This window comes from Eleutherodactylus coqui, chromosome 13, assembly GCF_035609145.1.
Source record: "Eleutherodactylus coqui strain aEleCoq1 chromosome 13, aEleCoq1.hap1, whole genome shotgun sequence".
Lineage (NCBI taxonomy): Eukaryota > Metazoa > Chordata > Amphibia > Anura > Eleutherodactylidae > Eleutherodactylus > Eleutherodactylus coqui.
The window spans coordinates 125,617,732-125,724,690 of record NC_089849.1 but is presented as its reverse complement, the minus strand read 5'-3'; the positions used below and the strand labels follow the sequence as shown (position 1 = coordinate 125,724,690).

Sequence of the window (106,959 nt, the reverse complement as noted above, 5' to 3'; positions counted from 1 at the left end):
AGTCTCAGATATGGCTTTTTCTTTGCCACTCTGCCCTGAAGCCCAAAATCCCGCAGCCGCCTCTTCACTGTACATGTTGACACTGGTGTTTTGCGGGTACTATTTAATGAAGATGCCAGTTGGGTACCTGTGAGGCGTCTGTTTCTCAAACTAGAGACTCTAATGTGCTTATCTTCTTGCTTAGTTGTGCAACGTGGCCTCCCACTTCTTTTTCTACTCTGGTTACAGCCTGTTTGTGCTGTCCTCTGAAGGGAGTAGTACACACCGTTGTAGGAAATCTTCAATTTCTTAGCAATTTCTCGCATGGAATAGCCTTCATTTCTAAGAACAAGAATAGACTGTCGAGTTTCAGATGAAAGTTCTCTTTTTCTGGCCATTTTGAGTGTTTAATTGACCCCACAAATGTGATGCTCCAGAAACTCAATCTGCTCACAGGAAGGTCAGTTTTGTAGCTTCTGTAACGAGCTAGACTGTTTTCAGATGTGTGAACATGATTGCACAAGGGTTTTCTAATCATCAATTAGCCTTCTGAGCCAATGAGCAAACACATTGTACCATTAGAACACTGGAGTGATAGTTGCTGGAAATGGGCCTCTATTCACCTTTGTAGATTTTGCACAAAAAAACAGGCATTTGCAGCTAGAATAGTCATTTACCACATTAGCAATGTATAGAGTGCATTTGTTTAAAGTTAGGACTAGTTTAAAGTTATCTTCATTGAAAAGTACAGTGCTTTTCCTTAAAAAATAAGGACATTTCAATGTGACCCCAAACTTTTGAACGGTAGTGTATATTTGGTTGCAAGGTGGGGAATTGGTAGGTGATTGTTGTGTAGTCGTTGGTGGTTTTTGTTTTTTTCGTCTTCTTGGAGTTGAGTCTGCTCTGTGGGAGTACCGCCCACATGCAGGTACCTTCAACCTGCATGTGGTGAAGGTGGAAGAGAAGGAGCAGTGGCTTAGAAGAGGTGGCCTACCCTAAAGTGTGTCTAAAGTGTGGAGTCCGCCGTGCAGAGTTCAAGCCTTGCTAAATGAGTGAGTGCCTGGTAAAGAGTTTGTGTTCTCCTACGGAGTATATTTTCCAGGAGCGGTGCTGTACAGATAACTTGGACTGTGGGCTTGGTGTCATCCTGTGCCTGCCTCCCTGTCCTCATCACTAATTCTTCCTGCAGTGGTATGTTTGCTGCAACTACTTCCATCTACTGTACTGTAATTTATACAAGTTGTTCAAGTAACATTTCAGTTGCTGATCGTTCCCGGCAATTGTGTGTTTCACTTCTATCCATGTGTGTGGACTTCATTACGCGACCAGTTTCACAGCAGAGGAGGGAATGGTGGCGTCACGCGTGACCATTACAGAAACAAGTAAAGGCCCATTTACGCACACAGATATCTTTGAAAACATTGAAAGATCAGCAATCGTTTTGCATAAAGTACTAATAGGCACTAATTGCTATTAGTACTTTATCAGCTTAATTTGTATGCAAATTAGCTTCTGAGAGCTGTTACAGAACTCAGCAGGAACTGAGCTCTGTAATTAGCTCCATTGTTCAGCCACAGTGTTGCAGCTGTTCAGAGGCCTGCACCTTGCTTGCAGGCCAGACCAGCTTTTGGGTGTGCCCTTGCTTCTCTGGGAGCTGAGGGGTGTGGTAGCTGCAGGAGTAATGTCAGTCAGCACCTGGTGCTGAGTAGCCTGGTTCCTACTTAAACAGTGCCAGCATTATCTCCTGTTCTGGTCAATACTTCAGTTGCCTTTGGACAGAGACGGAGCAACACATCTTGGCTGAAGCTCTTAGCATGCTAGCTAAGTTCTGTTCTGTTTGGTTTTCTGTTTCGCCTTTCTTTTGTGCCAGGGCTCCCTGATAAGGACTTGTCAGTGGCCCAGGCACGCGTGCGGGCTCGCACTTGTCAGAGCGATCGGTCCACCGAGTAGGCAGGGCCCCCTCCTGGGCTAGGGGACTATAGGGAGAGAATTCCCCATAGTTTTATGTTTCCTTTGCACAGTTGTGCCTTTTGTTTGTGTTATTGAGGTTGCACGTCCGGTGGACGCAACAGATTGACCAGCCCTTACCTACTCAGGGAGATTCTGTGCAGTTAACATGAATCCCCTTGAGGTTTTGTCGCACCAGCTCGGCACGCTGGCTGCGGAGGTCGCTGAGATTAAACAGCGACAACTTGCGCTGCAGGTTCCCAGCAAAGAACCAAAAATTGAGCTACCGGACCGTTTTTCTGGTGATAGGCAGAAATTCGGATCCTTTCGAGAGGCCTGTAAGCTCTATTTCAGACTGCGCCCTAGCTCTTCGGGGGGGGGGGGGAGCCCAGAGGGTGGGCATTGTAATGTCCAGACTGCAGGGGGCGCCACAGGCATGGGTGTTTTTATTTTTATTACCCCCGTCGTCTGAGGCTCTGACCTCAGTGGATAACTTTTTTGCTGCTTTGGGTCTTATTTATGACGACCCCGATAAGATAGCGGTGGCTGACGGAAATATCAGACGTTTGCGACAGAGAGAGATTCCACTGTTGAAGATTATTGTGCTAAGTTTCAACGTTGGGCAGCAGAAACTCAGTGGAATGGCCCTGCTTTAAAGAGCCAGTTCCATTGTGGTCTGTCCAATGATATCAAGGACGTACTGGTAGGACATCCAGTACCTCGCAGTCTAGATGAGGCCATGTCTCTGGCTATTAAAGTTGGGAGACGGATCAGGGAGAGGCATCAGGAACTGTCTACGGATCCCGACCTCCTACCTACAGGTATGGAAGAGCCCATGCAGCTGGGGTCTCTAGCTGGCAGGGTTAGGAGGAGAAGGACGGTACAGTTTAATGGCCGATGCTTTGTCTGTAATCGTACAGGTCATATGGCTCAGTTTTGCCCACGTTGTAATGCTCAGTCGGAAAACTAGATGGCCTGGAGGTTAGAGGGAAGGTCCCTCTAGGCCATCAGATTGCTTGGGTAGCCTCTTCCAGGCTGGTACTTCCCGCTGGAATTCGTTGTGGCAGTGTTGACAGTCCCATACGAGTCTTTTTGGATTGTGGAGCTAGTATTAATTTAATACATAAGGAGACTGTCAAATGTTTAGGCTTTAAGATGAGTGCTTTGGAGTTTCCCATCCCTGTGTTCGCCATTGATGCTGCTCCACTATCTCAGAGAAATCTGAGTTTTTGTGTACCTAATGTCCATTTAAGGATTGGGCTGTTCCACATGGAATGTATAACACTATATGTTATGGAATCCCTCCTTACGCAAGTAGTCTTGGGGTTGCCCTGGCTGCGCTTACACAACCTGTTAGTGGACTGGGAGAAGGGGGACATTGCGAAATGGAGCCCTGGGTGTCTGTCCGGTTGCATTTCTGTTGATATAGCTTCTATTCAGGCAGAAGAGTTGCCTGAATTTATAGCTGACTTCTCTGATGTGTTTTCCCAAGAGGGGGCAGACAAATTACCACCGCACAGAAAGGGGGATTGTGCCATTGAACTTCTCCCTGACTGCAAGTTCCCCAAGAGTCGCATGTTCAACATATGGGCCCCTGAGAGACTGGCGCTCAAAGATTATATCCAGGACAGCCTGAGAAGGAATCCTATACGGCCATCTAATTCCCCACTAGCAGCTGGTTTCTTTTTTGTAAAGAAAAAAGATGGTGGGTTACGTCCCTGTGTGGACTTTAGGGAATTGAACAAAATCACGAAACGCAATCCATACCCCCTCCCCCTTATTCCGGATCTGTTTTCGCAGTTGAGTGACTCCAACTGGTTTTCCAAACTAGACTTGCGCGGGGCATATAATTTAATCCGGATTAAGGAGGGGGACGAGTGGAAGACTGCGTTTAATACCCCAGAGGGGCATTTTGAGAGTCTGGTGATGCCTTTTGGTCTCACTAATGCCCCTGCAGTATTCCAGTCCTTGATCAATGAGGTTCTCTCTCAGTTTGTGGGCAGATTTGTACTAGTATACTTGGATGATATTTTGATCTTCTCTCCGGATTTTGAGTCCCATGTTTCTCATGTTCGCCAGGTCCTCCAAGCTTTGCGTGAGAATTGTTTGTTCGCCAAAAGAGAAAAGTGTGTGTTTGCTGTACAAGAGATCACATTTTTGGGGCATATAATTACCCACGAAGGGTTCAAGATGGATCCTGAGAAGGTCCGAGCGGTGCAGGATTGGGTCATACCAGAAAATGTGAAAGCCTTACAAAGGTTCTTGGGGTTCGCCAACTATTACCGTAGATTTATTAGAAATTTTTCGGTGATAGTTAAACATCTTACTGATATGACTAAGAAGGGGTGCTTTCCTACTAAATGGTCGACGGAAGCTCTACGGAAGCTATGCAGTCATTTCAGAGATTGAAGAGGTGTTTTGCTACTGCTCCAGTTCTGGTGCAGCCAGATGCTTCCAGGCCCTTTATTGTTGAGGTCGATGCTTCAGAGGTGGGGGTTGGAGCAGTTCTCTCTCAGGGAACGGAGACATTGCAAGATCTCCGCCCGTGTACATTCTTCTCCTGTAAATTTTCGTCTTCGGAGCATAATTATGACATTGTGGACAGGGAATTGCTGGCAATTAAATGGGCATTCGGGGAGTGGTGTCATTTTCTAGAGGGGGCGCAACACAAAGTAACGGTTTTCACGGATCACAAAAACCTCATATATCTGGAATCTGCCAAAAGACTTAATTCCAGACAGGCACGCTGGTCACTTTTCTTTTCCCGTTTCAATTTTTTAGTTACATATCGTCCAGGTTGGAAGAATGTGAAGGCCGATGCTCTTTCCAGAAGTTTTCTTTCAGTAGTTTCTGAGGAACCTCCTGCCCCTATCCTGTCTGAAGGGGTGGTGGTGTCGGCGGTGTCATTGGAGTTGGAGGAGCAAGTCCGTAAAGCACAAAATTTGGCTCCGTCAAAGCTTCCGGCTGGGAAGCTTTTTGTTTCTGTTCATCTAAGGTTACAGGTGCTGGCCGAGATTCACAGTTCGGTGTTGGCCGGGCATCCGGGGATTAATAATACCCGTAAGTTACTCTCTAGAACATATTGGTGGCCGTCATTATGACAGGATACGTTCAGTTTTGTTTCGTCATGTGAGGTGTGTGCCAGAACCAAGTCATCCCACAGTCGGCCAGCCGGTATGTTATTGCCGCTGCCTATTCCTAAGAGACTATGGACGCATTTGTCCATGGACTTCATTACGGATTTACCACCTTCCGATGGCAACACTGTTGTGTGGGTGGTAGTGGACCGGTTTAGTAAAATGTGCAATTTTGTGGCACTCTCCGGTTTACCTAATGCCAAGACGTTGGCGAGTTTGTTCATTTGCCACATCGTTAGACTACATGGTTTGCCAGAGAATATAGTCTCCGATCGTGGTGTACAATTTGTTTCCAGCTTTTGGCGAATAGTCTGCTCTCGTTTGGGTGTCCAGCTTTCGTTTTCCTCGGCATACCATCCTGAGACCAATAGGCAAACTGAGAGGTGTAATCAGAACCTGGAGCAGTATTTACGTTGTTATGCCTCGGAAAATCAGGAGGACTGGTCGAAGTTCTTACCACTAGCCGAGTTTGCTCTCAACAATAGACCACTGGAGGCTACGGGGACTTCACCGTTCTTCTGTAACTATGGATTTCACCCATGTTTTGGCCCCCTTTTCAAGAGGGTTTCGAAGGTACCAGGAGCAAATGAGTTTTGTTCGGGTGGGCGGAGGTCCAGAAAAATTTACAGCAATCCATTCGGCGCAGCAAGCGAGTTGCAGACAGTCGCCGCTCTGAGGGGGCGGGATTCTATGTTGGAGACTTGGTGTGGTTGTCTACCAGAAATATAAAACTCAAACAACCATCCGCTAAACTGGGCCCGTGATTTATCGGTCCGTTTAAAATAATTGAGAAGATTAACGCAGTGGCCTTCCGGTTAGAAATTCCCAGTGCGATGAAGATCAACAATGTGTTCCATAAATCGCTGCTCAAAAGATTCATCGATTCGGGGAATGACTCACCACCCCCGGCTCCTGTGCTAGTGGATGGGGAGGAGCAGTTTGTAATAAGTCGCATTCTGGACTCCCGTCGAGTCAGGAATTCCCTGCAGTACCTGGTGCACTGGCGCGTTTATGGCCCAGAAGAGAGGTCATGGGTTCCTGCAGCGGATGTTCATGCAGATCGTCTGGTAAAAAATTTTCACAGATCAAACCCTGGTCGTCCTGGTCCTAAGGGTCCTGGGGCCCCTTCTAGAAGGGGAGGTACTGTTGCAGCCGTTCAGAGGCCTGTGCCTTGCTTGCAGGCCAGACCAGGTTTTGGGTGTGTCCTTGCTTCTCCAGGAGCTGAGGGGTGTGGTAGCTGCAAGAGTAATGTCAGTCAGCACCTGGTGCTGAGTAGCCTGGTTCCTACTTAAACGGTGCCAGCATTATCTCCTGTGCTGGTCAATACTTCAGTTGCCTTTGGACAGCGACGAAGCAACACATCTTGGCTGAAGCTCTCCATGCTAGCTAAGTTCTTTTCTGTTCTGTTTGGTTTTCTGTTTCGCCTTTCTTTTGTGCTAGGGCTCCCTGATAGGGACTTGTCAGTGGCCCAGGCACGCGTGCGGGGTCGCACTTGTCAGAGCGATCGGTCCGCCGAGTAGGCAGGGCCCCCTCCTGGGCTACGGGACTATAGGGAGAGAATTCCCCATAGTTTTATGTTTCCTTTGCCCAGTTGTGCCTTTTGTTTGTGTTATTGAGGTTGCATGTCCGGTGGACGAAACACACAGGCTCCCTGTGGATAATTCAGCACCATGGACAGTAGACACAGCCTGCCATCCTGCTTATCAGCTGTTTTGCTGGTGAGGCTAAGAGCTAAGAACAGCAATGTTATCAGCTGTGATCAGCTCCCTATGGGCAGAACACAGCATGTGGTGGTGCTTATCAGCTGTTCTGCTGAAGAACAGTTTTCAAGCAGAACTGAAAACCGGCGTTCGGTCGAACAGTGAAAGATGGGCACATTTAGACACAACAAATATTGCTCAAAAGACGGCTTTTGCGCAAATTTTGAGCGATGATCGTTGTGTCTAAATGGAACTTTAGCTACTAACCCCATTTAATAGCTTGCTCTCGGCCTCTGGGACGTATTCTCTGGGTACCTCCCGAGTGGAAGACGGTAGTGCCACCATGACAAGGCCCTACTCTAATCCCTGCCGTCTTCTAGGCCGAGACCTCACAGATGTTACTGCTGCTCCCCCATACCCATATATTTTCTGAAAGTAGGCACCTGGCTCATTGCTTTAATGTTGCACAGCGCTAAATACACACAGGCGCCTTCATGCAATTTTGAGTCAAAGTATAACTTTTAATTCACTGGAAAGGACCCACTAGAAAATATAATTGTTTTACAATTAAAAAATAACTTTTATTTATCCTATTTAAAATAGACAAACATATATGACAACAAATAATAATACCTCCGTTATCAGTCCTGTATTCGCAATAGATGACAGTTATTTTAATACTTGTTATTGCTTATGTGGAGGTATGCGCATATGATAGGGATCACCCTGAAAATGGTCTGTTACCCAGAGATCCAAAGGTCACAAAATAAACAGTTGGCCCAGATACGGCCTTGACTGTATGAAGGATTGGACCGCGGATCCCGTGTGATTATTCCACTCCTTTAGTGCAGTTTATTATAATTTATTGAAACTGATACACTTATAGTTATTCACAAAAAACGTGGATCTTTGGGAAAATATTGCATTTCTAGGGCGCAGTAATTGATGATTATTGCCATTAATGCGCCTGCTATTTGACGCGTTTCCTCGGCTCCGAGTTATTTAGCCGATTCATCAGGATCAGAGTATCATGTTTTGATATTATCCACTCAGGAAAGTAAAGCTGGGTGTTTACAAAATCGCAAGAGGGTCCTCAAATTACGATATAGAGCCATTGATTTTCCTAGCAGTTCAGCTTTATAGCCCACTTTGATTGCCACACTAGAGGCTATATTACTGATAGGATGGATATTTACTCCGATGCGAATGGACAATTAAGTCTATGATGACGTCTGATGAATTTAGGGCGCAATCATAGAGACATGTAGTGCATTGCGGTACTGTCATATGAGGCAAGAGCCACAGATATGGCAGAAAGGTTTAGGAAACGAGGTTACCCGGACGAGGTTATTAGGGAAGCTCAGACAGCAGCATCAGGTAAAACAAGAATGGACCTTCTGACAAGAACAAATAATAAAAAAACAAGATGAGGGCGTGATAAGACTGGTAGCTACCTACGACGACAAGTCAAGTAGAGTCAGAGGAATCATCCAAAAATATTGGAATATCCTCAGACGGGACACGGATCTCGTTGATTGTCTATCTGAGAAACCCTCGATAACCTACCGTAGGGGGAGAAGCCTAAAAGATAGACTGGTGCATAGCCATTACGTGTCTCCACCAGATACACGTAATTGGTTAAATAGTCACCCGATCTTCGGCTCGTACCGATGCTCCGGCTGCAAAGCATGCCCTTACATGGAAAAAACTAATTCCTTTACCAGTTCGGCAACGGGGGACACGTATGCCATAAGAAGTTTCATAAACTGTAGAACTACTTATGTAGTATACCTGGCTGCATGCCCCTGTCCCAGGGATTATGTTGGAAAGACGACCCAACAATTGAGAAGAAGGATTGGTAACATCTGCCGTGGTGAGAGTACCAGTTTGGCTAACCATATACGTGACGTGCATGGGAATGACCCCCACACGGTAACAGTCAAAGGTATTGAAGCCCTAAGACCCACAGGGGCCATTTAGATCGCAAACTCTTACAGAAAGAATCCCAATGGATTCACCGCCTCAATTCGGTAGCTCCAAATGGTTTAAACCAATGTCTGTTGTTTGTCCCCTTTATCTGAGGTCATCACAACTTACAAGCTTTACAGGAATACCTGCACCCTTTACAAAAAGATAAGTACACCGATTAAGTCCTCAGTAAGTGTTAGAATCAAATAAACAATAAAACAGAATAACGATACCGGTATCAATGAGATACTAAGATACTTACCTGCATCGTCGGTTACCAAGACATCCTCTACTATGCACTACCCAAATAACGTATAGTGCCAAATCTCATGAAAAATATCAAGGGACAATAAATACACTTGTCAGCTATAGGGATCTCTTTAATTAGATTTCATATTGATGCCAAGTGAAAACGAAACAGGTTATCACACAGAGAGATACCTTCTCCCCTGTTTAGTTGCGCAGCGCTCAAATACATCGGGCGCAGGCGCAGAGCACAGCGGGATAAGACTTGTTCCTTTTACAAGCACTGCACTCTTGCACGATGTGCGCGTGCGCGGACTCGGCGGCACGTACCGTTATCTCGCGTTATTTACATCCACTATTAACGGTCACATGACCGGAGTCCCCAGAAACGCCCCTTGATGACTTACATGGCAACGATTGGTGGAGGGCAGTACAAGCCCTCAGCAGAAGAGGCGGTGCCAATTGTATTTAAACTCTGGCAGTCCTGCACATACCAGGTCTGCCAGAATATCATGAGACACAGATCTCAGCGGTTGTCTTGTTGAATGTGTGCGTGTGTGTGTGAACATTTGGAGTGGGTAACATCAGGCCAAACACTCCAAACGTCTCCATAGGCATGAATCAGTTTGGGAGGTTAGCTGACTTTCAATGAGCAATGTTATCTAGCTCACTCAGCTACCCCAGCTGATTCATAGCACTTGAATATTCTCATTGAGCTAGATAGTGGCTAGCTGATGATCAAGCTCATTCAGCTACCCCAGCTGAGCCACAACGCCTGAACAATCTCATTGAGCTATATAGTGGCTAGCTGACTTCCTAATGAGCAATGTTATCCAGCTCATCCAGCTACCCCAGCTCTTCCATAGCGTTGGAATAACCTTATAGAACTATATGGTGGAAATATCCATACCTATCTATAACTGCCTTCTTAGTGGCAAACACAACATGCATGACAGTACCGCAATGCACTACATGTCCCCATGATTGCGCCCTAAATTCATCAGACGTCATCATAGACTTAATTTTCCATTTGCATCGGAGTAAATATCCATCCTATCAGTAATATAGCCTCTAGTGTGGCAATCAAAGTGGGCTATAAAGCTGAACTGCTAGGAAAATCAATTGCTCTAGATCGTAGTTTGAGCACCCTCTTGCGATTTTGTAAACACCCAGCTTTAGGCCAGCTTCACACGAGCGTGACGGGCTCCGCCGCGTAATATTCCGCAGTGAAGCCCGTCACGGCGCCCCCCAGAGACCCCATACTTACCAGCGGAAGATAGCGTGAAGACGCTTCCCCGCCCACCGCCGTCGCGTCATGTGACACGCCCACCGCGTCACATGACGCGGCCGGCCGCGTCACGTGACGCGCCGGCCGCGTCATATGACGCGCGGCGGTAGGCGGGGAAGCGTTTTTTCACGCTATCTTCCGCTGGTAAGTATGGCGTAAATCCGTTCGTGGGAAGGAGGCCTTACTTTCCTGAGTGGATAATATCAAAACATGATACTCTGATCCTGATGAATCGGCTAAATAACTCGGAGCCGAGGAAACGCGTCAAATAGCAGGCGCATTAATGGCAATAATCATCAATTACTGCGCCCTAGAAATGCAATATTTTACCAAAGATCCACATTTTTTTGTGAATAACTATAAGTGTATCAGTTTCAATAAATGATAATAAACTGCACTAAAGGAGTGGAATAATCACACGGGATCCGCGGTCTAATCCTTTATACAGTCAGGGCCGTATCTGGGCCGACTGTTTATTTTGTGACCTTTGGATCTCTGGGTAACAGACCATTTTCAGGGTGATCCCTATCATATGCGCATACCTCCACATAAGCAATAACAAGTATCAAAATAACCGTCATCTATTGCGAATACAGTACTGATAGCGGAGGGATTATTACATTTTTTGTTGTCATATATGTTTGTCTATTTTAACCCCTTCCCTCCCCAGGACGTAACGGTACGTCCTGGGAGCGGGGTACTTCCCGCAACAGGACGTACCGGTACGTCCTGTCATTAAAGTGTCGCCGCGGTGACAATCGCAGCGACACAGCAGTGATGTTTGCTGGCATCGTCGGCAGACAAGCGAGGCATCCGGGCTGGGGACCAATCAGAGCGGTCCCTCCCCCACGATCGCTGTGATTGGTCAGGGAAAAACTCCCTGACCAATCACAGCGCGGCAGCAGACTTCGCGCTGTTTACAGTAGGGGCTCTGTCTGCAAGCAACGCAGTGTGTTTCCAGTGCTTGTAGAGAGAGCACCTGTGTCTTATCAGTGTAATAAAAAGAGCGATTAGTGTGTAGATTAGGCAGGGAGTGAGTGTAGTGTAGTGGAGTGGAGTTAGTGATCAGTGGAGTGGAGTGGAGTTAGTGATCAGTGGAGTGGAGTGGAGTGGAGTTAGTGATCAGTGTAGTGTAGTGGAGTGGAGTTAGTGATCAGTGTAGTGTAGTGGAGTGGAGTTAGTGATCAGTGTAGTGTAGTGTAGTGAGTGATTGATCGGCAGTGTAGTGGAGTGAGTGATCAGGAGTGGAGTGAGTGAGTGATCAGAAGTGTAGTGACCTGTTGTCTGTGATCAGAAGTGTAGTGAGTGAGTGAGCTGTAGTGTAGCGCAGCGTTTAGTCAGTGTATTCCTTGGTGTAAAAGAAAAAAAAAACCCGTTTGTTCCCATTTCGTTACCTGTCCCGTCACCCGTCATTAGTTAGTGTAGCGTTTAGTTAGTCCGTCTAGTGTGTAGTGTGTCGTTAGTCCGTGTAGTGTCAGTGTATTCGTCTGTGTAAAAAAAAAAAATACAAAAAAAGTTCCTGTTGTTCCCATTTCGTTACCTGTCCCGTCACCTGTGATTAGTTAGTGTAGCGTGTTGTTAGTCTGTCTAGTGTGTTGCGTGTCGTTAGTCCGTGTAGCGTTTAGTCTGTCAGTGTAAAAACAAAAACAAAAAAAAACAAAAAAACACGTGAATACACCACATAAGTTTCTGCGTTCTTTCTGACCCCCATCCCGCAGTGTCCCATCCTAATAAAACTTTTTCCCCGTGTGCCCCAGGCTCAGGCTCAGGTAGTGGGGATGATGCCACTTTTTTTGCATTTTCGGAGTCATCATCATCATCAAGTGAGTCTGAACTCCCTGCACCCCCGAGAAGGCGTCCAAGGACCGCCACTGACCCCAATGTATCAGATGCTCACTGGAGTACCCCGGAAGATTACAGACCCCAGATCCCTGATTTTATTGGGAACCCAGGGATTCAATTTGATCCGGAAGGGCTCAGAGGGAAGGACTTCTTCAAGTTTTTTTTTTCAGAAGAGTTCATTGCCCATATTGTTACCCAGACGAATTTGTACGCCCAGAATTTTATAGAAGAAAATCCCACCTCCAGCTATGCCAGACCCGATAAGTGGACCCCTGTGGATGCACCAGAGATAAAAAAAATTTGGGGGCTTATACTAACCATGGGGCTAATAAAGAAGCCAACAATCAGGGCGTACTGGTCTACCGATATTTTGTACCACACCCCAATGTTCCGCATGGCGATGTCGAGGACGCGCTTTGAGTGTATTTTAAAATTCCTGCACTATAATGACAACCAGCAGTGCCCCCCCAGCGATCACCCCAATTACGATCGGTTGTATAAGATCAGGCCATAATAGACCATTTTAACACCAAGTTTGCCCAGGCGTATGCCCCACAGATAAACATTGCAGTAGACGAGTCCCTGGTACACTTCAAGGGGAGGCTAAAATTCCGCCAGTACCTGCCCAGTAAGCGGGCACGGTATGGTGTGAAGTTGTACAAGCTGTGCGAAAGTACATCAGGGTACACCCACAAGTTTCGCATTTACGAGGGGAAGGACACTAAAATTGAGCCCCCAGAATGCCCCCCCGTGCTAGGAGTAACAGGAAAAATAGTGTGGGAACTGGTGCACCCACTATTAGACCAGGGTTACCATCTGTACCTGGATAACTTTTATACCAGTGTCCCCCTGTTTCAGTGCCTCGCTTCCAGAAGAACAGTGGCATGGGCACTGTTCGGAAAAATCAAAAAAGCCTCCCTAAGATGCTGCTTGGGCAACTGCTCAGAAGGGGCGAGAGCCGGGCCCAATGCAGCGACAATGTATTGTGCGTTAAATATAAGGACAAGAGGGATGTCCTTATGTTGACGACAATACACGGCCACAGCAGTGCCCCCTGCCCAGTATGAGGTACCAGTGCAGAGACCCCCAAACCAGACTGCATCCTCGACTATAATAAGTACATGGGAGGGGTCGATCTATCAGACCAGGTACTGGAGCCGTATAATGCCATGTGGAAAACACCGGTGTGGTACAAAAAAACTGGCCGTGCACCTCGTACAGATGGCACTGTATAATGCCTACGTGCTGTTCCGAGGTGCAGGCCACAGGGGGACATTCCTTGAATTTCAGGAGGAAATCATCAAGGACCTAATATTTGGGGACCAGGAGGTGGGGGAGAGGCCCAGTACTTCAGGAAGTGAGACCACAAGAATTGTACCAGGGCAGCATTTTCTCAGTGAAATTCCCTCCACTGCGACGAAGGGAAGGACCCAAAAGAGGTGCAGAGTCTGCTATAAATAGGGGATAAGACACCGTATACCAGTGTGAAACGTGCCCCACACAACCCGGCCTCTGTATAAATGAGTGTTTTAAGATCTACCACACGGCCCTGAAATTTTAATTTTATTATTGCCCTGACGTTTTACCCTGATGTACTCCGCACAGCTCGTACATAAACCACATGCCTAGTCCTTCCCTTCTGAACCCTGTGCCATAACAACAGTTTACATTCATATATGGGGCATTTCCCAGTTGGGTAACGCATCATGGGGTATGTTTTTTCCTTCTGCCCCTGGTGAAAAATAAAAATCTGGGCCTGAAGCTAAACATTATGTGAAAAATTGGATTATTTTGTATTGAACTCAAACTGTTAAAAAACATTCCTCAAACACCTGTGGGTTCAAACCACTCACTACACCCCTTAAAAAATTCCCTAAGAGGTCTAGTTTCTAAAATGGGGTCAGTTGTTGGGGGTTTCAAATGCACTGGTACCTCAGGGGCACTGCAAACACTACACGGTGTCTGAAAATTATTCCTGCAAAATCTGCATTCAAAAAGCCAAGAAGCGCTCCTTTCCTTCTGAGTCCTGCCATGTGCCCATACAACAGGCTACGTCCACATATGGGGCATTTCCGTGCTCGAGAGCAACTGGGTAACGCATCATGGGGTATGTTTTTTCCTTCTGCCCTTGGTAAAAAATGAAAATCTGGGCCTGACGCTAAACATTATGTGAAAAATTGGATTTTCTTGTATTGAACTCAAACTGTTAAAAAAAAATCCTCAAACACCTGTGGGTTCAAACCGCTCACTACACCCCTTAAAAAATTCCCTGAGGGGTGTCGTTTCCAAAATGGGGTTAGTTGTTGGGGGTTTCAAATGTACTGGTACCTCAGGGGAACTGCAAACACTACATGGGGTCAGAAAATTATTGCTGCAAAATCTGCATTCAAAAAGCCAAGGAACGCTCCTTTCCTTCTAAGTCCTGCCATGTGCCCATACAATAGGCTACGTCCACATATGGGGCATTTCTAAAAACTGTGGAGTCTGGGTAATACATTACAAGTTTTGTTTCTTTGCTAACTCCTGCTGTTTTATATTAAAAAAAAATTTTATATTGAAAATCTGTAGAAAAATGGAACTGTTCAAATTTTTGATGCACTTTCCTTTAATTCCTGTAAAACATTTAAAGGGTTAATAAACTTTCTAAATGCCATTTTGAATACTTTGAAGGGTGCGGATTTTAAAATGGGGCAATTCATGGGGGATTCTGATATACAGGCTCGTCAAAACTATGTCTGAACTGCATTGGTCTTTAAAAAATTCAGATTTTGAAATTTGCTAGTAAATGTGAAAAATTACTGCTAAATTTATATACTTTGTGGAGTCTGCAAAAAGTAAAATAACACTTAAAAAATTATTGCTGTATAAAGTAGGCCTATGGGAAATGTTAATTAATAACTATGTTGTGGTGTTTGACTTTCTATCTTACAAAGAGAACAATTCAAAGTTTGAAAATTGTGAATTTTTCCAAATTTTCAGTAAATTTGGATTTTTTTTCCTAATAAGGACAGAATTTATTGATGCAATTTTTACACTAACATAAAGTACAATATGTCACGAAAAAACAATCTCAGAATCACATCGATAAGTAAAAGCATTCAAAAGTTATTAGCACATAAAGTGACAGATGTCAGATTTGAAAAATAAGGCTTGGTCCTTAAGCCCAAAATAGGCCGTGTCATTAAGGGGTTAAATAGGATAAATAAAAGTTATTTTTTAATTGTAAAACAATTATATTTTCTAGTGGGTCCTTTCCAGTGAATTAATTTACATTAAACGAGAACCCTACTGTCTCAGTGAATAAAGTATAACTTTTCATTTAAAAAAAGTTTAGAAATTGATATTAGTGGCTAAAAATGTGACCCAAACCAAACATAAGGTGCAAAGGTCAACATGTGCAAAGTTCATACTATCAGGTAGGCCTATGTCTACGTACACAGATCTTCGTAAAATCACCAGAACTGGAGAGGTAAAAAATCTGCTGCTTATAAACTGGAAGTATTAAAAAAGTAAGTATTAAAGCCTAAAAATACAGGGATTACACCCCGAAGAGTAACTACTTCCCTAAACCCTATATATCCCCTGAAGGCAGAGCGCCTGCTGATTGCAGTTGTCTTGATGGGCGCTATGTCCACCTTTTGTGGCAAACAGGGATTATTTTTAAATGCAGTAAAATCTACATTTGTATATATAGGGAACATGTCAGCTTTGGTGTCCACAGTGTACAAAGTACATATATAACCCGCTCACCTGCAGCAGCGCGTGCGCTCTGACAAGGTCAGCCCATATTTGGCTGTCATTCACAAATGCAGCTATTATGCCATGACAATCTAAGGCCGGGCTCACACGGACGGATTTGTATTGCGGATTCAGCAATCGCCGTCCGCGGTAAAGCTCAGGCATTGAAAGGCATGCATTTTCGCTTTTTCATTCACATTCACAAATACGAATTATGCTATTTTGTTGTGGAATCCATGCAGACAGCCTTCATGGATGTCAGTGGAGGCCGTCCAACCTGCAGCCCATACGCAATTAACATGTCATATGGCCTGCGGGTACCCGAGTCATGACTAAGTAACGCACGGGAGATACAAATAAACAAAAGAAAACTGTACTCCGGATGACTGTGGGCGAGCCTCTGCGGTCATCCGCAGTACAGTAAATGGAGGTACGCAGGGCGACCAGCCGGGCTCACAACTGGAATCCACTGCTGGCCTCCCGTTCGTGTGAGCCCAGCATGTTATAGAAAGGGCACAGCATGCCAGGTATATATATATTTATACACAGCAGCTTTCAGGCAACTTTGCATCAAACAGTGATTATGAGCTAAAATTGCATGAAAATACTTCCTGGATCAACATTTAAAAGTTTCTACCTGACTCCAAGACCCGAATCAACAACCCTGCTGGTTATGTGATGTCTATATCCTGTAATATCATAGCGCTCTAAAAAGACATCCAGTCCCTCTTAAACTCCTCTATAGATTTTGCCATCACCACATCCTCAGGCTGAGAGTTCCACAGTCTAACTGCTCTTACAGTAAAGAACCCCTTCTATGTTGTGAAGAAACTTTCTTTCCTCTAGACGTAGAGAGCGCCCTCTTGTTACAGTCACAGTCCTGTGTATAAACAGATCATGGGAGAGATCTCTGTACTGACCCCTGATATATTTATACATAGTTATCAGAGCGACCCCTTGTTACAGTGCTGGTATAATAGATGATGGGAGAGATCTCTGTACTGACCCCTGATATATTATACATAGTTATTAGAGCGCCCCTTGTTACAGTCCTGGGTATAATAGATGATGGAAGAGATCTCTGTACTGACCCCTGATATATTTATACATAGTTATCAGAGCGACCCCTTGTTACAGTCCTGGGTATAGTAGATTAGGGGAGAGATCTCTGTACTGACCCCTGATATATCTATACATAGTTATTAGAGCGCCCCCTTGTTACAGTCCTGGTTATAATAGATGATGAAGAGATCGCTGTACTGACCCCTGATATATCTATACATAGTTATTAGAGCGCCCCCTTGTTACAGTCCTGGGTATAGTAGATTAGGGGAGAGATCTCTGTACTGACCCCTGATATATCTATACATAGTTATTAGAGCGCCCCCTTGTTACAGTCCTGGTTATAATAGATGATGAAGAGATCGCTGTACTGACCCCTATCTATACATAGTTATTAGAGCGCCCTTGTAGTAGTTCCGGCACTAGGGTGGAGCCTTAGGTGTAGGAGCCACAGGTCTGGAGAGTAATCAGGGACCAGACAGGAGTCAGCAACGGGAGGTCTCAGTTTTCAGTACAGAGGGATGAGGCGGTAACGTAGTCAGATGGAAAGCCAGAAGTCAAAAACATAGTATGTTAGGCTGAAAGAAGACGATGTCCATCTAGTTCAGCTTGTTTCCATCCCCCGTTGTGGATCCAGTGAAAGGCAAAAAAAAAACAATGAAGCAGAAGCCGATTTAGCCCATTTTGGGGGGTACACAATCTTTCCTGACTTCATAATGGCAGTCAGAATATTTCCTGGATCAAGGTTTAACAGTTCCTTCCTGACTCCAAGACCCGGATCAACAACCCCGTTGATTATTTGAGGTCTATATCCTGTAAAATCATAGCACTCTAAAAAGACCCCTAGTCCCCTTTTAAACTGCTCTATGGATCCTGCCATCACCACATCCTCAGGCAGAGAGTTCCACAGTCTAACTGCTGTTACAGTAAAGAACACCCTTCTGTGTTGGTGATGAAATCTTCGTTCCTCTAGATGTAGAAGATTCCCTCTTGCTACCGTCACAGTCCTGGGTATAAACAGATCATGGGAGAGATCCTTGTATTGTCCCCTAATGGATTTATACAGAGTTATTTGGTCGCCCCTTAGTTGTCTTTTTTCAGAGTGAATAATCCCAATTTTGATGCCTCTCTGGGTATTCCAGTCCCGTCATTCCATTTATTAGTTTAGTTGCCCTTCTTTGAACCCGCTTAAGCACTGCAACATCTTTCCTGAGCACCGGTGACCAGAACTGTACAGAGTATTCCATGTGGGGCCTGACAAGTGCCTTATATAATGGAAGAATAATGTTCTCGTCCCTCGCCCCCATACCTCTTTAATGTACCCCAAGACTTTATTTGCTTTTGCAGCAGCTGACTGGCATTGATTGCTCCAGTTAAGCAATGGGTGGTCTCAGTTTGCAGTACAGAGGGATGAGATGGGTATTGTAGTCAGATGGAAAGCCAGAAGTTGGTATCAGGAGGTCTTGTCACAATAGCATAGGAGCAGGCAGAAGTGAAACTGATCAATGCTGGTGGAGCAGAATGATCACGCACCGAGGGAGTGGCAGGGCCAAGTTTTTATAGGAAGTGCAATCAAGAACAGAGACAAAGGCAGGACAGAGAGGCAGGAACTAGATCAGGAGCAATGAACTAGAAACAGGGATTCAGCAAGGGAGCTTATTCGGAGAGCTGGATAGCTCAACATGAAGAGCTGCCAGCTGGAGTACAGGAGGTTCTGGGTTCCATCCCTGACAGTAGCTCCTCCCTTTGCGGATGGTCTCTGTACAGCCCAGGTGCTGGTATGCCTAGATATCTCTTGGAACTCTTTTGTGAGTTTCGGGGCCTGCAGTTTGGCAATGAATTCTCCATAGCCTTTCCACTGCACCAGATATTGCAATTTAACTGCACATTCTCGAGTCCAGAATCTTCTCTACTATAAATGGAGTAGGTGGCTGATTTCTTCCAGCAAACGTGTTCTTCTTTAACAGTTTCAGCAAGGACACGTGAAAGACCGGGTGGACCCTCAGGATGGCTGGGAGCTTTATACGAAAAGCCGCCAGGCTAATCCTTGTGGTGACTTGGAATCTTTGGTGTCTTGTTCCAAGCGTGGGAGAAGGTACTTGGGCCTTTAGGCTCTTGGATGATAACCATACCTCTTCTCCCACCTGGAAGGCAGGGGTAGCTTAGCGGTGTTTGTAAGCATCTTGGGCTTCTGTAATCCTTCCTTTAACTCTAACTCTAAGTTTTAGCCCATGCGATTAGTCTGTGGGTGACAGTCGGCACAGGAGTTTTGATAGGGAAACCAGGAATAAAGGCAGGATGCATACTGTAATTAGCGTAGAATGGAGTATAGGCAGTAGTACTGTGTTTGGCATTATTGTAGGTGAACGCTGTTGATAAATAATCCACCCAATCATCTCGGAGATTGGAGACAAAGCTGTGGAGATACTGCTCAAGAGTCTGATGTGTTCTCTTGGTCTGGCCATTAGACTGCGGATGAAAGGCAGAGGAGAGATTTACGGTAGTTCCCAGGGACGTGCAGAAGTGTCTCCAGAACTTCAAAGTGAACTGAACTCCTCTGTCCGAGATGATATCATCATGAATTCCGTTAATAATTAGTAAAACTTTATTGATCTTACTTTTACTTTTTTAGTCCCTAGAAGGGACAGCAACTTGCAATACTTTGATCGCTCCTGTAGGTTGATGTAATTCCATAGCATTATATCATACTGCAATCGGGCAGGCAGTAAATCAAGCCACCCCACGGCGATCTCCCTTTATACATGTGCTGCAGCTGCAGGTCGTCAAAAGGCGTATCGGCATCATTAAGGACCTAAAGGGGTTGTCCCGTGGCAGCAAGTGGTGTTAAGCACTTCTGTATGGCCATATTAATGCACTTTGTAATATACATCGTGCATTAAATATGAGCCATACAGAAGTTATACACTTACCCCCTCCGGTCCTGGCGTCCCCTTCTCCATGGCGCCGACTAAAGCTGCCTTCTCCCTCGATTAGACGCGCTTGCGCTGTCTGCTCTTCTGTTCTGTTGAATGGGGCTGCTCCGGCGTGCTCGCGCCAGAGAGCTAGTCTGCGCATGCGCAGAAGACCTGTGCGGCGCGAGCACGCCCTGGAGCGGCCCCATTCAACAGAGCAGAAGAGCAGACAGCGCAAGCGTGTCTAATCGAGGGAAAAGGCAGCTTTAGTCGGCGCCATGGAGACGGGGACGCCAGGACCGGAGGGGGTAAGTGTACAACTTCTGTATGGCCAATAGTTAATGCACGATGTACATTACAAAGTGCATTAATATGGCCATACAGAAGTGTATAACCCCACTTGCTGCCGCGGGACAACCCCTTTAAGGACTTCAAGTCAACCAGCCTCGGGAACATATAATTGGTGTTCTCGCCTCTAAAGTCCATCCTTGAAAGACAGCTTTACATTCTTAGGCCGCCTGCACACGGGCGGAAATCCCGCCGCGGGATTTCCCACGGGATTTCCGCCACTGAAAGTTTGCATAGGAGTGCATTACAATACGCACTCCTATGCAGACGGCCGCGGTTTGGCCGCGTGAAATCTCGCGCGGCAAACAAACCGCGGCATGTCCTATTTTTGTGCGGGGCTCGCACTCACCCGGCCGCCGGCTCCGGTCTGCGCATGCGCCGGCTTCGCGGCAGCCGGCACATGACAGAGCCGGGGCCGCCAGGCGCGGGTGAGTACGCGCTTGTCCCTGCAGGCTCTCGGGTCGGGTCCCGCGGCGAGAATTCTCGCTGCCGGATCCGACCCACTCGTGTGCAGGCGGCCTTAGAAGAACAACTCAGGAAGGGGTCATTTTTTGTATTCTTTTTTAAGCATTCTCTTTTTATTGAAAAGTATTGCAGGAAAAGCACTTTAAAACTGTTGGGTCACGCAGGACCTCAATAGAACCTGCATGATAACATAATCATTCAGCCAGGAGGACCAGAAAACAACCAAAGATAATTCTGCAAGTTATATAGATCCTCTAGCAGCATTTCTTAAAATAAAGAAAACACAGGTGAAAGGGTAAGACTAGGAAAGGACAAGAAAAAACCTTGGGGTGGGGGGGGGGGGTTGAGCAAGGGTGAGTAAGGGGGAATAACATACAGCGAGTGCGTTTGTTTACTCTTCAAGTAAGTGCAGAGAGGCGTAGGTCTAGTAATTCTTGTACAATACTAGGCAACTACAATACTAGCGAGGGTTACATAGTAACATAGTTTGTAAGGCCGAATGAAGACAATGTCCATCTAGTCCAGCCTGTCTATCCTCCTGTGTTGTTGATCCAGAGGAAGGCAAAAAAAAACCAAGAGCAGAAGCCAATTAGCCCTTTTGGGGGAAAAATTCCTTTCTGACTCCCTAATGGCAATCAGACTAATCAAGCAACCCCTAATAGTCCCTACCTGCCTGTATACCCGGATTAGCAATTAACCTAAGATTTATATCCTGTAATATCCTTCCTCTCCAGAAAGACATCAAGTCCCCTTTTAAACTCCTCTATGGATTTTGCCATCACCACGTCCTCAGGCAGAGAGTTCCACAGTCTCGCTGCTCTTACAGTAAAGAACCTCCTCCTGTGTTGGTGATGAAACCTGCTTTCTTCTAGACGTAGCGGATGCCCTCTTGTTACCGTCGCAGCCCTGGGTATAAACAGATCATGGAGAGATCCTTGTATCGTCCCCTCATGTATTTATACATAGTTATTTGGTCGCCCCTTAGCCGTCTTTTTTCCGGGGTGAATAATCCCAGTTTTGGTGCCTCTCTGGGTATTCCAGTCCCGTCATTCCATGTATTAGTTTAGTTGCCCTTCTTTGAACCCCCTCCAGCACTGTAACATCTTTCCTGAGCTCCGGTGACCTCCGGTGACTGCTGTACACAGTATTCCATGTGAGGCCTGACAAGTGCCTTATATAGTGGAAGGATAATGTTCTCATCCCTCGCCCCTATACCTCTTTTACTGCACCCCAAGACTTTATTAGCTTTTGCAGCAGCTGACTGGCATTGGTTACTCCAGTTTAGTCTATTATCCACTAATACCCCCAGATCCTTTTCCATATCACTTTTCCCTAGCAGTACCCCATTTAGGGTATATTGGTGACATCCGTTTCTCCTGCCCATATGCAGAACCTTACATTTATCAGTATTGAACTTCATTTGCCATTTTCCTGCCCAAGCCCCCGGCTTATCTCGGTCTGTTTGTAGCCGCACATTGTTCTCTGTTGCATTGATTATATTGTATAATTTTGTGTCATCTACAAATATAAAAGAAACTATTCAATAGATTTGCCTTCCCTCCATCATCTTCTATGATTTCTCCTGCATTATTCGTTAAAGGGCCAGCGCTCTCGGTGCAGATCCTTTTGCTGTTAATATAGTTGAAGAATAGTTTCGGGTTGTTTTTGCTCTCTTTGGCGATCAGTCTTTCTGCCTCCTCCTTAGCAATTTTGATTTTATCTTTGCATATTTTGTTTTTTTTTCCTGTACGATTTTAGCGCTTCTTCGCTGCCTTCTTGCTTTAGTAGTTTGAATGCTTTCTTTTTTTCGTTTATTGCCCCTCTTACCGTCTTATCGAGCTACATTGGTTTCCTTTTACTCGAAGTTCTTTTATTTTTAAAGGGAATGAACTGCTGACATGAGGTGATTAGGATCCTTTTAAACTCCTCCCATTTGTCCTCCGTACTGATATTTTTGAGGATGTTGTCCCAATTAATGTTACTGATAGTAGTTCTGAGCTCATCAAATTTTGCTTTACTAAAGTTTAGTTTGTTTGTCGCTCCCTGATAAGGCTTCCTATTGAATGACAGCTGGAAGTTGATTATATTGTGGTCACTGTTCCCCAAGTGCCCCTCCCCCTGCACCCCCTTTATTTGGTCCGGTTTGTTAGTACTAAGTCCAGAATGGCCCTCCCTCTCGTTGGTTCCCGCACAAGTTGGGTAAGGTAATTATCTTTAATTACTCTCAAGAACTTCTCACCCCTATGAGATTTGCAGGTTTCGTTTTCCCATATCCGGATAATTAAAGGCCCCCCATGATAATTACTTCATTGCGGTTTGACACCTCTTCTATCTGCCTTAGTAGTAAGGTTTCAGTTTCTTCTGTTGCTTTTGGGGGTCTATAGAAAGCCCCTATCAGGAGTTTGTTATTTTTTCCTCCCTGTATTTCTACCCACAGAGATTTTACATGTTCATCTCCTGCTCCTATATCTTCCCGTAGTCTCGGCTTTAAGTACGATTTAACGTACATACATACCCCTCCCCCTTTCTGGTTCCCACGGTCTCTTCTGTAAATTCGCCGCCCAATCGCACTTATCATTAAGCCATGTTTCCGTTATTCCGACTAGATCATAGTTTTCATGGCCCATTCTCACTTCAAGCTCACCCACTTTGCCGATCAGACTTCTTGCATTCGTGGTCATACAATTTATACAGTTTTTTTGTTGTTTAAATTTGTTTCGTTGCTATTCGTACTATTGGCTTATCTGACAGTTCTAACTGTATTAATCACATCCCCTGCTCGACCCCCATTCCCATTTCTTAGACCAAGGTTGCTAGCTACACTGACTACCCCACTATTTCTCTTTTTGCCCTCCCCCCCAGTCCCTTTTACCTCGGTATCCGATCCAAGGCGCCTATAGGGCTGTAAATTTGTCTCTTGAGCCCAATTCCCAAGCCAGAACCTCCTCAAATCTGAAAATTTGTTCAACCCTTTCCAACCAACAGAGGGGAATAAAGAGCTAAGCTGCTGAGCTTTCTTGATGGTTTGAACCGATTCGTGGGTAGCCAAATCCAAATCTTCTCAGGCGAGAAGGAAAAGGAAGTGTTGCAGATGCTATTGATGAGATTAGTGATTGAGTCCAAGAAGGGTCTGATCTTGGCACATTGCCACCACAGGTATAAGAAGGTTCCCTTTTCTGACTCGCATCTCCAGCATCTGTCGAGGATACCTGCGTTTACTTTTGACATTGCTGCTGGTGTCCTCTACCACCTAATTAAGATTTTATATGAGCTCTCCTGAATGCGAACACATCTAGAGAAACCATGTAAGTTCCGTAGTACCTGAAGGGTTTCGACTTTGTTGAGATCAACTCTTAGGTCTCTCTCCCACTCTCTAAGTAACCAAGGTTTCTCAGATGAGGACTACAAGAGGAGGCCTTTGTATAAATGTTTAACCATTTTTCTGGGGTGGGAGGGGAGCGCAAGGTAGGTCTCGAACCATAGGGAGTCCCTCAGAACACTAAAATAGGAGCTCCAGAACCTCATCAAGGAGTGATAAAGCCCCATGCTGCTCAGAAAATCCAGCTGGGTATTGGTGAAAAGGGTGTCAATCTGGGCCGGGTTTTCTACCGTCTGACTTTTGACAATATCATATATAGTGAGATCATTGAGTTTGTCCAAAATCCCTTCTACTCTCAGAGGTCTGTTTGCTAGGATGGCTGGAATCAGGTAGGCGGTGGTCATTGGAGGGATTGACTTTTTATCTATTGTCCCCAATCGCAACGTCCTGAGCACTTCAATTGTACCCTTAGTAGTGGGGCTCAGGGAAGTGAGTTTGCCCAAAGAAGGACCGTCTGCCCAGAGTTAAATTTGGTTTTTCTTTGTCACCAAAGCCCTCTCCATTTCAAGAGTGGGCGAGGACTACATTGGTATCCACTAAGGTGATCCATCTAGAGATGTGGGTCACTTTGTGGTATAAGTGAAGGTGTGGCAGACCAGTTCCCCCCTGGGGTCTTTTCTGAACTAGGTAGGAGAATGCTAAGACGTGGCTTGTGTCTGTCTCAGACAAACTCTAAATAGTCTATTTATCTGGGAGAAAAAAAACCAGGCACTTTTATTGGAACCGTATATAGAATGTAAATTATGGATGGCAAAATATAAGTGGAAATCAAGTTCTTCCTGCCCAGCCAAGAGATAAGTGGGAGGTTAAATTGTTTGAGCTGTGTCTTTAATTTTTTAATCAGCGGAACATAGTTGGCTTCATACAGTTGTTAGGGGTTCGAGGTCAGTGATATACCTAAGTATTTAATGACTGCAGGGGGCCATCGAAAAGCATAATCTTTTTTTAGGCTGGAGGTAATATGATCTGGTGCGGAAACTTTGAGTACTTTAGATTTGTCGAAAGAGCTCGAAAATCTCCATGAGCACCGAAAAGGTCCTCTTTGGACCAGTGGTGAGGATAAGAAAGTCATCAGCAAAGGCTGCTGTCGCGTGCGTGGTGTTACCTATTATCAGGCCCTCTATGTTCGGATTTTGCCTAATCGCCTGTAGCAATGTCTCCATGACAAGAATGAAGAGTGTGGGCGAAAGCGGGAAGCCTTGCCTGTTGCCATTTTTTATGCCAAAGGGTTTTGACAAAGTGCCATTGACTTGCACTCTTGCAAAGGAGCTGAGTAAAGGGAAAAAATAGCTCTGATGAAATGGGCTGGGAAGCCAAATTTCGTCAGGGTGTGTTCCATAAACTCCCAGGTAACCCTGTCAAAGGCCTTTTCTGCGTCAGTGGAGAGCAGTACCAGTGGCAATTTATTGACTTTGGCAAAGTGCACAGCGTTGATTACACGTGTCGTCTTGGTTTTCCCTTCCCTACCCGGTATAAAGCCCACTTGGTCTGGGTTCACTAGTTTATGGAGTAGGGGAGACATCCGCTGTGTTAGCAATTTGGCCCAAAGTTTAATATCCGTGTTTAACAACGAAATAGGGCGGTAATTGCTGCAAAGATCCTGATTTTTCCCCTGTTTGGGGATAAGGGTGATGTAAGCTTCTAGGGACTGCTTGGGTAGCACCGCCCCAGAGAGGAGGGAATTTAGTTTATTGAGATATGGGACGAGAATTTCCGAGAACTTTTTATAGTATAGCCCGCCTGGGCCTGGGCTTTTCCTGTTAAGGATTGAGTCTAGAACCTCGGCTACTTCGTCCATGGTTACAGGCATTAAGAGTGAAGAGGCGTCTTCAGATTAGGCCGGGAGTCCAAGAATATTAAGGAAAGCAATGAGAGAGAGAGATGTGGAGGCACAAGAGCTCCCCTCTGTCTCGCCCCGCAGATTGTATAAAGCGTTATAATACTTCCCAAACGGCCACACCCCGGCGGGCGTTACTGTTGCTCCCGTGGGGGTCCTAATTTGTGAGATGAAAGTTCTTTCTTTTTGCCTCTTAATATGCCTCGACGTTGTTTTTGGACCTCTGTCCCCATGCACATAGATTCTGACTTTGGACGTGAACAGGGTCCTTGTGGATTTAATATTTAGGATGTTTTTAATTTGTCTCTCAGGCATTTTAGCTCCTTATGTGTATTGCCACTGAGGTTATTGTTATGCAGGGCTTCCGTTCTAGAAATTTGGGTCAGGAGGGAGTTAACCTCTTCCTCTCTTTGTCGTTTGGACCTGGTACCTAGTGAAATTAGCTCCACTCTAATGAAGGCTTTGTGGGCCTCCCATAGAGTTGGGGCCGGGATCTCCTGCGTATTGTTAAACTTAAAGATGTCCCCTGGCTTCTCTGAGAGGAGCGAGCAGTTATTTTTTTCCACTAATTAAGGTACTGTTTCTATGCCAGTTCCATTCCCTCCTCGGTAGGCTCTCAATTGATAGTGTTATGGGGATGGGACCGTGGTCTGAGATGGTAAGTGGGCCTATGTCAGCAGAGCTGATTGCAGATGTTTGCCTGATATCAGCAGGTGATCAGTCCTGGGAAGCGCGTCGTGGATCGGCAGGTATTATGAATATTCCCTAACCTCTGGGTATAGAGCCCTCCATGCGTCGTGTAGATTTAGGTCTGACAGTAGGCTCCTAAGTCTGCGGATCTGTTTTTGGGAAGCCGGTGGGGACATGGAGGTAGTATCTTCTGAGTGACCTAGCGCCAGGTTAATGTCTCCCCCAACCACCTCTATGCCTTCCGCAAAATCTTTATATCTTATTAGAATCCGTATTAGCCACGGTATTTGGTTTTTGTTTGGTGTAGAGATTTGTGAAAGCGACCGTGCTATCTGCGATGGAATCTGCTATTTGTATCTAAATCTGACTGTGTGGGGACAAAAGGGGCGTCCTTACTGATGGAGACCCCTCCAGAGGCCGAGGAGCGCGGACTGTGGAACCTAAAGGATGGGAGATCAGGGACCCGATTGCGGCGAAAATGTGTTTCCTGTAAGACCACTATTTTGGCTTTGCACTTCTTCAGGAGCCCCAGAGGTCCTTCCAACTCCACCAGAATAGGATTTAGAGCGGAATTTGATAAAAAAAAAAGTCACCTTGCGTATGCGCACCAGAGCCCCGCGCATGCGCAGTGCCAATCGCAGCCCGTACACGGCCTCTGCCGGCAGAGCATGGGGGCTGTAATGTGCGCATACACCTGTGTGAACGAGCCCTAGACGGAGGAGTGAGGGTCCAGTGACTTTCCTTGCCCCCATTCACCGAGTGTCACACACAGGATTTACATGTGATAAGCGGTGGCAACATGCCAGGAAACCGACAACCCAGAGAAGAGCGGGCATATTCCCATTTACCACACCACTTCTGCCCTATTGGCTGTTTGATGAATCAGCCAACCCAAACAACCAATCAGGTTGCTGGAATTGCTGAATAGGGCAGAAGTGATGTGGAAAATGTTAATATGCTTCCTGGGGAACTCCAGCTCCTTCCACTCAGGAGTCACATGACTGGTCACATGGGTGCTTCTTATGGCACTCCAACTCCTCCCATACAGGAGTCACATGACTGGTCACATGGGTGCTTCTTATGGCACTCCAACTCCTCCCATACAGGAGTCACATGACTGGTCACATGGCTGCTTCCCCTCCCACACAGAGTCACGTGGGTATGATGTCATCGCAGGTCCTTCAGCCTCTACTACAAGGTTAGTATTACAGGGTAGTCTGCACTGTGTTGTGACCGGTCAGAGTAGCGGGGCGGGCCTGAAGAAGGAGGGAGCAGCCTGCGGGCTCCTGCCTATATGTGTTCGCCCGTAAGGAACGTATATGCGCATGAATGCTCGACTCCCGATAGTAATTGGCATTCTTAAAGCCGCTGGCAGGGGGCGCTCCACAGCGACGGCAAGTAACGCCCGGAAGAAACGTCCGGAATGACAATTATTGCCCAGTTCTGGCAGCCGTCAGCGGTCACCGCAGTAGTGCTATTGTGGAGCACAGAACCCGTCCGGCCGCATATTTGTAGTTTCCGCTTAGGTTAAGCAGCGCTGCTGATTAGAGCCACCTGATTGGCTCTTCGGCACCACGTGACTACACAGCGTGCACGCGCGTTGCCTTCAGCAGCCGTGCACTACACACTACACTTAAGCAGCACAGGGTTAGGTTTAGGGTTAGGATTACCTAAACCTAACCCTAACCCTAAACACTAACCGTAAACACTAAAACTAACCCTAAACCTAACCCCGTGCTGCTTAACTGTAGTGTGTAGTGCACGGCTGCTGAAGGCAATGCGCGTGCACGCTGTGTAGTCACGTGGTGCGGAAGAGCCAATCAGGTGGCTCTAATCAGCAGCGCTGCTTAACCCAAGCGGAAACTACAAATATGCCGTCCGGCCGGAGGTCACGTGTCTAACCCTCCGTGACGTCAGTGAACATCACAGACCGGCTCGTGTGTGTCATGTGACCTGCGCTGGCTGATGAGCTCTCGCTGTAATGGCCTGGATCAGACTCTGATCCCTGTTTAACTCCCTAGATGCCGCAGTCAAGAGCAACCATGTTATCTAGATCAGGGGTCCCCGACTGCAGTCCTCCGGACCCCCAACAGGTCATGTTTACAGGATCTCCTATAGTAAGAACAGCTGTAATTACCGTATATACTGGAGTATAAGCCACAAAAAACTGCGAAAACTTATTGGCTGGAGTATAAGCCGAGCTCTACTCCAGTGTATATTAGGTAAAGAAAAACCTGCAGTCCTCCCCTCCCAGCCGGCGTCTGTGTCCCCGGCCCGATGGTCTCCCCGGCGGTGCGGCAAGTTACTTGAGAATTCTCCCCACTGTCCTCTCCCTGCTCAGCTTTGAATTCCCCCGCCGTCAGCGCTGTGTAAGTAAGCGCTGTGATTGGATTGAGCACCAGCCAATTACAGCTGGCGCTTGATAAACCAATCACAGCCATTCAGTGATGTCATCCACTGAATGGCTGTGAATGATCGAGCACTGGCTGTGATTGGCTGGCACTCGATCCAATCACAGCGCTTACTTACACAGCGCTGACGGCGGGGGAATTCAAAGCCGAGCAGGGAGAGGACAGTGGGGAGAATTCTCAAGTAACTTGCCGCACCGCCGGGGAGACCATCGCGTCGGGGACACAGACGCCGGCTGGGAGGGGAGGATTGCGGGTTTTTGTGTTTTTTTTACCTGACTCCAGTATAAGCCGAGGGGGGCAAAATGTGCTGAAAAACTAGGCTTATACTGGAGTATATACGGTACATCACCTGTGCAATACTGAGGAAATCCTGAGAACATACCCTGTTGGGGGTCCCGAGGACTGGAGGTGGGGAACACTGATCTAGATGATCAGACAGAAGGGGGCGCTCACAGTGCTGTCGCAAGACTTTACAGCGCTGCGTGGATGGCGCATTTGGCATCATCGAGAGGGGCGGGCTTCTGTAAAAACCAGGCAGCTAGCGGAGACAGTCCGGCCCACCCTCCGGACCCCACCGAAATGTTCAAACTGCAATTATTTAGGCATGTTTTTACCAACAGCGACGGCACAAGCTGCGTGGGGGACGTCAACTTCATGACCGCTGACCGCTCTGTGTAATGACTGATGCGGCTCCCAGCCAGGGCGCCATTTACAGAGGTTAAAATGAGAAACGTGACCGGACCCCCGGCAGGCCGTAACGGGACATGAACAGTATGACCTGTACAAGAGGGGTCAGCTGCAAGTAAAGCAGCCGCGTCTGCGTAATAACTCCTGTATGGTGGGCCGGGCTTCATCAGGGGTCTAATAACGGCCCACGTCTGTATGTAACGGTCAGCGTTCACATTGTAACATGTGAGGCTGAAAACAGACATCTGTCCATCGAGGCCAGACTGCCATATAAGGAGCAGCTTCATCAGGGCTCGTGTCTGAGGAGATGCTGCCATCCGCACCTGGAGAAAAAAATATCCCAAATGAACCAAAAACACTCACTTGTGTACGCAGCCCGCTATCCTTCAGCTACCGACCCCTACGGCCCGCTATCCTTCGGCTGCCGCCTCCTATGGCCCGCTATCCTTCAGCTGCCGCCTCCTATGGCCCGCTATCCTTCAGCTGCCGCCTCCTATGGCCCGCTATCCTTCAGCTGCCGCCTCCTATGGCCCGCTATCCTTCAGCTGCCGCCTCCTATGGCCCGCCATCCTTCAGCTGCCGTCCCCTTTGGCTTGCTATCCTTCAGCTGCCGTCCCCTTTGGCTTGCTATCCTTCAGCTGCCGCCCCCTTTGGCCCGCTATCCTTCAGCTGCCGCCTCCTATGGCCCGCTATCCTTCAGCTGCCGCCTCCTATGGCCCGCTATCCTTCAGCTGCCGCCTCCTATGGCCCGCTATCCTTCAGCTGCCGCCTCCTATGGCCCGCTATCCTTCAGCTGCCGCCTCCTATGGCCCGCTATCCTTCAGCTGCCGCCTCCTATGGCCCGCCATCCTTCAGCTGCCGCCTCCTATGGCCCGCCATCCTTCAGCTGCCGCCCCCTTTGGCTTGCTATCCGTCAGCTGCCGCCTCCTATGGCCCGCCATCCTTCAGCTGCCGCCTCCTATGGCCCGCCATCCTTCAGCTGCCGCCTCCTATGGCCCGCCATCCTTCAGCTGCCGCCCCCTTTGGCTTGCTATCCGTCAGCTGCCGCCTCCTATGGCCCGCCATCCTTCAGCTGCCGCCTCCTATGGCCCGCCATCCTTCAGCTGCCGCCCCCTTTGGCTTGCTATCCTTCAGCTGCCGCCTTCTTTAGCCTAGGCTGCCAAGTTCTCGTGAGAATACGTATGCTAACTCACTGGCTCCTTTACTCCCCTCCTGCTGCACTCCCATCCTTCACTTCCTGCAAGCTTACTCATGTGACGAGTGACCACTGTGGGCACTCCCTGGCCATAGCATCTTAGGTCAGGGACTACCAGGCAATGAAAGACAAGGTGGGAGCAAAAGAGCCGGTGACTACATTAGTTTTATTTTATAGTAAAAGGGCATTGTTGTTCATGAAGGCACAAAGAAGCAGATTAAACATGATGGAGGAACGGAGCATTATTAGTGGTGGGGCACAAGGGCACGGGCTGTGAGGGGCCTAATTACTACCTGGCGCACTATAGAGCAGGAGTGTGGGGAAGCGTAGGGAGAGTGCTGATAAAGGGGCAAAAGATGCTTGTCAAATTCCTCAGAGGTAAGTTGTGGCTGGGAGCAGTTGTCATGGTGGTCTGCACAGATGGAAAAGAAAATGAGTGACTCAAGTCAGAAAGGACATCTCCTGTGCTCCCTGCATATACAGTCTGCCACGTGCCTGTGTAGAGCTGTTATATACCACTATATGGTCCCTGTAGCAAGGAAATATCAGTCTTTGTATAGTAACAGTATGGCGGTATTGTCCCATCACCATGCGGTGGTAATGCTGTATGTCGTCGTGGTCTGGGGATATTATTGGTGTTACGGTATTATCGTTCCCTTGTGAAAGCCCAGGGCCGACTATCGCTTGGCTGACCCGCGAGCGCCTGCGGCTGACACGTGTAAAGGGGCGCTTAATTGCTTGTATCTTGTTTGTACAGACTATTACAGGGGTGACCAGGAAACTATATATACAAGTCAGCTCTTCATCAGATTAGCAGAGGAATCTACACGTTAGGCCATGGTGATCGCGCCTGCGCATGACCGTCTATCTCGCGCACGCCGTCCTGCAGCCGCTTCCTGGTTTCTCTTTTTTACTTTCCTTGTATTGTTTCGTAGCAACATGTGTAACGCCGCACGTATGCAATGTAACCGTGTGAGTACAGCGTCTCATCCGCGCCCAGAGAGAACAATAAGGCGCCTATGTTATAGAGTCTGAAGATCCTGTCAGATATTATTCAGAAAAGAACATATTCTACACACTTTTTTTTTCTGGAAAAAAAATCTTTTTTCCCCCAATTTTTCCGTTTTTTTCCCAGACCTTCCCATCTCTAACTATAACAGAACGCGCCGTGTTCGTATTATCCGCGATAAATAGGCGCACGTGTGAGTGGAGCGATGAGATCGTGTACTGTCATTGATTCCCTTCACCGCATATTATACTCTCGTAATTGGCAATGAAATTGGGCTTGTGTGCGGCGCCCCCCAGTGGCTGACCCCCCGGGGGCTGGGAATATTCCCAGGAGCAGGAAGGGATATTTTTCCCTTAAATGAACAACATTGGCTTCTACCTCACTGTTTGGTGGTGTTTGCCTTCCTCTTGATGCGTTGGGCACGAGATGGTTTTGCGCGGTGTGACACGGCGAGGCCAAGATGGTTTTGTGCGGGTCAATGCATCGGGCGTGAGATGGTTTTGCACGGGGCGACGCGTCAGGCGTGAGATGGTTTTGCGCGGGTTAATGCGTCAGGCGTGAGATTGTTTGCGCGGGGCGACGCGTCGGGGCCGAGATGGTTTTGCGCGGGGCGACGCGTTGGGGCCGAGATGGTTTTGCGCGGGGCGACGCGTCGGGGCCGAGACGGTTTTGCGCGGGGCGACGCGTCGGGGCCGAGATGGTTTTGCGCGGGGCGACGCGTCGGGGCCGAGATGGTTTTGCGCGGGGCGACGCGTCGGGGCCCAGATGGCTTTGCGCGGGGCGACGCGCCGGGGGCCCAGATGGCTTTGCGCGGGGCGACGCGTCGGGGCCGAGATGGTTTTGCGCGGGGCGACGCGTCGGGGCCGAGATGGTCTTGCGCGGGGCGACGCGTCGGGGCCGAGATGGTCTTGCGCGGGGCGACGCGTCGGGCCCGAGATGGTTTTGTGCGGGGCGACGCGTCGGGGCCGAGATGGTTTTGCGCGGGGCGACGCGTCGGGGCCGAGATGGTTTTGCGCGGGGCGACGCGTCGGGGCGACGCGTCGGGGCGACGCGTCGGGGCCGAGATGGTTTTGCGCGGGGCGACGCGTCGGGGCCGAGATGGTTTTGCGCGGGGCAACGCGTCGGGGCCGAGATGGTTTTGCGCGGGGCGACGCGTCGGGGCCGAGATGGTTTTGCGCGGGGCGACGCGTCGGGGCCGAGACGGTTTTGCGCGGGGCGACGCGTCGGGGCCGAGATGGTTTTGCGCGGGGCGACGCGTCGGGGCCCAGATGGTTTTGCGCGGGGCGACGCGTCGGGGCCCAGATGGCTTTGCGCGGGGCGACGCGCCGGGGGCCCAGATGGCTTTGCGCGGGGCGACGCGTCGGGGCCGAGATGGTTTTGCGCGGGGCGACGCGTCGGGGCCGAGATGGTTTTGCGCGGGGCGACGCGTCGGGGCCGAGATGGTCTTGCGCGGGGCGACGCGTCGGGGCCGAGATGGTTTTGCGCGGGGCGACACGTCGGGGCCGAGATGGTTTTGCGCGGGGCGACGCGTCGGGGCCGAGATGGTTTTGCGCGGGGCGACGCGTCGGGGCTGAGATGGTCTTGCGCGGGGCGACGCGTCGGGGCCGAGATGGTCTTGCGCGGGGCGACGCGTCGGGGCCGAGATGGTTTTGCGCGGGGCGACGCGTCGGGGCCGAGATGGTTTTGCGCGGGGCGACGCGTCGGGGCCGAGATGGTTTTGCTCGGGGCGACGGTCCAGCGATGATCCCTCAGGTTCTCGCGGATGCTTGTCGGTCTGCGGCACCGCACCGTAAGATGCCAGGATAGCGCTATTGACTCCGGTAAGCGGCTGTGATTAGGTCGTTAGCGCTCGTTAACCCCCGTGTGGTTCTGTCTCCGGCACCTGACCCCTCTGTGCTGCTGCAGGACAATCAGGAAACAGATTTTCCATAAAAGCATTTTTATTGTGGAAAAACCAAAAAAACAACTCGCTGGTTCTGGTATTTGTAGTCGTCCCGCAAACCCTTTATCGTGTCGGCCGTGCAGTTTCTCCCCCAAATCCTCATGTCCTCAAACAGTCGGCATCACCAAGAGGACCGTCTTCACTCGTGTATCCGATATCCGTATTCTGCCGCGCTCCAGTCGTCGCTTACCGTCTACCTTCACCTATTCGTATGGTTTTATGGGAGGCAGCCGGGGTACCCAACCCAAACGAGGGAGAACATATAAACCCCCTCTATTAGAGGCGGAGCCTAACCCAGGGACTCGCTACTACCACATTAATACGCCTAAAGGCCTTTATCCACGGGACATTTATCCTCCGGACGAGTGAACGTCGTTCCAGGTGAACGAAATTGTTGCAGGACTGAAAGCCCTCGTTGGGTCGCTCGCTTCTCGCTCGCTGTACACGGCGCTCCTTCTGTCTGAATGTATAAGGCCGCCTGCACACGACTGTTCCGGATTACACCAGCGGATTTTCACGTGCGTATGGCACCTAAATGTGCTTGCGGATAGGTGCGGATGCGTGAAAAATCACGCGCGGATATATGCGGCTGTGCTGCGGGAAAAAACCTGCAGCCTCCAACCACGCCTACTTCTAATGTCATAGCAACCAGCGCCTTCATCCGCAGCTGCACCGCGGATGTACTGCGTGAAAAAATGCGTCCATTCCCTTGTATTGGGAGTCTCCACACACAGAATCCGACCCAAATTTGGACATGCCGCGTTTTTTTTCTAGTGGGTAAAAATCCGCAATGCAAATCCGTCCGTCTGGGGACAACTGCGGACCCCATGGAAGTATATGGGCTGCAGTCAGGGGCGGACAATGTGCTTAAAATACCACGGCAGAAATTCCGCCCGTGTGCAGGCACCCTAAACGGGCCGCCGCGAGCCACCGATGACCTCATCGCTCGTCCAGATGAGAAGGCGTTTGCTGTAAGCGGACCCCAGAGCCGCGGTCACACCGGGTAGTTGGGGTGGAAAAGGAAACGCACCTCCAGACCACGAGGGGTTCAGCTGCAGTCTGGATGGAGTCCTGGTAAACCGTCTGCAGGTTGGGTGGTGACATGCTGGCTCTTACCAAACATCCCGCCGCCGGCGGTGTCACGGCCTACCATGAATCCTGGTGTTTATGCGGACGTGACGGCTGCCTGCGCTGTTGAGCGGCACACGATTGGCGACGGCCGCCCAGCTGAACCGGTGGGTGCCGCAGGCTTTGGGACAGAAGCGCTCAGATTCTGTATGATCTCCGCTAAAACATCAATCCTTTTTTTTCTTCTGGCCGGTCTCACAGACGGGTCAGCTTCCGTATACTGGAGCGCGCAGGGGAATTTAGACTCAACCGCGTCCGTATGGAGATGGTAATCTCTTCTGTGAATGTTCCGGAAGGCTCGCCGTTGGTCACGCACAGTACAGGTTTTTTTTTTTTTTCCCAAGCCTTTTTTTCCACGCCGTCGCTAGGTGGTGACGCAGGCACTCCTGACCCTATGTGCAATGGCGATTGCAGATGGGCTGCTGGTTGGACGGCTTCTATTGACTTTAATGGAAGCCGACTGTGTGGAATCCATGCAATAATAGAGCATGCTGCGGTTCACAATGTAACTTGGAATCGCTGTCCGCTCGTGTGCACGGGTGACAATTACGCTTTACGCAATCTGGTCGTGTGACACCGGCCTAAATGGTCAAACCTTTAACCCCTTAAGTGGCGGGTTTCCTACCACCCTGTCGTGCCCACCAGGGCAGGTTTTTTAAAATGGTCTAATCATTGAATTTCAACTAATTTTGCAGTTGCGTCTCAAGAGCCATAACTTTCATTTTTCCATTGACATGGCCGTATGAGGGCTTGTTTTTTGCGGGACAAGTTGCGATTTTTTTTAAACAGGGGGAGGAAAAAAAGAAATGGGGAAAAAAAGGGGCCATGTCATTAAGGGGTTAAATAATGTATTAACTTCCTTCTCTGGGTCATTACGACGCACACGGATACCACATGTGTGATTGTATTTTTGATTTTTCACAAAGTAAAGGGAGACAAGTGTTTTTATAATTTTGTAAAATAATTTACCTTTTTTTTTTTTTTTTTTTTTTAAATTTTTTTTTTTGTCCCTTTAGGTCTGACTGCAGCATGTAAAGGGTTAACACAGCAGAGATCGGAGGTTTTCTCTGATCTCTGCTGTAAGAGCTAGTACCTAGCTGTCCTCTGACAGCCAAGCACCAAGCGCTCCCTGCCACAGAGACCATCGGCTTGCTTCTGACAAGCCGATGGTCTCTATGGCAACCTGTAAACAAAACAGGAGATTGCCGGCAGATCGGCAATATCTTCTGCTGGTTTTTCAAAGCCCTTGCTTTGTTCTCTGTGGGTCTGTGCAGGCAGAGCACACTGTCACAGCTTGTGGCATTGTGCTCTGCAGCTCCCATAGTGATACATAGCCCGGAAATCTTCCAGGCTCTGTTGCTATGAGCAGTGGAGCTTGTCCCGGAAAATTTCCGGGCGTGCCACTCAAGGGGTTAAAGGCCCCTTCTGCTCAGAAAATAAATACAAAAGCAGCAAATCTGAACCCGCGAGTCGTTCTCCTCACTAGTTGGGGTCCTTTCAACCGGGGCGGTGGCGTTCTGCTGAGCAGGGGCGTAACTGTAGGGGATGCGGCTGCACCCGGGCCCCGGAGCCTTAGGGGGCCCATAATGCCTCTCTTCTCCATAAACGGAGCCCAGTGCTATGAATGAAGCATTATAGTTGGGGCCCAGTTACAGGTTTTGCATTGGGGCCCGGGCTTCGAGTTCCGCCTCCGCCGCTGAGGAATCAACGTCTGCAGGAATCTGGACTTCTGAATGCAGAATTGCCGACAGAATGAAACCATTTTTAATTCCACATCAAAATCCTCACATTAGACCTGCGGAATATTCGACATAACGGGATATTCCGCTGCCATTCCCTTCCTGCGTGAAAGGATCCGACAGATTTCTGGTCCAATGTTTATCCGTAGCTGTGAGAGCTGACAACAGAGCCGCCATTATGACCGCACACATGGAGGGAGACGGGATGGCGGCCATATTGCTTCATCCAGCTTTATCATCAATTAGGTTGGTAACATAGAAGACAACTGCGGGGTTTACATTCTCCATAATATGGAGTACAAGTACGCCCATGTGACGAGCACCAAGGCAGCGGCACTGCAGGACGCACTTCCTGTTCCGCCAGCCAGTGCCAGCTCCGTCAAGCAGGCGACCGGGTGCCATCGTGCCATTTGTGTCGCTCCACGAGGTCCTGACCAGAACAGACTGCAGTGAAGCAAGGAGGATGCCATGGGGGCATGATGGAGGGGAGCTTATTGCCGGGCCTGTAAGTAACTAGAGGGCCCGTGTAAACCTGGCGCCGGCCCTGATTGTACACATAGCAGCTGTTAAGAACATTTCCACTGCTAGCCAAGCATGTGTAGATAACAATTGTTCTCCTATAGGCACCAATGCTACTGCCTTTGGCCCTCTTCAGCCGTAATCTTTGCACTAACGATGCCCAGAAACTTCCTAATGGAGTCCTGACCAACGAGACGGAGCAGCGGTGCCGCCAGATCCTGGGGAGCAACATCCCGCCGCAGGGGGTGTCTGCTGGGGTCCTTGTGACGCTGTGCACCTTCAGAGGGGCTCCTGCCTTCCTCTACACCCTGAGGTCCTCCAGGCTCAGAGGGAGACACAAGGGCGATGTGAGGTAGGTGACCTGGGGCTTCATGGGCGGCTGATAAAGTTACTGGGACTCGGCCATCCCTTCTGGTTGGTATGGAAATCTGCAATGTCTCCGAAGGCCAATTTCAGATGAGCGTATTTTAAGACGTCCGTAATACGGATCTGTGTCATGGAGGACATTCCAACCTTCCGCCGTCGGTACTTCATCTGCTTTTGCCTCCGTAGATTTTATTCTCTATTGGGCAAAAACTGATCTGTATTTATCCAATAGAAAATAACAACAATATGGAGGCAAATATGGGAGAACGGGCGTGTGGGTACAAAATATTCCCAGACTTCTGGATTACGGTACGCAAAACACGGACCTAATACAGCGCTAAAATCCGCTTGTCTTAAAGAGGCCTATCCGCTAGAATCACAACTCCATTACGAGGAGTTTATGTTCTCCCCCGTCGTCTCAATGACAGCACCAGCTGAGATGATCTTCTCCTGATAAGACAGGAACACACCGAAAAGTTTAAAGGCTCCCCGCTGTGCATGGAGGGAGCAGGAGGGCTGGTGTAGAGGACCCCTCCCCTACCTCCGATCCAAATCTTTTTTATTGAATACATTTTTCTTGTGTCTCAAGACACTTTTGGTCCACAAACAGTACAAACAGACAGACAATAACGAATCTCCCCGGTAAACAAGACCCAACAGTCCCTCCTGCAGGGTCTCAGCTCATTGTATGAAGTTCCTTGGGTTTTCCCAATCACTGAGGGGCACTTCACAGACCACACAGCTCAGCGTCACCGAGAATGTAAGGGTTAGCATTTCCATGGCATCGTTATCTCATCGGACCTTATCCTCTAGTTGGTCATTTTGCAGCCATTTGAACCAAACACTGCAGTATTTTTGTGGTGTTTTTCTTTTATAATAAATGCTTTTTTCCCACATTATGATTTGAGTGATTGTTTTTCTTAGCTCAGCCAGAGCGGGGGAGCTTCGTCCAGCCAATCTTGTGCTATCAGTTTCCTGGCTAGATATAGTATCCTAGCTACTGCTCGCTTTTCATTTTCTTGCAGGGGCACATCATTCACCTATCCTAAAACACATACCAGGGGTGTAAATTCCAGTTGAATGTTATACACAGCGCAGATCAGACTGCACACCTCGGTCCAATATCTCTACAACGCCACATCATGTGTATAAGGTCTGCTGTGTGGGTCTTGCATCTGTTACACAAGGGGGTATCCCTCACGCCTATATTGTATAGAAACGCTGGAGTGCGGTACACCCTATGCAATAAATAGATTTGTGATAGTCTATGAGACTCACTCAGGGACAGTTTGGGGGTCATCTGTAATACTTCTGCCCACAAGGATTCTTCAATAGGGCCAATATCTTCCTCCCACTTGCTCCTCGTCGCTAGAGGATAGCGCAGATTTATCTGGCTCTGTATACTGGAGTATACACAGGATATCTTCCCCTTAGTATTAGTTGTACCTCCTATGATCTCTGCTGGCAGAAGTCTCTCAATCTCTATATTTTCGAGGCCTCTCTCTGCTTGAAAGGCATGCCGGAGCTGCAAATATTTGAAGAATTGAGAATGTGGCAGGCCGCATTCATTTCTCAATTGCTCAAAGGATTTAATATGGGTTCCTGACACTATCTGACCCAGACGCCTGATCCCCCTATCCTTCCATTCCTGAAAGCCCTCCAACTTCTCCAGCTCTCGCAGCCTTGGGTTATCCCAGATAGGGGTATAATGCGTAAAGCTCTTAATCCCTATTATTTCTTTGACCTTCCACCAAACCCTATGCATGAGGGCCAAAGTTGGGAGACTGTGGGGACTGCAGAGGAACCTAAAGCTCTCCAGGCCTCAAACAGGTGCGCACCGTGAAAATGAATCTTTAGAAGACGAAAACTCCCATCTCGCGTGTTTTCCGATTCCCATCCTCTAAAATGTTGTATTTGTGATGCTAGAAAAAATGCCATGGGATTAGGCAACGCAAGTCCTCCATCCCCCTTAGAGTTGCACAGCGTCTCCAACCTAATTCTAGGTCCGTTATCTCTCCATATCAAGTTTCTAAACAGTTGATTAATCCTGTTAAAGGAGCCTCGCGCAATCCAATGGGGTGAATTATGGAGCAGGTACAGTAATTGCCGCATCCAGATCATTTTAATGAGGTTCACCCTTCCTATAATCGTTAGGGGAAGTTTACACCAAATGTCATGTTTTCCCTTAAATTTCACCAATAGGGGGTCTAGGTTCAACTTCCCGTAATCCAAAGCATTCTTGCAGACCCTGACTCCCAGGTATGTGATTACTGGCTTGCACTGCATAGGCGTTGTATTTTCTCTTGCTGCGAGACCAGGGTCATCTATTGGCAGTATGTCCGATTTACTCCAATTTATAGTGAGGCCCGAGAATACCCCGTATGGTTTGATCAGTGACATTGCTGCGTCTAAGGATTCGCCAGCGCCTCTCAGAAATAGCAGCAGATCATCAGCATATAATGCCACTTTCTCTTCCACCTGTTCTCTCTTTAACCCCACTACCTCTGGACAAGCTCTTAAAACGCTAGCTAGGGGCTCGATTACTAGCGCAAACAGGAGCGGCGAGAGCGGACAGCCCTGCCTTGTTCCTCTGTTCAGAACAAGCGCCATTCACCGTGACACATGCCCTCACGTTAGTATACAAAAGCCGTATGAGTCTCACATATGTCTGACCAAATCCCATCCTGCTCAGTACTTCCCACATAAAGGGCCATTCCACACTGTCCAACGCTTTAGCAGCGTCCAGGGAACATATTATCCTCCGGCCCATATTATCTGCTGGTAACTGGAGATTAGGGAACAATCTGTGTCTGTGGATCGCAGTGGATCGGGCTGGAATAGATCCCCTCTGATCAGGATGGATGAGAGCCGCGAGCCCCGCGAGAGCCTATTAGCCAGGACGGTCGCTAAAAGTTTCACATCCACATTAAGCAATGAAGTAGGTCTATACGAGTCCGGCAAGAGCGGATCTTTCCCTGGCTTTGGGATAATTGTTATTATTGCATTAGGCATGGATGGCGGCAGCTCCGCTTGTCCTTCCGCTTCTAAAACCACCTCCAATAATTTAGGCAATAGCCCCCCCGCATATTGCTTATACAGCTCAGCTGGGAGCCCGTCGTCTCCTGGTGATTTATTGTTTTGCATGGATTCTAGCGCTTCCCCCAACTCCTCCAGCTCCACGGGGGAATCCAAGAACTCCCTTTGCTCTTCAGTCAATCTCGGCAGTTCTATGTCTGCTAAATATTGAGCAATGTGTTCCTGCGTCTTATGAAGCTTGGAGGAGTATAAGGAAGCATAATACCGCCGCACCGTCTCTCTTACCGCCGCCGAGTCTGTTTCCAGTGTACCTTGTTCATTTCGCAGCTCTATAATGTAGGTAGAGTTTCTCTGTCCCTGAGAGACCATCGCCAGCATATGTCCAGCTTTCTCGCCCTCTTCATAGTAGGCCTGTTTTTTAAATGTACGTTTATGTGCTGCAGTCTCTAGCGTGTACAAAGTCAGGTTCTCCTGGGCCGCCCCCCATTGTTCTATCGCCTCCACTGTACCTGATTCTACAAATCTAGCTTCACTATTTGTCAACTGTTCTCTCAGCTTTTGCCCTCGTTCTCTATGTCTTCTCTTCATTTGCGTCACCCGCTGGAGGAGGATACCTCTAAAATATGCCTTCATCGCTTCCCATTGTACACCAATGGTTGCAGAACCCATATTTAATTCAAAGTATTCTCTCCGCGTTTCTCCCAGGTCCTGATGTCCTATTATATTTAGCCAGTATGCGTTGAACCTCCATAAAGGACGCACGAGCGCACCACCCCCAGAGTGCTGCACCACAACTTGCCATGGGGAGCGGTCAGACCGCACTCTAGGAAGATATGGGATCAATTGTATTCTCCCGTATAACAATGTGTTGCCAATTGCCAGATCAATACGCGACAGAGTGGAACGTACTGGAGTGGCACGAATAATCTCTAACTTTTGGATTTTTGGTGCGCCATATGTCCAGCAGGAGTGTTTCTTCCAATAGGCGACCCAGCAGTGTCAGGCCCCCCCTGTCCGGTGGTCCCTGCGATCTTTGCCTGTCCCAGTAGGGGTCAATTACCGAGTTAAAGTCTCCTACCATCAAGACGGGGACATCTGGTGTTTCCTCTACATAGCCCAGGATCCGCTGCATTACCGCACTGCTATAGGGAGGTGGAAGGTTCACTGAAATTAGTGAAATCGGCCCTCTGCGTCTATCCTCTGCGTGAAGACCACAAATGGTATGGACCGATGGACAAGAATACTAACTCCTCTAGAACAAGAAGAATATACCGAGTGGAAGCTATGCCCCACCCACCCCACCTTAAAGGAGGGCAGCGTGTCTCGAGAAAGGTGTGTCTCTTGTAGGCAGAGAATCACAGGGTGGTACTCCTTAATTGTCTGGAGCACCACTAGACGCCTGACCGGATCCCCCATACCTCTGATGTTCCAAGAGGTAACCGTAAATGTGTCCCCCGTTTCGCCTCTGATAGGCATGAACAGATGGTTTCTCTCCAGTCAAGAATCCAGCGGCACGGCAGAGTTTCCGCGTCCGCCCCCAGCAGAATAGCGCGTCCGCACAGCAGCTATTGGTAGCACAAGGGAGATAGAACATAACAAATGTGAACATTTCCCACAACAACATTCCCCACATGTAACTAGGTGCAGACCCTTCCCACATAACATGTAACTAGGTGCAGACCCTCCCCACATAACATGTAACTAGGTGCAGACCCTCCCCACATAACATGTAACTAGGTGCAGACCCTCCCCACATAACATGTAACTAGGTGCAGACCCTTCCCACATAACATGTAACTAGGTGCAGACCCTTCCCACATAACATGTTTTGGTCTGTTTTCACCCGCACAGATCAGGTTGTCAGTCCACCAAGCAACGAAAAATGGCGGTTTGTTCGCAGTTGCGAATGTAAAACATTGTAAGCTTGAAAAAATAAAGCAGTAAACAACCAATAGAGGCAGTAGATCCATCCTGCTTCCTCCGATATCCTCTTCTTCATTCTTTATTCCCTGTTATCAACATTTCGCTCCAATCATTCTCCCAGGTGATAAGCAACATCTGTAATGCAGCTCCTCCTCTGTCAGGGTCTATTATTGGCCTCTGCAGAGCGTCGCGGCGATCGCATCCCCTATCGCAGCTTCGTTTCTTTCTAGCCAAACTGCCGCAGATCTTGGGTTGTCAAAGAACTGCGTTTCTCCCATTGCTACGTCACGCAGTCCAGCAGGATATAGCATGGCATATGGTATACGGAGGTCACGCAGTCTAGCAGGATATAGCATGGCATATGGTATACGGAGGTCACGCAGTCTAGCAGGATATAGCATGGCATATGGTATACGGAGGTCACGCAGTCTAGCAGGATATAGCATGGCATATGGAATACGGAGGTCACGCAGTCCAGCAGGATATAGCATGGCATATGGAATACGGAGGTCACGCAGTCCAGCAGGATATAGCATGGCATATGGAATACGGAGGTCACGCAGTCCAGCAGGATACAGCATGGCATATGGAATACGGAGGTCACGCAGTCCAGCAGGATACAGCATGGCATATGGAATACGGAGGTCACGCAGTCCAGCAGGATATAGCATGGCATATGGAATACGGAGGTCACGCAGTCCAGCAGGATACAGCATGGCATATGGAATACGGAGGTCACGCAGTCTAGCAGGATATAGCATGGCATATGGAATACGGAGGTCACGCAGTCTAGCAGGATATAGCATGGCATATGGAATACGGAGGTCACGCAGTCCAGCAGGATACAGCATGGCATATGGAATACGGAGGTCACGCAGTCCAGCAGGATATAGCATGGCATATGGAATACGGAGGTCACGCAGTCTAGCAGGATACAGCATGGCATATGGTATACGGAGGTCACGCAGTCCAGCAGGATATAGCATGGCATATGGAATACGGAGGTCACGCAGTCCAGCAGGATATAGCATGGCATATGGAATACGGAGGTCACGCAGTCCAGCAGGATATAGCATGGCATATGGAATACGGAGGTCACGCAGTCCAGCAGGATATAGCATGGCATATGGAATACGGAGGTCACGCAGTCCAGCAGGATACAGCATGGCATATGGAATACGGAGGTCACGCAGTCCAGCAGGATATAGCATGGCATATGGAATACGGAGGTCACGCAGTCCAGCAGGATACAGCATGGCATATGGAATACGGAGGTCACGCAGTCCAGCAGGATACAGCATGGCATATGGAATACGGAGGTCACGCAGTCCAGCAGGATATAGCATGGCATATGGAATACGGAGGTCACGCAGTCTAGCAGGATACAGCATGGCATATGGTATACGGAGGTCACGCAGTCCAGCAGGATATAGCATGGCATATGGAATACGGAGGTCACGCAGTCCAGCAGGATATAGCATGGCATATGGAATACGGAGGTCACGCAGTCCAGCAGGATATAGCATGGCATATGGAATACGGAGGTCACGCAGTCTAGCAGGATATAGCATGGCATATGGAATACGGAGGTCACGCAGTCTAGCAGGATATAGCATGGCATATGGAATACGGAGGTCACGCAGTCCAGCAGGATACAGCATGGCATATGGAATACGGAGGTCACGCAGTCCAGCAGGATACAGCATGGCATATGGAATACGGAGGTCACGCATTCTCCTCTTCACATCTATGAAAGTTCCCCTTTTCTTTTGGATTTCTGCCGAGAAATCAGGAAAAAAGTTGATTCTGGAGCCATTGCTCCTTATATCGCCCTTCTCTGTGGCACGGCGTAGTATGGCGTCCCGGTCTTTGAAGTGTAAGTTTCATAAGGACCGGTCTTGGAGGGGTCCCTGGGGGAGGAGGCCGTGTAGGGACTCGATGGGCTCTTTCTATCGCAGCAGTCTCTACCAAACGGGTCCAGTATCCACTTCTCAATATATTCAGATGGGTTATTGCCTTCCATCCTTTCTGGCAGTCCGACGAGGCGCACATTATTTCTGCGGGAGCGGTTCTCTAAATCATCAATTTTGGCGAGGAGAAAAGCCATATTCTGCGTGTTCCCTTTCACTTCACGTTGCATAGGTGGCATTTTATCCTCAATGTCACTTATTCTGCCGTCCGCCGCCGTCATCGTCTCTGAGGTTTTCTGCATATCTTGTCTAAGCAGCCCCATATGTTCTTGTAAAGTGCCACATTGCTGATATAGTGCCTGTACTGTATTGGAACATTTCGTAATAGCTCCAAGGATTTCATGTAGCGTGGGCTCTGCTACTTCAGTGGTGCCGGGGGCCGCTCTAGGAGCATACTGTATTGGGGGCCGCTCTAGGAGCATACTGTATTGCTGGTTCTATCACATTATGGGCTTTAGAAGCAGCTCCACAGGTGTTTCGCATTGTTGGCTCTGCTACATTGGAACCTTTAGCAGCAGCTCCACAGGTATGCTGCATTCTGGGCTCTGCTACATTCATGTATGTCCCCTCTGTACATTTCTGGCTTAGTCTTCCTCCCCTTGCTTGCCTCTCCTCCCGGCCCCCATGCTGCCATGTTTGGAGGCACTCACCCGTGGTTTAGGGCTCCCATCTGGCTGCTGGTAGCTGGCTGGCTCTTCTCTCTGCAGCGTGCCTCCTCTGGTATACCGAGTTAGCTTGCTCGCTGTATCTTTGTGCAGTTCAGTGCGGGGGTCCGGTCTCCACGTGGAGTCCCCTCCACACACGTGTCAGCGCCATCTTCGAGGTGCCGGACACTTGTCTCCCTGCTACCTTCTTTCTCTTTTCTGCGGGTCATCTCTGCAGTCAGCTGTCCCAGCGCTTCCCACTGCTGTCCAGGCACACAGAGTCCTAGGGCTGCTGCCTTATCCAGGTAAGCCTGGTTACAGGATGGTCTGGCAGGTATTTTACTGTGGAGCTCTGGTCTCACACAACCGCTTACATGCCTTGCTTGGCTCCGCCCCCCCTCCCCTACCTAGGAGCGTTGCCTTCGGTCGGCTGTGTTGAAAGGCACCCTCCCAGACCGGTTACCTTCCCACCATGGCCCCCCTGCGTGGGACCGTCCTCATGGTCTCCAGTCTTGTCCTCCGGGTCTGTGCTCCCTGACGCATGTATGGCTGGCTCGGCGTCGGATCATGCACGGAGCTTTCTGGTCACATGATATGTCATGTGATGTGGGTCCTGGGGCGAAGCCTGGAGGTCTATGGGCAGCAAATTCTAATAAGGAGCTGCTAAAACGCCAGGAAATGGTGCCGGACTCAGGCAGTGTGTGTTTGCTGCACTGAGAGAACCCTTAGTGCTCCCTTGCTAATATGAGGCTGCAGTACCTGAGACCCCCGTACCTCCGGTGTGCGAAGTAGCGGGGCGGCACCTCAGATCTAAGTGGGTTTTCTCAGCACAGATTAGATTAGATTTACTGCCTTATTATGTTTATTTTGGCAGGCGGATAAATGGGCAGCAGCATCTGTTAAAGGCAAAGCTAAAGAATGTGTTGCCTGCCGGAGGAGTTTGTCGCAGGATTACCATAAGATTCAATGTAATATATGTATAGCCCAGCTAGTAAGAGGAGTCAGCCGGCATCATGAATGATATAAAGAGGTTAGTGAGGGGCGAGGTCCGCTCGGCGTTGGCTTCTCAGAGCGCAGCTCCTCCGTCTACCCCCAGAGCTCACAGCAGACTCCGCAGCGAAGAAAATGACTCCAATTCGGAGAACGTGGCTTTCTCCGAGGGGGATTTTGAGGGGCATTTATAGATTCCTCCAATGAGGAGTAATATAAAAGGTTCCTATTAAGCCCAAAAGACTTGGAGGAATTAATCAGAGCCATCCAGGGTACTCTTGATATAGAGGAGCCTAGAGAGCCCAGATCCATCCATCCCGAAGTTTTTTGGAGTCTGGGGGAGCGACAAGGGCCCACCTTTCCGGTTCATGAAAATATTCCAAAGATGATCCAGGGGGAATGGAATAGACCCGATTCAGGTGGTCGATACAGGGGTATTAAAATACGCCACCCCTTTTCTGAGGATGTTTGTTCCGTCTGGGATACCATTCTAAAGGTTGATGTCCAGGTCACAAAGGTAGCAAAAACTACTTCCCTTCCCTTCGAGGATGCGGCTCACCTGTAGGATCATATGGATCGCAAGGCAGAGAGCCTCCTGAAAAGGATTTGGCAGGCAGCCCCAGGGCTTTTTAGGCCAGGCGTGGCAGCCACTTGTCCGGGGTTTGTCCGACTTTGAGATAGTTCGGTTAACCGCCAGGTCTGCAGCTCTATCTAATTCTGCCAGATGTGTATTATGGCTGAAGTCTTGGTCCGGGGACTCTACTTCTAAAGCGAAATTATGTTCGCTGCCCTTCCATTGACAAATCCTCTTTGGTTCTGATCTGGACAGAATTCTGGAAAAGGCCTCTGATGAAGAGGGGGCTTTTCCAGAGAAGAAATCAAAGAAATTCAGAACCTTTTTTTCGAGGCCCCAGACAGCAGGGCAGTTATAGGGGTAAGGGGAAGTCTGGTTGTTGGAGCTACCCGAAAGGAGGGAAGGGGAATTTTCTCCTCAATCCCTCTCAGCCAGATTTCCATGGGCGTAAACAATGCCGCTATTCCGGTGGGGGCAAGGCTGCAAGCATTTGCGGAAAGATGGAACAGGTTAAGAGCTCTGAAATCCAGGTATTCCTGCTTAAGAGTAGGCTACCACCTAGAATGGACCTCTCAGCTCCCACAGGTCTTTCGAGCTACCAGAGGGCCAGCTGCCAAGATGATCCCTTTACTTCAGGGGTAAGAAAATTTACTAAGACTCCGGGCCATAGTACCCGTACCCCCAAATCAACAGAAAGGGGGACATTATTCACATCTTTTTTTTGGTAAAAAAACGAATGGGGATTCCAGACTCCTAGTGAACCTAAAACCACTGAACTAATTTGTAAGGTACAGAAGGTTCAGGGAAGGTGCTTTTTTTAGCAACTATAGATCTAATTCCATGTACCCATAAATCCAGAGGCCCAGAAGTATCTGAGGTTCGCAGTATGTATAGAGGGCAAGGAGAGACATTTACAGTACAGATGCCTCCCCTTCAGAATCTCATCAGCACCTTGGATCTTTACAAAACTTATGGCAGAGGTGGCGTCCATATTAAGGGACAGATCGATCACGATCATACCCTGTTTAGACGACATTCTTATAGTTGCAGATGACAAAGAGCTTCTATTGGCTCACGTCACGGTCACCACGCAGCTACTCCAACATTTGGGGTGGCTAATAAATTGGGAAAAATCCAATGCGGAACCAGGCCAACAAAAGAGGTTTCTCGGGATCACGTTAGATTCACTACTTCAGAGCTCCTTTCTCCCCACTTCTCGGAGACGGGATCTTTGCATTCGTATCTCTCATTTCCTATCAAAGAAGTCTTGTACCATCAGGGCAGCAATGTGCCTTTGGGCAGACTGACCGCCTGCATCCCGGTAGCATGGGCTCAACATTACTCCAGGGTCCTCCGAAAATTCATACTTACAGTTTGGGACAGTTCTCCTTAGACAACAGAGAATTCCATGCGGGAAAAAGTGTCATCCCTGCTCGCTTGCTTGCAGAGTACAATTAGTAATCTTCCTTTATTTAGCCATATTAATACCGCCAGGTGTGCACATCTGTAACCTGACGTGTATCGGCTGCACAGAGCTTCCGGCAGCGGGATGATCTGAATAGAGTGTGGGACCGAGCAGATAATTACAATGACTGTCAGCTGTACGGCTACAGGGCAAAGGGAGATACACAGAAACATCAGACTATGGCTGGGGAGAGAATGCTTGGGATGGAACTTGTGATCAAACATATCGCACACATATCAACATTACACTTTTTCCTGCATGGAATGCTCTGTTTAAGCCCAGGACCGGGGGCAGGTGAACCCACCTGAGCAAGCAGTGGATCGTGAGATATATGACGTGAGCAAGCTGACAGCACACCATATTCAAGTGTCTAGTTCTCCTTAGACAAAAAGGTCATATGGACAAACACCGTAAAAGCTCCCGTCTTTGGTGGTTATCAGAAACCAATTTATCAAGAGGAGTAGAGTGGTTCCCAGACCCGATAATGTTAATCACAACGGATGCCAGCCTTCTAAGCTCAAGTAGAAGAAACCTATTTTCAGGGAGCTTGGCCTCAAGAGATAAGGTGATATTCCTCAAATGCCAGGGAACTCTTAGCAATACAGAAGACTCTTCAGATATCCAGGAGGATGATACAGGGGAAAAATCGGAGAGTCCTGTCGGACAATGCTACAGCCTTAGCATACATACGGCATCAAGGATGAACCGGTCAGGCCTTCTTACAGAGTATAGCACAAAAATGTTTACATTGTGCAGAAAAACATGTCCAAAATACGGCAGCAGATTTCCTAAGTCGCCAGAGCTTGGACCCCAGGGAGTGGGCCCTTTCTCAGGAAGTATTTCGGGGGTTGACTCTCAGGTGGGGAGCCCCCAGGATAGATTTATTGGCGACGAGAAATCGGTAGAGGAATTTTTTTCTCTTAACCCGCAGGAACAGCCGTCTGGCCTGGACGCTTTAGTGCAGGATTGGGGGCAAGGTCTAACTTACGCCTTCCCACCATGCTACAGAAGTTCCGGCATGAAGAATGCACGTTAATCCTGGTAGCGCCCCTGTGGTCCAAGAGAAGCTGGTTCTCTCTGTTAAGGAGTTTGTGTCAGCGAGGCGATATTCCTTCCATCCCACAGGGACCTGCTAACCCAGGGGCCCCGATCTTACCAGAAAGTGGAAACTTTGCATCTAGTAGCCTGGTTATTGAAAAATCCCTCCTCCTAAACAAGGGGTTTTCCCATGAGGTAGTAGACACCCTATTAGCCAGCAGAAATCAGACCACTAATAGGAATTAATCCAAGGTATGGAAAAGATTTTTTCCTGGTGCGAAGCATTTTGTAGCCTCATCACCAGATACTGGCACGATTTGGGATTTTTAGCAGGACGGGTTAGACTTGGGGCTTTCACCCAATACCTTTAGAGTTCAGGTCGCAGCACTTAGTCTAGCGTCCAAAAACACGCCATCAGAAGTCAGCTGGATCGCAAGGTTTCAGAGAGCGGCTGATCGTTTAAGGCCTAAAATCGCCACTTCGGTTCCCCCCTGGGATCTGAACCTGGTCCTGGCGGTGATGTCAGGCCATCCATCTGAACCGATAGACAACATTAAACATCTAACTTGGAAGACCGTGTCTTTGGTTAGCGAGTTGCAGGCTTTATCGGTTTGGCCACCTTTTTTAGTGTTCCAATTAGCCCCCTTGTTCTCCCCCAATGTAGTTTTTTCCCACAGATCGCAGGAAATAATTATTCCGTTGTTCTTCAATAACCCAAAAGATAGTAAAGAGCAGGCATCTAATTGCTGGATGTGAGGAGGGCGGTATTACAGTACATCTCCTCCACCAATCAGTGGAGAAAGGACACTTTTTTTTGTTTACAGTTTCAGGGGAGCAATAGGGGCAAAAAAGCAGCAAAGAGCTCGATGGGCAGGTGGTCCGAGCAGCCATCGCCGAGGCTTAGAAATGATCAACTAAACCAGGTCCAACGACTCTTAAGGCTCATTCCACAAGAGCAATGGCGTCGTCTTGGGCAGGGCATGCCTCCGCTTCCCTGGACCAGATCTGCAGGGCCGCGGTGTGGGAAGATCCCCACGTTTATCAAACATTATAGGTTAGATGTTCGGGTGAACGAGGACTTGGCCTTCAGATGTAAGGTCCCGGCTGCAGCGGTCCCGCCCTAAAATATTTTGTTTCTCTGGTATTTCTCACCTGGTGCCATCGTGGAGACCACAAGGGAAAGGTAGATTAGCCGCACCGGTAATCCTGTTTTCAGGAAGTCTCCATGACGGCACCCGTATATTTCCCCCCGTTCAAAGAACTTTCATTCGTTTTTCTTCTCTATAGGTTATTTAACCCCTTCCCGCAACAGGGCGTAAACTTACGTCCTGGGAATAGCGCGTCATAGCCAGCGATGCGCCCCCCCCCCACTGTTAACCCCTTCCCTGCCACGATCTATGTAGATCGCGGCATGCGAAAGGTTCACAGAGGGAGCGCGCCCCCTCTGTGACGTCACCGGGCTCTCTCGATTTGATCGCAGAGAGCCCGGCTGGTTGCCATGGCAACAGGATGCCAGATACTGGCATCCTGTATTGCCATAGCCTGTGATCGCTGTATAAGCGACAAGGCATTGCAGGGCAGTAGCCCTGCAATGCCTTATCAGAGCAATCATCAGTGCTGTACTGTAAGTCCCCCAGAGGGACAAAAATTGTGTAAAAAAATAAAATGAAAATAAAAAAAGAAATGAACAAAAACCTTTAATGCTTTTTCTTATATTAGCATAAAAAAAAGTTAAAAAATTTTTTTTAAATCCCACATATTTGGAATTGTCGCGTCCGTAGCGACGTATACAATAAGTTGCACGTGCTTTTGACTGTGCAGGGAAAAAAAAGCGTAAAAAAAAAAAAAAAAAAAAAGCTAAAAAACTGAGGCAAAATGCAAATTTTTAGCATTTTTGCCTCCCTAAAAACGCAATAAAAGTTATCAAAAAAGCTGTATGTACCCCAAAATGGTACCAATAAAAACTACAGCCGTCTCGCAAAAAATGAACTCTCAGAGCGCCGTCCATGGAAAAAAAAAAAAAAGTTGTAGGACTTTGAATGCAATGATGTAGAACATTTTTTTTCCAAAAAAAGGGGTTTTATTGCAGAAAAGTGAAAAACCTAAAAAAAAAAGTAAGAATTTTGGTATCGTAACCGTACCGACCCGAAGAAAAAAAATGTGTAATTTATGCTGCATGATTAACGCTGTTAAAAATAAAATAAATCAAATCTATTGCAGAATTGATGCGTTTTCTCTCCCTGTTATTGTAAAAAAATAAAAGTTTTACAATATAGTTAATGTACCCAAAAATGGCACCATCAAAAACAACAGTTCGCCACACAAAAAGCAAGCCCTTATACGGCCGCGTCGACAGAAAAGTAAAAAAGTTATGGCTTTTGAAAAATGGAGAAGAAAATCCGCCAAAAATCGTTGCGTCCCTCAAGTCCAAAATAGGCCGTGTCCTAAGGGGTTAAAGTCTCCAGGAGAGGGAGGATAGGATTTAGGTAGAGAGTCTGACCCCTGACAGGTTTCATTATAAATACCGAGGAAGGGGAGGAGCCTTTAAACGTCTCGGTGTGCTTCCGGTCCAATCAGGGGAAGCTAATCTCAGCTGATCGTGGAGACTTCCTGAAAACAGGATTACCGGTACGGCTAATCTATCATTTGTGTCTTCAGCTTCCCAGGTGGCAAATGTGACTTATCAGATGAGGATGTGATAGCTACGGCGTTACGGGAAGCGCAGGAGGAACTCGGGGTAACGCTGGCACGCAGCTCCGTCTGGGGCCCAATGATGCCAATCACAGACTGGGTAAGTGTGTGTGTGGTTGGTGGGCGATCATCGGGCTTCCCAACATTCTGTCCAAAATATCTCAGCATCTGCAGACCCCAACAAACTGGGCTCAGCTCTTACAGAAGAGCGGTGAATGAGGGGGCAAGTGCCCAAACGCTTTACACACTCCTCGTAGCACGGGATTTTGGTGCACGTGCCAGCAGCGGACAACAGAACTCCATGTCGTACTTTAAGGGCTCCTGCACACTGGCAAGAGCGATATTGCCAACGCTCTAAAAACCCCTGGATATGAGGTGGTTTCATGTGAAAACGCCTCGCATCCCTGCGCGGAATCCCTTCATCCCATTGAAAGCAGTGGGAGAACATTGCGATCCCCTGCCGCTGTCACAGTGTTCAGGGATGAGGGGCCTCCCCGCAGATATGAAGGAATCCCCTGCCGCTGCTGTCACAGTGTTCAGTGATGAGGGGACTCCCCACGGGGATTAAGGAATCCCCTACAGCTTCTCACAGCTTCAGCAGGGGAGCACGATCTTCTCCCATTGCTTTCAAGAAGGCCGGCCCCTTTGACAACAATGGGTGATATTGAAGAATGAGCATGCAGTGTTTATTTTCTCGCAGCATCGCAGGCATGAAAACATCACAAATGAGAATGAAACCATTGAAATTCACTGATTTCATCATCAAGCACTTTCTTTCCCTCTCGCAGCGTCAGACAATCGCCCAGTTTCTCACCAGTGTGAAGTAATTTAACACTTTGTATCCATTTAAGCTCCCACCATCTACATAAACTAAGCTTCTGGGCTCATAGTCTCCTGCCCGCTCCCACTGTCATCTCTAAAAGCTGTAGCCTACAATATATAATGGGAGGGCTCGTTGTCATTGCGTGCTGCACCTATATACTGTATGTAGTAGATATGTGCGTGCCGCAGCGCTGTGTCCGAATACACACTAGGTGCCGACTGTTAACTACCAACCCCCTTCTCTATACCAGAACACTGTAGGTGGTGCCGGTAGTCCCTCAGATGTTTAAGTTAGAATTAAATATTTTTTTCCTGTTTCCTAAACCAGGGGGCATCCTATAGTCTGTAGGCGCAGCGGTGAGAGCCGTCATGGTGGGGATGGGGGGACGAGCAAGAAGGTCACATTCCCAGAGTACATTGTGACAGGACCGCGGCTGTCACACTGGCAGCGTGTTTTAGACACCAGATGTTGGAGCAGTTTGTACTGATTTCTACAGGTCACTCAGTAAGAGCCCAGACTGCTAGAAGCCCAATAAAAGTAGTGTTGAATGCTTGCCTCCCACTAACAGCGCTCTCTCTGCAGACAGGAATGGTCATAGTCCCGGTCCTAGCAAATATTGGATGTCTGGAAGATCTGGCAGCCAAGCCCAATCCCGAGGAGGTTAGTACATCACATCTTACTGCATCAGTGGTTTTGCAACCATTTCTGCCCACTTTTATGAGACCTTATTTTGTAAAGAGCAAGAACCGGGCCCCTTGTGTTTAGAGGGGGCAGCACTGTATGTAAAGGGGGCACAAGGAGGGGAAAGGACGATTAGGCCTCGTTTGACACATCTGAGTGCGGACAAACTAGTGGTGAAATCTGCACCAGTTTAGCATTCTATTCATTTCTATGAAAATCCACACTAGTTCAGACGGCACAAATTCTGAATCCCAGTGGGGGAAATAAGAACTCGCATGTCAATTCTTGGCACGGTTTCTACATATGAATCTGCCATATTAGACCTAGGGTTAACCCTTTCCAAGCCAGTGTCAGACCTCAGCTGACCTTCATATTTTCTTACATAGCGCCTACATTCAGGCGAGATCCGACACATTTGTAAGAGTAGCAGGACAGCGCTCCGACGTTGGAGCTCTGTCCTGCATACTGATAGGAACATGTGCTCGGCCCATTGTAAGCAGTTCTAGGAGGTCTCTGTAAGGCACAGATATCAGAGACATTAGAAATGAATCGAGTCCTATTATATAAAATGTATACAATATCAATAAGCACATTTACAGGAGAATTACAAATAAGAGCTGGGCCTGGATTGGAAAGGGTTAAACCCACAATGGACCGTCGGGGCTCGGGCTTGGAGTTCTGGCACAGATTAAACGGTCAGACAGACGTGAAGCCTGAGGAACGAGGACTTGTGGCGGCTTCATGCGGAGGCTTTTGTGGCAGGTTTCTTTGAGTTAAAGACAAGCAAATTGATAAGGAAATGTGGCAATCTGAAGGACGGCCCTCTGCGCCTCCTGCTGACTCCAAGTATCAGTACTAAAACCAGAAAGTGAAGCCCGCAGTAAGGCCACGGCAAATCTGCAAACACTTGTTGATTCTGCAGCCGATTCGCTGTGGACAAAGTCATAACCTGAGCGAGGAGCACTGCTGCTGACTAACCCTATTCCTGCTTCTTCTGCCCCCTTTAGGTGGAGTCGCTGCTGACGCTCCCACTGGCAATGGCATGTGCAAGCTCCAGTCGTGGCTATACAAGTTTCCGCCAGCGTGGGCGCTACGCCTACACTCTGCCAGTCTTTCGGCTCCCTGGACACAAGGTGTGGGGGCTTACAGCCATGATGACAGACTCTGCCCTCTCACTCTTGTTCCCTGGCTCATATCGCAGCGTCCTCAGGAGCAGTCGGTGACGCCTGCTCTACGCAGGAAGCCATAAACGCTGCGATTTAACTGAAGGTGAAATAAAGACTTACTTTCCATTATAAAATCTCCTTTGGGTGGAGTTAGGAACTTCTAGACAACTGAGGTCAACTTAGAAAGTTCTGGTTTATTAGCACACAGCGGTTCATGCAGTCATTCCCTCTTATAAATAAAGTTCTCTTCTGCAGGAGTCCCGCGGCGTCTCAGCTGCTGGCCTGCTGTCTCTTGGCTGCATCAAACAGTCTCATCCGTTCCTCCAACACCGGCCTGAAGTGGCGGATCAAACCCTGCAAGAGATACGTGGTTACAGCACTGTGCAAGGGTTGGGTAGTCACTGACCATTGGGGTAAAATCCACTCTTGGCTGTACACAAAAATAGGATTGTAATATTGATTGAAGGCGGCCCCTGAATCCGCGGCCCCCGGCCCTTTACACCCACGAGCGCCTTTATTTTGCATCACAGTAACGTTTTGTAAACAAAGCCCAGAAATCCGTGTCCGTCAAAGCGCAGAAGCCAAGCAGCCGTTACACGGAGAAGTTCTTATTAATGACATTTCATGTTGGTGGTCCACCAGGCAGCGGCGGGCCCACCCTATACCGATACGTAAGAAACATCCAGTCTACAGCGGCCAATAGCCCAACGCAAGCCAAGTAGAATTCACAATGTATCTTTAGTTCAAAAAACTCATTAACCCCTAACAGTCACATTAAAATTGGAAAAACCCTCCTGAGGGTCTTATTTTAGATTCAGTCGCCTTAAAGGGGCCGCCCGCCGCCGCTTGTTACACTTTTATCTAGTTACAGAATAGGCAATCATAGCTTTCTAATATACATGGATCTAAAATCCTGCTCCCATCCCTTTCTCATAGCAGTGGCGGCCCCCATCTGCACAGGAGCATGGTGCGGTCCGTAGTGATGGCCATCAGTCATGTGACCCCAAGTATTCACCTGCCAGTGATTAGGTAGAACTCGCCCAGTATCGCTACCCGCAGCGCCGTCACGCCCGTGCAGAAGCAGCCCTGATGTTTTCCTCCTCTCTCCTCTCTGGAGAAATCTTTTCTGTCTGAGCTGTTAAAAGTAATCTGCTCGAAAACAAACCAGCAGGAGGCGCCACTGAGAAAGATTGAAGAACTGCTTCTCTACAGCCACGGTGAATAATGGGCAGAGCGCTGAGTCAACCAGCCGGAGAGGCTGAAAGTGCAGATGAGATGTTTGATGAAAAGGTCCTGCGGGAGGCGCCGTCAGCCCAGTAATACTGGAGGGTCCTAGTGACATCGACTGTTACTGTCCATGGAAAATGGGCAATAAAGCCAAACAGACTAGGGTTCTGGCGCGAACCAAAGGATGTGATGCGTGAAGGTGGTGGCTTTATACTCTACAGGCAGCAGTGCCCATAAGAACTCGACAGTGAGCTGTATCATCACTAGAGCACACAAATACCTTGTTTCCACGAAAATAAGACCTAGCCTAATTTTCAGGGAGGCTTGAAATATAAGCCCTAGTTACAATAAATTTAAATAAAAAAAAAAAAAAATGAATACATTACCGAGCAAGATGGGTCCAGGTTCCTCCGGCTGCTTTCTACAGGGTCGGCGCGGTTCCCGCAGTCCTCAGCCACTCGTCCATTATCACTTTCTGGTTACGGGATTCATACAGCCCACCTCCAGGAAGCGATGGCTGTGATTGGTTCTTCAAACGCTGCTCACCCAGTCAATACAGTGTTAGATGAACCAATGCGATGGGTGTGATTGGCCACAATTCAGAAATCCTGCCTCTACATGATGGTGTTGATTGGTTCTTCGACTGCTGCTCAGCCAATCACAGCCATCACTGCCTGGAGACGGGATTAAGGCCTCATGTCCACGGGCACGCTCGGCTGAATCCCGCAGCCATGAGGCCAAAAATGTCACACTCACCTGTCCGGACGCTGCAGGTTTCCCCTGCGTCGCGGCCAGATCTTGTTTCTTCTGCCTGGCAGCGTGCCATGCGCACTATTTTTTTAAATCACCTGCTCTCCCGCAGATCCACGGTACAGAACAATGGCAGCTGCAGGTGAGCCGCGGATCCAACGGCTTCCATTGACTTCAATAGAAGCCGCAGGGGATCCGCAGGAACATGGAGCATGCTGCAATTTCAACCCGCACGTCGGGGGAAAAAAAGAAAGAAAAGTCACATCCACATGCATTTATTTGCCCTGCGGATGCTAATGCCCCCCTGTGAGCCTCTGGAGCTGCGGATCCCCCCGTGGACATTGGGCCTGATGAATCCCATAACCTGGAAGTGATGTATGAGCGGCCAAGGACTGCGGGAAGTGATTTGGAGCTGTGGAGAGCAGCGGGAGGGACCTGGACTGAGACTGCTGGCAAGTATAATAAGGCATTGCCTGAAAATAAGACCCTGGGCCTCTTTTGGGGAAAAAATTAGTAAGACAGGGTGTTGGTGTGGACAAAAGTAGGTAAAATCAACCTAAGGCGGCCTGCACAAGGCACAGCCGGATTCTGCATGCGGGTTCTGCTACCCTGCCTACCTGTTTTTCTTGTACTGCGGTGACTGCGGATGTTTGCCGGCGGTCGTGTGCAGTACAGATTTTTTTTGTGTGTTTTTTCCGCCTCGCCGCTAGGCGATAATGCAGGTACCCACGGCCTAGCTGCAATGTCAGTTGTGGGTGGGCTGCAGGTTAGATTGCTTCCAGTGACTTCAAGGGAAGCTGTCCGCATAAAAGCAGAGAATGCTGCGATTTGTCCTCCGATCACGGAAATCGCAATTTGTTTCTGTGAGTGTGAAGGAAGGAAAAAGCTATTTTACACGGCGTGCTATGAGCGGTATTTGCTGCGGATCGTCTGTGTGCGGCCGGCCTAAGTCTGCTTCCGATCAGGACGCCCCCCCTCCGATCGTGTTCACGATAACCATCACATCTGTTACATCCCCTGATTTATGGCGCCCTCAGCAGCCTGGAGACCCTCTCTACAAGGTGTGGTGGTTACCTGCACCGGCCAAGCCGCGCCGTCCCCCAGAGCACAGATAGTGTGGCCCTCGATCTGCTTGCTGATTTCCCACAACATGTCGATCTCATCGGGACGAGCATTTCCTTGACACATTCGCCACATGACCTGGTTCATCCAATCAACACCTGGCAGGAAATCACAAGAAAAACAAGTAGGTGAAGTGCGTGCCTGATAACCGTGCCGCCGGCCGCCCGGGCAGAGGAGCCGTACACTCGGGGCGGTCACACCTGCGCTGCGGCTGGCCGCACAATCCTGGCTCTCTGTTCTATTTTGGCAGCAGAACGTCTCATTGTTTTCCTATTGCTTTCAATTGATTCTCGAAACAATGAAGTTTGCCTCAATGGCGCAATCTGCATAACGAGCAGCCGATAGTAACGGGTCTTATTTAAGTAAAATGTATTTGGCTCTTAAATTTTTCAGTTTAGGTCATTTTTTTTGTCTGGACCGCTGCCCACCGCTCCAAAATGCCAACCAGGGGGGCTAAAAACAAAGCCCCTCCTGTTTGTCTGGAGCCACATGGTGCATCACATGACACCCCAGCAGCTTGGAAGGGATCCATGACTCCCCTGAAAACTAATCTCATGCCATGTGTGACTCGTTTCGGAGAAGAGCAGCTTCCTTGAATCATGTGAGGTTTTTTTTTGGGTGGAGGGGGTCATAATACTTCTGCTGCAAGTTACAATATTGTCCGAACATGGCTACTTGATGTGCAGCACACACCGTGATGACCACAGATGACAGTCTGCGGGGTCACAGCATAGTGATCGATGCGATGTGCTGCAGAGACCCGCAGCGGCATTGTGACTGCATTGAGTGATTTAGCAGGGCTATACTGCCATCTTTGGCCAGACGTCAGTATAGCCCTAGCCTATAGGTCATTAACGTACCTTCCCTGCAGGGGGTGCATTGGCCACAGCTCTCATGCTTGTAGAACTCTATGAGACGAGCAATGGCACGAACAATGTCTGTCTGCAACAGAAACAAGCAAGAAGTTGATACATTGTGCCGGCATACCCAGCAGTGAACAGTTTCTGAGAGACTCACCGATTTATCCATCACAATGACCGCTGCGGTGCCCAGACCAGTCTGTGCCTGTACCAAAGCATCGAAGTCCATGAGGACGTCGTCGCACACGGACCGCGGGATGAGAGGAGTGGAAGAGCCACCGGGGATGACGGCCAGCAGGTTGTCCCAGCCACCAGTGACGCCACCTTCCGGAAACAGATACATGTGAGAGAGTTGGCTGACACTGAGCAGCGGCGGGTCTTAAGTGTTTTACCAGCTGGATGCATGAACTGGGGTGCCCGGCGCCCCTACCTGCATGTCTCTCGATCAGCTCCTTCAGTGGGACGGACATCTCCTCCTCTACGGTACACGGGTTGTTCACGTGGCCAGAGATATTGAACAATTTAGTTCCAGAATTTCTCTCCCGACCAAAACCAGCAAACCAGGATCCACCGCGGCGGCAAATAGTGGGGGCCACAGAAACCGTCTCTACGTTAGCAACTGTCGTCGGGCAGCCGAAGACACCTTTGGGAAAGCAGACAATTAGCATTTATTAACCGAGTCCTACCATGACCACCCCCCCTCACAACGCTCCCATCTAATAGGAAGGCAACACTAATCCACCTCCTATCTTTTTACTGAGGTTAGACTGCTGCGCGCCAAAGTCAAAGAGTTTCGAAGGGAGCCTGCGAGAAGCTTCATGTTGTCCTCACCACAATACCTGCAGACCTCACGGCAAGGCAGGAGAAGCCATGCTGTCTCCGCAGTGTATAACGAGGGGGCCGGACGGCAAGCGTCTCTCACTCTCCCACTCGGACGAGTATGCAGTTGTTGGAGTATCTGCCTTTACCGAGCGTGCTCGCTCATCTTTAATAAGCACGTTTTCACGGCGCACGCACTGCAGCAATGACACCACTTTACTCTGCGGGGCGCTACCACTGCTGCAGCACTGCATTTACATGGGTTTTTGCGCTACACTATTCTTTTCCAGAGATATTTTAGCTGACATCTCCTGCCGCCATAACTTTATTCTCCCACCGGCGACAGTTGTGCGCGGTCTCCTGCGGGCGCCCTGTGGTTTCTATTGGTACCATTTTGGAATACATACAACTTTTTGAATGGCTTATTACATTTTTCTTGGCGATGGCGTCACCTAAAGCGCAATTCTGGGGTTTAATTTTTTCTCCGAGGACATTCGCCCTCTGGGGTAAATAATGTGTTACTTTGACAGACTGGACTTATAAATGTAGCAATATCAAAAGGTTTAGTTAGATTTATTATAGACTAGCTGATATACCCGGCTCGCCCGAGTTAATATGGTACTGGTGTTTATCTGGTGTTCACACGGAAAATCTTATGAAGTCGTGGTTACTTTAGAGATACTGAGGAAAAACATATGTTCACCATTTTGCATAGTTCTCTGCGTTACCCAGGAAACACCATGTGGAGGTAACCATGCGACGCTTCCTTTATATAAAATGACATCAGGAAGTGAGAGAATTAGATTACATACATAAAATTTGGACACTAATTCTTTTGCGCATAGAATTGAACAATCGAGTTGGGACCCATTAGCGTTTCCTATTTATGACATATTCAATGCTCGTGCCAAATTTCACGTTTCTATGACATTGGGAAGTGAGAGAATTAGATTCCGTACGTAAAATTTGGACGCTAATTCTTTTGCGCATAGAATTGAATAATCGAGTTGGGACCTATTAGCTTTTCCTTTTTATGACATAATCAATGCCCGTGCCAAATTTCCCGTTTCTATGACATTGGAAAGTGACAGATTTAGATTATGTACGTAAAATTTCGACGCCAATTCTTTTGCGCTAGAATTGAATAATCAAGTTGGGACCCAATAGCTTTTCCTATTTTGGAGATAATCTATGCTTGCGCCAAATTTCATGTTTCTACGACATCGGGAAGTTGGAGAACTTTTGGCGGGTCGGTCGGTCAGGGCTTTCAGCTTTATATAGATAAAGGCAGAAGGTTTTAGTTTCTTTAAACCTTTTATTTTAATAAATTAAACTTTTTAAAACAAATCTTTACATTTTTAGCCCCGTAGGGGACAACAACTTGCGATGGTTTTCTCGCTCCTGCAGTATGATGTAATACCATAATATTACATTGTACTGCTATCTGACAGTCTAGACACACCACAGGCATGGCTTCAATCTGCCATGGCAGTCTTAGAGGCTTTCAGAAGCCCCCGGCCAATAGATGTGCGGGTATCAGTCATTTCTCCGGGCTGCTGTATTTGTATACAGAGCTGTTTTGTGCAGGAGGCAGACAGCTCCAAACAAAAGGTTGGTTACTGTAGTTTGAGTCATACTGAAGTGAATGGGACTTATCTGCAATACCAATTCAGACCACTGCACACTGTGTAGAGCTAGCTGCTTCTTGCAGCAAAACAGCTCGGCACACCAAGACACTGAACAACTGATCCCTGGGGAGGCCGATTACCACTGATCTACTATTGATGACCTCTCCTGAGGATGGATCATCAAGAGCTAGAAGTGGGACAATGGGCTCTTCTCACCATTACATTGCATCTAAACAGAGGAGCTCCCGTAAAAGTCTGGGTGCAGAGGAGCTGAATGGGCAGCTGCCATCATGCCATACAAGTCTGGGAAATGTGTGAAAGCAGAGGCTCCTACCAACATCAGCGGGGAACGGAGGCTTGAGGCGAGGCTTTCCTTGCTTTCCTTCCATGCTCTCAATCAGCGCCGTCTCCTCTCCACAAATATAGGCTCCGGCTCCTCTCACCACGAACACATCGAAGTCGTATCCGGAGCCGCAGGCGTTGGATCCGATGAGGCCGGCAGCATACGCTTCCCGGACGGCCACCTGTACAGAGTTGGTAGTCAGTTAACGGGAGGCTTCCTCCTGAAGCATACATATATATAGCTGCGATGGGACAACGGCTCGGTGGCAAGCAAGTTAAAGGGGCATAGCGGCCGGACCGGCACGAGCTGCGGCATAAACCGTGAATAGCTGGGCGGCTCAGTGTGCGTCAACACAAGCGGCACTTTCTACTCCATTCACGCCAACTACCTCGGCAGTACGACCGGATGGAGTAAGATCCACCACAAAATATGGGAAGCCTGTAAATCGGCATCGGAGATCCCAGACAATTACCCAGCAGCGCCAGCAAGGATTCCCATTGGCTGTGTCTGGTAGCACTCAGCCCCACGCTCAATGCTACGGTGGTTGCTATAGCAGACGGCCCATCGATAAACTGTGCTGGAGGCAAAAAAAAGCAAATCTAGAAAAACCCATTCAAAAGAAAAAGGTTTCCCAAAAGTGAGATTAAAGAATCCCCAACAGGAGGTGCAACACCCATGTCTGCAAGGTATTAGTGTGCCGCTTCCATCACCGCATGGCAGCAGACCACAACCAGCGGCTCAGGAGCCAATGTGGCCTGCGGGCCCCGGCTGTGCCGAGGTATAATCGTGGAAGCGCCTAACCAGCGAGCAGCGGCGAGTCACATGGCAGAAATCATACTGAAACATTTATCAGCAGGAGGGTCCGGGCGCCTTCCTCGGGTGGTACAGTATCACGTGTTACATCACTGATCACTCAGGAGGGTCCGGGCGCCTTCCTCGGGTGGTACAGTATCACATGTTACATCACTGATCACTCAGGAGGGTCCGGGCGCCTTCCTCGGGTGGTACAGTATCACATGTTACATCACTGATCACTCAGGAGGGTCCGGGCGCCTTCCCCGGGTGCTACAGTATCACATGTTACATCACTGATCACTCAGGAGGGTCCGGGCGCCTTCCTCGGGTGTTACAGTATCACATGTTACATCACTGATCACTCAGGAGGGTCCGGGCGCCTTCCTCGGGTGGTACAGTATCACATGTTACATCACTGATCACTCAGGAGGGTCCGGGCGCCTTCCCCGGGTGTTACAATATCACATGTTACATCACTGATCACTCAGGAGGGTCCGGGCGCCTTCCTCGGGTGGTACAGTATCACATGTTACATCACTGATCACTCAGGAGGGTCCGGGCGCCTTCCTCGGGTGTTACAGTATCACATGTTACATCACTGATCACTCAGGAGGGTCCGGGCGCCTTCCTCGGGTGTTACAGTATCACATGTTACATCACTGATCACTCAGGAGGGTCCGGGCGCCTTCCTCGGGTGTTACAGTATCACGTGTTACATCACTGATCACTCAGGAGGGTCCGGGCGCCTTCCTCGGGTGTTACAGTATCACGTGTTACATCACTGATCACTCAGGAGGGTCCGGGCGCCTTCCTCGGGTGGTACAGTATCACGTGTTACATCACTGATCACTCAGGAGGGTCCGGGCGCCTTCCTCGGGTGGTACAGTATCACATGTTACATCACTGATCACTCAGGAGGGTCCGGGCGCCTTCCTCGGGTGGTACAGTATCACATGTTACATCACTGATCACTCAGGAGGGTCCGGGCGCCTTCCTCGGGTGGTACAGTATCACATGTTACATCACTGATCACTCAGGAGGGTCCGGGCGCCTTCCCCGGGTGCTACAGTATCACATGTTACATCACTGATCACTCAGGAGGGTCCGGGCGCCTTCCTCGGGTGGTACAGTATCACATGTTACATCACTGATCACTCAGGAGGGTCCGGGCGCCTTCCTCGGGTGTTACAATATCACATGTTACATCACTGATCACTCAGGAGGGTCCGGGCGCCTTCCTCGGGTGTTACAGTATCACATGTTACATCACTGATCACTCAGGAGGGTCCGGGCGCCTTCCTCGGGTGTTACAGTATCACATGTTACATCACTGATCACTCAGGAGGGTCCGGGCGCCTTCCTCGGGTGGTACAGTATCACATGTTACATCACTGATCACTCAGGAGGGTCCGGGCGCCTTCCTCAGGTGTTACAGTATCACATGTTACATCACTGATCACTCAGGAGGGTCCGGGCGCCTTCCTCAGGTGTTACAGTATTACATGTTACATCACTGATCACTCAGGAGGGTCCGGGCGCCTTCCTCGGGTGTTACAGTATCACATGTTACATCACTGATCACTCAGGAGGGTCCGGGCGCCTTCCTCAGGTGTTACAGTATTACATGTTACATCACTGATCACTCAGGAGGGTCCGGGCGCCTTCCTCGGGTGTTACAGTATCACATGTTACATCACTGATCACTCAGGAGGGTCCGGGCGCCTTCCTCAGGTGTTACAGTATCACATGTTACATCACTGATCACTCAGGAGGGTCCGGGCGCCTTCCTCGGGTGTTACAGTATCACATGTTACATCACTGATCACTCAGGAGGGTCCGGGCGCCTTCCTCGGGTGTTACAGTATCACATGTTACATCACTGATCACTCAGGAGGGTCCGGGCGCCTTCCTCGGGTGTTACAGTATCACATGTTACATCACTGATCACTCAGGAGGGTCCGGGCGCCTTCCTCGGGTGGTACAATATTACATGTTACATCACTGATCACTCAGGAGGGTCCGCGATCCGGGATTATTCTGGTTGCCAGATTGAATTTGGGAAGGAATTTTTTCCCCTCATTGGGTTTTTTGCCTTCCTCTGGATCAACATCAGGAGGGGGTAATAGGCTGAACTGGATGGACAGGGGTCTCTTTTCGGTCTTACTATGTAACGTTCACACTTTCACAACCTCTTGTCTCTCTACATTTGGGCGAGGGCTAAACAGTGGAAACGACAGATCGCCCTGCGGCCGGCTGCAAGCAGTCTATTCGGTTTCGATCTCTTGCAATGCAATCTGCAAGCTGTAACCAACATGACAGCCCCCCCCCCCCCCCCCCGCTGTAACCAACATGACACCCCCCCCCCCCGCTGTAACCAACATGACAGCGCGGGGCCCCCCCCCCCGCTGTAACCAACATGACAGCCCCCCCCCGCTGTAACCAACATGACAGCGCGGGCCCCCCCCCCCCCCGCTGTAACCAACATGACAGCGCAGGCCCCCCCCCCCGCTGTAACCAACATGACAGCGCAGGCCCCCCCCCCCCGCTGTAACCAACATGACAGCGCGGCCCCCCCCCCCCCCCCCCCGCTGTAACCAACATGACAGCGCGGGGCCCCCCCCCCGCTGTAACCAACATGACAGCGCGGGCCCCCCCCCCCCGCTGTAACCAACATGACAGCGCGGGCCCCCCCCCCCCGCTGTAACCAACATGACAGCGCGGGCCCCCCCCCCCCCGCTGTAACCAACATGACAGAGCGGGGCCCCCCCCCCCCCGCTGTAACCAGCATGACAGCGCGGCCCCCCCCCCCCCCCCGCTGTAACCAGCATGACAGCGCGGGGCCCCCCCCCCCGCTGTAACCAGCATGACAGCGCGGCCCCCCCCCCCCCCCCCCCCGCTGTAACCAGCATGACAGCGCGGGGCCCCCATCCACACATACAATTGGAAGTCAGAGTTAGAAAATAAAAGCTGAAAACTAAATCCCTCTTTCACAGACAACATAGTATGTTAGGCTGAATGAAGACAATGTCCATCTAGTTCAGCCCGTCCCAACCCCCCAACCCCCAACCCCCGTTGACCTAGAAGAAGGCAAAAAACCCCAAGAGGCAGAAACCAATTAGCCCACTGAGGGGAAAAAATCCCCCCCCCCCACCTGACTCCATAATGGCAGCCAGAACAATCCCTGGATCCACCTTTGATAGTTCCTACCCGAATGTAAGACAAGTCCCCCCGAACCGTTACCTGAAGGTTTGAGGCCTCGTTGTAGAACTCTCCTCGGATGTAGATGTAGGCAGCTCGTGCCCCCATGCTGCGGCCAGCCACCAGGCACCCCTCTACCAGCTTGTGGGGGTCATGCCGCATGATTTCTCGGTCCTTACAGGTCCCCGGCTCCCCCTCATCTGCATTCACCACAAGATACTTGGGGCTGCAAGAACAAAAAGATTTACTAAAATCTGGACTTACCTGCCGGCGGGCGCATCTACTGCGATGACATGGAGGATAGGGGGCGCTCGCTATTAATATGTAGGTCCGCATTCAGTGCCGGTGAACCACCAACACCGTAGACCAAAACCACTTCCCTGCCGATCGCCTATTCTCGAGTATCCCAGACTAACACGTTGGGTCACTGCCTGCCGATGTAAACTTATGGCAGGGATTTAAGCCTCCTGCTTCTGCAATAAATCAGAGGGCAGGAGCGGTTGTCAGCTGTTAGTCACAGCCGATAACCCGGAGGAGAAGGCAGGAGGGGGTTTTAACCCTTCCTGCCTTTTCCTTTCCCGAGTGCACAGTGCTGTGTACTGAAAAGTGAAAGTATAACTGCCACTATGGGAGCCGGGGAGGGGGGATGTTTCACTGCTACAGCAGAGCTGGAGGGTCATACTAGACCCTTATCAGCTCTGCCAGTGACTAATGTCACTACAGGGGTTGTTTTCCCTGTAACTGGGGTTCCTATGGATGCGGCTCCTGGGGACGCCCCAGCTACAGTGGGAAAGTGTCAAATAAAAAAATCAACATGTGACTGTCCCCCAGAGGTCTTATATGACGTCACGGGGAACACAGATAGTAAAAAACAAGAGAATAACCCAAAGCCCGCGCCAACCTAGAATGTCGCTATAAGCGCCCCTAAACCAAAACCGCACATGCTATATATCAAAACGTCTGAAACAAAGAGGCGCCCGCTCCCTACTTAACTGTAGCGTAAATATACTAAGTTAAAAAAATATAACCACAAATTGTAAAAAAATATTTGTTTTAACTTTTTACCCCCAATAAAACAAAAAAACGGAAAAAGTCAGTGAAAAAGATATTTGAAAATAAATTACTAATCGCCCCAAAGGTCACGGAAAAAAGTGCTGCAGTAAAACCGCCACAGGGGTAAAATCCCTAAAAAGTGTCCGGTCCTTAAGGGGTTAAATCTACTGCAGATTCAGACCAAAATCTGCAGCAAATAGGCGCGGTGCGCCGGCGGCCCGGGGCATTCCGTGCAAAACGTCCGTGTCTTCTAGTTCGAACAGCCGTCTCCAAACCAGCACAGAGCGGGCACGGCGTTCCTGCCTCCCTATATCAGCCCACCAAGCTGGTACAAGGGGCATGCAGTAATATTAACCCCTTAACAACCGCCTTTTTACAGCAGTTGGTAAGGGGCCTTATCCTGATGCCTGCACACAGCTGCACGAGAAGCCCAGCACCGCTGTCCCATGCCAAGGCAGCCCAACCAATGGCTCCAATCCCCGCTATTTAACCCTTTACATGCCTGGCTCAGTCAGACCACAGCACAACAATGTGATTACTGGCCCCGATAGGTTGCTGTGGCCCCGGAGGCTTGAAGACATTTGTCCCCTAAAGTCGGGTACTTTTGTGATTTGCGGGTCTGAAGCGCAGCTCACCGGCCATCGGACGGCTTGTTCATGAAGCTCCATTTGAGGCCAGTCGGAAACCCGGCGCCCCCTCTTCCACGCAGGCCTGAAGCCTTTATCTCCCCCAATATCCAATCGACTCCTTTAAGAAGGATCTCCTTGGTCTTATACCAGTCGCCGCGGCTCAGAGCGCCCTTCAACCTTCAGGAAAAGAGGAGATGATGAAACGGGCCGGCGACGGGCGACGCTGAGACAAACGTACTCGCTTACCTCCAATCATGGCGGCCGTACAGATTGGTGAAGATCCGGTCCTCATCACTCAGGGGCCCAAACTTCGTCTTTTTTGGCGCCTAATAATATTAATTAAATCCAAAATAGTATCTGTTCCTCCACAAAACCCCTTCCCATCATTGGCCACGGTACGCAGCTCCATCAGTACGCACTGATGGGGATGTGCTGTTAGAGGGGCTCCCTGCGAAGTCCTCCTTCCATGTAACTGCAGAGGCCGGAGCTTACCTGTTCAGGTGTGGTCGAGTTCAGTCTGACTGCAGAAACGGCAGGTATGGGGGAGGGGAGAGAGGAGCGCACGACTCGTCGGAGACACAGCATCATCCTGGACCTGGAAGACAGACGGGCCTGTGAGGGAGCGTTCACACGGTGAGATCTGCGCTGCGGTCAGCATGCGGCTTCTGGTGAGGAGGTCAGCCGATTTAATGCCGACTCGGCGCAGAGTCTGATGACCTCATCCACATCGCCGCTACTGTAAACGTACAGATCTGCCTGGTGTGGGCACGGCTGGAAACCAGCGGATGGCAGCGCCGCTGAGAGAGCGCCTCCCTCTGGACAGGACCCTCACAGACCCCTAAACTGCCTCCAACGCCCACCGACTACGTGAGGCCCTTTCCTGCTCCTGATAGGCTTCTTGTACGAACTGGCCGTGTTCCCCTTATCTCAGTCATCCGAGGGGAGACGGGGGAGCCCAGCAGCCGCTACAGGAGGAGGACTGCAGGCTTACCCAGTGGGGACATCAGACGGGGGGCCTCGGGCCGTAGAGGTAGGGAGCGACGCTCTGCAGCAATCCGTAACAGAGCCGATAGCGCCAAACCGTCGCAGGGAGAGGAACCCCTTCAGCCCCCGTTACCTGTCTGGAGGGCGGGGCTGCTGTATTTGTAAAGGGATCTAGTAGGTTCCCGTTTCCTGTCCAGCAGGAGGCGCTCTCTCTCATTAGCGCAAGGGGAAAACAATTCCTCACGTTTACTGGCAACAGATCACCTGGAAGCGATCCCCCGCGGGGTCCGGTGTTAGAGGGGCTAAGAGGCAACCTCCCACTGAGGCCGCCCCGACCGGGCCCACGGCCGCCGCCGGGCCCTCACAGTCAGAGCTGCCAAGTACATCGTCCACGGAGTGCAGCATAAAGCCAGCCGCTTCCCTGCCACATTAGATGGGGAGGCGGAGTGATGGCGGCTGTGGTGCGGCCCTCGGGACCACCGGCGGTCAGAGCTCTGCGCTCCTGCAGGGATTTGATGACAATCGCCTCGTATAAACGCCCGCAGCGACTGCATGCAGAGGAGCCGCCGACCCGGGTCTGCAGCGGCGGTCCGGTCTGGGTCCGCTCCGTTCTCCCAGGACCCCCCTGCCGGCGGCGCTGAAGGACCTCCACCTAACCAGGGGGCCCCAAGAACAGCAGAGAGAGGGTCCTGCGCAGGAAGACAACTCCGCAAGGGGTCAGAGGGGGGCGCCAAGAGTCGTGCTGCAGCGCAGACAGTAGTCAGGGGACACAACATGGCGCCACTTACAGGGGTCTCTGAGTCCTAGAAGCCCCCCGAGGTGTACCTCCGCAGTCCCGCCCCGGCTCACCCTGTGATGTCAGCTGGCCGCTCTACAAGCTGCAGCAACCAACCACCGGCGATCACGGATCAGTGACATCACTGGCTGCTGCAGCAGGTTTACAGGCCGCTGCGGACCTATGTTACCCCGCGGGGGCCACAACCCCGACCGCCCCTTCACCGGCTCATCTGCTATGTCCGCCAGGCAGAAGGGCATCTACGGGAGGCCGAGACCGGGCAGAGAGGGCCGCCGCCGGTGTGCTGCGCTGATGTGGGGCAAGCAGCAGCTTCCGCTGCCGCCTTCCTGTCGGGGCAGGCCGGTACTTCTTGGGGTTCACCACCGCCGGCTGCTCTCTAGTCCGGCACAGCACCCCAAAAACCACTATGTTTGTTTACAGAGTCACCTTCAGCCGCCGCCGACGCAAGCCCCTCCTCTTCCGGTTTCGTCATCGAAGATCGCCAAGCACGTTACTGGCGCGAGTAAGACGTCATGGGCCATCGCCGCCATTTTTACTTCGGGCAAATCCAGGAAAGAGATGCTGATAAACAGTCCCCGAGCTCCTGCAGGGGGAACATCCTCACAGGAAGGGGTGAAAGACCCACAGTCCTCCAGCACACAGTAGAATTGGGGGAGCGCCCCCTCCAGCACCGCTAACTCATGGCGCAACATGCCGCTTCACGTTTATTTTGCACCTCAGTGCATGCAATTATGTCAGACTGCAGACAGGCCGCGGCGTTCACACTGGAGGGCGTACAGACATACGGGCCATGGCGTTCTCACTGGTGGGCGGACGGACCAACGGCAGAGTTCTCACTGGATGGTGGACGGACGAGATGCAGCATTCTTACTGGACGGCGGACGGACAAGATGTGGTCTACTTACTGGACAATGGACAGGCCACGGCGTTGACACTGGATGACGGACGAACGGGCCACGGCGTTCACACAGGAGGGCGGACGGATGGGCCGCGGCGTTGGCACAGGAGGGCGGACGGACGGGCCATGGCATTCGCACTGGAGGGCGGGCGGACGGGCCGTGCTGTTCACACTGCAGGGCGGACGGACGGGCCGTGGCGTTCACACTGGAGGGCGGACGGACGGGCCGTGGCGTTCACACTGGAGGGCGGATGGACAGGCCACGGAGTTCACATTGGAGGGCGGACAGGCCACGGAGTTCACATTGGAGGGCGGACGGCCCGCACTAAACAAGACCAGTCATGATTTGAGGCTGACCCATAGAGACCGCTGGCGGCTCCTAAGGACTGACAATACTTTCATCACTTACGCATTACTGAGGAAATCCTGAAAATCTGACCTGTCGGCGACTTGGAGACTAAGAAATACTGCACTAAACTGAAGACTGACTTGGTGGAACGGAGCCTGGAGGCACGAATCATCTCTCCGGGTGGTCGGGAGCCCCCCGAATACTGAGAACGTCCCGCTGGCTCCAGAATGGATTCTGTTGGCGACAACCTCCGATGACAGATGAGGGGTCCAAGAAGGCCGAGGCAGGATTGGAGGAGGAGCTGGTGGGGTCATCTGAACCCCGGAGGACAATAGACGCCCACCTACTGCTCATGACTGCCGATCGCCGCTACTTGCAGCACAAACACCTGGATAGGCGCACAGAGCTACCCGCTTACACTCTGACCTTTGGAGCACTACACGGCCTCCGCTTCTCTGGTGATGTCACCCACCGGCCACGGCATGGTATCTGGATGGAGCCAACGGCTCCCCTCCCCCGACATCAGGCAGCTCATCAGCCTAAGGCCAAAGACTCGCTGCCGTATGCAAGTTGTGTCCAAGAAACTAGACCCTCGTCCTTGTGCTGTCCGATCTCCGAGGACCCCTGCAGGACAGGTCCTATCCTCATCCCTGAAAACGGACTGGTATAGGGCATGAGAATAGCCTCTGTGATGGGGCCCAAAAATATGGCCGTGTGGCCCTGGGCTAAGTCTCGCTGTAGTAGCAGTGTGATTGGTGCCATTACATAAAAGTCACGTAGTGATTCCATGTTTCCTGCTAGTATGGAGGCTTCGGCATAGTGCTGGGTGAGCGGCGTTGTGGGACGTGTGGTGGACCTCCCACCACAGCGGCTGCCCCTGGGATGGGTGTGAGCGCCCACCTAAAGGGATTAAAGTATGTGCAGACTTCCTCCAACACCCCTGTAATGCTCACTGACCGCCGGTGCCCTGGGGGTCTCATACATTTCATCTATTGCCCTCGTAGGTTATATATATGGACCCCTGTCCCCACCGGCATTGTAAGTCGTCATTCAGACAGCTGTAACATGGCCGTATTTTAGATTCTGTATTAGGCCTCTTTCACACGGGTGACAGCGATTTTGCCTCGATGAACCAATCATAGCCCTTCAATGTGATTGGTTCATCAAGTGCTGTCTGATTGGTTCTCGAGTGCCGCGGTTCAGCCAATCACAGCCAGCACTTCCCGGAGGCGGGGTTTTTTAAACTCCTGACCAGGAACGCTGATGGAAAACTACAATCAAGTCTGCCGGGGACCTGAGGAGAGGTGCGGCGGAGCCTAACAGCGCCTCTTAGGTGAGCTGTTTTTGTTTTTTCTTTAATTTAGGCAGCTAGGACTTATTTTAGGGATTTCGCTGTAGGATTTCCTACCGCAATAGTTGCGCCGCATGAAAACTGTGTTTTGGTTCGATGCAATGCAACACAAAGGAAGGGTCCATGAGGAAACCTGGGCTACAGAACCTCGCAAATCGCAGCAATATTCAGCTGCCCGTCATTTTCTTTTTCTGGCAATGTAGGCGGCTACAAAACATGGCTAATGTGAAGGAACCCCCTGGAAACACAGGCTGCACATGCGTGACTTGTAGCGCTGTCACATTGTAAGAAAATCACACAATTATGTCGCCCGTGTGGAACCGGCCTTACGGTCACTAACAGCATCCTCGACCCAGGGCCTCATTCATGCCACACATCGCAGCGTCTGATAAGGCTGCAAGACCCTGGAGGGGATTAGGGTCCCCCAAATCCCGAACACTGGCAGCAGGAAACATGGCTGTATCACTGCCATCATGATGCCCTCACAGGGCGGGTTGGGTTGGCCGTGGATCCTCCCTGTGGGCACGCGGCACAGAACGTTCGGAGCGTTTATAGTACGAGTGATGCGGAATTTAAATCCACTGAATGTCAATTATAGCGGCGGTTTGCTGCAGATTTTGGGCAATAGACTTCAATGGAGAGGGTGAGGGTGCGTTCACACGGGCGTATGCATGCTTCAGTCTGAGTATGCAGCATGTTCACGGGTCACAATACGATGTTGCCGTGCGCTTGTCTGTGCATATATAGGCGCATCCATTGCTTTCAGTGGGCTATCCCAGTGCGCGGTACTCGCTGAGATCGGATAGGCTGCGTTCATTTACACACATTACAGGCTATGGGTCTTTAGCGTATGCAGTAAATCCACATGCTACATGGATATCCACCGTGTACTATGCAGGTAAAACCACAGGCGTAATATGCACAAACCTACGCCCGTGCAGCCCCTAGTTGTAGCATGAGGCTACACACACACAAGCGGGACTCTTGAGCGAGCTCTGTGCGTTGCGTGACGTTGGAATATGCCCCCCCCACCAATGATTCAAGGCATGTAAAACACATGATGGCAGCCGCGATGTCTGGTTGGGTTTCTCTGCCCGCGTGAATGTGGCCTACTACTGTGAAGCCTCACAGCGCTCTTCTTTGGCTCGCACTTCTAACCGGTGATGAGTAAAAGTCTCAACATCCAGATGCTGCGAATCAAAATCTCTGATGTGACACCATCCATGTTTTCAGCACCACCGTTCACCGATCTACAGTTACTGCAGCGCCCCCTCTGGGCGGTCAGCATGTGTACTGTAATCAGTGAGCAGTGTATGCTCTCTACACTTAAACAGGGTCCCAACAGCCTGTCCCCCACCAATCACAACTCAACGTGTCTCTGATAGCAACTTTAACCCCTTAGTGACCAAGCCTGTTTGTGCCTTAAAGATCAGGCCAAATTTTGGAAATCTGCCATGTGTCACTTTAACATAGAATAACTCTGTAAAGGTTTTGCATATCCAAGTGATTCTGAAATTGTTTTTTTCGCCACATGTTGTACTTTATTTAGGGCGTAAAAATAGGCCGATAGGATTTGTGTTTATTTATTAAAAGCGCCAAAATTGGGAAAAAACTTTTTTTAAATCGTCATTTTTTCGCATTTTTAACTGCAATATCTAAAATATGTGCAAACACACTGTAAACATTTTTGATAAGATATATTTCCATCTGTTTACTTTATTCTGGAAGCACATTGGAAAAACTTTAGGTTTTTTTAACCATTTAGGAGACGCACAAGTTTATAATTAATTATTAACATTTTGAGGAACACTTTGTTTTCCGGCACCAAGCCCAGATTGTAAAGGCTCATAGGTGTCAGAGTGATGGATCCCCCCCACAAATGACCTCATGTTACAAACTACCCCCCTTAATGTGCTCACTGAGGGGTCAGGAGCATTTTAACCCCACAGTTTGTTTTCAGGAATTAATGCAATTTAGAGGAGAAAAAAATACAATTTTACGTTTTTGCAAATATGTCATTTTAAAGACATATTTTTTTCTATAATGCACATGAAAATGGATCCCCCTGTTTCTCCCATGTTCAGAAACATCCCCATTGTGGCCCAAATCTTGTCTGTATAAACAACGGGGCCCAAACCGAAAGGAGCAGCCGGTGGCTTTCAGATCAGACATTTTGCTTGAAGGTGATTTAGGCCCCATTGCCCACTTGTAGAGCCCTGGAGCAGCCAAAACGATGGAGAACCCCCACAAATGACTGCATTTTGTAAACCAGACCCCTTAACGAGTTCATCTAGAGGTGTTCTGTGTATTTTGACCCCACAGTTTTTTAATGATTTTAAGCAAAGCAGAAGGAAAAGATTACGTTTTTCACTTCTTTGGTAATTGTTTTTAAAAATGACTCAGTCTTTTTTGTACAGTGTACATAAGAATGAAGACTTTCACCCCAAATAGAGCCCCCTGTTTGTCCAGCGTTCAGAAACATACCCATTGTGGCCCCAATCTACTTACAGGACACATGGCTAAACCTGTAATGGAAGGAACACCCTTTGTGCAGAAAAAACATTGACTCCTAAAAAGATTCCCTTCCCCCTTTTGGTGTTCCCTAAATCTTAGATAAAAGTACTAATGTAAATTGTGTGGTATGTGTGAAAACAGGGGTAATTATGGAGGCTGGTTGGGATGGGCACATGGGGCAATTAAACTGGGTATCTCTCCTTCCCCTATGCTTGCCGTAAACCCAACACTTTTTGGGGTGGGAAGGGGGGGGGGGTGAGGGTGCATTTCTTGCCCCTTGGTGGGATGGGGTGTAGAGAGTGGCGCTCTGTTAGGCTTCACACCTCCTCAAACTTCTAAGCTTGCCGAGGTGCGGCGGTCTCACACAGAAGGCACTCAGCAAGCTGCTCCTGGAACAGCAGGAAGGCGAGCGTTCCCGGGGCTTTGTGTAAATTCTGTAGGCATTACAGGTAGCCATCTGAATAAGGTAGATTTACGGAGGGGCCCGGGACTGAAGACTGCATCGGGAGACCTTGCCGGAGGCCTCAGATAAGAAGTTTCATCTCCCCTCACTGATCAGCAAGGACATTTTGAATTTCCCAGACCCTCCCTGACTTCTCTGCATGTGCCTGCCAATTTTCTGGCAGAAGGCGGGGAAGGTCCGTACAGGAAGATCGTACCGTGGGGCATCACTGGACGCCCTAGGTAAGAAGTTTCATATTCCCAAACGGATCGGATCTGTGAGGGAAGATGAAACTTTAACTTTTCAAACTTATTTTTTACATGATTGCCGTTATCCGTTAAATAAGTACGATCATGTGACCAGAGACCGCGGTCCCCCGACTACAGCTCCAAGCTTTTGGCTGCCTCTGGTAGCAGGGAGCTGACACACTGTAGAATAAAGGCCAGACACCCGGGACATGGAAACACTAAGGGGTTAATAGCATTTTGTGAAAGTCTTTAATGGTCTTGAATTTCTCTCATGTTAGGTTGTCGTCTTATAATTGGTGCGGCCCACTGCGGTCCCTGATCAGGACTGAATGGTGCGGTCAGTAAGAGACCAAGTAGGTGGGAGTCCGCGGGGCTTAAAGTTTGTCAGGCAGTTTGGATTCTCATCTCATTCAGACAATCTGTCTTTTGATGTGAACAAAGTAGGGATTTTGGTTGGGAAAGGGCATTGTGGGAAATAGAAGAGGGACTCTTGGCGGTGCGGATGTGTCGCAGACAGGTTGGGATGGCATTGGGAGGGCCGTCGCTCTTAACCCGCTGTGGGAGGAGTGATAGATCTGAGCTCAGATGCCTCCTCTCAGAGGCGGCGGTTTGTTTTTTGGTAATTGTACCCAAGCCGGTTTGGTCTTCTTCCAATTTGTTGGTTATTGAGAGAATTAGTAAGAAATTCAATAGGAACTTAATGAAGTTTTGGTCCTCCGGTGGTCGTTTTTCCTCTTGGCATGCTATCGCCAGGATCTTCTAGAATGGACGTTGCTTCAGATATTTTCAGTTTGGGTTTACAATTGGTTGTTGAGGAGGATGCAGCGGTAGGGGGTCAAAATTTACTGACCGCTTTTGGTTAACATTGGTGGAATGTTAATGGCCCCAGAGGCGCGAGTCGTTAGGACCGAGCCAGCGAGGTTTGCTTATATGATTTCTTTATTGAGTTTTGTCTCTTACACGGCCGACAGTCGGGTAAATTCCTGCAGGAGCGCTGACGTCACCGCTGAGGTCGTTGGCGCTTGAGCGTTTACACTGCCAGACTTCACCGCTGGATCACGGGCTTCTCGCTCAGCGCTTCACCCTCTATGTGATGCGGGGAGCGTTTACGGTGTTCTATTGAACCTAATAGCTCAACGTTCATTTTGTGTGAAATTACCCGCGGCATGTCCTGTTTCCCGCAGGAATACGCGCGGCCGGGTTCCATAGTAGTCGATGGAAGCCGCCCGTCACACTATACTTCCGCTGTAGCACAGCGGAAGTATCGTGTGAATACGTGTCTCGGCCCCCGTCATCCGGCACTGTCGGCGGTTTCACGCGCTGTACTGCACACCGGCCCTCCATGCGGGACGCGTACACCTGATCTGGAGTGGTAAGACTGGGGGTTTTGGGGGGCGCCGTGGCGGACTCTGCTGCGATATTCTGCTGGTGGAGTCAGTCACGGCCGTGGCCATGAGGCCTTAGAAGGTGTGGATCAATTAAAAAAAACAAAAAACAACGCCCCACATCCAGACAACCCTAAAAAGGAATTGGGAGTATTTATATAAGCTGCTTATGTATGAACCTGCAGTGCGACAGCTGAGATATCAGCCAAACCAGAGACACTCGTCTGTTACTCCTCATCAGTAGTGAATACTCTGGGGTAGCATTGCCTTTAAGGCTCCCTGCAACAGCTGCAAGGAGAACCAAGGGGTGCTTGAAGAGCCATCTGAGAGGCGCCTCACCAGCCAACCAGAGCCCTTCTCAGGTATTTCTCAACAGACTGTCTCCGGTCTGGCAGATAGCCCTCGTCTTGCGCAGGCTAGCCACCCATAGATGGCACTAGAGAGACGGTTTACTTCCTGCTAGAGGAGGGCTAATTGCATATATATTCCATGTACAACCAGTACCTTCCCTTTAAGCCCAAGTACTTGGCTTGTTGCCATACATTACTGGATTACGGAGTGATAAAGGATCCCTTGGGAAATACTGGTTACTTTCTGCATATAGTCAGCCGTTGGAAGAAATCCACTGATTGTAAACAAAGCAGAAATGGTTTAATTGGTTTCAGCCATACATTCAGTAAAGATTGTACATGCTGCCCTGCAGGGAATGATGGCCGCACCCGGCTTCTGTGGCAGGTCCTACAGGACGATCACCAGGGATATCCCCGTGTTCCCCGGAGTCGTCTGCTGGGACACCTCCTGCATGCTGTTGGACAAGTCCAGGTATCCAGGGAACAGAGTCTCTTTTACGCCCTCTGGAGCTGCTGGCGTCACCTCCTGGTCAGGGTCCTTTGTGACTGTGCCATCATCCTGACCGCTAGATTCAAGGTGGCACAATTCGCCTACGGAAGAGGTGACACACCGGGAGGCGTCCTGCGGTCCTGCCTCTCGCGGGGCTGGATGCTTGCGGCTCTTGTGAGCGGCCAGGTTATCGCGCTTCTCGAACCTCTGACCACAAATATCACAGGGGAACTTGTACGAAGAGTCGGCGTCATGTTTCTTCATGTGCCAGTTCAGGGAAGCCTTTTGCCGGCAGGTGAAGCCGCAGAACTCGCATCTACAGAGACAGGAAATCTACATTCAGGACTATTTACAGGCTCTGGCGACAGTCAATCCCCCTAGATTGGCGCAAACGGTGATTTTATTGCAAATCAGGGCGCACTTTTTAAATAAAAGGATGTGTGAGCCGTCCGCGGCCCGAGTACAGGTGGGAACAGCTTGATGGCGGCTTCCATTAGTTCTGCACATGGAGCAGCTCCCCTCCCGCCTCCTGGCAGGTTACAGCTGGTCGCGCTCTTCGGATACAATTTTCACACAACGCCACATCGTTAACTACGGCCGCCCTCACACAGATGCTTTTTACAGCCTTTTCGGCTCCGAAGAAGAATTAATTAAAAAACTAACTTTTAAAAAACTTAACCCTTTATTCAGATGTAGTAAATGGTGGGTATTCACCACTCAAGGAGAGGAGAGGGTTAAGTGTCACAGAAAGGACCAGCTGAGAGAGCCAAAAACTGATACTAATAAGAGTGGGGTAATGGAGAGCCTCCACTTTAAATACCAGTATAGATGTGTAATATAAGGCCCAATTAAGGTTCAGAAGGTCCAGTTAGCAAAGGGTTAAATAGGGCCAAGAAAGAGTGGATAGGAAGAACCAGTGGTAAATACAGAGAATGAACTGGTTTTTCTCTCCTAGTTATATATGCTCCTCATTCAAGCAACTCCAAATTATAATCAACCGAAATAGGTAGATCAAAAAGAGGAGAGGAGAGGGTTAACTAGTATATAGAGAGCCCTTCCACTCAAGAGATGTATGGCACCAGTTCAAAACTACTACCCTGAGTATTAATACACAATTCAGGGAGTAGTTGGTAACTCTTGCACCAAACCAGCACTTAAAGGGTTAAACGTGCCTGAGAGTCTGCAGTGCTAACGAGTGCTGTTCCTGTAGTACAGATCACTGTAAATACTAATGAGGATGCAGGACTCTGGGTGACAAACCCTGTACTTGTACACAGCAGCGCTGTGAGTAGGGAGAAGCTGAGTCGGCACCGATGTAGCTGCCCGACAGAAGGGATCGGGCAGCCGTCTAGCTCTGACACCTGAACTATCTGGAAGGTTACTGACTCCCTAAAACCACGTCATCGAGGCGTTTCTACAGCGCTCTTTGGTGTATGCACTGTTTCATCAGGATGCATTAGTAGGTAACAGAGGGAGCAGCCGTGATATCTGGCGGCATCCCTGTAGTGAGTGCCGCGCGTCTGACCAGTGCAGCGCTTATATGTGTGGAGCTCCTCCTTCCCTCTCTTATCCCATCCAATCCCAGAAGTTGGCTATGATTTGGACAATCCCCCTTGCTTTCTCACGATACAGGCTGGATAACACACCTTATCACAGGTGCTTCAGTATCAGACAGCTCCCTGCTGTCGGGATGTCGGGCATCAGTGTGCGGAGGGGAGGTTCAGCACTGGACAGCTCCCTGCTGTCGGGATGTCGGGCATCAGTGTGTGGAGGGGAGGTTCAGCACTGGACAGCTCCCTGCTGTCGGGATGTCGGGCATCAGTGTGCAGAGGGGAGTTTCAGCACTGGACAGCTCCCTGCTCCCTACTAGAGCCCTGTAAAGGATTTCACGAGTCTATATGAAGGCAGGAAGCACTTGTAGAGACCAAAAAAAGAGACAGGAAGAGCCTACTGGATGTTAAACCAAAACCAGTCACCAAGAACATTGTGAGATTGATTGGTACGTATGACGACCAATCAAGAAATGTGAACAGAATTTTACAAAAATATTGGTACATCCTATTAAAGGACAAGGACCTTGTGGAATGCCTGGGAGACAAGCCATCTATTACTTATCGAAGAGGAAGAAACCTTCGAGACCATCTCGTACATAGTCATCTGGCCCCTGAAATACCCAGAGAGACTTGGTTGACCTCGAAAAAGATCAAGGGCACATACCCCTGCTCTGACTGCAAGGCGTGCAGATTCATAAAAAAGGGACCAACATTTGAGAGCGTCAACACTAGGAGGTCATACGAGATCCGTGACTTCATAAATTGCAAGACACCCGGAGTGGTATATTTGGCAACTTGCCCTTGCCCCCTTAATATATAGGCAAGACCAAACAGCAATTTAGGAGGAGGATCTTGGCCCATGTCGGGAATGTACGAAGAGGGGAACATACTAGCCTGGCGAAACACATGAGAGACCATCACGACAATGACCTAAGCCTTCTCAAGTTCCAAGGAATTGAATTGATCAGGTACAATGGAAGAAGGGGAGACATAGATAAGAAACTCCTACAGAAGGAATGCATGTGGATTCATAGACTCAAGACCTGTTCACCCACACGCCTGAATGAACAGTTATCATACACTTCCTTCATTTGAAATTTCATCCCGGGCACCAATCCCCCTTCACTTTCCTAAAACTTCCCCCCCCCCCCCAAGTCTTTGATTAAACATCTGAGAAATGTATGCGTTTTTTGCTTCATACTTTAACTAACTGTAATCATCCCTCTAAAAACATAAAATAATCCCTCCTAATTCTCCCCAGAAGAGAGCTATAAACTTTATCTGAATATATGAACCCCCTGCCTTCATATAGACTCGTGAAATCCTTTACAGGCCTCTAGTAGGGAGGAGGGAGCTGTCCAGTGCTGAACCTCCCCTCTGCACACTGATGCCCGACAACCCGACAGCAGGGAGCTGTCCAGTGCTGAACCTCCCCTCCGCACACTGATGCCCGACATCCCGACAGCAGGGAGCTGTCCAGTGCTGAACCTCCCCTCCGCACACTGATGCCCGACATCCCGACAGCAGGGAGCTGTCCAGTGCTGAACCTCCCCTCCACACACTGATGCCCGACATCCCGACAGCAGGGAGCTGTCTGATACTGAAGCACCTGTGATAAGGTGTGTTATCCAGCCTGTATCGTGAGAAAGCAAGGGGGATTGTCCAAATCATAGCCAACTTCTGGGATTGGATGGGATAAGAGAGGGAAGGAGGAGCTCCACACATATAAGCGCTGCACTCACTACAGGGATGCCGCCAGATATCACGGCTGCTCCCTCTGTTACCTACTAATGCATCCTGATGAAACAGTGCATACACCAAAGAGCGCTGTAGAAACGCCTCGATGACGTGGTTTTAGGGAGTCAGTAACCTTCCAGATAGTTAGTTCAGGTGTCAGAGCTAGACGGCTGCCCGATCCCTTCTGCCGGGCAGCTACATCGGTGCCGACTCAGCTTCTCCCTACTCACAGCGCTGCTGTGTACAAGTACAGGGTTTGTCACCCAGAGTCCTGCATCCTCATTAGTATTTACAGTGATCTGTACTACAGGAACAGCACTCGTTAGCACTGCAGACTTTCAGGCACTTTTAACCCTTTAAGTGCTGGTTTGGTGCAAGAGTTAGCAACTACTCCCTGAATTGTGTATTAATACTCAGGGTAGTAGTTTTGAACTGGTGCCATACATCTCTTGAGTAGAAGGGCTCTCTATATACTAGTTAACCCTCTCCTCTCCTCTTTTTGATCTACCTATTTCGGTTGATTATAATTTGGAGTTGCTTGAATGAGGAGCATATATAACTAGGAGAGAAAAACCAGTTCATTCTCTGTATTTATCACTGGTTCTTCCTATCCACTCTTTCTTGGCCCTATTTAACCCTTTGCTAACTGGACCTTCTGAACCTTAATTGGGCCTTATATTACACATCTATACTGATATTTAAAGTGGAGGCTCTCCATTACCCCACTCTTATTAGTATCAGTTTTTGGCTCTCTCAGCTGGTCCTTTCTGTGACAGTTAACCCTCTCCTCTCCTTGAGTGGTGAATAACCACCATTTACTACATCTGAATAAAGGGTTATATAGGGAGTATTTAAACACTGTGCTCACAATCTAATCCTCCTCTTTATATATCTCCGGAGGAGGGTCTCAACTCAAGTATATATAAGCAGAGTGTTGTGTCTGAGCAATATACATAACACCTTGTTCTCTATCTGGAACTTCTGTCTGATTTGGGGACCCCATAATTCATTTATGTATCAGCAGGAGGTGGTTTAAACCTCACTCACCTCAATGACTAATGCCACATCAATAAAGGGAGATTGTCATCTCATGTGCTTCATAAATCTGCACATGAGAACTGAGACACCTAATAATTACTAGTGGAAGTCATTGCTGAGGGACCTACTTAGGTTCAGAGGAGTGAAGGGTTTTTCCTAATACCTCAACCTAAGATCTATGTTGTGTTCTGTCCAGTTTGATTTTAATTATTATTAATAAAGTTAGTTTTTTAATTAATTCTTCTTCAGTGATTACCCTTATATTTATTTTTGAAGAATTTCTGCCTCAGTGACCTGCCTTTTCGGCTCCCATTCATTTCATGGGGCGCCTCACACAAGCGTCTTCAACGCTGCGCTTTGACAGCGATGCACGTCCTATCTTTGCCCGTTTTCAGTCCTGCGTCGCCCACTGAAATGAATGGGCAGCGTTAGCAGCGCTACTGAAGACACGGCACAACTTGGTACCGCGTTTTGGGCAGCGCTAAATGCAGCGATTCAAGCGCGGATCATTGCATTTTACATAGGAATGTGCAAATAAGGGAGATGGAATAAATCCTCCACAGTGCCACCTATGCTGCCTTCCAATAGGTGGCACTGTGGAGGATTTATTCCATCTCCCTTATTTGCATATTACCCAGAGAAGCGTGCATGGCCATTTGAATCTCCTCACTTAGTTCATAGTTGCTCTCCCTAAGGAGAAAAGATAGCGCTTCTGACATAGGAATGTGAAACACTGACCGACTAGCGCACAAGAACTGCGCGAGCGCAGACAAGCCCGTGTGACTTACTGCAGCGGCTTCTCCCCTGTGTGGATCCGGCGGTGTATGATGAGGTTACTGCTGCTCCGGAAGGCTCGCGCACAGAATTCACAGATGAAGTCCCTCCGGTCTGACAAAACAAGACGGGAAACAATCAGAGACGTTTTCCCCAACACTAAACCTTGAGTGAAGCTGCTAAATACTCAACAGCTCTTAGACCCTTCTACACGAGGCCATTGTCGTGTGCCCGAACTAACGAGCTGCTGACCTCCTGCCCACCTGGGCCGCGCCGGCAGCGTGTTCTCGTTGGGATTCGTGGAGTTTTCACTTCTCCTCCAGGGTTTCACATTCCCATGAACGATGAGTGATTAAACTGCCTTACGAGAACAAGCCGCGCCGGCAGAAACGGAATGACGAGCTACCTTTACACTGAATGAGTCAGCTCCTTTACCATTCAGAAAATCATTCATTCATTCAGTGTAAATGTTAGTTGTATCTGATTGATGACCGACAATACTGGCACTATGACAACTCTGACTGGACTTGTCCCTCAGCCTTCCCAGCCTCCTACATCCCCCACTCCTAGATCATTAACAAAGTACGGTCAGGACCAGGTATATCGCAGGTATCTGCCGTGGAATTTTCACTGTGGCTTCACCCTGTAAAACGCAGCTCTTCTACCGCGGGTTCGCAGGCGGATAGCCCCGTTACTAGGCAAAATCCGTACATGGAAATCCTCCATGTTTTTGTACAGATCGCCATCAGGTCACATAAATGATCAACTGTTTTTTGCATTGATGATGATGATGATGATGAAGCAAGCCTCCTTCCATTCTCCTATATAGCCCGCTGCAGGCAGTGGGACGTGTTGGATACTTTAGTGTCGATACGTTTCTAACCGATGAGTTCTTTCATTTCCTGTGGTTCCCTCGGGTCTACAAGGCTTATCTGATATGCCGCCATTCATTATTCCAGTTCTGCAGCTACTTCACGGTTTGTTGTTAACGATTTGTTATCAGTTATCACATACTAGCTGTTATCCGTGGCTTCGTCTGCGTGAAATGTGTATTTTTTATCTAATCTGTGTTTTGCTGTATATTGAAATGTAAAAAGTTGAAATAGTGAAAGGAAGTGACTGCGATCTGCCGTCCGCGCCGTTCTGGGCGGTTTTGGTCTTGTCTTGTGATTGGTTGCTATGGGCAACACAGATTTTCTTTAAAATCTCAATCCATGTTAATATGTCTTTGGTTCAAGTTTTAATCCTGGGCCGCCGGGTATCCCTGCCAGCTTAATAATCGCAGCCGTGTGGCAACGATGTCCGCCCTCACGTGTCTGCCCGTTAGTGTAGGCATAGGTTATGATGTGCACCCCCTCCCCATCATTGAGGGTGTCAGAGAGGAGGTGCGCCTGACTATCACCAAATAAATCTGTCCTGTCACGCCCCCTAGAGAACTCTATACATTTTAGGGATAAAAGGCAGCCGATGTTCTTCCTCCGGAGCAGCGATCTCCCCGCCAAATGTCATCACAATCGCTTCAGCCGTGAAAAGGTAACAGACGGACGGCGTTGCTGCCGCATCTATAATAGCAGCAGAGAGTAACCAGTCGTTAGTCATGATTATATATGCCAGTAATTACTGTAACTTTATAATGGACTCCCAGTGCCCCTTCAGGATGCCTCGTACCCTCCTGCCAACCTTAATGTCTCCTGTATACGTCTAACCTCTCCTGTAGCTCAGCGGTTTCATCAATTACCGGAGTGGTATTGGCCATTCTCTCTGATCCGGGGTGCCACTGCTTCACGGCTTTTCCCAATCCCGCCATTAAGCATCAATGAAAGCTACGTCTATTTCTGCGGTGAATGAACGGTCTGTTCTAAGTAAACAGTCCAGCAGTTATTTACCTCCTTCCGTTAAGCCACCTATTAATGATCTCATATCATATATGCATTAACCCTGAGAGGTTGGAAAGCTGGCTGTAACATCATGTATTTTTGTTGGCCATGATAAGGTCTGATATCCACAAGATGACTCGGTCTCCCACTTTATATCATCACTCATCCTGGTAAACGGCATCGATTGCCCCATGAATTACACGCCACCTTCTATCGGTAGTCACTTCTGCAGCTTTGTACTCGTTACATTTACTGCATCTTAGAGATTTTCTTATTACAATGCAGATTGTATTGTTTTAGTTTCTTCCACTCATGAATGATCGAGGCGGCTTTAGAACTGACATCAGATTGACCATGTGACTTCTTGCATCACATGACCCAGATGACGTCACCCGCCAGCTTGTCCGCGGTTTATAAAGACCTGTGCTGCTTTCAATCTATTGCTAGATGCCAGTGAAGTTCTACATGAAGACCTGGAGGCTCCCGTTCAGCCCGCTGCACATCCTCTTATTCTGCTTTCATGCTAGGTCATTGCTCACAGAGGCCGCTGACAAGCTGATTAGTAGGTTGCCCCTCGGCATAACACCAACAGGTACCGATGTTCCGTATCTCCCATATAACACTCTGTGCGCCCTCCAGCACATTTTACTTGGCAGAAGAGGATGTGTCACCCGGGAACCGTGTACTTCAGGATTCAGGATGGCCTTTAATGCTGCGGTGTCCCAAACTTACCACTATGTCTTTTCTCATGTTCTTTAAGATGCTTCTTAAAGTTAAAGGTCTTCCCGCACTCGGTCACCGAGCAGCGGAAGGTGCGCTGGTTCATGTGCTGGTATTTTTGATGATACTGGAAAGTTTATGGAAATAAAACAAAAAATTAAGACCTGAAGTCCTTCATTACAGTCATCTAGTGAGAAACGTTTTTAAAGAAAAGAACGTCCTTCCCGACTCCAATGTGAGTAATTAGTGATGTAACATGGAATATAGTAACACGCAAGAGAGGCATCCAGAACCTCTTAGACTCTTATCGAGTTCTCCAGACTTAAACCCCATTGAGCTGTTTCAGGATGAACTGGACAGAAGGGAGAAAGCAAAGCGACCTACAAGTGCAGCACATTTGTGGGAACTTCTGCAACAACGTGGGGAAGAATGTCTGACCCATATCTGAATGTAACTGTAGAAAGAGGCCTCGATGGTGTACGGCTGTTATATCAGCTACAGGGGGCGACTTTGGTGCCATTTTGGGGTGCATGTGACTTCTTGATAATTTTTTTGCATAGTTTGGTATTTTCTTTCGCATGCCGTTGACCGTGCGGTATAAATGTTATCCTTATTTTGTGGATCATTATGATTCCAGAGATCACAAATCTATTTTTACAAAACGTTATACAACAGAACACTGCTCTACAAAAGTCACCATTTTTTTTTACACAAGTAACTCATGCACAAAAATTTGGCAACTTTTTCAGTCAGTGCCGCCTCCTACACGGTTTTTCTTTAAGGAGGGCGGGGCTTGTTGAAAGGGGCATGGCCATCCTGGACAGACAGATTTATGTAGGATTTACACCAGAAGCTGCTGGGATGTGCTGTATAGATGAACAGGCGTGCGCCTCTTCATATACTCAATGCAGAATATGCCAGGGACATTCACACTAAGCTCGGCGCAGGAAATGCCAGGATTAGTAAAGTTCACACATCTTTTTTAACTGCCTTGGGACAATAAAAGCATTAAGCATTTCTGATAGAAAGAAGTGTGTTACGGCTGGCCGGGACAGGTGGACAGGGATCCCTACGCCAGCCCTCTCCTGTGTCCCTATCCACTTGCCCCCCTGGGCTAGGCCTCAGGGCGACAACTGAGCGACGGTCCCTGCGCTGCACTAGGGACCCCAAGGAAAGATGGACAGGGAGACCGGCAGGTGGGGACCGCGGAGCAGACAAGACGTAAACAACAAGCAAACAGAGAGAAGTCAGGAAACAGGCCGGGTCAAACCAGAAAGGCACGTGTGCAGTACAGGAGGGCAAACCAAAAACAGAGTCAGGATAGAAGCCAAAGTCAGAACACAAGTAGTCAAGTCAACAATGCGGGTGTAGGCAAACGGAGTCAGAACCAAACACTGGCAACCAATGTCTGGCCCAGCCAGGTGTATAAGCAGAACTCCCCGCCCAGAGGGGCAGGAGAAGTCACATGACACCAGGGGGAATCACAAGGCCGCCTCCCTCCAGAGCGCGCACTGATCAAAGCGCCTCGCGGCCAGCCAGCGGACAGGCGCGCCCGCGCACGACGAGTGGCACGCCACCGACAAACCACCAGAGCGGGGGAACCCCGGACACGGCCACCAGACCAGGCCCCCGTTTTTTTGTGTTGTGTTTTTTTTAAAGGCAGGATGAAAAATTATATATATATATATATATATATATATATATATATATATATATTACATACACACACACTGATTGCCGCTGTGGGGCTCAGGCGCGTCCAGCCGCTTGTCTCCCTGCACTGGTCTACAGCCCTTTCAGCAGGTGGGGATTTTATATCCCCACCTGCTGAAAGGGCTGTGTCTGATTGGCTGAGTGCTCAGCCAATCACAGGCAGCGCTCAGCCATTCATTGTTTTCAATCAGACATGGCATGAAGCTATGGATTTTGGCACCGTTTTATAGGTGGAATTCATGTTGAGCAGTGAATTCTGCGGCCCTTAGGCATCAGGACTGCAGCAGGAATAGCGGACCTCTTCAGTGGAAGGGCAGCAGATGTGAAGAAGCCCCCTACGTCCGCCGTAAGAACATGATTCACAATGTTAGGGGGTGATGCGCCATCGTCTGTACTCACGTTCAGGTATTGTCGCTTTGAAAAGATCTTTCCGCAGTCGTCATATTCGCACATTAACAGCTCCTGAGCCGTGGCCTTCCTGCAAGTGACACAATCCATACCATACAGTTGGTGACATCCACAGGGTGCAAAGGATTCCTATTTCATGAGATTAGGAAGGTGCTGGATTGTGGGATACCCCCTCTAAGCCCCGCCCTTTAACCCTTTGTGAGGCTAAACCATAAGGTATCATGAGGAATTACTGCCGACCTGTCTGACACGACTTACCTGATCCTCTTCTTACATATCTGTGCCAGCTCTTCGTCTATGAGGGATTTGCGCCTGGAAGGGACATAACAAAGAAAGAGTTAGACATTTTGGTTCCCTTCCTAATGGGAGCTGAAAACTTTAAGGAACAAGATTTTTCAGTTTCTGGCGGACATTCTCCTTCCAACCCTCCACAACCGCCGTACGTTTATATGGAGGGGGCTCAGCAGCAGAGCCCCCTATATACCGCCATACGTTTATACATGTGCAGTCGTCAGGGTTGTATGGAGGGGGCTCAGCAGCAGAGCCCCCTATATACCGCCATACGTTTATACATGTGCAGTCGTCAGGGTTGTATGGAGGGGGCTCAGCAGCAGAGCCCCCTATATACCGCCATACGTTTATACATGTGCAGTCGTCAGGGTTGTATGGAGGGGGCGCAGCAGCAGAGCCCCCTATATACCGCCATACGTTTATACATGTGCAGTCGTCAGGGTTGTATGGAGGGGGCTCAGCAGCAGAGCCCCCTATATACCGCCATACGTTTATACATGTGCAGTCGTCAGGGTTGTATGGAGGGGGCGCAGCAGCAGAGCCCCCTATATACCGCCACACGTTTATACATGTGCAGTCGTCAGGGTTGTATGGAGGGGGCTCAGCAGCAGAGCCCCCTATATACCGCCACACGTTTATACATGTGCAGTCGTCAGGGTTGTATGGAGGGGGCGCAGCAGCAGAGCCCCCTATATACCGCCACACGTTTATACATGTGCAGTCGTCAGGGTTGTATGGAGGGGGCTCAGCAGCAGAGCCCCCTATATACCGCCACACGTTTATACATGTGCAGTCGTCAGGGTTGTATGGAGGGGGCGCAGCAGCAGAGCCCCCTATATACCGCCATACGTTTATACATGTGCAGTCGTCAGGGTTGTATGGAGGGGGCGCAGCAGCAGAGCCCCCTATATACCGCCATACGTTTATACATGTGCAGTCGTCAGGGTTGTATGGAGGGGGCGCAGCAGCAGAGCCCCCTATATACCGCCATACGTTTATACATGTGCAGTCGTCAGGGTTGTATGGAGGGGGCGCAGCAGCAGAGCCCCCTATATACCGCCATACGTTTATACATGTGCAGTCGTCAGGGTTGTATGGAGGGGGCTCAGCAGCAGAGCCCCCTATATACCGCCATACGTTTATACATGTGCAGTCGTCAGGGTTGTATGGAGGGGGCTCAGCAGCAGAGCCCCCTATATACCGCCATACGTTTATACATGTGCAGTCGTCAGGGTTGTATGGAGGGGGCTCAGCAGCAGAGCCCCCTATATACCGCCATACGTTTATACATGTGCAGTCGTCAGGGTTGTATGGAGGGGGCGCAGCAGCAGAGCCCCCTATATACCGCCATACGTTTATACATGTGCAGTCGTCAGGGTTGTATGGAGGGGGCGCAGCAGCAGAGCCCCCTATATACCGCCATACGTTTATACATGTGCAGTCGTCAGGGTTGTATGGAGGGGGCGCAGCAGCAGAGCCCCCTATATACCGCCACACGTTTATACATGTGCAGTCGTCAGGGTTGTATGGAGGGGGCTCAGCAGCAGAGCCCCCTATATACCGCCATACGTTTATACATGTGCAGTCGTCAGGGTTGTATGGAGGGGGCGCAGCAGCAGAGCCCCCTATATACCGCCATACGTTTATACATGTGCAGTCGTCAGGGTTGTATGGAGGGGGCTCAGCAGCAGAGCCCCCTATATACCGCCATACGTTTATACATGTGCAGTCGTCAGGGTTGTATGGAGGGGGCTCAGCAGCAGAGCCCCCTATATACCGCCATACGTTTATACATGTGCAGTCGTCAGGGTTGTATGGAGGGGGCTCAGCAGCAGAGCCCCCTATATACCGCCATACGTTTATACATGTGCAGTCGTCAGGGTTGTATGGAGGGGGCTCAGCAGCAGAGCCCCCTATATACCGCCATACGTTTATACATGTGCAGTCGTCAGGGTTGTATGGAGGGGGCGCAGCAGCAGAGCCCCCTATATACCGCCATACGTTTATACATGTGCGGTCGTCAGGGTTGTATGGAGGGGGCTCAGCAGCAGAGCCCCCTATATACCCCGAGGGAGTCAGCTTTTATCAACAACAATGGCCACAAATCTACTGGTTCCAATGGCTACTGTTTAGATACCAAGTCAAAAGGGGTTAATAGGCAGAAAAATACTGTATACCGCAGTGCAGAAGGACTGCAGTATACAGTGCAAGCAAGCTAGTCTCCTGTAGGGACTGAATAAAAAAAAAGGTCATTTTTAAAAATAGAAAAAACAATATTAAAATTCAGCCTCCCCATTTCTATCTCTAGTATAAATGCGCCTCCAGGCTCCTTCTTGCCCCGCACTTTGCCCCCTTTGCTGTAACTTTGGTGGATGATGTTGGTGTCATTAGATGACACACGCTCACCGGTGCCGGAACATCATCACATGTGAGTTTAATACACTCAGGGACTGTAAGGCGGGGTGGAAGTTACAATGTTAAGTCTGTGGGTGGCGCTGCTGTGCTTCAGGCATGCGCTGGAATGAGTGAAGAGTTGCTAAGCAACACTGCATATACTGCTAAGCTGCACCATACACTGACCAACCAAGAGCGATAGAGAGACAGAGAGAGACAGAGAGCAATAGAAAGACAAAGAGCTATAGGGTGACAGCGATAGAGAGAGAGACAGTGAAAGAAAAAGCGTTAGAGAAACAACGATAGAGAGACAGACAGAGAGAGAGAGAGAGCAATAGAGAAACAAAATGAGAGAGCAATAGAGAGACACAGCGATAAAGAGCCAACGATAGAGAGAACAATAGAGAGACACAGCGATAAAGAGCCAACGATAGAGAGAGCAATAGAGAGACAGAGTAAGACAGCGATAGAGAAACAGAGAGAGCCATAAAGAAACAGAGAGAGAGCGATAGAGAAACAAAGAGAGAGAGAGAAACAGAGAGAGAGAGACAGTGAGAGAAAAAGCGTTAGAGAAAGAGAGAGCGATAGAGAGAGAGAGACAGTGAGAGAAAAAGCGTTAGAGCGATAGAGAGACAGTGAGAGAAAAAGCGTTAGAGAAACAACGATAGAGAGACAGACACAAAGAGAGAGAGCAATAGAGAGACAAAATAAGAGCAATAAAGGGACACCGATAAAGAGCCAATGATAGAAAGAGCCATAAAGAAACCGAGAGAGAGCGATCGAGAGAAACCGAGAGAGAGAGCGGGAGAGCGATCGAGAGAAACCGAGAAAACGAAGGGGCGCATGAGTTCAGCACTGCAGAGACACACGGAGGGGCTCGTGAGTTCAGGACTGCGGAGACACACAGAGGGGCGCAGGAGTTCAGGACTGCGGAGACACACAGAGGGGCGCATGAGTTCAGGACTGCGCAGACACACAGAGGGGCGCATGAGTTCAGGACTGCGGAGACACACAGAGGGGCGCATGAGTTCAGGACTGCGGAGACACACAGAGGGGCGCATGAGTTCAGGACTGCGGAGACACACAGAGGGGCGCATGAGTTCAGGACTGCGGAGACACACAGAGGGGCGCAGGAGTTCAGGACTGCAGAGACACACAGAGGGGCGCAGGAGTTCAGGACTGCGGAGACACACAGAGGGGCGCGTGAGTTCAGGACTGCGGAGACACACAGAGGGGCACATGAGTTCAGGACTGCGGAGACACACAGAGGGGCGCATGAGTTCAGGACTGCGGAGACACACAGAGGGGCGTCTGAGTTCAGGACTGTGGAGACACACAGAGGGGCGCATGAGTTCAGGACTGCGGAGACACACGGAGGGGCGCATGAGTTCAGGACTGCGGAGACACACGGAGGGGCGCATGAGTTCAGGACTGCGGAGACACACAGAGGGGCGCATGAGTTCAGGACTGCGGAGACACACGGAGGGGCGCATGAGTTCAGGACTGCGGAGATACACGGAGGGGCTTAGGACTTTCCACCTACCGGCCGGCCTTCTGGCCCCTACACTGGGCGCTCTGTGGCTCTTGTCTAGTATTGTCATGCAGTTCCATTTCAGCATTCGGCACATCCTCCTCGGGTGCTCTCGGCATCTGTACGCGGTCACTCTGCGGCTCCGCTGAAGGGGGCTCCTTCTCTTCGACAGTAGCTAAACTATAAGGAGAAGAGAACATGTAGAGTGAATAGTTAGTAACATTGCATAATCAATGATGTCCGTAAGGTTCCTTGTTAAGGACAAAATATGGCCTCTCTAATGGTCTATAGGAGGGCAGGGGGGGAGAAGTGTGATTGCATTAAGTGGTCTAGTATAGTGCAAGTTAATGGTAACAGCCCTGCTTGGTTAAGGTAGTTAAGGAGTTAATACTAATATTACTATTGAAGTAGGGCAAAGAAGGCATTAACACTAAGGATGAGCGAGTATACTCGTTAAGGCACTACTCGCTCAAGTAATGTGCCTTAGACGAGTATCTCCCTGCTCGTCCTTAAAGATTCGGGGGCCGCCGCGGGGCGGGGAGAGCGGGGAGGAACGGAGGGGAGATCTCTCTCTCCCTCTCTCCCGCCCACTCTCCCTGCTCCCCGCCGCGACTCACCTGTCAGCTGTGGCGGTCCCCGAATCTTTATGGACGAGCAGGGAGATACTCAGCTAAGGCACATTACTCGAACGAGTAGTGCCTTAGCGAGTATACTCGCTCATCCTTAATTAACACAGACTTCCCTAGTAGCATAGGGCAGTGAAGAGGTAGTGAATGGGTTAATACCTGCTGTACACTGCCCAGCAAAGTCTTGTAAGGGGTGCGTCCCCTTATAAAATACTTTAAGTACTCTCTCGCCATCTCTCTCTCTCTCTCCGCTTCTTTCACCCTTACTGCTTGCGCCGCTCTTACGCCTGCTTAGCAATGCTACACTCTCCCTAGCTGTGCGCGCCTATAGACTTAACATTGCAGGTTTGACCTGGGTGATGGGCCAACTTAATGTATCAAACTCAAATTTGATGTTTTACAGGGGTGGGGAGGATGTAACTAATCTAGTAACACCAAAATAATCAACCAAAGGGGTCAAAAAGTGGGGAAAGAAAAAGCCTATAGGCTTTTTTATATTACCAAGTTTCCCCAAAAATAAGACACTGTATTATATTAAATTTTGCCCCAAAAGAGGCACAGTGTCTTATTTATGGGGGTTGGGCTATATACTCACCTTGCAGCCGGCATCTGTGTGCCCTGCGATAATCTCCCAGGCGCTGCAGTAGGCTGCTGTGTAATCCTCCCCGCTGTCAGAGGATTCTCTCTCGGGTAAACAGGGCTTTGAATCCCCCCGGCTTCAGCAAGTGAGTGCTGTGATTGGATCGAGCGTCAGCCAATCAGAGCCGGTGCTCAATGAACCAATCACAGCCATTCAGTGATGTCAAATCTGAAATATTTTTTGTATTTTTAAGAGTTTTGAGATTCTCGTGCTTTTAGTCCTCTTTATCCAAAGCAATTTCTTTATTCCTTTGGCCTCAAGTGTTAAAAACAATCCGGGATCGGGATGGAAGAAAGAACTAAAACACAAGAACCTCACAAATTATTATTATTACTCGCGTATGAAGCCTGCATCATGTAAGCCACCAATTGAATGACATCAATGAATGGGTGGGATTAGTTAATCGAGCGCCGCCTTTCATTGGCTGAGGCAATGCTCGATTAACCAATCAGAGCATTAGCTTGCTGGAAGCGGGGTATTCAAGCTACCAGGAAGAACTGCTCAGTTGGCGTGCTGGAGGACACGGAAGCCTGCAGCAGCGACGCAAACCATTGCGAGGACCCAAATGCCGGCTGCTAGAGGAGTATTGTTTTTTTTTTACATGTAGTGTAGTTAGGGCTTATATTCCAAGCCACCCCTCCCCCTGAAAATCAGGATAGGGCTTATTATCGGGGTAGATGTCATTTTCGGGGAAACACAGTAAATTTTAACATTTAAAGAGATATTTCTCACAAATGACATTTATCACCTCTCCACCCGAGCGCTATACTCTCATTGTCTGTCCCACAGACTGTCAATGAAGCTGTAGCAGACCTGTTCACAATTAGGAGGTGCAGGGCTTCTAGTCAGGTCCCAGCAGTTGGGCCCCCAGCGATCATACATTTATCTAGCTCACCTGAATAGGTGATAAGTGTCATTTGTGGGAAGACCTCTTTAGGTATGTATTTCTGCACAGCCCTGTCTGTTACCCTTCCAAGTCCTCTGAAGGAGGTTTTCGTCGGGGACTATTTCCTGCCAAGGACTCTTGTACAAGGCTTGTCGTTTGGGATGTATCGGTATTTGGAGCTGATCCAACAAGTACGTCAACATCTTGGCCTACAAGAAGAAACATTTACTATAAATGGTTTCCATTCAGACATAGGCTAGCACTGATGACGGCCTTGTACCTTTCATGCCACTGCAAGCTCTGGCTACACTGCGAAGCTGAACTCTGGAAACAGGTGCTTGCACGGTCACATCTACTTTCATGCGACAACCCTTACTACTACGAGGAGACCTTCTACAAGTGAAGGACAACGCTGCCTTTGGTTCGCTCATTAAGGCTTGTTGGTGGCACTCAGAGAGCGGCTTCTCAGGCTTCTTGCATTCTTCACCTAGAGGAACGTTGAAAAGAACAGAAGATGAGAATAAGAAAGTTAAAATTCACAAAGACCTTCTGCTACAGAAAACCAAAGCTGCTGACTGATGGCTCCCGCTCACACATGTAGGTGCTTAATGTACACGCCGTTTGGGGGTTTTAAACCCATGTCCTTACTAAAATAAAGAAGTATTTATACTGTCTGAGCTGCAGAGAACAGAAGGGGAACAGAGGAGGAACAGAGGAGGAACAGAGGAGGAACAGAGGAGGAACAGAGGAGGAACAGAGGAGGAACAGAGGAGGAACAGAGGAGGAACAGAGGAGGAACAGAAGAAGAACGGGAGAAGAACGGAAGAAGAACGGAAGAGGAACGGAAGAGGAACGAAAGAGGAACGAAAGAGGAACGGAAGAGGAACGGAAGGGGAACGGAAGGGGAACGGAAGGGGAACGGAAGGGGAACGGAAGGGGAACGGAATGGGAACGGAAGGGGAACGGAAGGGGAACGGAAGAGGAACAGAAGAGGAACAGAAGAGGAACAGAGGAGGAACAGAGGAGGAACAGAGGAGGAACAGAAGAAGAACAGAAGAAGAACAGAAGAAGAACAGAAGAGGAACAGAGGAGGAACAGAGGAGGAACAGAGGAGGAACAGAAGAAGAACAGAACAGGAACAGAAGAGGAACAGAGGAGGAACAGAAGAGGAACAGAAGAAGAACAGAAGAGGAACAGAAGAGGAACAGAAGAGGAACAGAAGAGGAACAGAAGAGGAACAGAGGAGGAACAGAGGAGGAACAGAAGAAGAACAGAAGAGGAACAGAAGAGGAACAGAAGAGGAACAGAAGAGGAACAGAGGAGGAACAGAGGAGGAACAGAGGAGGAACAGAGGAGGAACAGAGGAGGAACAGAGGAGGAACAGAGGAGGAACAGAAGAGGAACAGAAGAGGAACAGAAGAAGACGGCATTGGAATATAGAAGGGAATGTATCCCCGACATTTTTATTTTAGCCATTAAAAACATATTAAGTAAATATATTGCTCCAATCTGTTTATTTGCCATTTGTAGGTTTGTATTCTGTGTCCTGCTCAGGACTCCGGGGGGCTCTTGCCTGCACTGCGGCCATGTTAACAAACATTTAGATACATTCTTGCGGAAATCACAAGAATAAATCAGAAGAGTAAGCTGCAGTTGATACATTGACTTCTACGGTAGGGTGTCCTGAGCATGTTCTACATCCTGAGGTCACGGTGCAAGGAGGGGGAGGAGGTAAGCTGTGACTATGACCTATTGGCGTGATCCTGTGTTATCTGCCTCTAGCTTTATTACCGAGATGTTACATTTTGTTATAATCGCGCCCTTTGATGAGATAATTACCAAGACAATCTCTACAGAACAGGAGGAGTCAGGCTACTGTAAGGCCTAGGTGTCCGCTGTGAAAACAGCAGTATTTCAGAATTATTTTTTTAATATAGGATTATGAGCTGGAAAATTAGGCTAAACTGCAGCAAAACGTATATAAAAAGTGTATCAAAAGGTTATTTCGTTTTTTTAAGTCATTTTCTGATGACACAACTTGAAGGGAATTAGTCACCCGCTCTGCCCCCACAGCCTGCTGTGACCAGGCCCTACAATGTGTTTACTGACCCACATTCCCTCTTAACCTGTCTGAAAAGCGTCTGCTATGATCTGCCCCGCATCATAGATATGTCCGCTCTCGCCCATGCAAGTGAGGCAAACCATCACTGTGCCCCCGGAGGGTTTCAGTGGCCCATTTACAGGCTTCCTGGACAGGCGATGCAGGGCAAGCACTATGGATAGGCAGAGACCGATGCAGATAGCTGGCACCCGCGGGACTAGATGGGGGGTGCAGTTATATAATACTTAGGGCTTCAGCAGCTGGGGCTAGCCTGTCTGTGCCTACTAAAGCCAACTCTTACTGAGGGTAGGTGCTCTACGGGCTAATTAATGGACTTACTGCTGGAAAAAGGGGTGACAAGCGTCTCTTTAACAAGGTTTACGAGTCCTTACCAAAGCTGGGCGATTTAGGCTTCTTGGCTAGGTCCATGGAGATGCTCTCCTGCGTATCTTCAGATATCTCAACCATTTGAGGTCTTGCATCTTCTGTGCCTCCAACCTCTGAGGAAGGAACTATTATTTCCTGTCCTCGACACAAAGCCTCATCAGTTCCTTCTTCCTGCTGCTTTTCCGGCACATTGGTGTTCAGCGGCCAACCATTTGCAGCCGTGGTCTGTGAGTCCTCAGCATCATCACATTGCTCTGGAGATGCATTAGGACTTGTGTCACTCCTGGACGGTTCCTCATACAACCCCTCTTGTAGAGCTGTGCCGTGCGGTTCTAGCTCCACTCTCGGCAGGTCTACCTTGTCCTCGGCAGTCATCACCGGCCCTCCCTCTTGCGGCATCTCAGGGACATCCTCCTGCCGCATGAATGGGAGGCAGGGGACATCTTCCTCTGTGGAGTTACCACCCGGGCCAGCACTGGAATCATGTGGATCCCAATAAAACCGATGATCTTCTTTACAACCCCATAAGAGCCGCGCCGCCTCAGGGGCCTCCAGGGAACAAGGTTTTGTCAAGATGGTCGGGAAGGAATTGCAGGTTCGGCCGTGTTGCTGACACAAGAAAGCCAGGCGATGCAGAGACGGGACGGACACGGAGAGCAGGGCGACGGGTTTAGGATCTATGAAAAGACAAATGAGAAGACATTTCTATAAGAGGTCTTATTCCAGACGCTCACGGTTACAGGATTGATTTTCAAGACTTTGTTCTAAGACGGATTCAGTTTTCTTGAAGATTAAAGGGCGACATATAAGAGATTACCGAGACGCATTTCCTGAAGGACACTCGGTAATTCCCTTCTTGCTGGTTTGGCATAGAGGCGTTTGATGCTCGCCGATCGCGGATCGTCACAGAGGCGCTCGGGAGATCAGATGCTTGGCAGTTTACTGACTGATCTTTGGGCCATGTTCACACCAGGCGGACTTAGCATTTACAGAAACAGCAAGTTATATCAATTATAACAGCAGAAATCCCATGCGGATCCCAATGAGGGGGTGAAATCACCAAAATCTGCACCAGTTTGCAAGTTTGTGCTCGAAGGCTGAGGGTTCACACGGGGAGGAACTCCACCGAAATCTCACGGAATGAGCACAGCAGGACCGCATGGAAATTCTGCCAGATTTCCGCAGTGGAGATGCAGCTTCAGTACACACACCGTTCGGCACGGGTTTGAAGCGGCTTTGTCGCCTGTATTCCGCTGTGGCCGTCTCTCTGCATAGAGGAGAGAGCCGCCAGCGGAGACGGCGATACAATGGACATACCGCGGCTTTGAATTCTGCGCCGCATGTCAGTTTCAGTGTGGCTTGGCTGCAGCGTGTGGATGAGATTTGGGCTAATATCGTACAATTTGCTGTTTAATCCAAGGATTAAAATAGCAGGCGGAATTTCCATGCAGAAAGTGTGAGCCCGGCCCTAGGGAGGCGACACATCATGGAGTTGCTGTGGATGTCATGCATACATACTGCGGTCTAACTGCTCACAAACTGGAGCTGAAGATAGATGTGTGTTGAGTAATGTTGATTGCCAGTGCAGCGGGCAAGTCTCGAGACTAGCCAGTCCCCGTGCCGCAGAGCTGAGCCTCACCTCCCAGGGCAGCGGCCCTTCACATCCTGCTGAAGCCGCACTGGAGACGTTTAAGGGGAAAGTCTCAACGTCTTGGAACGGCCCAGACCTCAATCCAACCGAGAATCGGTGATCTGACCTGCAGACCGCCGGACGCCAACACAACCCGCCGACTGGAAGGAGTTGGGGCAGTTCTGTGCCATCTAATCGCGCCAATAGAGACCCCAAGAGACTGGCATCGGCAGCAACAGGTGACGCCACAAAGTACCGGCTGTCGGGGGGGGGGGGGGGGGGGTAACATATGTACATTAAATTTAGCTGGACCTTATTATTGTTTGTGTCACAGCAAAAACATTTTGCACCTTCAGAGAGGTCGGCCTGTTGTGTGAGGCAAACGGCGCAAAGCTAAACATCTATACTAATTCCAGACTGTAATGCAAAAAAGAAGGCAGGTGGGCGAACACCCCGACACGGCACGAACTGTGTGGGCGAACACCCCGACACGGCACGAACTGTGTGGGCGAACACCCCGACACGGCACGAACTGTGTGGGCGAACACCCCGACACGGCACGAACTGTGTGGGCGAACACCCCGACACGGCACGAACTGTGTGGGCGAACACCCCGACACGGCACGAACTGTGTGGGCGAACACCCCGACACGGCACGAACTGTGTGGGCGAACACCCCGACACGGCACGAACTGTGTGGGCGAACACCCCGACACGGCACGAACTGTGTGGGCGAACACCCCGACACGGCACGAACTGTGTGGGCGAACACCCCGACACGGCACGAACTGTGTGGGCGAACACCCCGACACGGCACGAACAGGGAATAGGTCACCAGAAAGTGACCGCTTGTAGAGTGCGCGTACGGGTCACTGGGTGACATCACAGGATCGGGAGGGCGGCTGAATACACAAATAATACACCCCCCGCTTATGGCGACAGGAGGCTGTAGTCACATGATGGAGTGCGCCAAGGAATTTGCAGCTATGCGATACATTTATGACACAGTTTTTATGGCAGATCCGCACGTGGGTTTAGTCTGGTCAGCGGGCAAAATCCTTGTGTGGAACTTCAGAGCAATGTCCCTTTGTGGGCGGGATCTGCAGGTTGGAATTCTGCACATGGATTTTGCCCGCTGCCAGCACGGAATGTGAGTGCGGGTCCACAGGAAGAGCGCTGCTCACTCTCACATCACCCAATCACAGTATCACTGCGCATGGGCACACCCCTTTGACTAGAAGAATTGTAACACCCAGTTGTCAATTTATGCATAAATATTCAGATACAATGCCTCTGTAGCCCCACCCATTCTAAGGTAAAATATGAATAAGACGTATAGGTCATTTTTCGGGGTTCTTATCCCTCAGTCAGCGCTGCTGCAGGGGGTTCTAGTATTACAGGACAACCATTTACATAGCAAACAGAAAGGACCGGCACTCAGGGGTGTTCTTATATATGAGGTATAACCAGTTGGAGAGGATACCAGACTTACTTCACATGGAGTAGTAGGGAACGAACCCCTCGCTGCCGCCAAGATATAGAATGCCATCTTTAAGGACAAGGCGTTTGTACTTGAGGAAGGAGGTTTAACTCTGACAAACCTCCAAAACACGTTGCCGTATCGGCGCTGGTCACCTTGGTAGTAAAGATAGCATTCTCTATTTTTGTGGCCCGCTTCCTGCAGCATAACTAGATAGGGGGCCGTGGGGATTCGCTTCCTGCTTCTCCCCCTGTGAAGGAAGTCTGGTATTATTTTCCCCTTATGGTTATATAAGAACACCCTGGATCACCGGTCCTTGGGACTACAGGGGCGTATGTCTTCAGGGATTGCTCTGGGCACTCCTGAGGGGATGTCCAGATTGGACAGGGGGGTTCTGCTTTAACCCATTGGGTTATAAAGGGTTTCTTAAAGGCACACGTGGCTGCTAGGTGCGGTGCCCTGCCTCTGTATATAGGGCAGCGCCATCACACCATCAGCCGCTTCTCTACTTGAAAGGTTGTTAATTCTGGAGCGCAGTCCTATATACTTGTCTGCCATTCACAGTGAACAGGGGATGCCATCTCGGCACAAAACCATTAAGTGGGATGGCACCTCGTTACTGAAATGACTAGTTTAAAGGCCCATTTAGACCCAACGATTCTTGCTCAAAATTCACTCAAAGCCGTCTTCGAGAATCATTGGGTCAAAACGCGTGGCCATCTTTCAGCATTCTGAAAGAGAACAATGGACCTTATCAGTGCCGCATGCTGAGTTCCCAGCAGGATACCGCTGATACTATTGTTTCAGCTGGTATCCCGCTCTGAGAACACAGCAGGAGTATGCAGAAGACAAGCGATCAAGCTGTGTCCTGCATACCCCACTCAGGGCGCTCAGCTGTATACCAGCTGAGCTCTGCATGAACACAGCAGGAGTATGCAGAAAACAGTGCTCCAGCTGTGTTCTGCATACCCCGCTCGGAGTGCTCAGCTGTATACCAGAGAAGACTACAGCTGTATGCAGAATATAGCGGTCCCGCTTGTCTTCTGCATCCAGTGTGAGCCTTCATTTACACACTTAGTGAACGCTCAAAACCGTGTAAATGCACATAAACGATGTGAGTGATAATCGTTGTGTCTAAATGGGCCCTAAAGCCGTTTCTATACGTCACACCTGGTTTCACATTTTAAAGCCTTGCCAGGTGAGTCCTACAAAACACACAAGCGCTCTTACCTGGAGTCCCAACGCCGCTAGAAGTCCTATAACTGTGAAGAAAGAAGACAGGGCTGTCAGGTCCGAAGGACAACTGTGAAAGTATAAAGTATATATCAGCAATGACCGACCTCTATACTCACCTGTCCAGCAAGAACTTGGCAAGTTGGGAATGCAGAGAAAAGCCCAAATGGTCCTTCAGGGCGCACCATTCATCAAGGTGAGAGCCAAGACGCACTCGGCATTTCCCCCTCTGAGCATCCAGAAGACGCCTCTTCTCGCGCCGGGAGGCTTCCTGCAAGAACACGGACATGTGAGTCCCCTCAGCCTAATGGGACCGCCGTACCAACACGCTGCCCAATCAGTTACCTACAGAAGACCTACAGGTGCGGCACGGTACAGTTACCCACAGTGCAGCCTTACAGAGGTCTCCGGGGCCCAATTCACCCTCAAACAGGAGCTTCCTGACGTCTGTATTCCCCATAAACAATTCTGGAGCGCCTTGTCTGAGATCTGTCCGGCAGAGAAGAGTGCAGTCCTGTCCAAGTCGGTGATCCTGCGTACCTGTGTGTGCAGGCGGCGTCCGCACAGACCGCTCCTCTTCCGGCTTCTCGGTAGTGCGGATGTTCCGCACGGCTCACCAACTGCAGATGGGCCGCGGGTCGGACGGCTTCTATTGCCCTTCATGTGGGAACCGCAGGAAAATGGAGCATGCTGGGATTTTTCATCCGCAAGTGTAAACCGCAATTGGTTTCCGCTCGTGCGCAGGAAGAATCTCTTTAGCATCTCACGCTATGGAGGGTCATTGGTGGCGAACGCGCGGGTGCAGCCGGCCTCACTGCGGAGCGCCAACATCTACAAGATGACTTAATGGCTGCACAGTTATCTGGATGAACACAAACGTAAAACTGCGCTACTATCAATTTAAAAGACCGCCAGCTATTAATGTAACCGCCGGCCTGAAGGGAGGCCGAGACTTTACTTTTTCTACTGATGACCAATCCCTGCCGATCAGCTAATAACCAGCACCGCTGTCACTATGGAAACTGCAGGAAGCAGATGGCGCCGACCGCAGCAGTCACCCTGGTTGGTAGTGCAGGCACAGCTATCACTCAGCTCACTGAGAACTGCACCTGCACTACCTACCTGGGCCACCGCTCTGTGGTCAGCGCCATCTGCTGGCTGTGCCTTCCAGTGACAGCAGTGCGAGCAGCTATTGGTGACCTGCCCTGGGAAACAAAAAAGTCTCAGAAAACCCCTTTAAGAAGGTTCTTTATGGAATGCGGTCTGTAGCTGCCAGGGCATGCTGGGAGTTCCCTTGAGTGGGTAAAGGGATGGCAGGGACTTGAAAGTTAATTTTAATTAGTTAGTAGAAAAGGGGACACAAAGTGTTCCCCAGTTTAGGCTGCCGCCTGGCTTCTGCCTTGTGCCTCCCCCGAGTCCTCTGAGGTGGGCACACATGCTCAGCGGGCTGCCAGGTTACTGTGGAAGTGGCCCCTGTAGTGGTGTCAGACAACGGAGCAGAGATCCCTATGCCCCCAGCGGGCATCTTACATAAACGTAGGATAATTGTTCCATCTCAACGCAGCTTACATTATTCTCCATCATCGGGGGAGGGGGGGGTGGCGCGCTGATTGGTGGGGAACAACCACTGGGACCCCCAGCGATCCTCAGGTAGCACCCCCTGATGGTGGGCTTGCAGGAGTTCTAGTGCTCGGCTATCTTCCGATTGGAGTGGTGGCGTGTACATGCGGGCAGCACGGCCTTGACTTCGGGACAGCACTGGGGGTGACATCGCAGGGCAGACTGGCACACATGTATGTGAATGTATTGCAATATATTACATAGGATGTAGGCTGAAGGGAGACAATGCCCATCCAGTTCAGCCTGTTTCAACCCCCCATCTTTGATGATCCAGAGGAAGGCAAAAACCCCAAGAGGCCGAAGCCAATTAGCCCATTCCGGGGAAAAATTCCTTCCCGACTCCCTAATGGGAATCAGAATAGTCCCAGTTTTGGTGCCTCTCTGGGTATTCCAGTCCTCTCATTCCATGTATTAGTTTAGTTGCCCTTTTTTGTACCCCTCCAGCACTGTAACATCTTTCCTGAGCTCCGGTGACCAGAACTGTGCGCAGTATTCCATGTGAGGCCTGACAAGTGCCTTATATAGTGGGATGATAATGTTCTCGTCCCTCGCCTCTATACCTCTTTTAATGCACCCCAAGACTCTGTTAGCTTTTGCAGCAGCTGCCTGGCATTGGTTGCTCCAGTTTAGTCTACAGTCCACTAGTACCCCCAGGTCTTTTCCCTATTAGTACCCCATTTAGTGTATATTGGTGACATCCGTTTCTCCTGCCCATGTGCAGAACCTTACATTTATCAACATTGAACTTCATTTCCCATTTCCCCCCCCCCCCCCCCCCCGGCTTATCCAGGTCCGTTTGTAGCCGCACATTGTCCTCCGTTGCATTATTTATATTGTATAATTTTGTATCCTCTACAAATATTGATATTTTGCTGTGCAGCCCCTCTATCAGGTCGTTGATAAATATATTGAACAGAATGGGGCCTAGTACTGAACCCTGTGGCCCCCGCTAGGGACTGTGGCCCAATCAGAGTATGAGCCATTTATTACCCCCCCTCTGCTTTCTATCTCTGAGCCAGTTCTTTACCCAGATACACACGTTTTCACCCAATCCGAGCTTCTCATTTTGTATATCAGCCTATTATGTGGCACGGTGTCAAACGCTTTAGAGAAGTCCAGATATACGAGATCAATAGACTCTCCCCGGTCCAGCCTAGAGCTTACTTCATCGTAGAAGCTGATCAGATTGGTCTGACATGATCGACCCCTCATGAACCCGTGTTGGTGAGAAGTTATTCCGTTGTTCTCCTTGAGGTGCTCATCGATGGCGTCTCTCAGAAACCCCTCGAATATTTTTCCCGTTACTGAGGTGAGACTTACTGGCCTGTAGTTACCAGGCTCACTTTTGCTCCCCTTTTTATAAATTGGAACCACGTTGGCAATGCGCCAATCCAATGGTACAACCCCGGTCTTGATAGTATCCACAAATATTAGATATAGCGGCCTAGCTATCTCATCACTTAGTTCCCTTAGTATCCTTGGGTGTAATCCATCTGGGCCCGGCGATTTATCGATTTTAATCTTCTTTAACCGGTTCCGCACCTCCTCCTGCGTTAGGTATGAGATATTTTGTGAGGGGTTTATTTTATTCCCCTGTATCTCATGTGGCATTTCCTTTTCGTTTGTGAATACACTTGAAAAGAAACTATTTAATAGATTTGCCTTCCCTCCATCATCTTCAATGATTTCTCCTGCATTATTTGTTAAAGGGCCAGCGCTCTCCCTGCATATCCTTCTACTGTTTATATAATTGAAAAATTGTTTCGGGTTGTTTTTGCTCTCTTTGGCGATCAGTCTTTCTGCCTCCTCCTCGGCAGTCATGATCTTTTCCTTATGTAATGTGTTTTTTCCCTGTATGATTTTAGCGCTTCTTCGCTGCTTTCTTGCTTTAGTAGTTTGAACGCTTTCTTTTTTCCGTTTATTGCCCCTCTTACAGTCTTGTCGAGCCACATTGGTTTCCTTTTACTTGAAGTTCTTTAGAATGTTTTTAAACTCCTCCCATTTGTCCTCTGTACTGATATTTTTGAGGATGTTGTCCCATTTAATGTTACCGATAATAGTTCTCAGCTGATCAAGTTTTGCTTTACTGATATTACATTTTTTGTCGCTCCCTATTGAATTTCCTGAGTGCCCCTCCCCCGCCCCCCTGCAGCTAACAGTCTCAGGCGTCCAGCCTGCAGCTTTGTTACAACTGACCTTTGTAATGTTGCACTAGGACAGAAGTCTCACATGCTGCGGACACTGTGGGACAATACACAGAGGAGCACAGACACATCGCTGCACAGCGTGAGGCGCTCCTGACTGGCGAGGCTGCGGCGCCGCGAGGAGCATCACACCGACACGAAGAGTAATGCAGCGCCTCTCCGGCTAGTCGTCCTGCTCCTCGCAGGTTGTGTAGTCACATGTGACAAGGCCGGCCATCGCTGCGCCCAATCAGCGCCAATGCCAAGGCTGGTGACCGGCTGCAGCAGTCACGAACCTGCAGCGCACATGACCGTGCTACCCGGGTGAGGAGCAGCGATGGGAGGGGTGAAGAGGAGCCGCGGGGAATGGCGGTGGGGAGCAGCAGGGGGGGACAGTGAGGAGGGCAGGGGGACGGGGAGCAGTCAGCGGATGGCAAGGAGACGCTTGGTCCACTGTGAGCCTTTCAGGAGTCTACAGGAGCGCGGGGGAGGGGCGGGTGGAGCAAACAGGTACAGGGTCTCCACCAGGGCCCCCCCCAGCTGCCTCCGCCAGGCCCCCGACTTGGGTGGGAGGTAACCTGTACATGAGTATTGGCCACAGTGTGTGGTGGCTCCGTACCCCGGCTGCGGCCCCAGGCGCTCGCTCGGCCCCATGGGGTCAGTGGGCTCCTATGACCAAACATACCACATGTGCCTGGCGGTCCGCAGGAGACATTCCCATAAGAGGGAGGGGCCAGCCGGCTGCCCTCCCCCGCGGAGCTTTGCGACTTCTGCCACAAGGGGGCGGTACAAGCAGCAGGGGGAGGCACACCGTACTGCGGTCACACAGGTGCTCAGTAAGAACTCCCATGGGGGAACCTGCTGGAACTTGTAGTCCTACCAGCCCGCAGTGATGAGCCGGTCAGTTACGTCACTACCCGCCCGACCGCCACCTTAAAGCTGCATGCGGACAGCCGCACTCCTCACCTGCATCGCCCTTTTAAGAGGGGGGTCCACCACCCCGCGGCCCGGCGCTAACCTCGTAGAGGCGGATTCCTAGTGAGCTAAAGGACCTGCGATGACGTCACGCCCATGTGACCAGACACATGCCTCCCGTGTGGGCGGAGCTGGCGTTCCCTAGGAGGCTGCAGCGGAGAAGCCGGTCTGCAGCTGAACAGACTGTGGGGTTTCTTACACTGTATACGGGGAGCGCCGAGCGGAGGAGCCGCGGCCGGGATGGGCTGTGCCGTACTCGCCGAGGGCACTACAGCTGCAATGCTCTGCGCGGCCTGAGGCCTCCGGGGGCATGCACTGCTCTGCGCGGCCCGGGGGTATGCAAGCTGCACCCCGTCGGACCCGGGGAGCACACGGCGCACTCCTCCTCTGTCAGTTATTGTGCCAGCACAGATCTTAAGGCCAAGCTCGCCTGCTCTTCGTGCTCCGCTAGTAAACTCCCTGCTCCTCAGGGCTGCGCCCCCCCTCCCCCCTTTATGTGGCCTCCCTCCCCCCTTATGGGGCCCCCAGTCAGTAGTGGTGCTCACAAAGTGTCCCAGTCTGATTATGGCCATGGAAGGCTTCTTGTAATGGGTGACTTCTCATCCTCCTTCCACCTCCTAGCTGAGTCTGAGGTCCCAGGAGGCAACCCCAAGACGTGCATCACAGCGCCCCTCCCTGCTCCTCCCGGGCGCTGCCAGTGTGGGCCCCCCACAACGACCTGATAGAGGGGCTGCACAGTAATTATCAGCGACCTGATAGAGGGACTGCACAGTAATTATCAATGACCTGATAGAGGGGCTGCACAGTAATTATCAATGACCTGATAGAGGGACTGCACAGTAATTATCAATGACCTGATAGAGGGGCTGCACAGTAATTATCAGCGACCTGATAGAGGGACTGCACAGTAATTATCAATGACCTGATAGAGGGGCTGCACAGTAATTATCAATGACCTGATAGAGGGGCTGCACAGTAATTATCAACGACCTGATAGAGGGGCTGCACAGTAATTATCAGCGACCTGATAGAGGGGCTGCACAGTAATTATCAATGACCTGATAGAGGGGCTGCACAGTAATTATCAGCGACCTGATAGAGGGACTGCACAGTAATTATCAGCGACCTGATAGAGGGACTGCACAGTAATTATCAACGACCTGATAGAGGGGCTGCACAGTAATTATCAGCGACCTGATAGAGGGGCTGCACAGTAATTATCAATGACCTGATAGAGGGGCTGCACAGTAATTATCAGCGACCTGATAGAGGGACTGCACAGTAATTATCAATGACCTGATAGAGGGGCTGCACAGTAATTATCAGCGACCTGATAGAGGGACTGCAGAGTAATTATCAATGACCTGATAGAGGGGCTGCACAGTAATTATCAGCGACCTGATAGAGGGGCTGCACAGTAATTATCAGCGACCTGATAGAGGGGCTGCACAGTAATTATCAGCGACCTGATAGAGGGGCTGCACAGTAATTATCAATGACCTGATAGAGGGACTGCACAGTAATTATCAGCGACCTGATAGAGGGGCTGCACAGTAATTATCAATGACCTGATAGAGGGACTGCACAGTAATTATCAGCGACCTGATAGAGGGGCTGCACAGTAATTATCAACGACCTGATAGAGGGACTGCACAGTAATTATCAGCGACCTGATAGAGGGGCTGCACAGTAATTATCAGCGACCTGATAGAGGGACTGCACAGTAATTATCAGCGACCTGATAGAGGGACTGCACAGTAATTATCAGCGACCTGATAGAGGGGCTGCACAGTAATTATCAATGACCTGATAGAGGGACTGCACAGTAATTATCAGCGACCTGATAGAGGGGCTGCACAGTAATTATCAATGACCTGATAGAGGGACTGCACAGTAATTATCAGCGACCTGATAGAGGGACTGCACAGTAATTATCAATGACCTGATAGAGCGGCTGCACAGTAATTATCAGCGACCTGATAGAGGGACTGCACAGTAATTATCAGCGACCTGATAGAGGGGCTGCACAGTAATTATCAGCGACCTGATAGAGGGGCTGCATAGTAATTATCAGCGACCTGATAGAGGGGCTGCACAGTAATTATCAATGACCTGATAGAGGGACTGCATAGTAATTATCAGCGACCTGATAGAGGGACTGCACAGTAATTATCAGCGACCTGATAGAGCGGCTGCACAGTAATTATCAGCGACCTGATAGAGGGACTGCAGAGTAATTATCAATGACCTGATAGAGGGACTGCACAGTAATTATCAGCGACCTGATAGAGGGGCTGCACAGTAATTATCAGCGACCTGATAGAGGGGCTGCACAGTAATTATCAGCGACCTGATAGAGGGGCTGCACAGTAATTATCAATGACCTGATAGAGGGA

The 106,959-nt window shown here is 49.6% G+C and overlaps 3 protein-coding genes across 5 annotated transcripts; 1 reads left to right on the top strand and 2 right to left on the bottom strand.

The window, feature by feature from the left end:
- The first annotated feature begins 27,646 nt into the window (after positions 1-27,646).
- Positions 27,647-54,653, top strand: NUDT8 (nudix hydrolase 8). 2 transcript variants are annotated; one of them, XM_066587475.1, is made up of 5 exons: positions 27,647-27,736; positions 37,273-37,520; positions 51,833-51,965; positions 53,271-53,348; positions 54,377-54,653. In XM_066587475.1, exons 2-5 carry the CDS (start codon positions 37,279-37,281, stop codon positions 54,590-54,592), a joined length of 669 nt encoding a protein of 222 aa, XP_066443572.1. In that variant the 5' UTR covers positions 27,647-27,736; positions 37,273-37,278; the 3' UTR covers positions 54,593-54,653. The 2 variants fall into 2 exon arrangements, with proteins under 2 accessions (XP_066443572.1, XP_066443571.1); XM_066587474.1 differs by lacking the exon at positions 27,647-27,736 and adding an exon at positions 27,800-27,844.
- Positions 54,654-54,709: 56 nt separating this feature from the next.
- On the bottom strand, positions 54,710-69,245 carry NDUFV1 (NADH:ubiquinone oxidoreductase core subunit V1). Of its 2 annotated transcripts, none has more exons than XM_066587473.1 (11): positions 69,166-69,245; positions 67,452-67,554; positions 67,206-67,285; positions 66,966-67,136; positions 65,320-65,503; positions 61,276-61,465; positions 58,925-59,137; positions 58,652-58,818; positions 58,495-58,576; positions 57,587-57,732; positions 54,710-54,889 (listed from the first exon to the last, which is right to left on the bottom strand). In XM_066587473.1, the coding sequence occupies exons 2-11, from the start codon at positions 67,545-67,547 to the stop codon at positions 54,806-54,808; spliced, it is 1,413 nt and encodes a 470-aa protein (XP_066443570.1). In that variant the 5' UTR covers positions 67,548-67,554; positions 69,166-69,245; the 3' UTR covers positions 54,710-54,805. The 2 variants fall into 2 exon arrangements, with proteins under 2 accessions (XP_066443570.1, XP_066443569.1); XM_066587472.1 differs by lacking the exon at positions 69,166-69,245 and adding an exon at positions 68,943-69,150.
- Positions 69,246-76,555: 7,310 nt separating this feature from the next.
- Positions 76,556-104,655, bottom strand: LOC136588745 (zinc finger protein 692-like). Its single transcript, XM_066588179.1, has 12 exons — positions 104,555-104,655; positions 99,905-100,056; positions 99,783-99,814; positions 95,448-96,119; positions 93,235-93,441; positions 93,037-93,163; positions 90,815-90,982; positions 86,845-86,898; positions 86,578-86,656; positions 84,478-84,592; positions 81,883-81,982; positions 76,556-77,082 (listed from the first exon to the last, which is right to left on the bottom strand). Exons 1-12 carry the CDS (start codon positions 104,558-104,560, stop codon positions 76,665-76,667), a joined length of 2,130 nt encoding a protein of 709 aa, XP_066444276.1. The 5' UTR covers positions 104,561-104,655; the 3' UTR covers positions 76,556-76,664.
- Positions 104,656-106,959: the final 2,304 nt, after the last annotated feature.

Bases quoted from the DNA above. Each gene is read 5' to 3' on its own strand.
- NUDT8 (XM_066587474.1), top strand. The intron at 37,521-51,832 runs GTAGGTGACCTG...TTGTGTCTTCAG, and splicing joins AGACACAAGGGCGATGTGAG to CTTCCCAGGTGGCAAATGTG. The intron at 53,349-54,376 runs GTTAGTACATCA...TGCCCCCTTTAG, and splicing joins CCAAGCCCAATCCCGAGGAG to GTGGAGTCGCTGCTGACGCT.
- NDUFV1 (XM_066587472.1), bottom strand. The intron at 65,504-66,965 runs GTGAGCTGCGCT...TTGTTCTTGCAG, and splicing joins AACAAGCCGTCCGATGGCCG to CCCCAAGTATCTTGTGGTGA. The intron at 59,138-61,275 runs GTAGGAGCCTCT...GCTTTCCCAAAG, and splicing joins TCCGTTCCCCGCTGATGTTG to GTGTCTTCGGCTGCCCGACG.
- LOC136588745 (XM_066588179.1), bottom strand. The intron at 86,899-90,814 runs GTAGGTGGAAAG...TGTCCCTTCCAG, and splicing joins AGGGGCCAGAAGGCCGGCCG to GCGCAAATCCCTCATAGACG. The intron at 77,083-81,882 runs GTAAGTCACACG...CTGTCTCTGTAG, and splicing joins ACAGGGGAGAAGCCGCTGCA to ATGCGAGTTCTGCGGCTTCA.